This window comes from Dermacentor andersoni, chromosome 9 (genome assembly GCF_023375885.2).
Source record: "Dermacentor andersoni chromosome 9, qqDerAnde1_hic_scaffold, whole genome shotgun sequence".
Taxonomy (NCBI): Eukaryota; Metazoa; Arthropoda; class Arachnida; order Ixodida; family Ixodidae; genus Dermacentor; species Dermacentor andersoni.
In genome coordinates this window covers 28,705,473-28,814,697 of record NC_092822.1, presented here as the reverse complement: position 1 = coordinate 28,814,697, position 109,225 = coordinate 28,705,473, and the positions used below count along the sequence as shown (strand labels likewise).

At 45.2% G+C, this 109,225-nt stretch overlaps 3 protein-coding genes across 11 annotated transcripts; 1 reads left to right on the top strand and 2 right to left on the bottom strand.

The window, feature by feature from the left end:
- Positions 1 to 5,561: 5,561 nt before the first annotated feature.
- LOC126527369 (uncharacterized) lies at positions 5,562 to 21,703 on the top strand. 6 transcript variants are annotated; one of them, XM_050175178.3, is made up of 5 exons: positions 5,562 to 5,938; positions 6,314 to 8,248; positions 12,189 to 12,385; positions 18,408 to 18,448; positions 20,322 to 21,703. In XM_050175178.3, exons 2-5 carry the CDS (start codon positions 6,324 to 6,326, stop codon positions 20,544 to 20,546), a joined length of 2,388 nt encoding a protein of 795 aa, XP_050031135.1. In that variant the 5' UTR covers positions 5,562 to 5,938; positions 6,314 to 6,323; the 3' UTR covers positions 20,547 to 21,703. The 6 variants fall into 6 exon arrangements, with proteins under 6 accessions (XP_050031135.1, XP_050031138.1, XP_050031133.1 ...); XM_050175181.3 differs by having other exon boundaries at positions 5,594 to 5,938; positions 6,435 to 8,248; XM_050175176.1 differs by lacking the exon at positions 5,562 to 5,938 and having other exon boundaries at positions 5,945 to 8,248.
- Positions 12,392 to 51,318, bottom strand: UbcE2H (ubiquitin conjugating enzyme E2H). Of its 3 annotated transcripts, XM_055068698.2 has the most exons (9): positions 50,844 to 51,318; positions 46,021 to 46,097; positions 44,508 to 44,582; positions 43,259 to 43,298; positions 41,027 to 41,079; positions 38,434 to 38,562; positions 29,499 to 29,613; positions 14,081 to 14,242; positions 12,392 to 12,632 (listed from the first exon to the last, which is right to left on the bottom strand). In XM_055068698.2, the coding sequence occupies exons 1-9, from the start codon at positions 50,894 to 50,896 to the stop codon at positions 12,503 to 12,505; spliced, it is 834 nt and encodes a 277-aa protein (XP_054924673.1). In that variant the 5' UTR covers positions 50,897 to 51,318; the 3' UTR covers positions 12,392 to 12,502. The 3 variants fall into 3 exon arrangements, with proteins under 3 accessions (XP_054924673.1, XP_054924674.1, XP_050031152.2); XM_055068699.2 differs by lacking the exon at positions 12,392 to 12,632 and having other exon boundaries at positions 12,932 to 14,242; positions 50,844 to 51,312; XM_050175195.3 differs by lacking the exons at positions 12,392 to 12,632; positions 14,081 to 14,242 and adding an exon at positions 21,218 to 21,420 and having other exon boundaries at positions 50,844 to 51,305.
- Positions 51,319 to 52,282: 964 nt separating this feature from the next.
- Positions 52,283 to 104,410, bottom strand: LOC126527367 (uncharacterized). 2 transcript variants are annotated; one of them, XM_050175174.3, is made up of 18 exons: positions 104,175 to 104,410; positions 93,422 to 93,599; positions 87,466 to 87,663; positions 82,126 to 84,962; positions 77,646 to 77,746; positions 75,510 to 75,677; positions 74,512 to 74,663; positions 73,608 to 73,764; positions 71,833 to 72,030; positions 70,274 to 70,345; positions 69,939 to 70,007; positions 64,713 to 64,876; positions 63,625 to 63,718; positions 61,095 to 61,344; positions 59,240 to 59,322; positions 56,586 to 56,771; positions 54,625 to 54,722; positions 52,283 to 53,819 (listed from the first exon to the last, which is right to left on the bottom strand). In XM_050175174.3, the coding sequence occupies exons 1-18, from the start codon at positions 104,182 to 104,184 to the stop codon at positions 53,780 to 53,782; spliced, it is 5,055 nt and encodes a 1,684-aa protein (XP_050031131.1). In that variant the 5' UTR covers positions 104,185 to 104,410; the 3' UTR covers positions 52,283 to 53,779. The 2 variants fall into 2 exon arrangements, with proteins under 2 accessions (XP_050031131.1, XP_050031129.2); XM_050175172.2 differs by lacking the exon at positions 104,175 to 104,410 and adding an exon at positions 100,408 to 100,568.
- Positions 104,411 to 109,225: the final 4,815 nt, after the last annotated feature.

Sequence of the window (109,225 nt, the reverse complement as noted above, 5' to 3'; positions counted from 1 at the left end):
AGTCTTGTGCTGAAACCTGAGCACGTCAGGTGACATGTTGCCAACTGTTTTTCTCGTACAGGGTTGGAAGTGCTGCGCCAACGTGCGCCAAAATACTACAGTAGGATAGGATACAACTTAAAAAGAACAGCAGTTGGCAACGAGGGCACACCGACCGCGCGGAATCGTTACTCCGCCAGCCAATCACACAAGCAAACAAAATCGTCGTCACACGACCATTTCAAAATGGCGTCGTAATTGATACCTCCGGAGCGTCTGCTGTTCTTGAAGCGTCTTTTCATCGGCGGAAGCGATAAGGTGTGCAACAGACACGGACAAAGTGTATGGAGTCTGAGCTTTTCACTTTTCAAATGTCGGCGGCACAGTTCATTTCACTGCTGACCCCGTTTTACTCGTGGAACTTCACTGCCAATTGAAGTGAAACACGACAATAAATAGTTGCGCCGAAGACTGCTTTTTATTTCAGTTCAGTAAAGTTAAGGGAAAATGAGACATCCACCCAATCGTAGCAATTGCTACAAAGGAAGCCCATACGGGTCCATCGACATAAAAGCCTCGCAGTTGAAGAAAATTTTGTTCTGGTCCGGGACTCAACCCGGGACCACCGCCTTTCCGGGGCAGCCGGGCTAGCAGATGGCAAGGTGAAGTCGAATTTGTCAACAACTCGAAGCAAAGGCAAGAGTTGGACGTAATAGTTCCGCGGAAACCCGCAAGGTGGGGAGAAGTAATTAAGGAAAAATAAAACATCTACCCAATCGTTGCGCTTGCTACAAAGGAAGCCCGTACGGGTTCCTCGAAAGAAAAGCCTCGAAATTGAAGTTCGCCCTGGTCTGCAGGAATCGTAGCAATTGCTACGATTGGGTGGATGTTTCATTTTCCCTTAATAATTACTTCTCTCCACCTTGCGGGTTTCCGCAGAACTATTACGTCAGTTCAATAAAGAATTAGGCTTTCACAGTTCCGCTGTAATAGACGAGTGAAAACTACGAAATTACGCGCTTATGATGTTATATTTATTGTTACTGCTTTATTTAGGTAACAGGGAAATATTGTACGAACTATTTGTAGCCTCATGGAGGAACAGTGGCTAGTGGTTGCGTGGGCGGGGCTTCACTGTAGACTTGAGTTGTATCCGACTATAATTTCGAATGAAGTCGCCAAATTTAGCAGGATATGCCTGACCAGTGGCAGCCACACAGCCGTAGACATACTGCTACGGTCTTGAGGCGGGTTGCGCATAGAAGACGTCAAATTGTTCTTGCTTCACCCCACGCATGAGGAACCGAATTCTCTTCTCCTCGGACATATCCGGCTCGGTGTGGCGGAACAGGCGCGTCATCTCCTCGGTGAAGATCGCTATGTTCTCGGTGGGCAGTTGCAAGCGGGTTTCCAGCAGAGCTTAAGGGCTCGCTCTTTGCTCAGGACGCTCGTGAAGGTCTGCAGGAAGCCGTTGCGGAACAGGTCCCACGTCGTCAGGGTCGATACCCGGTTTTCAAACCACGTCCTGGCGGCGTCTTCTAAGGCGAATTACACATGCGGCAGCTTGTCATCGGAGTTCGAGCTACTGAATGCAGCGACACCTTCGTATGTTTCCAGCCAGTTTTCCGGAATCTGAACCCGAGCGCATGCACCCTCTAGTCTCTTACCAAGACATCACACAACACTACAAGCTAACCCGCAGAACATATGCACCCCCACACAAGTCACTACCTAGAGAGCAGGAGCGATGCCTCCGAGCGCTACAGGTTAATACATTCCCCCACCCAACCAGAAATCACCTCATAGACCCTACAAAATTCTCCCCGCAATGCCGCTTCTGCGCAGAGCCCGGGTCCCTCAGGCACATAGTAGGGGGTCGCAGAGCGGCTCCATTAAATCCTCCGAACCCTTACCCCACTAACGAGCTTTGGGAGAGAGCCTTGGCCAGCTCCGACCTCGAGGATCAGCAACGGCTGATTGCGAGGGCCCAGGACGCGGCCCGAGCTCAAGGCATCCTGGAAAGAGGACGCCTCTCCAAAGCTTCATTCACCGAATAAAAATGTTTATTCTCTCTCTCTCCGGGCCTTCGAAGGATGACCCGCGGGCAGAAGGTAGGTGGCTCCCTGGGCTGTTGCAGCACGATGGGGGACGCTGGGGCTGCCATTGGGGTTGTTGAGTTGGCCGCGATCTTCTTGAAGACCGTGCTCCAAGGGCAGGTTTTGTAGCCTGCGGCTTGCTCAATTGTGCGGGACGAAGCTGGTGCGGTCTTCGGGATGCGGGCTTGGATCGCGGCTTTGCGGTGGCGTCCGGTATATATATGAACGCACAAGCACTTCCACCAGATGTCACGCAGTAGTGACAGAGAAGGACACAGCAGCAAAAGTGCGTGCAACTTTTTTATTGGGCGAACCTGTGCCCACAAAAGCAAGTTACACTCAAAGTACAACGATATAGCGGCGAACACAGTCGGCGATGGTTGGAATCTTATCAGTGGGTCAAGCGTTTTTATACATCATTCGTCGAAGGCTCTAGCGTAAAACCGAACAAGTACTATAAGCTCTTTTCAGGATAGAAAAGTATTGATTTTATTCATGCACCCGAGCCTGGTAGAATCGTATGGACCACATTTAGAAATAACGATTTTTATTCCTATATTTCAACAAGCTTGAAGCGGCGGGGAGTCCACTGATCGAGCGATAAACGAGTCGCCAAAGCGTCTGGATATTTAACCACGATTATGTCGTACATAAGTTGGAACATTGGAAACAAGTTACGTCATGACTCGTAAGAGAATCGAGCAGAGCTCATATATACGCCGATTATCCAAGTATGCGAATAGCCGAAACGCGACATGTATGAAGCGTGTACTGCAACCGAGCTCCGCTCTCACGCTTCCCGCGGGACAAGCTCCGCGTTCTGACGGCGCCGTCGTGAAGTTCATAAGTGGCGCACGCGCAGTGACATCATTAAGCTGGCGCCAACGACGCTCATTGAAGAGCGGCACACACCCAGTGCCACGAGCCCAGTGGCCGCAAGTATAAAGAACACTAGGATAGGGCGAGCGGGTCTAGCAGACGCCGTGACAAGCGCCGAGAGATGAAAAAAAAAAAAAAAAACGCTGAAATTGCGGCGGCGCTGCCGTCCCCTTATCCAGAAGTTCCGGCTGCTTCGAGCCGGGTGGCTGTCGTCGGTTCAACGCACCGTTGTTTCCGTCCCTCTTTCGCTATTTTGTTTCTTTACAACGCGTCGGTGGAGAATAAAATCACTGTTTCCGGAACCGAGTAACAAAGCTAGATAGAGCAGAGTGAAACGACTGTCCAAGCTCTACGCAACTAGCGTCACGCGTCCTCCCGGCGCACGGGCCCCACTCTTTTGGATGAAGGCGACGATGGCGCCAGCATCGATGATGATCATTTACTTACCTCCCCATTGAAACGGGGCGGTGACAAATAGTGACTAGCCTGCTTGATTTAATCAGGTATGTTGTACTTGTTTATCATTCTGGCATTTTTACATACATATCCACAACCCTTTTTTTCCCCTCAATACTTCTGTATCTACCTTGTATCGCCAGCTCTACTTGTAACAGATCCGGCAATGACCGATACGGTGATGATGATCTCAATAAAAAAATTTCAACAAAAACATTTCAATAAGAAAAAAAAACCGTCTCAGCGGGGTGCCCGCGCTGAACCTACTCCCCCTATGGAGTACGCACTCTTGCAGGGGCACATACCCAAGTTGGCGTCAGAGAGGTTCACTGAAGAACGGCACATATACACAGTGGCAAATATATATACCCACTATACCTTCGCGACTGAGCCATATTTCTATACTGCACTATCTTCGGGATCGGTACGCATTTTTCGTGGCATAGCTAGTTGGCCAGAAAGAAAACCGGCCCGACAATGCCAAGAGTGATAACCGCATTAATGGGATTACTATAGGAGTACACTAGCAGCAGAAGCAGTTCGTTTAAATAGGTCATGTGTCTGATCCATCTCGAAACACGTTGCTCATGCTGCTAACGCGAAATGCTGAAAGCTTGGCGAGTACAACCATTGTGCGACGTACGTATCGGTGAACTGATAGAAATTTTCGGGTGTCGACCGTTTCTCGTAAATTTTTTTCATGGGCCGCTTACCGGGCTAGCCACGTGGGATATGCTTTGCCGATCTGTAGACTACTTGAATATTAGAACACTACAGCCGCTCTCATCCGAGCTAGAGGACACACTGACTTGACAACGCGAAGTCTAATGGCGACCGATGTAGCCTTTCTCGCCTGTTGGTCCCGATACGATTAAATCAAATTCCGGGGTATCGTACGTGCCGTAAACCACGATCTGCTAATGGGGCTACGCCGCAGTGAGTGACTACCACCTGCGATTCTTTTAACGTGCACCGAATGTGCAGTACACAAACTTTGTTGCATTCCGCCCTTATCGGTTTGCGGTCGGGATCGAACCCGCGCGACCTCGTTAGATAAACCCATTTCAAACACTCGCGCTCAGTCACACAAAGCCATAGCCACTAAGCTACCGTAGTGGGTCATTCGCTTCCCATGTGTTTGAAAATAAAGTGATTTGACTTGACTGACGTGGAAGGCTGCTACATATGGTACGTGTGCATGCACCGGTTTGAGAAGAAAGCATGCCCACTGCGAAATAATTTGTTTACGCGAAGCAGTCATAGCTCGTTTAGTTACACTGATGAAATAAGACAGTACTATAGCGACCGAAACAGGGGACCTCGTCGAATGACTTAAGAAGCAAGCGGTGACGTGGTCGTGATTGTGGCGTTGCATCAACGAACAATCGTAGAATCTGTGCTGCAGGATTAACCTTTGGAATGAAGCAAGAAAAAAAAAAAGAACTTCACACTTAAAAAGCGAGCTGGACACAAGCTGAAATTCATCAGGTCGCGTGTGCAAGCACCTTCGGCTACAGCGTCACGTCGTCCAAACGGGAGGCTGCCCTAATTAAGCAGCCTAGATCTTCCAGCACCGCTATAGACGGGCTGTCCATCGGGCCCACGACGCAGCAGAGGCTCGGCCTTTCTGTACCGACGTGGGAGCGGCCCGCGTTCCGAAGGACCAGAATAAAGTCTTACCATACCATACCACCAGGGATATCGAACACAGTTTGACAGCCAGGGAAGCTATAACAGAACGTAATCTTTTCTTGGCTTTTCGTACTTATACGTAACCGAAAATGAGAAGAGCAAAACACAGAAAGAAAAGTTCAATAGTACGACGAGCTCACCGAGGAATATCGTGCTCAAGATTGGCGTTCTTCGAGAACCACACGTGTTGACACGTCCGCTGTGCCGAAAACTCAGACTGTATGAGCCGCCTGTGAACAGAGTTTTGAATAAACCGCCCTCTTTGATCGTGCAAGTGACATGCGGTATTCGCACGGTCACAAACTAATAACTAAACATAAGAAAAAAAGAATATAATAGGCAAGCGTAACGCGTTTCTCGCATGAACGTTTCTGAGCACCTTTTCCGAAAGCGCGACTTGAGCGCACCGGAGCTCAAACTCCTAGTAGATCGAATCATCGGCTCGCCGCCATGCGGCAAACAACACGAAACCCTCACTGCAGCCTTCACAGACGGCGAGCGCTAAAGTCGCTGCAGAGGACTGTCATCCGGTTTCTCCGTGTGATCGTATTGCACAAGTTCGCTGAGCTTATCTCAAAGTTGCAGCAGCAGCAGACCGTTCAAAGCGCGCCAAAAGCAACCAGGCAAAACCAAGTGCTTATTCAAAAACCGGAAGCGGACGAGTCAGCTGTATCCGGATAGAGCGCGCCACTCGTCAAAGCGATGAAGCCAGATCAAGCCCGCTGACCCAGCCGCAACAGGGGATAAGCAAGCGGACGATTTTTCTGCAGCGGGTAACAGAAACTCGCCGGTCGTGGTCGGGGCATCGACGTCGTGTCGGCGGTATCGGTGCACGGGTAAGACTATGCCATATGGTGGAATCGTGCTTGTCACCATGGCTTTCTCGCGTCCTTTGCCCTGCGATTTAACGTTTACGGGCGCTAGTTCGATGTCGCGCGACCTGCCGGTTGCGATGTGGGTGCCCGCCTTGCCGCGTGATTACAATGCATGCACTGTGTGCGCGCATGGCCTGCGCTTTCGGCCGCGCCTCTGGCTCCGGGCAGCTGCTCTGTCTTGGTTGCGGCGCCCCTTCCCTGCGATCTCGCGGCTTGTGGGCTCTGCTTTCCTGTCTTTTCTTTTTCTGCTCTAACCCAGCCTGATTTTCCTCTCCTGCTGCACGCTTTACCGCTGTGCTTTGTCTTTCCTTCTTTCGCTCTGTCGCTTCACCTCAGCGCGCAAGCCATGGCTAGGCAGCGGAGCAACTCGAGCGAGGCTATGGTGAAGTTTCTAAAGGACCGAGTAGAGTCGAACCAAGGGATCTCGCTCCAGAAGTTGACCGGTCACCTGTCGCAGCTGCCGTCCGACCTGCGAACCAAGTACGGCTGCTCGGTCAAGTCCCTCAAGATCTTCCTGCAACAGTTCCCCAAGGTGTTCGTCATCCGCAACCAGAGCAACGTGTATGTGCGGACCAAGAGCCGGAGGCTGGCGACAACCGTCTCCTCGCCCACCGGCAGCATGGAGAGCTTCCCAACCTCCAACTCGGACCGCGGCACTGACGACGACGACGTCACCTGTCTGACCAACGTCAGGGGCACCGTGTACCGCATATTCAACGTGTACGGCTTCATCTCGGTCAAGTACCCGATCAAGACGAGCGTCTACTTCGACGTGCAGGCCTTCGAGAATGGCGAGCACAGCAACCTGCCATCGTCGGGGCTCCAGGTGAACGACACCGTCATCCTGGATGCCAAGGCGGGACCCAGGGAGTGCGAAGCCAAGTTTCGGGCCAGCCGCGTGGCACGCATCAAGAGCGCACACCCGTCGTCCACCTGCTCGTCGCCGATTCCGCACAGCGTCAGTGGCAGCTGCGGCGGCGGCGTGGGATCGTCGTCGACGTCGCCGATTGTGAACCAGGACGGCGTCATAGAGACGGTGAAGGCGAACTACGGATTCATCAAGTTTGGCCGCAACCAGAGGGAGCGCGCCTTCTTTCACGCCAACAATGTGGACAGATCTCTGGGAAAATCCATCAAGAACTTGCCAGACGTCTTCACCGTCGATGACAGAGTGCGCTTCGACGCCAAGCCCAGCAAGAAGCCATCGGATAAGGTCAAGTGGGAAGCCACTACAGTGTATCTGACCCGCAGATCTGGGACCTTTGAATCTGATGATGAAAGTGGCAACGAGGTTTTCATGTCTGATGATGAGTCGGACATCCAAGACATTCTTCACGACAAAGATACCGGCAGCTGCGACGCAGACATAGATGAATCTCCAATCGGCTATCCAGACTGGGGTTCAAACTCGGCCAGGGCAGATTTCAGCGATACTTCTATTCAAGAAAAGTTGGATCTCTTAGGCTCGACCTTGTCAGGGTGGGAAGCCAGACAGAAACTGTCCGGAGAACGTGGCTTCTTCTACCCAGAATCCGAGGCTACAGGAACCATAAAGTTTGGCATTAACAAGGCAAATGTGGCTAGTGCAACAGTTGATGTGGTTTTCCGAGACAAGGAGCCACTTGACAATCTGCTCTGGGAAGTTAGCGATGGACAAGAAGTGTACTTTGATGCTGTAGATGCCGGAGATAATGCGTGGGTTGCAACGCTAGTGTGGATGGGGCAGAGGCCCGCAATGCCACACGTGGGCGACAGTGAGGACGTTTTCAACAAGATTGTGAACAAAGGCATAGACACTGACGGAGAAGTGGACGGCTGTGTACAGGAGTCGCAGGATGATTTTGGCGAAGAGCCGGCTGTCAGGGGGGTTTCCCCACCATTGCCACCCCGTACAATCCAGCCGTCTGTCTCCATTTATGAGAACTCCAAGGCCACAATATTAAAAAGCATGGAGTGTATTGCAAAATGTGAGGTTAAAGAGTCCGGAGCCTTTAGGAAGATAGACTTTACAAGTGATTGTTTTTACAAAGATGGAAGCATCTTCTTGGGTGACCTCAACGAGGTGCTTCACCAAGGAAGCATAGTGAGTCTCGACTACATGGTTGGTGTCAACAGAAAAGGGCAAGAAATTGTGCGCTGTGATCTTGTCTGGCAAGGAAGAAGACCAAGAGGTGTCCGACAGCTAAGTCCCGAGGAGTTTAGCCAGAGGCTCCGAAGGGATCTGGAGACTGTGGGCAACACCAGCTCTTTCCGAGACTTCAGGCCTGAAGTGTAAGTTTGAGTCTTTAATACAGGATTACTATAAACACCAAATCAGTGTAGATTGACGAGGTATTCTGTCAAGACTACTTTTCTCCGATTTATTTTTGTGACCTTCCTCAATCTTGGGCCCTTCCTGGCTCACCATGTGATCTAGCAGTCTAACCTAACTTACGTTTTTGATCAGTTTTCCTTTAACATATGAGAACATGTGTTTGGGGGTGTAGACAAAATGACATTTTAGAGGTTTGATGGGATATGCACTTCATCGCATGTTCAGTTTGTAAGAAAAAAAATAGTAAGTACTATACAGATTCAGAAATGACAGCAAAGTTTGTAGATAATATAGGTTGGTAAGTGTAACATGAGCAACGACGACAACAGAGCGCTAATTTGGACCGGTTGGTATGTACTTCGATACTGAAAACCTGCATTCGCTTTTCTTACAACCTAATGAAAAGCAAAGAAAGGATACAGCTGTACGATGAACTTCGATGTGTTATAAATGCCACTCGGGACACATCACAGTTGGCCGTTTCCTTTGGTTTCCATTAAGTTTCACAGCAAACCACGCACTGTGCTGTTTGCATTTAAACGACTGCAAATAGTGCTTAAATAATAAGACTGTATATGATGTATGAAGAAAAGCGATATGTCAGCTGTGTTCCGGTGCCGCATGATGTACATTGTGTAGTCATGTAACAGTGTTCTGTTACAGTTACAAAGGAACACTTTATAGATTACTAATTATGGAAGGCAAGTGCACTGTGTAGTGATTTAGTCCTTGGGTGCCTATGTCTGTTGTACATTAGGAAGGGATCTAGAGGCATGTGAAACATTTATGGCAACTTCCAGAAAATTGGTCCGCCATCTCTAAATTTACTCAATAGTGCTGCTGCTGCTGGATTGAACAGCTGAGATTCCTAGGTACTTGAAGTATGCCTTTTTGTTGAGATCTTTGCATAAATTTGACCACAACATACCTATTCATTCCATTCTGTACCATATAAGTCCTATTTGCCTTTGTCTAGCATTCTTTTTCGCTGCATTAGTTAAGTGTTCCTTAACACTTTCGACTGCCACTCCAGAGATAACTCGGCCACCCACTGTCGCACAATGCCTGCTACTCCCGAGTTGCGTTTTCAATACACTCCCTGCTTTTCCAGAAGCAACTCGTGCGAAAAATAACATTGCTTACATCTTGTGTCATCTGTTGTCGTCATCTAAACGCACAAAAATCTTGCAAGTTAAATTTCTGGCTGCAGGTGGAGCAAATGTCTCGGCAGGACCACCATGACGAACCAGTGAGGCAGGTCCATGCGCAGTGCGACAGACAGAGAGGTTTATGAACTGTTGATGAATTCGAAATGGTAGAAACCGACAATGAAGAACCCGTTTCTATGTTGCATGAAATGTTCGCTAAACCAACATGTGGGGAAAAAATAAAGAATGGCTGGTGCTCTGAATTGGAAGAGCAACCATAGCCAGTGTGGCTGGTCTGTCCGTCTGGGCTACTACAGAAGAGGAACCAATGAACTTCACAAAAGCTGAAATTGGAGAAAACGACAACGGAGAAGCAGTACTCTGTATGTCCACTGAGCCAACATGTGAAAAAAACATGGCAGAGGCTGAAGAGGAGTCAGGGCAATAACTCGGCAGTCAAAGGTTAATGTGCCTGCAATTATAACATGTTAGCAGTATTGAAAATTGAGCAGTTTGGTATTTGACTATTTTTACATGCTTGCATTGGAGGCAGAAAATTTCGCGACTAGAGGAAACATGACATATTGTCATGGTATTTTCATTTCTTGCTGATGATGATGGTTTATGTGTTTTAATGGCACAAAGGCCGGGTCTGGCCAAAGAGTGCGAAGCGGGGTTCCCTGTTGTGTTTTCTCCACTTTGTTACTTTTCCTCATTATGTGGTAGCCAGTAATTTCCACGTTATCACAAAACAGTGTGTATATACCTTGGATCTGTAAAAAGATGTGAAGTAGCACAGGCTGCAATAGCTGGGTGGTCACGACGCATTGCTTAGCGTAAGGTCGCGGGTATGATTTCAGCCGAGGTAGCCTCATTCTGACGGAGGCAAAAGCACTTGTATGCTGTGCATTGGATGCATGTTAAAGAAACCCTAATGATCAAAATTAATCCAGTGTCCCCCATTACGGCATGCTTACTAATCAGATCATGGTTCTTGCTCGTAAAGTGCCAGAATGTAATTTTAACGTAATGTCCAGTAGTGCAAAAAAAAAACATACTCTTGTTGGCCTCTGCTAACAGCGTTGCCATTGCTGTATGCACCAGAGCTCGAGACACATTTTCTCTGTGCTCTGAAACAAAAATCACTGCAGCACTGTTGTCACAGCGTTGCGCATTACGTGTGACCGTGCACTCATGTGATTGTGTGCAGTCACGCGATTGATTTACGCCGTCATTTGACAGCAGTTCCTTCAGTAGTGTGGCACCACTGATACACTGCATCTTCAACCGCAGATGGAACATGCCTCGAACCAAGGCACAAACAACAAGTCATCTTGCAGATAATGCTGATGACTGTCAGTAGGAAGCGCAGAAAGTACTGCTTGATGCACACTCCTGCATTGTTGATTGATCTGAGGACTGCACGTCTGCGTTAAAAGCGAGACATATTACTGCCCTCTGCTTCTTGAACTTCATTTGTGCAATGCCTGCAAGCTGCTCCTTTATGCATATAAAATAAAGTGTTGAGAAGAAATACGCTGCAGAATGTTCTTACAAATTATATGCCATCATTCTACGCAGTATAAGAGTACTTTAAACATTATGTAGCATGTAGTATGACCCAGCCACTGAAATTTAGTGTCAAGAATACATGCAGTGAAAAGGTAAAAAGAGTGTGAGCTTGGTGGTGTCTACTACCACTCCATTTCAGAGAAGTGCTCCGAAAGTGCACCCGTGCGAGCACTGTTTGTCAAGGATGAAGTTGCAGCCACTACAGTGCAGTAACTTACTGATCACACTTCTTGGCAATTACTTTTGTGCAAGCTACAAAGTGATGGAACGAAAAATGAAGTGTTGGATTGGAGGCCAACTGCAGCAAAATTTTGGAATATGCAAAAATCATAATTTCAGGTAGTGTAGGCAAAGAGCAACCTCGGAGCAAAATTTTAAGCTTGAAATACGAGTGGATGTGTCACAAAATGCTTACAAAAACATGTAAATATGTAAATATATACTCAGCAGAAGCGACTCGTAACCCAGAACACTTCAGAACCAGCTTGTCTCACTTGCATGGCCTCAGAGATTATGCAGTGCCTGCAGCCTGCTGAAAGAATCTCAGGGGCGATGTTCTGGGGTTTGTCATATCCGCAAACCGCTATGTGTATGCATCGCCTGCTTGGGTGCTGTTCTAGAGCTGTTAGAAATTTGGACACTTACCACCATTGCATCTTTTTCAAGATTGCTTTAATAGTATCCACTACTCATTTATAACCAATTTAGCTAAAGCAAAATTTTGTTGCAGTTGTCCTTTAATATTTGAGCAGTATGCCACAGCTGTGGCAAACTGTAATGCAATGTGAACCTCGCTGATATGTTTATGGACAGCACTGATGCTGCCACAAAACATAACTGGCAGCACATAGTTTTGATTGTGTTTTATTTCTGAAAGATCTGTATAGCTCAAGCGCTGGTTGTGCGAGAGCTATGCAAGGTTCAATCATGAGCTTGCTGCTGAACTTGCCTCCTTTACAAGCTCTGTTCCCTTGTCTTAAAGAACAGTGCAAGGAAGACACGGACACAAATGAAAGAAGCAATGGGACAGGCACTGTCCCATTGCTTTTGTTCCAGGTCGCGTCCTGCCCCATTGCTTTCTTCGTGTCCTGTCTTTCTTGCTCTGTTACTTGAGATGTAGTTTTGCCAGCCTGCCCAAGTGTCAGTTCTGTCTGTTGCCTCGTTGCTTCTTGAGCAGCGACAGGGAGGAAGAGGAGTCTCGCACTCCATCTCGGGTGCCTTCTGACGAAGCAGCCTTGGAGGACGACGAGCCGTGCAGACTGAGTGGGTCTGGCAGCTCCACGTCTATGACAGGCGTCCCGCCAGATCCGTCGCCGAATGTCACCAGTCCCGTTGACTTCGCGCACATTCCAGGAAGTCCAGGCGGAGGTTGTGGTGCGTGAATTTGGCTCAAATACACTTTTTAACATGCCGGTTTTGCTTCCACGATAAAACTGAAATATTTAAAAGCGAATGTTTCTTTGCCTCTACCGCGGTGTTTGGCGTTTGTTGTCATTCTCTTGAATGGCTAGACAACATATTTGGTATGTGTGCCTGGGTATGTACTCGAATAGAATAGACAGCTTGGGCCACTCGGTGTGTGCCTGTTCTTGGCCAGTCCCCCAGGATATAGTATGTGCCCCTGTGAGACAACGGGTATAAAAGCTTCAATTCTAGTTACGGGTCTGTTGTACTTCTCTGAGCATGCATCTTTAATCAATTTTGTACCCTCAACAAGCATATCATACATTGCCTCCGTCCTCACAGCACAGAGAGCTATAACAGCTACAGGCAACGAGGTCATGCACGTGTTATCCACTATCATCACTACCTTGCTGAATTAAAAAAACTTCGCTTCATTTAAATTGTAACGTTGCATTGAATATTCAAGTGGCATTTATTCAGAAAAGCAAAAACGAACGGAGAGAAAACACAGCTGAATAAAAAGAATAATATTTTTATGCGAACTGAAATGAGTCAAGGTGTTCAACATATGTAACCACATAGCTCCCTGAAGAGCTGAGCAAAACAGTTTTAGGTTCTCTCCGACGGACAACTGCCATTGTAACTTCTCCATGCCGTTATGTTTCTCTAAACAACATTCTTTTTTCAGCATCTTCCTCGGCAGTTTTACAGTCAAATGCACGGGAGGCTCCATGGTTGTTAAGCTAGTGAAAATTGTTCTTACCAACAAGGCATCGTGGCTCAGCTACAATGTTAATACTGCCTTGAATAAAAAGCAATAAGATTGAAAATAGCTCGGACTTGAGAATGCAGAAAAACTAATGCAAGGGAAAGAGTAAATGTATGTAGGATAACAATAATGCTTGAAAGAGTTGAATGTGACCTTATGTAGACATAGGAATTAATCTAAATCATCCAAAAATCTAGTGAAGCACTTAAGAAATTAAGGGAACAAATAAAATGGACTGGACAGAAAAAGGCACTGTTGAAAACACCACTGCTGTTGTGTGTCTTGTTCACTTTGTATTTGCGCTCGTTTTGATTTTTGGAGTATAATGATCCAGTTTGCCCGTGCAATATGTCAGATAATTGTTTAATGAAAGCCTGATGCTGAGATTTCAGGCAAATTGCTCTGTCTTTCTGGTATTCAATTCTGGCATTCACTGCTGCTTTCAAAAAAAACTTGGCAGGAAATGCTAGTGCTAGTTCCAACTAATTCGTCCCTCTCAAAGCTGCCACAACATACATCAGCGTTCTGTGCAGTTAAGATGCGTAGGAAAATTTCACATCGAACATGGACATAGGGTTTGCATAGTGCGATATTATGCCTGCCTTGTGTCACCTGACTCCATCCTATACCTGTGATATTTGTAATCTCATCACACTATGTTATCCTTTGCTGTACTGCATCTATTGGCCTGTGTTAAGAAATTAGCTGAGCCAAGAATAACAGCAAACAAAAGTGCATATTACCACAAAGCCCAAATGCCATTTCACACCAAAGAAAAAAAAAGATGGAGGACGCTTAAGCTTCACCTTTAAGAACAGACTGCGATAGTGTTCAAAGATCCCCGACTGCCTGTCACGCTTCCTGGCAACTGGAGCATATGTAAACGTGATGTTTACCGGGAAACTCTGGCTGCGAACGCTAGGCACGAAGGCGGCTTTCTGGTAGAAACTCTGCTTGCGTGGGCTGCAAGCGCCATCTGGAGGTATTGCAAGGAACCGGTCATGCCGCTCCATGGTCCCCGAGATACTCGCGCGCCGGCACATGCGAATGGCGGAACGCTGGAAAAGGGGTTTCTTTGAGTTTTTGCGTAACAGAATTATGTTTTCTGGTATAGTCAAATTACAGTCTGTTGCTGTCGTGTCTGCAAGTTGTGTGCAAGTCGCACTTTACGATTTTTCTACGTGTTTTAGCTTGAGAAATTCAATCAGTTCAGTATCTTCCTCGCGCCGCACAGAGGGCCTGGGTATTGGTGGTTTTAAAATCTTTTTGCTGAAACAAAGTCTGACACTGGACACCGGACGCTGACACCAGATTTTCTGTGACACGGGGCCCTTAACGCTATCGCATTAAAATTAAAAGAGCCTGTGCTCCTTTACTTATGGCAATAGAGACTAATTTGTATCAAAAGCAATTAAATGTTTGCCGAGTCATTAACAAATTAGTACAGTAATTAATTACCAACTGGTTTGCTGACATACCAACAACTGATGCTTCACTTCAGCATACAACGAACACTACTATGGGTGTCACGATAAGTTTTGTGCGCTTAACTCAGCATCTTGAGCTATGAAGCTCGCCAGGTAAAAAATAATGAAAAATTAGTACAGTAAACAATTGATTGCTAATTGGTTTGCCAAATTATCGCCAACGGATACTTCACTTCAGCATGTCAGTAACACAACTATGGTTATCGCTTTAAGTTTTCCCGCACTTAAATCAATGTTTTGAGGTAAACTCCGTATCAAAAATGATATACACAGGAAGACTGTTCCACTGTACCCATAGTTCCCGACTTTGAATATCCTTTTATGGAACCAATAGATATTACAGCAGATGGAATTTCGTCTTTAATAAATAATCTGAAATTATCCACATCTTCCGATACAAACATTATCAACTCAAAAATACTAAAAAATACCGTTGCAATTTCAAGCCAAATTTTGTGTCGTATTTTTAGGAAATCCTTATCATCTGGTGAGCTGCCCCTGAACTGAAAAATTGCAAAGGTTATCCCTGTATTCAAAGGGGATAACAAGTACTCTCCACGAAATTAACCTCCCATCTCATTAACATACATCTGCTGTAAACTACTGGAACATATCTGAGCATCGCATATCTACCGCCATTTAGAATCAAATGACTTTTTTTATTTTAACCAGTATGGATTCAGAAAAGGCTTATCTTGTGAAACTCAGTTGCTCGCATTTACAACAGAATTACATTCCAGCATGAATAACAAACAACAGACTGACTGTGTATTCTTAGATCTTTCGAAAGCATTTGATCGTGTCGCTCATTGTCACCTCATCTCAAAAATATCCGCGCTTCGACTGGATTCATTAACTTTATCTTGGCTCCGAAACTTTCTCTCCTTGCGGCAACAGTTCACTGTTGTTAATAAACACTCATCGCTTATTTCTGACGTTACTTCTGGCGTACCGCAAGGCAGTGTCCTTGGTCCTCTTCTTTTCTTAATTTTCATTAATGACCTTCCACAAAACATCATCGCACATAAGGCTTTTTGCAGACGATTGCATTTTATACCGTACGATAAAAACATCTGATGACCATTTAGTATTACAGAACGACCTTAACCTTGTCAGTTCCTGGTGCAGTACATGGCAGATGACCCTGAACTCAAGACAAATGTGAAGTTATGTCCTTCTCGCAAAAACATTCAAACTCTCGCTTTTCTTACGTCCTAAATAACATCCCCGTACCTCCGATATCGTCCTACAAGTACCTTGGCATTGAACTCATCTTTCCTGGAGTACACACATAACAGCTATCTGCGCAAGAGCTTCAAAAACTCTGGGTTATCTTCAGCGGAACTTGCGTAAATCCCCTGCTGCAGTTCGTAAATTAGCATATCAGACTTTTGTTTGCCCACAGTTAGAATTTGCGTCATCAGTATGGTCACCACATCAAAATTATTTAGTTTATATGCTAGAATCAATTCAAAACAGAGCATCATGCTTCATCACAAGCAACTACGACAGAACTTGCAGCGTAACTAAGATTAAAGCAGATATTTCGCTCCAGCCACTTGAAACTCATCGCACGATAAGTCTTCTTTGCCTTTTCCATAGATACATTCATGGCAATCGACCTCGTGTGTCGGCGCTTGAAGTACCAGCGCGCACGTCACGTCGCCTTAACAATAGCCATAGTTTCAAGCGCATATTCGGCAATGCACTGTCATTTAACGCATCAGCACTGCCACGTGTGATAACCCTATGGAACAGCCTTCCTGATAACATTACGTGCTTAACAAATCATGATGCCTTTCGCCAAGAATTGCAAAGCTTCCTGTAGAAACATTGTATAAGGATGTTATTGACCCGCTGTCCTTCCGTTTTTTACACTTGTATTTTTGTATTTCTTGTGTATATTACTGTTTTCGCTGTCTAAAGCTTAGTCTAGACAAACATTTTTTTTAACTTTGCTTTACGTATCTTGTGATTACCTGTATTGATATTTGTATTGTTTACTCCTGTTGAAACACTTACTTTGTGTCCCCCCTTACCCAATGCCCTTAAATGGGCCTGCAAGGTATCTTAAATAACTAAATAGATATGTTGGGGACATGTGGGGACATTTGTGCATAACTAGGCAAATCTGGTAAATGATGCGAGTGGATACCACACTGCTCTGACCTGTATCTCTTGCAAATCTCATCGTGGTCGAATTGTGAGGGTGGTTGATACGGTGGGAGCACATGTCAAGTCAATTCTGCACAACGTTTGCCACCTCTTGAACAATAAATGTCAAGCATCTGTCGTCACCTTCTTCCGAGTTGCCTTGCACACTCTGCGAGGCACGCAGTTAATCGTTTTATTCCGAGTTCACCTTTCCGAGTTATTTGTGGAGAATATCCACAGTAGTCCACACCACTCCGCTTCATCTCGTCTCCAGTGTCACCTACCCGTTTGCTTTCTAATCCGTACAGCCATCATCCTGTGTCTCAATGTTGTGCCCATCACTTGTCGTTCCATCACTTTTGCAGCTTGCACAAAAGTAATTTGGAGCTCTTGGACTAGTTTCTCAGTGGAACTGGTAATGTATTGTGAAACAGGCAGCTAAGCACTGAAGCCATAGTTGGCCATATGTTCCAGATGTGGTACGTGTCGTTTACTCGTACACCTTTTCCCTATGCCTGCCACCAGTAGCAGTAGCAGCAAATGCATCACATTTATAAAGTTCTGTGACATGGCTTAGTAAATGAGTTTGACCTTGCTACATAAATGGAGTGGAATTGCTTTTCTACTTGAAGTCTAGTGCAAGACGTATCATCGTGCACATTTATCAGAGGACATAAACAGGCCGCATTAACTGGCAGTTTTTAAAAGAGCCATGCAACATTTTTTTTTTTTTTTTTTTTCATCCAGAAATGCACAAAGTTGCGAAGTAACACTGTCATGAATGTACGAGTGAAATTATTGTTCATTCTTGCAGCAAGGAACCTGGTCTCATTCAAATGATGTCTTGCATTTACCTTCAAATTTTTCAAATCCCTGCTACATTTCATATGCACACATCTAAACATGATCACCACTGACCGGTTTGTATGACATAATGGCAGAGCAGTGCCTGTGGCAGAAGTGAAAAAAAAAAAGATCTCATGATTGATAAGGTGGTGGTTGCCATCACTGATACTGTGCCCTACGAAAATGAAGCACCATTATATAAAATCACGTTGCTATGATAGGAGAAGTGTGGGGGGCGTAATTTGCGACTGCGCGGATTCAAGCACAGTTCGAGATCTAAAAAGGAAGGGGAATGTAATGGGGGCATGGCAGCAGCAGCATTTGATTGCCAATTACTTTCTCCATTCAAACATGGCCTATTAAGAAACTTTTTATTGGAAAGGATTCACGAAAAAGTGCCCGTTAGTAAGAGACAAATTCCACACCACCCATAAAAGTTATTGCAGTTGCTGTTTAACTTCATCAAATGACATCAATACACACATTTGTCATTTCACTTTTTTTGTCATGCACTTGTATGTTTGCATGGCACATAAAAACTTACCGCATGTATATGTATTGCCTTTATGTGCTCCTATGTTGCATGCTCTGTGCGCTACTCCCTACAGAGAGTCTGATGAGTGAAGCATGTTAGTAACTAATCTGTCTTTATACTGCATATAGCGGGCTACAGAATTGATTTCTTGACAGTATGACTTGCCATAATAAATTTATTTGGCTCGCACTTTTATTCCAGGTGATGCTTCAGGGACCTCTTTCCTCATGTCAGATGTAAACGTGAGTCACTGTTTATTTTCTTCTGTTGCTTCACGAGTAAGAGTAAGTTCATTGACCTTATCTCGAGTATGGACTCATGCTGAAGTTTAAAAGCACCTTAGGTGTAGTGCTTTGAAACTGCTGTTTTGGTCCGGTTCTAGTCTGTTAAGTTTTTCTCTGTGCTCATCTGCAGAAATATTTGATTTGTCAGAGTGCAAATTTTTTAAAGCAATGAGTATTCTTTGCATTATGTCTGTACATAACCTCTTTCGCACAGTGACCCCATTTGTATACTAGCTTGGGGCCACTAGGTATTTGCTGGCTGCTGTGTTACCGACTAGGTGTGGGCCACTGGGTGCCCAAATCGACAACTTGCTGCTGTCTGGCCTAGTAGACAACTTGGGTCTCTGGGCGTGTGCCCAAACAGACTTCAGCACTGCATGTGTGATATTGGCCGGTCCCCCAGAATTGGTGTGCCAAGGCGGCACAAGGAGCATGTAGCCTTATTATATATTAGAGCGATAGGACCTCATCCACAACAGACACGTGCGGGGCCAATGTTATGCCCAAACTGTGCATGGCCGCTTGATTGGCAGCCATTGAAAATGAAGTAGCAGCCAGGATACTGCGGACGCTAATGAGTTTGAACTGGGGTGCAGTGATAACGAGCTACGCTGTGATGTATCATTTGGCATTGTGGTTGGCAGCGAAAGTGCCACTTTGTGCGTCTGAGGTAGCAACATGGCGGGTCGCTGGTTGCTTTAATTATAATCATGTTAATGTCTGCATTCATCACAGATCGGTGAAGGTTCATCAACAGCAGCAGCCTAATTCATGCAAAATGCTGGACAGAGGCCTGACCCAGCACTCTCTTATTACTCCTGCTGCTTCATTTGCATATTGATTAGCGATAGAGAATGTTCCACACACATCAGCGCACTTACATGTGTTCAAATGTGGCTACCCTGCTGCAAGTTTATTCTGAGAAGACTTCTGAAGCCATTCTGTGTTGATATTCCTTAACAATTGAAAATTACACAGCATGTTTCTTTTGAAACGTTTAACATGCATTAAAGCGCTAGGAATGCAATTTAGTGAAGAAATGCAACTGCAAGAACCTCACATGCATGCACAATTTATGTACCAGTGGCTGTGGTTTGCCATAGTTCGTGCAACATTACCAATACCCACAAAAGACTGTTCATATTAATAATTTTCTCACTCTCGGGAGCCCTGTTCTCAACATAAGTGATGCTTTGAACTTCTTGCGGCACTAGTTTGTGCCTTTACTGCCACACAGAAATTTTGCCTTGCAATGCCGCTTCCTGGTAACATGCCCCATTTCGCGGTAAAGCCACACTGTGCGTCGGCAGGCAGCAGCAGTGATAGCAGCAATGACTGAGCGTCTAAAAAAAAAAAAGGTTTCTAGAGTTTTTCTTAGCAGTGGAAATTGTGCAGGCTTTTTATATAGTTGAGCTTTTTTGTGCGCTCATATTTATGCAGGTTATACACCCGGTGCTGTGTCGATGGTCGGAATTTTTTTTTTCCTACACTGAGATGATCCTCACATTTATGCCAATCCTGCTTGCACACACCTATTCCTATTTCCACGCCATTTTATCGCCCCATAAATCCCTCTTCTTCCCAATGGCTTACATGTGGAGCCAATGTATGCCCAACGTAGGACCTGCATCGATCCGGCTTTACTTCACACTTGGGCTCCATTACTAATGTGGTGTGTGCGTGCGTGTGTAATGCATGTTCCTTTTCATTTTTTTAGCAGCACTGTGCTAGTGAATAGAATCCCTATCAACCTACCCTGTTGCTGTTTGTAATGAAACTGTAAATGTCTCTGCCTCTTACATTTATTTTCCCCTGCCTCAATGCTTTTCAGGACGATGTGCTGCATCGACTGGCGAAGATGGTAGCAGCAGAAATTACTGCTGAAAAGGAGAGGACGCGCATTGTCCTCCGCGACATTGGCGTGCAGACCTGCGATGAAGACTGCTGGCTGTCTCCCTTGTCGAGGGCATATGCCAAGGCCCCCATTCTCGTCAGCTCCAGCACCCAGACGCTGTCAACGGGAAGCATAAAATCTGAAGAGCTGTTCATCAACTGACCACACGGAGGTGTCTTCCTCGAGGACTTGTGTCGAAGCGCCAACACAACATTGCGGCTGTTGCTCTTTTTTTTTTTTTTTTGTCAAGCCTTAATCAGTACACCTGTTGCCAACCGATGAAGAAGGACTATTGTTAGAAGTGAGGCACCTTCCAAGAAGCTCCCAGTTATGCCATTCCATTGTTCACAACTGTTGAGAAAGATCTGCTGACAGAATGGCGAAGGCAACATCACAATAATGTGTGCCGGTGACCTCCCACTCCCAAAGTGCAATCTCCAAGGAGGCTTCGCTGTATTTAGATATTCTGTCGTCGAGGCACGTCGTCCGAGCGTTCCTGCAGGATAGCTAAGGTGCAAATGGACAGAGGGCCGCAGCTCCTTCACCCCATGCTATCGACTGCAAAAGTCCACAAAATTTTTTTTTTCCCCCAAGTTTCTTGTCTTAAGCATTTGTGTTGGGCTCCGTAGGAATAATTCATCGTAGTTTGTTACTTACAAATGTGCCAGCTGAGAACGCTACTTTTGTCATCATATAGAGGTGGTTGGCAGTTTTCCCTCAAAATGCTCATGGCCAAGCAGTTCCTGGTGATCAAGCCATTCCATCCGTCGGCTAAACAAATGGGCAACCGAGATCTGTTTCTCAGCCTTGTCAAGCACTGTTCCACGTTTGGATTGGCCAGAATTGTCCGGTGTAGTTTAGTGATGTGCCAGTTCACAGTGCTATCTGTTGTCGTGGGGCAGGAGTTGTCTGAAATGCTCATGCCATGGCCAATTCTTGTGATCAAACTGCACCTACACTGCAGTCATCTTGCCAAGCCTCTTGAACAGCATGTGTTTGAATGTTCATACTTGGCCAGGCAGCAAAATCTTAATGCCTGTAAAAAAAAAGGAATGCCAAGTGGAATTTCACAAACACATTAATGCAGCCAGCAATGTAATGTTGAGAGCTGCTTCCTACTTATTGCCTGGTGCTACTGCCCTTGAAGACTGATGCAATTGTTTCTCTACTACCTGCAAGGCATTAAGTCTTTTGCAAGGGGGACAGCAGACTGGCTTCACTTGTGATCATTTTTGCCTTTCATTACATACCAATATGTGCCACCCTGCATGTTTGCGACGACCAGAAGCATAATAAATTCCAATTGCAACACTCCGAAATATGCTGTCGATAAATCGCGAGCAGTGTGCTTCCTGCACAATGCAATGTGCAATATGCATGCAACATTTGCCGTTTAGACACGGACACCAGCTCGCCCACCATAGTGAAATCTTGGCCCAATTAAGAGTACCTTTTGTCGAGCAATGACAGTTTATTATTAGTACACTTTAACCTCATTACAACGAAATCGCATGCAACATGAAATGCCTGCATTATATCTAATATTCATTATAAGCATATATTCGATACACGCTGATATCAGCGAGAAACATTACTTCGTCATGACCGATAATTTGTTATATGGAGGGTCGACTTTACATGCAAAAGCTACTGCATGAAGGTGGTTCAGCTAGTTGGGCTTTCAGCATCAGCCTTTAATCGGAATGGCGGGCTGGTGTCGCAAAACTATATGCAGCATATAGTATATATTGTAGACGTCCAGCATAAAACATGGTATCAAGTCCTGCCGTACGTTACAAAACCCTTGGTCGTCGCCGGTGGTTCTCGTCAAAAAGAAAGACTGACTGCTTTGGTTCTGCGTTGACTATAGAAAGTTGGATAACGTCACAAAAAAGACATTTATCCGCTTCCGGAGATCGATGATTCGTTAGATCAACTGGATCTAACGAATCTGAGGAGTGGATATTGGCAAATAAAGGTTGACGAACGGGATCGCGAAAAAACTGCCTTTGTTACCCCAGATGGACTGTACGAAATTAAAGTGCTTCCATTCGGCCTGTGTTTTGCACCGGCCACATTCCAGAGAATGATGGACACTGTTCCGACGGGTCTGAAGTGGCACAGCTGTTTAGTATACTTAGATGCCGTCGTCGTGTTTGCAGTGACCTTCGAAGAACATTTGAAGCGTTTAGAGGCGGTACTGGAGGTGCTCCGCTCCACTAAGATCACGCTAAAGCCTGAAAAGTGTCACTTCGGTTACGAAGAGCTGAAGTTTCTCAGGCATGTCATGAACGCCAACGGCGTCCAGCCTGACCCAGACAAAACGTCTGCTGTTGCTGCTTTTCCGACTCCTCGTGACACCTAGCGGCAATATATATTTATATATACCATATATAGCATAGACCGCTTATAGTGCAAGTCGCCGGAATCGTGAATATCCGCACTATAAGCGGTACCGCACAAAAGTGTTCAAAGGTTGCACGTGAGCAAAAGATGTAGACCAAGGTGCAGTGCGTATCCGAGAACTGAAGCATGTGACCGGGAGTTTTATATCTGTTTAAATTTATGAACGTACAGAGGTTAATGTCCAAGTACCTACGGTCTTCGCAAAAATACTAGTAATTTTTTTGCGAAAAATCAGTAGAAATCAGATCTTGTATTTCAATTCTGCATTCAGTTTTTGAACCGGCGAATTCAGCGCTTGTATAAAGCTCAGTAGTAGTATTATTGTAGCCTGTAAGAAATTATACAAAAACGACCTCGAGATTTTTGGCTGTGCTTCTGAGAAACAAGGGGTTTTTGAAACCCATAATCAAGCACGGATTTAAAAATATTCAAGACCCGACGATAGCCTATTGAAAAGCGTCAGATGGTAGTTATTATAGTACCTGAAAGCTTTAGTGTTGGTGAGCTCTGCTGCGCTCTAAATGGAGCCCACACGCTGAAGTTGACCGGTTAATGCGACGCAATGGGTGACGTGCCCCGTCACATGTGACATATGCCATACACGAGCAGCAACTGACAACACTATTCAGAACTAGTAAGTAAATGAGAAATCGTGGTTTCGCCCGAAAGGCGAAGCGTCGATTACGATAGCAAATTAGTGGACAGCTGTACGAAGTAAAAACAGTAGTTTTATCGGCCGCATAAACTTGTAAACATGGGCACACAAAATTAAAAACATCAAGTCACACACGAGCACAAGCAAACATGAACACATCTGACTCTATTGTGGAAACGCGCTGTCAAAACGCTGGCGTGAGGAAATGCGGCAGCCTCTGCGACCGAAGTGACATTCGTGCCGTTTCTAACTTCAACGCAAAGCGAGCGCCGAGGACCCAGAGCACGCACAAAGCTACGAGCTGCCGATGCAGCTAGACTCTGCCCCCAATGTAGATCATGCTCAACATACGGCTGCGCGACCGCCATATGGCCATATGCACAGTTGCAGCCGGAATAGAACGCCGCCCCTCTCTCCCCTCCACTCGATGCCCAACGTTGGGTGCATTGCGCACGATGGCGCACTTACTGCCTGCTTTCGTTATTTCGCCCAGGCGAGATTCAGCAGCCATCGTCGGCTCCCTTCGCACGCCTTCCCTTGCACATACAGCATATGGCACGTGGCGACGGTGTTATCGCCCTTGGACTTCATACGGACTTCATGGTAACGGCGACGCCGATGGCGGAAAGTGTTCTTGGAGTGTCAACATAATTGCTATCACAATGATAACTAAGTGCAGGTTCCTATTGCCCCTTACCACAGGGCAGGCGCTCAAAGCGCCACAGGAAAAAAAGTCAATCGGTGCGGTTCCATACGTCTGGGATGCGGTAGTGCCCTCACTTCCACTGATTCACCGTATTACCCTTTCTCCATTTTTGTTCATAAGACATAGGTAGCACCAGGTTTGGGAATCTGGAAACGCAAGAATGTACTCATCTTTGAGCCTTTTTCTTTCGTTCACGAGGTGCGACAACATTAAAATGAACTCCATACTGGAAAACAACAGCTTTTGCTTTCGTCTCCGTAGGACAGATGAAAAATCAGTAGATTCAAAACGCCTTATCACTGAATCAGCAGAAAATGTTAAATATCGGTAGATCTGATAAATCGGCAGCCGTTGCACCACTGGTTCATTGCAGAGCACACCGCTGATAAGTAGCGAGCAAAAGGCTTATTCGTCGCCTTCGTTGCTCTGCGCAGCGACACATAGTTTCAGCACATCTTTCAGGGTGTGCAAGGCACATGGCATCACGACTGCGAATCTCCGTATGGTAATCTGCATCAAGACATGGCACAAACCACTGAATGGGAGGGGATAAGCCAAAGCTCAGATGGTATTTTGAATCTCAATATAACAAAGTGTGTTTATGCATGATTTAAATATAATGAAATTTCACTGCCATGGCAAAGGAATTTCGAGGCAAGAAAAGGTAAACTGCAGCAGATGCAGATCATCCAATGGTTGAATTGCATGTGGCTGCTTGCGAATATACGCACCTATCAAACCGTGTGCCACGCGACAGAGAGAGGTCGTCGAAGCGTAGTAGCATTATAGCAGCGGCAAGACCCTCTCGCCATCGTGTTCTGTATACAGTGCAAGTTCAATTAGATCATATCAGACCCTGCACGCTGTGGGTGCGAGGGAAAGCGTGCAAAGGCGAGCCAAAATGGATGTTGGCGCCCGACTCAAGCATTCTTTCTGGATAAGCAGGAACGAGGGAGGGGGCATTTGCTTCTTTTTTTTAGCCGGCCGTAGGTGGCTGAAAGCACAAGTGGCCGATGCGCCCCGCCCCATCTAGTAGGTAAGCTGTGGCTGGCACAAAGACTAGCCGAGCCCAAATGGCCACGACTTCAGGTCATATAATCTCGAGTTTCGAAGACTTGTTGAAGCGAGATGCAGACAAAGCATTCACTTTTCTCTGCCTACGCTCTTAACGATAGCGTTGTACACTGCAGGCAGCACTTATGACCGCAGCGTCGCAGGATTTGCTTTGTACCGCCGATATGAACATGTAATTGAACTTGACAACCACGAAACGGCATGTTTGGTCGCAGATTCCCAAATTCACCAAAATACCTTTTTTTTGGTACTGGGATTTGTTTCCGATTACTTGGTAATTAAGAAATTCCACAGCCCCTTTCATGTAATAAATATCCTTTGGCGACTGCTTATTTGCATAAATGGTTGAATTTCAACACACAATGAAATTTTGTTATAACAAAGTAAAGTGTTGATTTTGCAGACTTCAGTACAATATAAATTTCAATCTCCATTTGAAAGATGAGCAATAATACACAAGTCATTGCACAAACTGCTCGAACAATTATGTGGGAAAAATATTCAGAGAAGCAAACGCAAGACTTGCAAAAAAGATGGATATAGCTTTATTTATAAATTCATATAGAACTATGGTGTCTCCGTACTCAAAAAAAAAAAGGACTATAGTGATTGAGACAAGCAATGGTTTAAGATGCATACGTTCACACTGGCAATACTACTCAAGAAGCACGGCCCCTGCCAGACAAAGAAAAACAAAAGCAAAACCGGTCCAAAATGGCGTCGTACAAGTGCTGTGGGACCGGTCCAAATCCAACTACTTTTTCACACACTGACTGCTGCAAACTGCCGAAGGAAATCTCCGGAAACAAGGCGGCACTGGCGGGGGGAAAAAAACAACTGCAACAGCGGCAGCTTTGCCACGTGACACTGGTGCACCAATCCTACATGCATGGCATGGTTGCAAGCGCAAGCTTGCAACATGGAAGCAAGGAAGAAACAACTGCTGCTCTTTGAAAGCACGCCGACGGCTTCCAGTGCACCTCCGTGGCAAACTGTGCGTTTCAAAAGACTCATTTAGTTGTTGCCTCCAAGATGCCTGCTGTCAGCCAGTGGAAATGTGCAGACAAATTTGCATTTACACAACGCCAACGTGTGCGGAACGATCATCATTCTGTTTGCCGATATGGCAACATCAATATTTGTTCCCCCTGCCCAAGCTTCAATGTAAAGATGCAACCACATGGAACACATTTTCGACAAGGCATCACTCGTTTTCAGTACGTACATTTTAAATTGCACAAGACATATCGTAGCAGTAACATATGTCAATACAAAGCAGTGATTATATTAGTTGACAATCGCACAAATCATTTCAGCGAGGAAAAAGCATGGTCATCACGAGGTGCAACGGACACGCGCCAATAGCGTACAACATTACGCCAAAAACATACTGTAAATGTGTCCTCCGCATCTCGATCATGAAAACAAGCATTAGGATACTGCTGATTCTAATGCATGCTATAGGTAGCATTGTGTTTACAGCTTGTCTTTAGGCATGTTGGTACTGCCTTTTGCAGATGGATGCAAATTTGCTGGTCCAGATCTTTCCGCATCTTCTTACCCGAAGGACAAATGTGAGAAACCGAATGCTTAAGACGCAAACACTTTCTTTACTGCTAGTCTGCCAATAGCGCTGCCATGAGGGTACATCTGGCAACGCAGCTGCCAGATAGATGCACACTTCCACTGGCTGCTCCGAAATTGCACTGTTACGAGACGCACAACACCAGTCGATCGGGAAACGAAAGTGCCGATACGCGGTGACTCCATGAGTACCAATGTCCAACTTTTGCGCAAGTAAATGCGCAAGAAACAACAATTCAGCTCGGCTCCCAACAGCTTGCATAAGTAAAAGGAAATTGTAAAAAAAAAGAAAATCGGGGCACGCTCTGCAATCCCTTCCCCGCAAGCGGGCACTCTTAGTGAAGTTATCACAGTTTGTTTTGTTTGACGCTGTCGAGCACAAAGAAAAAAATATCGTCAATCATCTTCCCTAGAGCTTTGACGAAGGCGTTCCCCATCCCCAAAGTGCTCCGTTTTGCAATGAACTCAGTATCACGCGTCGCGGTAATGAAGCAATAACTGCAGCACATGCTGCATATTCTCCTGTTCCTTATTGAAGAGCCATTGCATGAGTTGTGTGATGTGCTTTGCAATAAGTTAAAGAAAGAAAAGAACACGCACGAAACTGGTTTGCAGATGCGCCGCTTTTATATCTGCCGATCAATCACCCAGACAAGTGCGTCGAGTACCGTGATGAAGAACATTCACAAATGGTTGAGAAGCACGATATAGTTTGGTCGGGCATTTGAAGAATGCGTGCACGCATGACCATTTGGACAGGATGGTCGCGACTATGGTGGAGCTTGAATGGACCGTTTTCCCAGAAACACCCCCCCCCCCCTCTTTCCTCGCCGCTCAAGGACGAGTGGAGACCAAGGCGCTAACAATTGGTGCCAGCCATGCTAAAACAGCATGGCACGCTCGATGATGCGCTCTGGTCAATCAACTCTGATGTCTGTGAATTATGCATCAAGATCGCGCTTAGAGTCGCTGACTAAACAGCTAACTATTTGAAAGAAAACTGTCTGGTCCACCAGTTTTGGGTGAACTGAGTGGAACACCGCATTCTCGGCTAAAGAAATACGAAGGTGATGCTAGGTCAAAGAATTGCTACAAAAAGGCACAATCATGCATTCGAAATCACCTGCTGCATTGAACATACAATCTCTTAATGCACTAAAAGAAATCTGGAGGCGACGAACTGGCACCATAGCTAAAGCCTTGGAGAGCAGCCTGTCGTTCCTCGATTCATTTTGATTACACAACTACTAACGAATACACAAGATGTGCTCTACTCGAGTGCTGACAATGAAGTTGGCCCGTGCTAAACCCTGCATGACCAACAGCTAACAACATGCGCGCATAGTGTCGAAAAAAACGATTTACACACTGTGCAAACGAATAAAAACCGGGGCTCCGGGCCACGCAACTAAAAGCGTTTAAACAATGAACCTCGTATGACAATATATTCGTGCAGCAATGAAAGAAAAACTGACGAAGAGAAGGACAATGTTACTGAACTTTTCAACGTCAAACATGCTCAGCTAATAGAACTGCCTTCGTCCTCGAAGGCAAACCTGTCATTTGAAGGTTTGTGGGGAAAAGCGCTCAAAAAGACGGTAGGCTACCGAGAACATACAACGCAATAGAACTGAAAAAGAAAGCGTTCTCTAAAACGAGCTCTCTCCTTCTCGAATTGCTGCTCAGCTTATCTTGCTGAACGCTAGTCAATAAAACGTTACAGACTACACGCATGACAGCGGGAACCCAATTCTCAAACCAAACGTTTCAGGGGTATTCCCAACTTTTGCGTTGCGCAAAATTAAGCACGCAGCCAGGACCTCTGCGATGCGAGAATGACACTAATGAAAGGTGTGCCGCTCCTTTCATCACATTCACTTCTGCAAGCTCAGCCAATCGGCGCACGCCAAACAAGACATCCCCCGAAAGCGATCGACCGAATTTGCGGGCCTTGAAAGAAGCACGAACACAGTGCGCGCGTGAAAAAAAAAAACGAGGTAAAAATGACCGATCGAGAAGCAGGACGTTCTCTTGCCACAGCTACAGGCATGCAGAAGGGGCGAGAGTGAGACACGAGCACGTCCACGCGAGAGACGCGACACATACGCACACACACACACACGTGCATCCCCGGCTCAGCTGGCACTTCTCTCACCAGCCGACGAAGCCAGTAACGAGGAGGGCGCAGGGACCACCACGACGACAGCAAGGCAGCACATGCGCGAGAAACATGACGAGACGCAACACTTTTGCACAGGGAGCAGAGAAAGTCCCGCCACACGGTCACCGTCTTGGCACATCTCGCTGGCAGGGAGGTGGACAGAAGGAGGGGGAAAAAAAGATGCACACGGCCACAGAATTGAATTCAGGGTAACACATGCCACTTCCCTGCGCTGTAGCGGCCGAGTCCTTCTCTTGCAAACTATGCAGGTGCAAGAAGAAAAACGGACAGTGGTGGTTACGGAGGCGACAATCTGATGCGGAGGATGTGCAGTGGCCTGGGGAGGGGATGGTCGGGAACGTGAGAAGATGGCGCTCCAGTAGCAGAGGTGAGAGAGAAAGGAAAAAGGCGATGACAGCTCTTGTGTCTTGTCTCGTTCTTCTCCCGGCCTCTGCGCTTTCTGTTGTGTGTGAGTGGTGTGTGTGTGTCCGCAGATTTTGTCGGGCAGACAGATGCATGAAGTCTTACAGCTCCATGTCTTTGGTCTCGTCATCCGAGAAATCACTCATGGAACTCTCGCTGCTCGACGACTCATTGTCCTGCTCCCGCAACGCCTCCTCCGTGGCAAACCTCTTGACGTACTCTGCACGTGAAATGGAACATTCACGTCAGCATGATAGGGTCACGGAAAGACAACAAGCCATCATTGTACTTGAGGTTTTTTTCACATGATCTAAATGCGCAGCCTTGAAAAGTACTTTATTTACCCGACTCTAATGTACACCCAATTCGAGCATGTTTTAAGTAAGAAAATAATAATGAATCTGAACGTAATATACCACTGATTTATAAAGTGGAAATACAGCAGGCACCCCACATTTGCAATGAAAGTGGTGCGTCACTACCATTTGCACTTCAGCGGCCACAGATACCAAGCACACAGAGGCGGTATTCTAGAGCAATCATTCTTAGAGACTATCATTTTGCGAGTCTCTGCATCGAACTCGAAACATGCAGCCCACAGTGTTCCTGGCACTATGCGCAAATAGTGAGCTCGCCACAGCGCCAAAAATGCTGGCAGCCGTATGCACCGACGCATCCGGTGCCTAGTCACATGAAATCTCGCACCTATGAAAGTTATTGACCGAGAATACTGCTCCACATTGTGGTCAAACACAAAATGAAACCACAGCAACTGTCGGGAAAATGTCTTCTGTTGCCATTTTGTGATGGTGACGGCGATGACGCAGCGTCTGGAGGCTCCGACAATAGGCGGTTGCCAACGCCGCCAACTCTGTTACGATTTTGTACCTGACTAATGCAGAGGCAATATTCGGACCCCTTTTCACTGAAAAAAGGTGCATGTTAGATTCGAGTAAATATAGTAGTGCTCGTAAAGAAGGTTGAAAACCAGACTGCTGATGTATTTAAGTCAACATTTTTCAACGTAGACTATTTGTCTAGAGAAAGTTATGTGCACGAACGCTAAGTTAACATGGTTGTGAAACACAAAAACAACAGCACAGTTGATCCTGGCTATATCAAACACGGATATACTTTTGTCTATCGTAATGTCCTCTTGGAAATACCATGCAAAAGTACAGCACTGTACTATGCAGATATTAAACTCCCGTTCGCTAAACTAATGGGGACACAGTCACTTCTCATGCTGTATCAAGCTCAAATGTATTTTTTATACCATAATATCCCCTTGGAAATCCTATGCAAAAGTATAGTGCTGTGCTTGTATCGAACTCCTGTACAGTGAACTTCCAACGGGGACACGGTCACCTCTCGCACTGTCTGAAATATTTAATGCCAACGAATTCGAAACAGCACTGTTTTGGCATATGGTATCAAACAAGACTTAACCTAAAGGGCAGAACATGTCATGGAGAAAAAGTGAGCAGGGCACTCAGTTTTGCTAGCTGTGCATATTGATGGCTGAAGTAAACGGCAGCAAGAGCAGATCACCACTCTGCTTCAAGAAGGCGAAAGGCCTCTCAGTCCGGTATGTGTTCCACAACAAAGCGTGGATCTGGAGATGCCTGCGCCGCCTGTTCTGTCTTGTAGAACCAGGGTTCTACGCAAACAGCATTTTCAGGTTCCGCGAGGAGCCAGAACGAACTTAACTCCAACCCCTACTTGGACAGATTTTTACATCACAGTTTGGAATTCACACATTGCTGAAGTGCCTGCCATCACAGCACCAATGTGGGAGACTCATTGCTGTGCAATTCACTGGCCCGCAGTCTGCGCTTAATGTGCTTCGTTCGTACTCGCAGGGTTACATAGGAGTAGGAATAGACTGATGTTCTGCAAGCTGAGAGCCACTTTTGAATCTAACATAATTTGTGTAGTGTCAGCAGTCACCGACACAGATGCCGGCGACCAAGGGTTGAGAATGAAAGAACCGCAAGACACCAAACACCAGGCGGCAAGCAAGAAGAGACGGGCAGGCTTGCAGACGAGAAGCGAGGGCGACTGGTTTCAAAAAGAAGCCGGTCCCAAAACCATTACCTGATAGAACACTCTGCTTGGTTGACTCAATGCCAACATATGACCATCAGCCATTTAAACGGCATAGGTATTTAAACGGCAAGGCACATTCATGCGCAGTTTAACAGTGCAAGCAAATGCACTAATGGTGGCCTGGCACAGATACATACAGGCTGGTTTGCGTCCATTTTTACCTTATCCCAAATAAAAACACGCAAGCACTTTGACGGGCGCAAGGCATGCGCGGTCTCGCATCTAGGCAACACATGGTTTTCGGGCTACAATTAGTGTTGCAATTAGTCTAATCGAAGACCACTCCGCAGTGCGACTCACTTGTGACATTTGCGTGTAACCAGTAAGCAACCTTTTGTGCATTTCGCACAGCCTTGGAAAAAAAAATCTGCAAATTCGCACTTTTCACAATCTCTGCGAACTCTCCAAGACATGCGGAGTCTTCAAATAAAGTTCAGAGAGGAATTACAGCTAATCTTCTTAACGAACTCATTGGGACAGAAACTGACTTCATTAAAGCGGCAATTTGAGAATAGTGTAAATGTTATAGAAATGTCATAGTAACGTCATCATTACTATAACACGAAAAACGAATGCGATATTTCTAATAATGCGATTTCACTAAAATAAGGGTGTACGGCGTTTTATATTTTGAATTCTTGATATATCAAGCTATTTTGCAACTCCCTTCAACTTCAATATATTGACACGTGTACTTCTTTGTCTCACTACCACGTGACAGTATCCTCGATCGACTGTACAGACGCCTTCCGTTAATTCACTCCCGATGGAACTGATGAAATTGGTCAAATTATCCGACTGGTCTAACTATAAAAAAAGGTGAAAAAACACTGAAACACGCCGTTGATTCATTTGGCAGTATTTGTCTAAAATTAGCTATGCCACAACATGGCTGCATTATGCGATGGAGCATACCAAGCGGGGAACGGGACTACTGTTATGGGAAATAGCACATGTTCCTTAAAGGGCCCCTGAAACGGTCCAGACAAATTTTGCAGACGCATAGGGTACAGCTAATCATTCGCACCACAACTTGTGTGAAGCGTCTCATATTAAGAGAGCTACGGACGTTTACAAGTTATCCTTCTCCACAGCCATGCATTTTCTCAACTCGTTTGCCGAGTGATCGAGGCTAAGCTCTGCCTTCACTGGCTCTGCGTCATGATGGCACGTGGTGTCATCTACTTCAGGTTACTGCTACTCTGTTTGGTTGAGCTCTGTGCCTCCAGGTGGCTGCACCGTACAGATCATTCACGTTTGCGCTTCTGCTCATACTGTGAAATGGCAAGGTCAAGCGGCCAGGCCGTGTCCCCTCGCTTGCGTTTACCCAAATAGCAGACTCTCAAAACGCTATTGTGGTAGTAATCCTCCAGTGTAAAGGGGCAGCTGCAAATGCGCAAATTCTGGCGCCGATCGGATAGCGACAGTCAGATGCACTGCAGCTACTCCGCTCGTCTGCTGCCTTGTAGAGGGACACAATGTCGCAGCTTGACATATTGCCAGTCGCTACGCTTGCAGTCCACAATGCAACAAAGTCGATTCATGGTGCTCAAGAAAAGACAAACAGACACTGACTGCAAAGCTCTCATCAAGACGGAGCGTTGTAACACAAGCAGACGACGCTTGTGGTGTGCCAGAAGTGCTCAAGTGTAGTCAAAAATTGTTCTTGTGCATTCTCTTTCTGTTACTTTACTACAGAAGCAAATTAACTAACATTCCAACTATTACGAACATCATTTGTTCATCCTAAAGGTGGAAAAATTATAGATGACGCGTCCTGGGCAGCCAATCGGATAGCTCGCCCTAGCGACATCGATTGGGTGACTTACGTCATATGGGTAGGGGCGGCTGAAAATTCTGCTGAGCAGTGTGCTGTGATCGGCCGCGATTTACATTTTTAAAACCTTATAAATTACACGCCTTACGCGGAGCACTCAGATGCGTCAATTAATAATCAGAAGAACCTACTCTAACGACTCAGTATGTTTGTACAAAATCGTCAAAATCGTTTCAGGGTCCCTTTAATTTGCACACACACATGTGCTGTCTCCAGCCACAATATGAGCACCCAGATGCCTAATATGTTTACCGGCCATTCCTTCAGAGTTTTATAAAGACTTGTGGGTGAAAAAAAACCAGACACCTGGTGTCTTCAAATTATATTTTAACAGAGCCTGCTCAATCAGGCGGGAGCAGGACCAAGCGCCACTGGCCTTTGATTTCTCAGCCGCCGATTCCACTACTCACGCACCATCAGCATGCTGGACGTGTCGTCAAGCAAGGCAAAGCAGCATGTTGAGCCACGTAATACCTGGTGAACGAAATGCTGAATGGTCCGGGCCGCATTACAAGGACCGAAAGGCACACGCAGATATTCGAACAGCCCAAAGGGTGTTGTATTTGTGGTCTTGGGAATATCTGAGGGTTCCACAGGAATCTGGTGATAGGTTTTCATCGGGTCAACCTTGCTAAAAATAGTGCAGCTGTACAATGTGAACGTAAAATCCTGAATGTGAGGCATTGTGTACTTGTCCAGCACAGTGGCCTTGTTGAGAGCATGGTAATCGCCGCAGGGGCGCCAGTCACCGGCCTTCTTGGGCACCATATCGAGCGGCGAGGCCCAAGGGCTGGAGGAGGGACGAATGAAGCCAAGGTCAAGCATGTGTTCGAACTCCTCTTTGGCAGCAGCTAGACAATCCGGCGTGAGGCAACGAGCCCGAGCAAATAAAGGAGGGCCAGTCGTGACGACTCAATGGAGGGGGGTTGGAAGACGTCTGGAAACTCTGCAAGGACGGCTGAGCAAGGGTTGGGGACATCTATGTGCGCCTGGAGAAGCCGGAGTGGTGGAGCGTTACAGGAAATGCTTTGTACAGTTAAGGTCGTCTTGGGATCCAAGATGCGGCTGCGCCGCATGTCGACGACGAGCTTGTAGAGCCCAAGAAAGTCGGTTCCAATGATGGGCTGGCATACAACCGCAATGACAAAGATCCGGTGAAAGGTACACCTGAGGCCGATGGCAAGCATCACCGATTTTTGGCCGTAGGTCCAGATGATCGATCCATTGACCGCGGTGAGAGGAGGCGAGTCGGGAGGACGGCGGCTCTCAGCCAATGTAGGAGGAAGGACGCAGATCTCGGCGCCAGTGTTGACGAGATAGCGGACTTTGGCAACGTGGTCGACGACGTGAAAAGGGCGACTGGATCTAGGTTCGGGAACAGCGGTCGTCATCAGAGTTCAGCACAACTTTTTTCCACGTGGAAGCAGGGCTGGCGGCACCACTTCGCGCGAGAGCCCTAGCGACGGTGGTACCAGCTAAGGAGAACGGCATCCATAGTGACCAGAACTGCAGCGGTAAGGGTGTGTGTGACGAAGAATGCGGCCGGCGTGTTCGGAAGGCAGCAACTTCAGCTGTCAGTCGCGCTACTTGCCGTGCGAGCTCCTCATTAGCTTCAAGAAGACGCTCATATCTGTTGCCAGCAGCTGCGCTGTGCGGTCAGGAGGGTGATTAACTATGGCCATGGAAGAAAAACAGACATCCATAATCTCGTCGGCCAACTGAGCCAGAGATTACAGCTTCGAAGATGAAGACGCGGTCAGGATCCATGCGCACTTGTAGTGGAAGGCACCGCACGAAAATTTCCCCGAGAAATGCGCTGCTGGTTGAAGGAGCCAGGTCTCCAGCCAACGCTTGCATGCAACACAATAAGTTGGTAGGTTTGTGGTCACCGAGTTCCTCCAATGTAAGAAGTAGTTGTAATCGATCCTGCTCCGTTTCCGTGGTGCACTGGATGAATGTCACCTTAAGTGGTCATAGGGGCAGTCGACGGGTGGGGAGTATAGAACACCGTCAACAATCGTAGCAGTATCAGGTGGAAGCACTCCAATGACAAAGTAGAACGTGGTCCACTGCGAACTAGATGGTGGCGATGGAACAAGGATTCAATGGTAATGAACCAAAGTTCCGAGTCGGACGATAAGAATTTCGGGAGCTTGAGAGCGGAGACCTCGGGCTCACGGGGTGGTACCACTGACAGCAGTACTTGATCAGGAGTACCCGAGGCCATGACTTGCTGGACAGAAGGTGGACTGCAAAGACAGTAGGGCTCGAGCTCCTGGCGGCGGCAGGCCCAGTGAAGCGGCTGAGGCATCAGGAACTGAGAGCGATGACGCGAAGTCCAGAGTCGCCAATTTGTGGGTGAAGAAAAACCTAACAGACGCTGGTGCCTCGTGTCCACAAGTTACATTTTAACAAAGCCTACTCAATCAGGAGGGAGCATGACCAAGCGCCACTGGCCTTCGATTTCTCAACCACCGATTCCACTGCTCGTGCACCGTCAGCGTGCTGGGCGTCGTCATCCCCCTTTTGCGATCAGGTCACTGTGGCACGTAGTAGTGCGCTACAGACTCCTGCTCTTTTGTTGGTTTTAAACATCTCACTGAGTTGGTTTTAAACAACTCCCTGAGCTTTTTAATCTTACTGCATTTCTTATAGCAAGCTTTCCTAAAACAAAGATGGTTTTTCCCCACTTTTCAGCACACGGTGCATGCGCAGGCGTATAAGTAGGTAAGGTATACATGGTCCCGTTAATGGTCTTTTATACAATACACGCATGGCGGGTGAAGTGAGGGTTCAAATCACTACAGGTCGAGAACAGCTCTGAATGGCTGCCGGTATGCTCATTAGGCATCTAGGTGCTTGTACTGTGATGAGAGATGGCACAAGTGCACCTGTACAATTAAGAAACGTGTACTATGTTTCGTGACAGTGATCCTTCTTCATTCTTGATATGCTTCACCACAATAATTTACGTATGCTCCACTAAATGTGACTGTATTGTGGCGAAGCTGACAAGTCAAGTTCATATTATCCAGCTTGGGCCAATTTTCGAAATAACGGAAGTTCCGGCCCATAGAAAGGTATGGGTGCCAGCCAGGACCTTCGGTCAGGATTGCATTAACCAAAAAATTGACTGTAGTATTACTGTGCTTTGGTCATTGAAGCTGTCAACAACACCAATGATGGCAGCAGGCTGATGCTTCTTTGAAACGGTTTATATTGTCAGAATTTGATATTTATTTTAGCTTGTTTTTCGTTACTGAAACTTCGAAAAGCCATTCTCTTGAGATGTTGGCTGACTGATGACTTTTATATCAAATTTCCAAACACCACTGATAATCTTCCACTGCCCTTTGACTTACTTATTGGTACTGATATGACTTTTGTCATGAAACATCACACAGTTAAACCAGAAAGTCTGACATACACCTGCTGTAATCATACTTTTGCATTAATGCTCGGCAGCATCCAATCAACCAGGTAAATGCTTCAGAACACACACAATCTCAGAGGAAGGCCTCCATAGGACATGCAATTACAATGGACACCTTCGCCAGAGTTTCTCAATACGGTAACATGTCAAGTTTCCATAAATCTATCAATCGGCACCACCATCAATTCCACATGACATGTTCTGAAGCACGTCACTGCGAGGGTAAAGCATCGACAATTGCAGGTCAGAGCAGGCAATGCACGGAAACATATTAAAATTAAATTCTGGGGTTTGCCAAAAGCACAATATGATAATGAGGCATGCTGTAGTAGGAGACTAGATTAATTTTGATCACCTAGGGTTCATTAATGTGCACCTAACTCCAAGCACATGAGTTTTTTTTTTTTTTTTAATTCTGCCCCCTCTGAATTGCGGCCACCGCATCCAGGATCAAACCCCCAACCTAAATCTCAGCAGTGCAACACTGTAGCCACTGAGCTACCAAGGCAGGTAAATTTTATTTTATTTTATTTATTTATCGAATACTGCAGGCAAGAACGCCCAAACAGGAGAGGCAAGGAATTCGGAACACAATAATGTGTACACAATAACAGTTCAATATTATAACTATAGTTCTAAAAGTGGAAGAAACGCATAATACAATGTTCTAGATACTCATGTGACATCATTTCACAGCAGCCAAAGTGAGAGAAAAAGATTCTTGAGAGAACTTTAAAACAGATTATAAGATTGAACAGCAAGTATTAAAACCTCTGGCATAAAAATTTCCTTCAGGACTGTAGTGTCTTAAAACCATTAGACAACTAATTCTGAGACAGAGTCATTGCAGCTGTACTTTAAGAAAATGAAATAAACAGCTCTTCTCTGAATACTTTTCAATGTGTCGCTGCTAGTTTTAGCATATGGGTCCCAAATGACGCATCATATTCCAGTTTTGGCCTTATCAATGACTCATAAGCTAACTGTATTACATGAGTGGGGGCTTCTTTAAGCTTGTGACGGAGCAAGCTTAGTTTTCGAAAAGCAGATGGGCTAAGTGTTATTGATATGGGTATTCCAACTCAAGGTATTTGTTGCTGTGACGTCAAGATACTTGTATTCCATCAATTCAGTTAGTGGTTCACAATTGATAGAGTAGGAGAAATTAAGAGAAGCTTTCCTTTTTTTGTTACACGGACTACCAAACATCTCCGAATTCAGTTCCATTCCCCCAGTTTTACTCCATGAGCGAATGTTGTTTATGACTGAGTTTAGAACTAGCTGGTCATCACTCATTTTTAGATCTCATAAAAAGGTATGCAGTCATCTGAAAATAGGCAAATTTTTACAGGACCATCTATTACATCCACAATATCATTATAAAATAATTTTTTTTAAAGTAGGGGCCCCAGGACACTCCTCCGCAGCATCCCAGATGTTACCGGAAGAATGTCCAATTGTTCATTAATTTCTACATATTGATTATTCTCTGTTAGATATGAACAGATCCAGCATACAAGAAAGTGTGGCAGTCCAATCTGTTCTAACTTATAAATGAACTTATGTGGTACTATGTAAAGGGCTTTCCTAAAGTCTAAAAATATTAGGTCTACTTGACATCTTGGATGCGACTACTAGACAAGGTTGTGCCACATGTTCACCTTGTACTTTCTTCTTGTACTCCTCTGGTTTGTGCAGGTACATGGCTGCTGCATCACCATTCAGAGGGTCGATGGGGTTGGGATAGGTCAACAGCTGCGGCAGGAACGACTCGAAGATGTTGGACAGGTCTGCATATAACAGGTGGCTTGAGGAAGTGCGGACACAAATTTTTTCGAAGTTCTCTATAAACTCTACCGCACGCTTCTTGCATGTAAAAAGGTGGCAAGCATGAAGGTTTGGAAACGCACCCAAGACATTACCTTGATGCTAAAATTGGCCTCAAAACACCGGACCTGGAGTCACTGACACGTGACACAGAGCAAAATTTGTTGTGCTCCAATTAGGCTAGGTATGACAAGGCTGAACGTGAAAAAAATATGTGTGAGTACTGCACGTGCTCCTTCTGGTTGTGCTCACACGCGGCAGCTGCAGTTATCACAAAAATGGAGGGACCAAGTATACTGCAACATCGCAACACACACACTCCCTGTGAACCAAAACCAAGACTGGCTCATATAAATAAGTACAGTCAAATTTCATTAATTTGACTCCCACGGAACTGACGAAACTGATTGAATTATCTGGCAAGTTGAATTAAACAAGATGAAAAAATGCCAAACCACGCCCTCAAATCACATGTGCACCCACTTTCTATGGGTAAAAAGTAGAAAGCTAACATAGAAATGACACTGAAGTTCCTACACAAAGTAAAAATTTAAGAATCCTTATTTTTTATAATGGCGTCCAGTTTACTAAAGTTGGCTTTCCTACAAGGTTTCCTACAAGCCAGTTTCGCATGCAATACAGCCATGTTATGGGTTAAAGCATACAAACGCCGCGAACGCAGTTTTGATTTCACATTTGATTTCACCACACACAGGCAATTCTCGACCCAATTTCTTGGGCAAATAAAAGGTCCATGTTGGAACCAGGGAAATACTGTAATCAGATTGTGAGCCACTGTCATTGCTTGAAAATATTCCTAGGGCAGGTTGAAAATACTAGGAGTGTTCCAATGGGAGATGTGTGTTCAATGCGTTCACTGTTCCCTAAGCTCCACCGAGACAGATGCTGCCATTAAAGGGGTCATATTGGAATCACCATAGAGGTCATGCGTGTCGATTGCTCCATTTTGAATGATCCAGTAAATGGAAATTTTAGGTTTGTATAATGAACATATGGTCCCATATAAAGTACGGGTGCTGGCTGGGACTTTCGATCGGGGACTGTATCTAACGGACTGTATCAGTCAATTCTTCAGCTCTGCCTCATGCTATCCTCCTATTGAACGCTCTGCCGGATAACACCACTTCCCAATCCAACCATGACAAATTTCACAGTCAATTGGTCGAACAATTTGCCGTCTGAGCCCTCTGGTCCTTCTGCGTCTCCATTTTTCCTTGCGCCTTAATTTTTTCCCTGTAGCCTTCTATATCATCTCAAGCATCTTCATTCATTTGTAGCGCATAAATTCCATGCATGTCTTATGTTTATATTTATTTTTCTGGACAAATCTCATGGAGCTCACACACTTTTCATGATCTGCTAACCTGCGTGCTATTTTTTATTGTTTTGAGTTTATTGTCTGCCGTGTTATTTCTTTCTTGTTTTCTGCACTTTGAATTGCGGGCTTTCACAATTTGATATGCTTTCCCTCGCAGTTGTATTACCCTGAAATACAATGATCTTCGCGTGATGTTTACGTGCATCATTCCGTGTGTATTTGCTTCTGTCTTTAGTTTTTCTTTCAATTCATTTTTTTTTATTGACTGTTTTGATGTTGCCTGCCATTTTGCATTGCACAAATAGTGCTTATGTTACGGTGATGCCGTTTTTCTGTATTTTCTGTAAATTTTCTAAATTAGTGTTGCTTTCACAACTTTAGATTTTTTGTTTTTTTCGGAAAAGTTCTGCTTGTCGGACTGAATGTTCCGCTGGAAGCCTTTCGATGGCCTGAGAATACTACGCTAGTACCTGCGACAAGCAAGTTTCTTCAAATTCCTACAGCAGGTGAAATCAGCAACACCAAACTGGCTGAAAAAGTCACTGCGCTCCTTTTATATTAACAATGTGCTGCTTCTCAGTTTGTGGTGTTCTACACAAAAATGAGTGCTGTAAGAACCCCCCCCCCCCTCTTCCTCTTGGTGTCATGCCCAAGTGATTTTTTTGTTAATTTAAAGTTCACTGGATAGCAGGTAGGCGATAGATATGAAAGATGAGAATTTGGCTGAGGACATGTGGAATCCCTCACTATATATATAATTTTGTTGTGGAAGCATTCGACCTTCAACAACCGGTCTGAGGACCTTTTTTAGAGATACTATAATTTTGATCACTGACTGCAAGATTGCATGAGCTTTTGTCACAGCAGCAGCCACACAATTGTCTAATGGATTGGCAAACAGCACCACAAGTCAAGCATACATCATTTCAGTTTCGTTATGCATACCATATTTTTGAACGTTTGAACTTTTGGGAATCTTGTTGAAATTAAGGTGCTTTTGAACTTCCTGCGCTTTTCTGTGTGCTGGCTTGAACGTAGTGCCGAGATTCAGCGGCTAGTGAAAATGCCTGGTCATTGCCGTCACTCACCATAAAGTGCCGTCCAGGCTTGGTTGATGACGTCCAGGCACACAGTGCCAGACCTACAGGTGGGAAGAAAAACAGATGTAAGAAACACTAATCGTACTCTTAGGATTACTATAATAGGCTGACTTGAGTTTATAAAGAGACTCTAACAAGAAAAATAGCTTGAGCAGTATTAGTAAGTTACCATTCTACAGTAGCAAATAGGCCACTCAAAGTGTGAGGAGACTTGATAAGCCAGGAAAGAAGCAAACACAAAAGACTTCTGGCAATGCCACATTCAAGGTCCCAAACCAGGCCATCATGACGTGTTGCATTTTGACTGTGCCTGATTGGGCCTAGTTAATTTTTTGTCAATAATGACTGACTACATTGTGTTCAAAAGGTGCCAGGGACTTGATGTGGCAAGTTTTGAAAAATTTTTACCGTTGCAACTGCCTAAATATGAAAAATGCTTTGAGAGCCACGACATCACAATGACATAACGCTGAAAAAAAATTTGTATATTAATCTTTTAACTTTATTTTCTCTTTTGGTAATGAACTTCATTACCACAAAATTAACAAAAATAGTTTTCAGTGAGTACTTTATCAATATAAGTTGATATAGTGTTTCTTTTCAGTGTACTTCCAACATTCTGAAGCAACGCATGAACTATGAGAGACGCTGCCGTGGAAGGTTCTGTATTAATTTTGATGTTTTGCATTCCATCCATTTAGCATTGTTACACTCCATCTCAGAATCACCATGACATCTCATGCAAATAAATTTCAGTTTGCACTTTCAGATAAACTCGCCAGCACTAGACAAAGCAAAACCACAACCATACCACCACCATTCCACAAGAGCAATGAGGCAACGTACACAGATATCTGAGCCACTGGCAATTTAAAAAACTTATCACAGCACAAGGCAAACTGACGTGCAATGACACCAATAGCCACTCAGGACAGAGACAGCACTACGGAAACTATATGACTAGTCTAATCAAAACGACCTATGAAAGTCCAATGAGAAGTTTTCTATAGTGGGGCTATTAGAACCTCGCTGGGTTTCCCTTGACGTCTACAGCTTTGCTGAGCTAGGGGAGAGAGAGCTGAGAGAGTGAAAGCAAAGTATAAAAACAGGATCGCGCAGCATAGCGATGCGGAGAGGGTTGGTGGCGCCTAGCGAGGGAGAAGGAGCGGCGCCGTGGGGGCACAGGTGGTGCGACGTCATTGCTCTTCGATAAAAATCCGCGTGCACGCTTTGGCAGTCCCCTTTCTCGCAGTGGAAAAAAAGAAGTGACGTGGCATTTGCTTAGCAATGGCTAAGCCTACTGTCAGGACTCCTGAGGAAGAAGCCGCTCGACCGGAGGGCCACCAAGAAGCTGATCGTGAATGGAAGCATCAGCAGAGCTCTGATCCTGAAGCGCGAGCTAGGGACGCTTAAGCAAGGCGTCACAAGAGGAGAGAAGATTCTGAAGCTTGCAAACACGGCTGATTGAGTTCTGCAAGATACTACACAGAACATCGTGAATAAATTCTGAGCGATAGTAAAGTAGTGCCAAACTGTACACTTAGTCTAACTCTTGCTGGGCTTCCCCCAGCTCCGCTGGTCTCTGGCGTTTGTGATAGCTGAGCCATGCATAATGTTTTTGTTTTCTTTTTCAATTATTGACCTGAATCTCAAATTTGAGAAAAGAGCCCGACTGACTAAAATTGAGTGCACAATTCTTTTTTTTTTTCTCTAATTTTCATGCCACTTGCCCTGTGGCACAGATGTGCATTTAAAAAGGAAGAGCAGAGGCCCTCCTAGCGTAGTGGATTAGCACACTCATCAGTGAACGAACACATAACCGACTGACTCATTCGTAGCTTGACAGCTCAGCATCCTTTCTCAAGTAGCCCTCGTTCCTAGGCAACAGGTGGCAAATCAAAAAGCTTTTGTTTTGGAGCTTATTCAGTCTCCTTTACATAGCTCTTCTCAAACAAATGAGGTTCTGTCAAACATTCACTTTTAATACGACTGCACAGCTAAGAACAAACGTGCGTGCACACTATCAATGAAAGGCGTACAATTAACTTCTGCACAAATGCAACCTTTCTCAAGTCAAGAAAAGATGCCATGCCAGGCACTGAACCATGACAGTACAAGCTGCATACACGTGACCAGTCTCGCATGTTTGCAACTGCTTGCCCAATTTTGTCAATTTTAACAGTCCCCATTCTCGAAATGGTCAAAAATAAAGACACTTACACTTCATCGATGTTTGGGTGATAAATCTTGTTCATGAAGCCTGGTGAGAAAAAGAAAATCATGCGAACAATGGATAAGCATTCCCATTACCAACTCGCAACAGAAACAAAATCAGCAATGACACAGATGTTCCTAGTATTCCGAGCTTTCTTACAGAAGTTGAGCAGAAAGCCGACAAGATTGCTGAAAGAGCGGTAAGAACATCTACAGTGCATAAACAAATCACATGCATGCCGATGCACCCCAAGATCAACTGCCATGGCTCCATTTTTTTTAAAACTGTGAGCACATTCAAGCCTACAGGAAGCATGTGAACTGGCAGCTTTGAGCTCATGAAAAAGCCGTTTATGCATTCACCATTGCTATGGTGAATGCCAAGAGCAGGGACGTCAAATCGGCTTTGGTTTCTTTTTGGCTTAACCCATCTATGCGGTCACCCAAATGAAACGGCTATGTCATCATCATGTTGCTCCAGGAAAACTTCTTCCCTGCCTATACCTGGCACTACTAAAGTGGCTGCCATGAAACTCAAAACAACTGTGAACGCAGATTGAGCTATGGGAATGAGCATCGCAAAGCAAGACATGCGAGATGCCCCAGTGGCGAGGGCTCCATGTTTATCATGGTCACCTGGGTTCCTTTTACATGATGCAGCTTACTAGCAAATCTTCCATTTCACTGTCATCAGAATGCAGCAGCAGGGGCTGGAAACCAAAACCACAGCCCTGCGCTTGGCAGCAAAACACCTCAGCCACTAAGGAAGTGTGCTGAGTTAACTGAATGCTAAAACACTTCACTGGTGTAAAGAAACAATGTGGAGAAAGAACACAACTTAGCCACAAAGAACAGCAAATGCTGCCAATGAAACAATATCCAATAAGAGAAATTCATGCTCAACCTGTGATGGTTCCCACGGTGGTTGAATGATGGCAACAGATGTTCTAGTAAACTTAGCGTGAAGTTAAGTGTAACAGTACTGTAACAGTGACGTGCTTCAAGCTGTTCAGGAAAGGACAGTACAGTGGCTGGACTGCCACATCTGCAACACTTAAGTTTTTTCTTTTGCTCCTATTCCAATAAGTTCTGTAAAAATCTACAAGATAAATGAAGTTTCACATAAAGCAAGATTGCCATCCATCCGGCTGTAGTGTGAATGCTACAATGAGACACCCACTCCTTTCGCTGTAAGAAATGCCACTAGATGTTCAAAGCGGGCAACTTCCCACAGCAGAAAGAAGGCCAAGCTCACCTATTGATGGCGACTTGAAAGGGTACTTCTCTGGTAGGTCAACCCTGACTTTCCAGACACCTCCCTCATAAGGTGCTGCAAGGCAGAACACACAAGGCAATGTTAAGTGCGCGCTTCCCAAAGTCTGCAACTTCGGAGCCCACTAGAACTTGGCAGACTCCAGTGACTCTTGATTACCTTCCCTTGTTTACCATGAACAGTTATGTGAAGGCCCTGGCTACAGTGTTAGATCTTCCTGTTCACTGGGAAGATTCCTCTTTGCATGGCAGCATGCTACACAGATGGCAAGAGCCTGCACAGAGCCTTTTTTTTTTTACTCAGTGGTGATCCAGCCAGGTGATCCAGCCAGCAATTTTTGGAGCAGAAAAGTCACTCTGGAGCAGCTTAGGAGCAGCCACACCAGCATTTTGGAGCAGTTTCGGAGCAGAAAAATGTGTCTTTTTGGAACACTTGGAGCAGTACAGCAGTAATCTGTAGCCATTTGGCAAAGTTTGTTATTACTGTGCAATCAGTAAGTGCTGCTCAGAGGTGAAGACAAAGCCAACAGCAACCAATTAAGCTTGTCTTCCCATGCATGCTATACCATGCACACTATGTTGCGAACATGTTTATTTAGATAGACAAGGAACTTAATTTTGTAAATACTGAAAAAAGTTTTGTAGCCAAACGAGAACAAAGATATCCACCTAAAGCTCTAAATAGCTCTAAGACCATAAGACCAACTCTGCTGGACTGGCTCATGTCAACAATAACTGTACAAAGATAAAAGCAAACTGTCTTTTTTCTTGTGTGACAACCCCAATCCTATGAGGCACGCCATAGTGGGAGACCACGGATTAATCTTGACCATGCTCACGAACATTTTTTTTTAACTCTGCCCCCATCAAAATGCACCCACTGCGGCCAAAATCGAACCCGCAACCTCGAACTCGGCAGCACAATTCTAAAGCCACTTGACTACCACAGCTGGCGTAAGGGAAAGAAGCAAGAACTTGCGGAAATGCAAGAACTAAAGACCACAAGCTGCACAAACGCAGCACACACAAAGCTTCATTCATTGCAGGCAATGTGGCTTATAATATAACAAGGACCTTCCCAACTTCTGAAGACAGGACAGCCAAGACCAAGGGCATTACTGAAACTGCACAATGGTCCAAATAAAGTCTACCTCCGTTAAACTCTATACTTATACTAGAGACATTCAGAATTAATTTTCGGATTATCCAACATCAAATTAATTGAAGTGATTGCAAAGTATGAGTAACTCCTGTGACTTTTGAAAAGGTTCAAAATAATAACAAAGGCAGTTTTCTTGAAGCACACTATGTTGCATGCCCAAACTGTTTTCTATGCATCCTCAACAGGAATATTATTTACAACTAACAGCTCCCAACTTGTCCATATGTGAATAAAACACAGAAACAAACTCCAATCGTTGGCAGTTCTGCCTCAGTCGCAGCAAAATTGAGACATTGCAAATGAAATGGAGCGAAAGAATGCATGTTGAACTCACTTGCTTTAGGGCCGTAGAACTTGACGCAGAATTCATTCAGCCCTCCGAGAATGGTGACTTCGTGCTTGCTTTCAATGCTGGGCTTCATGTCAAGGTGCTTAAACAGTGCTATATTACGGGCCAGTGATAGCATTGATTGAGAAAACGTACAAGCTGCTACTGGGAGCACCCCTAATTTTAAAAATGCTCTTCCAAGAGCGGTCTTCACTGCTGAAGCTAAATACAGTCGCACTTCAATACAATGAACATGGATAAAATTATCTAAATCAAATGCTTTTCATCAATATTGGCATGCAACGAATAACAGATATAACTAATACCTGTGTCACACGGGCACATTTGGAAGGCCTTTCAGTCGACGGCCTTCGAAACGCCACAACTCCATCGACTCAAAGGAGTTGTCACGCTGCTACACGGCACTTTTGAAAGGCCACTGAGTGGTTCAGGTGTTTCTTGCAAAATTGTGTGGCGCTACGGAGCTTTGTTTTCGTTTTCATGTCACGAAATGTTAAACAACATTAAAACTACTTAAAAGCACTATAATTTCTTTTATGTTTGTTTATACATCTCAAAAAATTGTTCATACATTGCTATACATATATGTTTAGTTTCCAAGTTCTTGAGTAGCGAAACTGCGGCAACGTTTGCGTCGCTGTTGTCGAGAGTATGTGCAGTTCGGACATATAAAGTGGCAAAAATACTTTATTGAATAATTAATAACACTCATATATAGTATTTTAGAGCATTCTGGTTTGATTTGTTCTTTCTAACAGTGAGTACGAGCACACTGTGAACGAGAGGGCATGTTCGCGCTGTTTCCGTTTCCGTTGCTCAAAGGACATCGAGATTTCAATAGAGTTGTAAGGTGCTCCGTTGACTTGATAGACTATTGACTCGGCGGCCTTCGAAACCGCCCGTGTAGCAGCTCAAACTTGACCTTTGAGTCAACTGACTATCGGTTGGAAGGCCTTCCAAACGCCCGTGTGACACGGGTATAGGCATTTTGTGCTGTACTCGACTCCATGAAGACAAGGCTTGACTGTACTGACAACAAAGGCACCAGTGAGCTTCAAGTAGTATACGTGTCAATAGCTTTACTTTCACGACTTAATAATCTGACCTTCACAATATGTTGATACAGCTGTACCTACGTTAAATAATTGCATGACACTGTGTTTAGCTGTTCGGTTGGGCACCTGTATTGCTAGTATATTAGGAACAGTGCACAATCACCCAGGTATCAGTGCATTCGGCAAAAAGCAAGCATTTCTCATAGTTACCTGAAAATTTGCAGGTACGACTAACCTTTTCAAAGGTACAAATGTGTTAGCTGAGAAGTGGCACACCGTCATTTGCATCCCTGATGAAATCAATACCAAGTTGTGCAATTTTTGAGATTCATCAGAGAAACTAAACAGCCCATTTCATCCAAGGTGGTCACCAAGCAATGGGAGCAGGTGCAGTAAATAATAATACTAATTATGAGGTTTTACGTGCCAAAACCACTTTCTGATTATGAGGCACGCCGTAGTGGAGGTCTCCGGAAATTTCGACCACCTGGGGTTCTTTAACGTGCACCTAAATCTAAGCACACGGGTGTTTTCGCATTTCGCCCCCATCGAAATGTGGCCGCCGTGGCAGGGGTTCGATCCCGCGACCTCGTGCTCAGCAGCCCAACACCATAGCCACTGAGCAACCAAGGCGGGTGCAGGTGCAATAAAGTCATCTAGTGCCTCCGTCTTGGCATTCAGTTTTTACGTGAATGTTTTCAGCAGCAAATATGCCAAGCAGTTGAGCAGTCAAGTTGAATGACAAACATCCCACACAGCTGAGTGCCAACAAACATGAAAGCAGAGAGAATACACACTGCACAAAGCTGGCCCGTGAATGCAGGAAACAATGTTCATTTACCAGAAACAGCTGCACAATTAGAGTCTACTGTGAGCTATATTCTTCCTCAGTTTGAATTTCTTATGCACTACAGTTCAAGATTAATCCTCCAGTTGCTTACCTCTTCAGCATTGTATAGTTTCATGAAAGTGCTGTGAGAAATAACCTTTTCGGCTAACAGAGCAGCTAATACCCAGCATCATATTAAGGAAGGTCTGGATAGAAATTAAGCATTTTTATCCGTGTCCCTATGTCATGTGCACTAGGCCTATAAAGGAGGATTACACATTTGATCAAAGTGCAGCCTTCCAGCCACAAGCTAAACAGCAGTTGAGTGCATCATGTGAATTCCGCACTGCCTTCACAAGCCTTGCACTAACTTGACACAAGTGCACACAAGTGCAACAAATTCTACCTGCAAAGTGGCAATTGACAACTTTGGGAACTGACCCCCCGAAACTCCAGATGCGAAAACAGGCTTGCTGCTAAGTAGCAATAAAAGATTAGGCTGGGCAGAAGAGATGTTTTATATGAGGCTTCTCATATGTTAATTAACAATATTTCACAGAATATGAGCACAAAATTTACGCAGGGTTATTTGCAAGCAAAGCAGTGTTGTTCTGTGGCGTGACAGGCTACTGCAAATGCATTTATCAGCAAGACCACAACAGCTGCCATGAACAAAGATAAGAACAGATATGGGATTAGGATATCTCCAAGAGTGCAAACAGCTGCTTCGGCGGCAAGTAAAAGAAACCTGATGGGCACACCAGCTGGTGCAAATTAACACGCCCAATACTACACTATTACGAAATGTACTGCTTATATTTCAATTTTAGACATCGAAAGACAAGCAACCAAAGTATATTTGCGTACGATAAAGTCAAACTCGGCTAGAAGCTCGGCAAAAAAAATAAGTCGCACATATCGGATGATGACATATCTACAAATGCGCTCGTCCTTGTGCATATTTCTTTGTCCCCGTTTTTGTGTAGCGCAAGGTTTCAGAATGACCTATACTAGGAGTTGTTCATCGAGAAAGAGCTACAATCTAATAAAGGTTTGCCAGTTCAAAGCCAGACTAACTGGCGAGACAGGGATAGCAGCCAAACCACGCGCCTAGGAAGAAACCGTAGGTGGTCGTTGCGGAACGCGCGCTACGACGCAATGTCGTTCGCAGTCGCGCGTCTTGGTGCACCGCCAGATGTGACGGACACTTCTGTTTCTCCCGTTTTTAACGTCCTTATCGCCGAGGGGATTGTACGCCTACGCCGCCTGGGCTGCCGTCATCCTTTTTCTATTTTTTTTTTCCACTGGGTGGCACAAACAAACGAGGCACAGACGAACGTGACTCAATCGCCTCAGGCCGGTAAAAAAGTCGGCTGTCGAACGCGCTTCTTCATGCAAATACTTGGAGCCGATGTCCACAAGGCGAGCCACTTAATGTCGCAAAATTTGCATTCGCAACAAAAGCTCTTCAAACGCTTTTTTCTTTTTGATTACGGAACAAGACGTAGACTGAGGGGAATCTTTTGTTTTTTGTTTTACGCAGGTTACTACGCACACGTATACAGACAATTGGACCAGGCAGAAAAAAACACGAGCGAATTACGAGAAGCGAAACCTACATCGACGCATAGCCGACGTTGCACACACCATGCGATACAAATTAGCTGGCTTCGCCTCGGGGCAGGTAAGAGCCAGAACACATAACTGGGGTAGTGCGTGCGGATAGACGGAAATGTTTCCGCCGCTCTAAAAGCGCGACGCTCTAGCTCCCAAGAACTGCCAAGACGACACTGAACACGTCGAGAAAACGTCACGCACTACGAAGCGGGCATGCGAGCGCCTAACGAACAGCTGCAGCGGACGGTCGGCCGCGCGTTCGGATGTCATGACCAAGGTAAAAAACCTGCCTCCGTAACCTCTCCGGAACACCCAAGAAAAAAAAAAAGGGGGGGGGGGCGCAAGCAACGCAGAAGGCTGCAACAACCTGGAACCAGTGAAAGAAGAAGTCGTTTACAAAAAGGAGGTCATAAACGCAGGCTCGCAACGGGGTGTGCGCTTTTGTCGCAGCAGCTGATCAGAGGACAGCAAAAGAACCCGTAATATACATATATTTTTCTTGGCTGGGAAAATTCCCCGTCGCTGCCTCTGCTCGTCACGACGTAACGTGAAAATAAGCGTCGATTAAACGAGCGAGCGAGAGGACGCGTCCAGATGTTTGCGTTTGGACAGTCATAAAACCATCGTCGGCTAGCCCCCCCCCCCCCCCCCCCCCCCCCCCAACCTTCCCAGGAGGCCCAACAAAAAAAAAAAAACATGCATACACAACCGCAACACCAGCAGTCGCGAACGTGCGCCTGGAAACAGGCAGCGCGTCGGGGCGTGCGTGGTCGAAAGGGTTGCTCAAATCACCTGGAGGTCACGGGCCACACTTTTGGTTGGGTACTTTTTAAACCGTTAACACACACACACAGCGTGAGGCAATCAAGAGCGCGTAGCGATTGGTACCGCAGCGAACAGTGGGCACTCGTGCAGCAACAAAGAGAGTCCGATCACACCAGCGTGCCCTCAAACCTGATTAGACCAGCTGAGAAACATGCCAAGCGAAGCAACAATACGGCGATCGCAGCAGCCTGTGTCCTTAACGACGAGACTCACCTAGGACAAGTATCGAGCGTGTAGTTGCCGTCCCCGCATCGTCAGTCGGGGCTTCTTGCGCGCTGTGTCGGTTTCCAAACAAGCCACGCACTGGGTGCCAAACACGCACATTTCGCTCCCCCCCCCCCCCCCCCCCCCTCCAAACCAATCCAACACCGAGCGAAACGCGACCAAGCAATGCAATGCAACGCTCCAGGGTGTGAAGCGCGCTGGGTATCGCATTTTTTCCCATTCGCTCTTGACGCATTTCAGCAGCAAGGAAAGGATACAGTTTAATGACGTCGGTATCCATACGCCTCTTCCCAGCGCTTGGAGAAGACATCTTCTTGTCTTACCTCACGGCAGGAAGCTGCGATAGAAAAACCGCCTGCGGACCCGCGCGGTTACCAGCGCTTGCCGAGTGGTACTCAATGCTTCGGCTCACAATGGCGAACTGCTGGCTGCTGGTGGCTGGCTGGACTGCTCTGCTGCAACACCGCACGTGACGTAGACGTCACGTGAACATGCCAGTCTTTTTTTTTCTTTAGGGGGGGAAGAGAAAGCTAAACACGAAGAAGCGAAACGGTCCTTGGGTCCTTGCCTGGCTTCCACGCGTGGGTTTAGCGTCACTCCGACGCATATGACGTGCCCGATTTATCCCCCCGTCCGGAATTTTCGGGAGCTGCCAACCTGGCGACGACGTTAAGTTCGAGAGGCACAAATACGCGCGTTAACAAGACGATGAAGTTGCGAGGGGCCCTCTGCCTTTCTCTGTGGGAGAAGGAGCGAAGCCCCGCCCAGTCTCACTCAGTGTTGCCCGTAGCTCTCCGATCAGCTGGTGCATGTAAACAAACACCTCACGTGACTTCTTTGTTCCGTTACGAACGCAGTCTTTTTTTCTCTTACTGGCGATTTGCATCGCACGTACGCGTTTCGTGGAATCCAGCATGTCCTTGCGCCCCTACGCAGGCGTCTCAAGCTCCCCGAGACGGAGAAAATAGCTAGCCCGACTTCGAAGCGCAATCCGAAACCTACGCGTATCGACAGCCAGCTGCTAAAACGCGCAGCAATAATGGTGGGTACGGTTTCGTCGGCGTATCGAATGGCTTCCCGACTTTGGGCCTTAAAAGCCACCACGAACTGGATGCGGCGTGGCACGCCTCAATACATCGCAGAATGGCACGCCGATGATTTACCGACCTCGGAAATGCGTACCTACCTTTTTTAAAACGTGCGGCATTTCTGAAAACCAGCTCTGCCCAACGCATCGAGCAACTTATCAGCTGGTTCAGATCGCGTGATGTTTTTAAGTCCCGGATCTCGTAGCATTTTGTTTTCCTTTATCGTTTTTTTTTTTGTTTTGTTCTTGTTTCCATCGTCCACCACTAGTTCACATGCCGCTGAAATTGGTCACTCAGCACGGTGGATCATTATTAGAATAAGGAGCCCGGGATTTCGAATACACTGCGACAATTGATCATCAAATATAGGTCAGTTTTTGTTCTGGACGATATCTAATTTGAAGAACCTGCCAAGCACATTTCCACGGTTCAGTAATAAACTCGGCGAATTCTTGCAGCTCGACAGAACCAAAAAGATTAAAACACAAGATTAGTAGTATTGATCACATTCTTTGTTACTGTTTTTGGAAGCACATCTTCGGAAACAAATATGAATTTTCTGCAGAATCAGGAAGGCAGGCTTGGCTTCACAATAAAGTGAGAACACATCTGTTGGCAACTGTTTTATTTACAAAGCAAATATATATATATTTATCTTATATACTATGAAAAGATAGAACATTCAAACTAGTTGGAAAAGGATCAACAACTGCCCTCCTCGTTTTGATTGCACGCAGCCCTAACAACTTGGATTCGCATGGCATCCTGTTAAGTTGTATGTAAAAAAAAAGGCACAGTGGCAATCACAGCTCTGCCTGCATGTTTTAGCTCGTCCAATGCAAAAAAGGCACGGAGTGGTTCACAGCTATTCATAACAACAATCAATAAGAGCCTCCACCTTTCAGACGCAGTGCAAGGCAGTAAAAAAACCATGCAGCAGAGCCCCTTTCTCGTAAAATTACATTGATCACGATAAAACTGCACAGTGATGACCACACGCAAAGCAATTAGTGTGGCCTCAAAGTGACTATGAAACAGTCATATGCACCTGAGGAATTTACGCATTCGTTTGGCAACATGGTTTCTGAAGCAAGACTTCATCACAGAGCTTGGAGTGAAACACGGATGTGTTCCGAATGTTTCCTTACACCTACATATCCTTCGAATGCAATCAACCTGTAACTGGAGAAGAATCTATTTGACAAGGTTGCTGATACTGAAAGTTCTCTTAAAAAGTGACATGCTTCATTACGCATTACGGTCGGTCACAAATTCGCTTAATTTGAAACTTGGGCTCCACACAGGATCAACAGTCTAGAAAAAAAAAACACACACACATAAGGAGCATTTAACTCCACATAATCGCACAAAGAATCAGTGCGTACTGCGAAACACGTTGAAGTATAAAACTTTGTACGAGGAGTAAACAGGGCTAGGAGGGCTGCACGAGCTAAAGAGGCAACGTGACATTTTGCAGCAATGGCAGCAATAAATTAAGAAGCGAGCCTAGGGAATGGCACAATACACTAACATGACATGTTAGGTGTTGCACGAGGAACCTACAAGGAGAAATGAAAATGTATCGAAAAGAGGCAGATAAGTAATAAGAGCAAAGGTGAAGACGTCCCCACACGTCAGGGCATTTTCCGAGTCTTAACACACACACGTACAAAAGTGCACACACAAAATGACATGCATGAAAGAAGGACCATTTGATTTTCCTGCAAGCAGCTACTAGTAGTATCTTCAGATGCCTCGCCAGGCGTGGGCACGCCTTCTTTCCACGTGGACGGCATGTCGGTTCGATTGTAAGGCACAACAACGACCGGCTGGCACTTATTTTGTAGAATGAGATTACAACTTTTGCGGCAGAGACAAGGTAAGTGGATAAGGCACTCGGCACGGCATTTTTTTTTTCACCCAGAGATTATGAAAGGCTCTCCCGGGCTGGTTGCTGGACAGTGAGTTGCAGCTGGAACTCCCGAACGTAGTTCTACAGTGTTCAAAACTGTCTCTGACTCGCGGCTGGACCGGGCATCTCCTCTCACGAAGCATGGTGGCTGCTGCGTTCATATTTCTGTCACTCCTTCGCAGTGATCGCTGTCTCAGCTGAGTTTTGTTGCCTCTTCCATTGCCTCCCGCCACCTGCAATAGGGCCAAAGGGTATCACTTATTGTACCATTACACGTACATAGCACTAGTTATGCACTTTTTGACATTCACTTTCAGCTTAGGCTTTTGCAAGGTGAATTTCTTACTCAAAGAATTCCTTGCTTCAAGCAAAAATTCACTCCTTCAGCCAATGCACCAGGTGTGGACAATAGTCGAGAAAATACGGCATTTAGGAATATATTAGCAGCATCAGTTCGAGGTTGCAACAGTTCACAGATAACCGTGGGAGGGAATGGACGTTCATGTGGATGTTGATGGATAATCATCGAATGTGGGGCACCATAATGCTATCGTATCACAACTGCTTGAGTAACTGATAAGAATGCTTTTCTGTTTGTTGCTGTTCTTTTGTTAACTTTTTTTTTTGTCTGTTTGGTGTCCCAGCAACATGTGCAGAGGAAGCAAGATAAATATATACATATATATTTTATTTGTCTTTTCTTTCTCATGAGTATAACGACGAGAAATAGTGTGGAGACCACCCAGGCGACACAAAAAAATATTTTTTCTTCATAGCCTATAGTCCGAAAGTTAAAATCAAGTGGCACAGCTTACGTGTGCCTGTTCAGCTAATGTAATTCATTATGACGATTCCAGTTTGCATGGCTTTAGCAGAACAAATCCAAATTTTTCGCCCGATGCCTTGGTCTCCATACTTTTGCTCTCGACAGTACATTCCCGTGCCAATGGGTGAAGCTGCCGCAAGACAGAAGCAACGGACACCGAAAGCATTGCCGAAGAAACCCATAACGACTGCTGCTGTGAAAAATAAACATACCTTGCTGCAAGATCTGGTGTGTCTGCATAGAAGATAAGCGGGTCAAGGCCTGTGTGTTCCAGAAGAAAGAGCTGCTCTCGTGGAACTTCTTCGAAGCCCTGCAAGAATTGGACACAGATTGCAAGGAAAGAGAATAAGTTACACAACAAAGCTCAGACCATCAGTGACGAGTTCTACAGGTCCACTTAGGTGAGCATGCTACCGGACAATACGTTGCAGGGTAACGTACTGGCACCACGGCACGATGTGCGACACTCACATGTGCAAGATCATTTCAACACGCTTTATAATACTCTCTTAACTAAGCGAGATAAACAGTGACGTTAAAGGCTTGCAACAGAAGTGGCCATTTCACTGCCACCATCGCTAAAAGCTACACTTGATGGACACGCTTACACCTGTGTCACATGACCATGAAAACTGAAATATTAACTGCTTAATGCCTTTAATTAAAGTTTGCTTCCATTTGTGCACACCCACACAAACATACTTAAAGGCCAACTGCAATGGAATTTCACTTTGGCTAAATTGGCTATAAGTGAGTAGTAGATGGAGCAATCTCAGTTATGCTGCTGGACTGGCAGCCGTCTCCTCCTTTTTTTTATTAGCAGCCTGTTAACAGTGCCTAAGCAAATGATACGTGCACCTCGTGGTTAGCAAATATGATGCAAGTCCCGGTGTGTGACCCCAGAGATTTTCAGCAGGCTGCGCTCAGTTTCGCAGGTCAAGCCAACGAGCCGCACATTTCAAGTTCTGTGTTACTTCTGGAGAGTGGCAATGGTGGCAGTTTTTTTATTTCTGTTGCAGTACCAACAATATCTACTTTTCCAAGCCTATTGCTGCACAACCACTTGAATTTCAAACATAATATGCGGCTTGGAAGGTACCCTTATCTACCCTATTTGAAACTAGGCTGATCACGCGGTCAAGATTTCCTTGCAGTTGGCCTTTAACGGCATTTAGGCTTAACTTCATTTGCAGCATAGTGCATTCTCGCAACTCATTCGTCGTCAAATACGTGCTCTCACTCACTATGTAAGCATTATGGCTGCACAGGAAAAACACATTTCTGAAGTAAACAGAAATAACTCTACATAAAATATGCCGCCCAATGTTTTCAGTGGAATCTCTGGAACTTTTACCTGCTAAATAATTTATTTATGACGCTGTTCCAATTGGCAAGTAAACTTAACTGCATTCACTAAAGTTGTCATCTTCAGGAGGTTTTAATGTCATTAAAAATGTGCCTATAGCAGCGACATTAGATACAATGGCATTAAGAAAATTTATGATCCTAGGCAAATAACATGAACTTCAGCCTTGTTGCGTGGGTATTGGCTAGTTTATAACCAAAGGATGCCGACAGAAATGGTGTGGTCTTGGCAGAAGCACTTCCAAAAAACAGTGGATTACACATTCATGCAGTGGGAGAAGGCAAAATCTGCACCTGGAAACCTCCCCCTGTTAACACTTTTGCCAATCTTGGAGTGTTCTTTTCAATGAAATCTACACATCTACCAGACAAGACGCGGTAGGTGTCCAAGTGCTCCCATGTTGCGGAAAGCCAGTTGTTTGGAACATTGGTTAACACTTTCAGCAAATGATCATACCAGACTCTTTGTCCACCGCAATAATAGAGCTGTTGAAATGTAACCTCATAAGCCCAGAGCTCCTGACTAGGACAAACCAATGTCGGTAGAAACAGCACAGAGCTTAATGTATTCAGATAACCAAAATGTCTAGTACACCAAAAGCGTTCTTATCAGTGTTGACCGCACCGCTGCCACCAGCACAAACCCTCATAGGAGTTTTCTTTTTACCAGATCGAGGTATTCTTGTTTACCCAGCGAAAAGAATCATGGGACTTGGGTCTTAGGTTACTGGCCTGTCATTTAAGTTATATGTCCTTGGAGGTAGGCTTTTTTAACGCTAAAAAGAAAGAGACACAAGAGGTGACAAACCTTTTTGACGGCACCCACTTGGTAGCCGAGAAGTGGAACCGTCCGAAGGGCAGCCACATCCTCGCTTGCCTTGTAGACATATAACACATGCTCCTTCACGACAAACCACTGCCGCTTCCAGGCTTTCTTTGACCAATGGTGCAGGTAGCCGCTGATCGACGAGCCCAAGTCATTGGCGGCAACCTCCTGCGACAGCAACACAGAACCATCTTGAGCATTAAAACAATACTTCCCCGTATTTCCAAGTACAGCACCAAAGGCGGATAAGCATCTGTTATCCCATGGTGTTCTTTATTTGTGGACGCCAAATTGGGGGCAAAAATAAACCACCTCAGCAAAAATAACAGTGCCGCTAGCATCTGTCACATCAAACGAAAAACCACTTTCACATTCGCTAGGCCATACTTTAGGCAAATCACTTTAAGGGGACACTTTCGGTTTAGCATGACTTAGAACACAGCTTGACACCTCACTTGAGCAACCGGGGCAGGTATAATGTAAAGATTCCTTCAGTTCGATTTTATTTATTTCTTACTGCCTGTTGGTCATGAGTGGCTGGCACTGATGACAAACTAGGTGAAGTGCCACTCGAACCACAGATAATAAGCGAAAATGCAAAGAATTGGAACTACATTCGACTTCCATTACTTCGACCATGGCAGGCCCCCGTCTAGAGTGATAGAGTTATCGGCGGGTCAAATTAAACAAAATGCAGAAGAATCGTCAAAACACTCAGCTGATTCAGTTGGCAATATTTGCCCAATTCTAACATTCCCTCGAATCAAGTGTGCACCCACTTTTTACGAGTTCAAAGTAGCAAACTAACGTAAAGATAACATTAAAGCTCCTAAACAATGTAGAAATCTAACACGCAACCGGTATTTTAGCAAGATAAATGGGTAAGGGTCTACTATGTGTTGCACCGTGGCGGCCAGTTTTCTAATGTCAACTTCGCTGCACAGTGGTTAAAGTCGGCTTCGCCATTACACAGTCATGCTATGTGGCAAAGCATACAAATGGTTCAATCTGGTTGAAACAAAAAAGAAAGAAGAAAGGTGTGGGTTAGAATTGGGTAAACACTGTAATCAGACATTGTGAGCTACCTTTATTACAGTATCTTCCTAGGGCAGGCCAAAAATCAGTTCAGGAGTTCAGGTGTTTAATACAGCCACTGTCCCTTAAGCTCTGCTGAGGCAGACGGTGCCAGTAAAGGGGTCGCTATTGGGGTCACCATAGTGGTCAGGCACACGCATGCTGATTGGTCATGTTTTAATTATCCAGCAAAGGCCAGTTTTAGCATCAAAATAACGAAAGTTTGGGCCCATAGAAAGGCATGGGTGCCGGCCGGAAGCTTTGGCCAGGATCGAAATAACCGAAAAATCGAATTAAAGAAAGTTGAATCGACGGAAGTCTACAGTACTACATTGCCTCAGCCCAGCATCGCAATCACTTGCTTATCTAAGGAGTGCACATTGAGAGCAATTGACTGTGAATACGGCCACTCGTTATGCCCTCCTACGCGAGATGAAGCCACTAATCCTGGCTGGCATCACCGCAGATAACAGGCACATTTAATGTATTCTGGATGAAACAGGAAGGTTCATTGAGGCAGTTCATCGAAGCATGGCACTATGAGGGACGTTATTAAAAGTTTGTAGTATCGGTACTATAAATTCGGAGTGGGCATACACAACAAGAGTCAAAATGAGTGCACATCTCTCTAGTTTTAGTGGGATACAAAAATTCACTGACAGTTACGATACTCCCTAATGCAAAATTTTAGTGCAGCTCCATACGTGTTTTCATTTCATGATATATTGGCTGCCGTGGACAATCTGTCTCGTGCGGCACCTTGCAAACGGAGTGAAGTGTGACACGACTGCCTCGCTAATCGGGAGATCACGACAGGCAGCGCGTGGATGATGTGCGAGTGCGATTCACAGCAGCTGTTACAGACAGATCTCCACTCATGCAGCGTTTTGTCTCCATATATGGTATTATGTGACGTGCCTGCCACATGCCATCAATGAACAGACAACGGCGCACTCCTCTGGCACCGTCTCGTACCAGTCGTCACAAGTCTTGAGCGGCACTTTAACTTCTCACGCTGCGGTTCCAGCGTTCGCCTTCATCTTTTGCTGCGCTCGTTCGCTCAGTTACGCCGAGGGACAACGCCAACGCTCGCGGCAGCAACAGGTGCCTAAGAGGTGTGCTCTAAAATTGCATTCTAAATAGGGCAATAATTTTAATAGGGCATTAAAATAAAATGCGTGGGAGCGGCCCGACGTGGGAGCGGCCCACGACGTGCTAATACGCGTTCTGCAGGACTGTAAAATAAAAGTTACTCAATCAATCAATCAATTAAAATAAAATAGGCAGGATTCAGCTGGAGAGATGGTTAAAGCATGGGCAGCAATTCATTTTCTGCATTTCAAAAGGCACAATCCCACAGAGATTCATGCCAAGCTGATTGGAGTGTATGGTAATGGTCACTGTACACCTCCAGCATGACACCTGGTGCGCCGGGCTGGCAATTGTTTCACCTGGAAATCTCTTCACGCTATTAGCAGCACGGTTGTTTCAACCAAATGTACATCACTGCTGTCAAGAGTTGTCCCATTTCACGCACGGACACGCAATGCACGAATACCCACCTGGAGAACTCCACCATGTTTCTTCCTTCTCGCCTGGCTTTGGTCGCCATCCCCATCTGCTTCTGGATGGTCCCCCAGCTCACCTGGAAAAGGCAAAATGGAAAAACGGCCAAGTGGTTAAAAAAAGTAAAGCCGCAGGATTCACTCAAAACGTCCAACTCAAGTTCTAGGATGTTTGAAGGATTTGAAGTATGCTGAAAGCAAACTTCAAGGGAGGGTGAATCGGGTTTCTAACATTAACTCTATTTTGCTTTTTTTGTTGTTGTTTTATTTGCCCCAATTTCCTTGCCATGGCAGCTCTCCCTGGCTCTACTTCTTTGGCTATTTGCCAGGCTTTGAAAACAATTTTGGTTTAGTGTATTTGGTCATCACCACTTCTACCTGTCAAAGCTGGTGCGAATTTAGCGCAATGGGCATTATGCCGTCAAGCAAGGCTTCGCTGCAATGAGAATTGCAGGTGTGTATTCACGGCAATACAAATTATAGCTGACACTTTTGAAACAGCCAATTTGAAGAAAAAAAGAACACTGCCATTACCACTTGCCGCAAGTGACGCACAACCTAGAGTGACCTGCTCTTCGGCATGACCTCTGAGATAAGGCAGTACTCGCGGCTGCCCTTGTTGTGCTGAAAAATCTTGAAGGCGGCGTGCTGGGACTTAGTCATAGTGACAACCACCAGCTGCATACACTGTCTGCATAGGTGCTGTGTGGAGGCTGCTTACAACAAAACTATGTGCTTACCAGCCCTACAGCTTTGAAATTGCTTCAGCAGTGCTATATGCTACTCGCCTATAACAAATTCAGCCAAATGGAAATTTTCATGGCGGTTGGCCTTTAACCCTTTCGCTGTTGGACGTTTCTGGCTGTGACGCACCCCCAGTGTCGGCTTGGTTTCAGGGAACGAGCATAACAGGGAATGAACATAGCAATTTATTTTTGATTATGATTGGTATACAAATAACATAGTCAATGCAATATGCACATTTCAGTGTTCTGCAGCTGTTGTTAGTAAACATCATCATCATCATCAGCCTGACTATAAGATCTGTTCAACATCCGAATCTGACGATGCGGAACCCTCTTCGTCTCAAGCGACTTTGTCCGAGTCCGAATCCGAGCTCGGCTCGTATTCTGAATCGGAATTCAGCCACCACTCCCATGAGCAGACGAAGGTCCCGCGCGCCGAGCCATCCGAAAGTAACCGCGCGCAGGGAGGATGCGCTTTCAGTCGCCCGCGCAACGGAGAGAAATGGGACGTTGCGTGATCAAGAAGACAGAGGGAGATGAAAAAAGGCTAAACAAAGTTCGAAGGGCTTTACGTTTACTGCTGCAAGTCGGAAGCGAGGGTGCAGCGAGAGAGCTAAAGCAGCAATCGAGTCACCCTTTTTGGAGAGGCAACGGCACGTGCGCCTGAACTTGACGCGCCGTAGCAGGCACACCAACAGAAGAAAAATAAAAACCTTCAAACCAGCGGAGATTACAGAACAACCCTTGAACCCATAACCACACGCGCGCGACGCATGATCCAGCGAACGCGGAGCCACCGCGCCACTCAGCAAAGAGAAAGTGGGGAGTTGCAGTCGCACCGTACTCTTCAATACATGGGTTAACACAGGTCGGAGCGAATATACGAACTTGTAGAAAGAGTCAACAGATGGCGTGGCCAATCCAGGAGCACCTGTTTTTGCGCTCAGGCGCGAAATTTTGAACGCACGATAGAGAACGTACCGGTACGTCAGTGACACCGTGGGGGGGAAGTGCGATGACGTACCGGTACGTCAGTGACAGCGAAAGGGTTAACCTACAATGTAACTTATTACTTTAGCAACAAGCCCCACAAGTGACTTGCTTACCACCGCACTGGAGGGAGCGAAAGCAGTCGTCGCAGATGCGGACAGGCTTGTCGCTGCCCAGGTAGGGAAGGGGCAGCCGGTGGGAGGAGCAGGTGGCGCAGACGACCTTGCCGCAGGCCCGGCAGTGGTGCCGCCGGTGCGTGAAGGTGAAGCCGCTCGTGCAGAGCTGGCACATGGTCACACGCTGGTCAGGAATCCACACGGGTGCTTCGCGGCCCAGCTCGGAGCTCGATGAGGACTGTGAACCCTCCTGCATGCGGTGCAAGACGCGAGTGACAATATAGTAAATCATCATCATGAGCCCATTTTTTTATGCCCAATGCAGGACGAAAGCATCTCCCGGCGACCTCCAGTTACTCCTGTCTTGCACCAGCTGACACAATTTTATGCCTGCAAATTTCCTAATTTCATCACACCACCTAGTTCTCTGCCATCCTCAACTGTGCTACCCTTCCTTTGGCATACATTCTGTAACACTATTAGACCACCGGTTATTTGCCCTATGCATTACGTGGCCTGCCCAACTCGATATTTTTCTTTTAATGTCAACTTATATCAGCTACCTCCGTTTGTTCTCCAATTCACACGGCAGTCTTCCTGTTTTTCTTAATGCTGTATGCCATTAATCTTTCATTCCATCGCTCATTGCGCTGTCCCTAGCTTCTTCTCAAGCTCCTTACGAGTTCGTGGCTGATATGTAAGCACCGCTAGAATGCAATGACTGTAAACTTTTATTTTCAAGGATAGTGGTAAGCTGCCGAACATCACATGGTAATGCTGCCGCTCTGCATTCCAGCCCTTTCTTCTTTTGTAGGTTTCTCTCTCACGATCATGGGTCCCCTGTGAGTAAGTGGGCTAGACAAATGTATTCTTTTCAAAGATTCTAGAGGCCGACTTTAATTATGAATTTTCATTCTCTTGCCAAGCTACTGAATATTACCTATGTCTTCTGCATATTATCCCAGTATGTAACATGCTGTATTTGGCCATGAATGATGGCGGTGCACTGTGGAAACCACGCAATTATTGCAGTTGTGCAAACATAGCCATTTCATTCTGTTTGTCATTCTTCGGTTAATAGGCTCAGACCTTCTGTGTCCTTCTGTGTGCATAAATGTGCCTTAACCCGACACTCTTCTTCTAATTATAAAAAGCGGAGAACAGCACTACTCCTCAGCTGAAACAGTCACTGTGTTTCACTAGTGACCGTTGACAATTCTCACAACGAAGAGTTGCTTAAGGCCATACACACATTCCCCTCCATTCCTGCGCCTTTAAACAACTGCTGAAGGTGCCTCGTTTTAAAACTGCAGCTCCGGAATCGTAGAGGAACATGGTCCATCCACAGGATGTACAGGATGGCGACTGAAATGCGATATTCGGACTGCATGGCTGCCGGTGCTTTTTGTCTCATCGGTGAACGCTGGGTGATCGCTAGTGACTCGAATGCAATCGCAATGCGTCACAATGCGTCACGTTGCTTTAATTCTATAGCATAGTGCATCAGTTCAGTGTCCCCAGCGTCTACCAGTGCCACAAAAATCATGAGCAGCTATGTACTCCGAGTACTGCCTTTCAATTGCTGGTCGCTGTACCTTAGTGTACTAAGGTATTTATGGGATTCAGACATACCAGAATGGTTAAAGTGGACATGACCACGGTCATCCAACTATCTTCAGTTTATCATTGTGCAGCTAAGAGTAGAGCGGCCAATGTGGTTAAACATACGAAGTGGGCTCCCAGCACACATTCTAACCCAAAATTTCAATTCGAAATTGCAGCATCTAAGCTACTTCCATTAACAGCAGCTGTGATTTTGACATGGCTAGTGCGAAGAAGTGCAGGGCCACTGCTGTGTGATCTGCTTTGAAACAACATCTCCTGGATTTTTTGGAGGGTGCATCACACTCGCGATTATTCCACTCGTGATGAAAATGGCACAAACCAGGAAATGCCTGCGGAAACTCGGACTAAACTCCGAGACATACATGCGAAAACGAAACCACATGCGTATGATGCACATAAGCCATGTATCCAACACACGGCGACCATGGTATGTTTCCACCTGCTACAATTGCTTTTGGCATTTGCAGCACATAAAAACCTGGCCTTCGAGATCGGCTCCCATTACTCTGAAATAGTCGTCACCAAGAGTGTAGATTTGGACGCTGCCTATCGATCATGCAAGACACATTTTTTTGTCACATGATCCTGTTTCCAGATGGCTGCACTTTTCAACTATGACATAAAAATGTTTGAATAAAAATTTTCTACTGCACTGAATGTGCTAAAATTTTGCCAGCCTGCTGTGCAACGCTTAGTTTAACATGCAATGCATAATTCACCCTAAAATATGTGTTGCCATGGCCTCTCAAGAGAATGAGCTTCGGCAGCATGTGCCAATACCTTGCTTAAAAGAGGACACTCGCATCATCATCATAATCGGCAGCAGCAGCAGCTGCGGAGGACCTATGAGTTAAAGCGCATTTGTGAACATGGCTGTAAGACACAAAAAGAGAGCTTTCCGTGCCTTTTTGAGGACGTGGAAGGAGCTCTTCCGATGGATGTTGTCCTCGATGGCTTTAGTCAGGGCCGATATCCACTCTTCACGTTCCTCAGGTGAGCTACAGGAGGAGAGAAAAATGTGACAATGAGGTTGCATTTTGTACAGTCATAAAAATGTTCGGCAATATGGTCATGATCAAGGAAGAATGGCGCAAACTAACAGGGACGAGAAAGAAAACATGGACGAGCGCGAACGTGTTCTCTTTCTCATCCCTGTTCGTTTTTGCCATCCTTCCTTGAGTATGGATCACCAACACGTCCAACAGTCAGTACTTCTAAATGGACATGATTCAGCCAGAAGTTGATAAGTGGACATATAAAGTATCGTGGACGCTTACGGCGAGTTCAACTAGTTGGCCAGGAGCAGCCACAGATGCATTGGAAAATGTGCGGTGGAAGGCGTGGATCATTTTTAGGCTTTGTTGCCCTTGTTTATGTGGCAACAGTTGCTGGGGACATTGGCTGATCTCTGAAAGCTGACCCAGCTAAGGTCAGCGTAGTGCAAAGAAAGCATTCTCAGCTCCTAGATCCTTCCAAGTTGCAGAAAATTTAACACGTACTTCTTGGATGTAAAAGGATGACATCTGGAAAGTTTGAAAATTGTAAGACGTTTCAATCTGATGCCAAAGTCCGGTGTTGAAATGCTGGACCTGGCATCCTCGGCACTCATCTTGAAAGTCTAACAGAGCAAACAAACAGGAACAATAGGAAGAAAAAATGGTGACACAATGTTATCGTGACATCATGACACAGAAGAAAGTCTGCCTGATGTAGTGTAGCAAAAGGCTATGTAAGACGACGCTTCTCCAAAAAAAAGGAGGGGGGGGGGCACTGCCAGCTTGCTGTGGAACACATATTTAATTAAGGAACAAAACTGTGATGTCATGGTTGCTTTAATTAAAACCATAACAATATTTACGGTTTCTTCAAGGCCTTGAGAATAGCGTTTTGAAGCTCAAGCATCACCAATGGTTCGTGAGACCACTACAAATGCTGAATGTGAACCACGCCTCAGCATGCAGACGATGCTACTGAGTCACTTCTCTTACGCACCTGGCAGACAAAATGAATGAACGCTTTGTGGTGTAGACGCTGAACTCGTTCTGGTAGTCCTGTTGTGGAGGCACCATCACCTTCATGCCGGACAAAGGAAGCTCGTAGTTGACCCTGTAGAAGCCCTGGGGCGTTGGCACCAGATACAGGAGACTGTCGCTGAACTGTGAGAGATGAAAGAGACACGTAGCTAAGACAGTGCGCAATCCAAGACCCCCCCAACAGAGACTGAGTAGTTTAAGTAGAAAGCGCAAAACAGTCACTGTAAAATAAAGTTGCAAGTGAAACTGACGTTGGCAACACTGACTCTGGCGTATATTTACTACATCTATTGCAAAAGGCCTCGAAACGCATTTGTCATGCAACTTTCATCTTGGGGGTGCACCTGTGAAATAAAACGGGCCAGGGCAATCCACACTGAAGATTTGTTTGCAGTATTTCATACACACAGTGAATTTCTTTTTTACAGTGAAGTTCTATATCTGTACTTCTCACAGTTCCTGTTGCCTGGGAGACAATTTAGTCATTCCTAAAGAAGAGCATGCTGCTTAATATGTAGACCACACCAAAAAATTACTATGTATAACACGAATTATACAGGAGTGATGAAGCAAAACCTCAATGTTAATTGTTGCACTTCAGTCCTTGCTAGGCCTTTTGGTTTTTAAATAATTTGTTCTAATAGCATCTTACAATTACTTGTCATTACTATTACCTTATCGGCAGAGCAATGTTATGTGTAGCTTAAAGAAAGACAGAGATATGGCTTCTGCTGCTAACAACGGCCCCAAAGGATGAATATATTTTGGAGATGTCTCTCTGGGACAGCTTCTGTTACAATACTTCCTACAGTATCACACAAAACCTGCCTTTACAAGAAATGGTAATCGTAGGTTAAGAGAATCGCGCTTACAAAGTAATTACTTATTACCAGGGTAAGTGCTTTACAACAGCAGCAGAACAGACAACCCACACATAGACCACTGAGGAATCTATGGACATTGCGTACAGTAAAACCTCGTTAAGCCGGATATCACGAGACCGAAAAAAATGTCAGAGTTGACCGAATGTCAAATTATCGAGGGTGTCCAGAAAACAATAGGCGACTGCTTACTACATCAACACCCTTTTATTTAGTGAATGAGTGAGCAATTCCTGTTTCTATTTTGCACAAAAGCAGTGCGGAAGCTGCAATTCTTGTCATGTCGTGATTCATTGGCTCTCGCAGCATAGCCGTGGCATGCTGGCACGGCTTGCAAGCTCAGTCAATGCTGCAAGAAGCTTCCTTTGCTTCTCACTGGGTAGCTTCAGCCGGCAGACAACCCAAGTGAACTTTTCATTGTCGGCTTTGACCTCCTTGGCCCTTTTCCAACGACGTCCTCGATTAACAAGTGGGTCGCAGTCGCGGTGGACTCTGCCACACGTTATGCCATTGCACGAGCACTACCAAATAGCTGAGCAACTGATGTAGCCGATTTCCTTCTTCACAAAGTGATCCAGCACCATGGCGCTCCTCCTCAGCTACTCCCTGATCGAGGGGCCCTTGCTTTCTTTCAAAAGTTGTTGATGACCTTCTTCGCTCTTGCTCTACGTCTCACAAATTCACCACGGCTTACCATCCCCAGAAAAACGGGCTTACTGAACGCCTCAGCCGCACACTCACAAAAATGCTATCCATATACGTCTCTGATGACCACAGGGATTGGGACTACACTTTGGCATTAGTTACACTTGCCTACAATTCATCATGCCACGATGTTACTGGCTACTCTCATTTTTACCTACTCTATGGCTGCGACCCACTACTGCCTCTCGATTCTCTGCTCCCCCTTCCAATGCCAACTCCACTACTTTCTACGCTCACGATGCTATTGTTCGCATGGCCATGGCATGTCGCATTGCCCATGATCAACTTGAGGCATCTCAGACGACCCAAAAGCTCCTTCATGACTGTCGCCATCGGGATGTTAGCTTCAGCCCTGGATCCCTTGTGCTGCTCTGGCTGCCTTTGCGTCGTGTCTGGCTGTGCCAGAAACTGCTGCCGCGCTACGTCGGGCCTTACAGGGTCTCGCGCCAAGTGACCAAACTAACATACAAGATCTCACCATTGACTCCAAAGTCTTCCTCTGATCAACCAGTGACCGACATCACACACGTTTCCCGACTGAAGCCTTATAATCTGAACACTGATTAAATGCACTAAAATGCACCGAGATGGTGCTCCCACTGCTAGGAGTTAAGGTTACATAGTAGTTTGTGCTGCTATAGAAAGACGTTGAGAGGAGGACAGGAAGATGAAGCGACGCTGACATCGTTCAGTGGTATTTTTTATTTTATTTTTATTTATCAATACTGTAAGCCTTGAGAGGCTCATACAGGAGTGGACATACAAACAGTACAGGCGCTTTGTTATACAGGGGGTTTGCAGCAAACTCAAACAAAAAAGCAATGGTTACAATCGACGCGCCAGGTCAGCAATAAGTAAATACAAGGAAACAAAAACAACCTATACAGTGCGTACGCCGTGTAATGTGTAGAAAGCAGTTAATACAGGAAAAAATGCATTTGGGTGTGCCGTGCAATGTACAAACAGTGTCAAGTGTAATGTATATTATCAGACGTGCGCAAGAACCAAGCGCAGTGAAGTACGAAAGAGCATATGGACACCGGCGTGTGAAAAAAGTTGGGGCATGGCAATACGTCATTGATAACGTTTGAGGACTCTCAGCCAAGAAGACCACAATGCTGTCATCATTCCGATAATGACTCGAAGTGAGATTCGAGTGTCGACACGAATGAATGCACAGATTGTGAGCAAACGATGTCACTTGGCAGAGAATTCCACAGATGTATTGTTGAAGGGAAAAATGAGTATTTTAGTGTGTCGCAACGCGAAAAGAATGGTCTGATACATTTTTCATGGTTAGTTCGACTGGAGTGACGTCCGGGGGGCACCAAGTAGTCGGATTTTGTTATGTTTATCAGGTCATGGTAAAGAAGGTAAAGGAACTTCAAACAGGCCAACCTCCTCCGACCAGCAAGTGTCGGTATGCCTGCTTGTGTGCGAAGCGCGGTTACGCTGTCGTACCTTGAATACTTTGTGTAAATGAATCGGAGCGCCCTGCTTTGGATCTTTTCTAATGCCAAGTTTAAATACTTTTGATGCGGGTTCCATACTATGCTGCCGTATTCTAATATCGGCCTAACCAGAGTTTTATAAGCAGTTAATTTCACCGAGGTGGGGGCTGTTGCTAGCTTTCTTCGTAAAAATCCGAGTTGTTTGAACGCGCGTGCGCAAACATTATTGATATGTACGTCCCATTTCAGCGATCTTGTTATTGTGACACCCAAATATTTGAATGAGTCTACTCGTTCCAAGGAAGTATTACTTAGTTTATATGTGAAATTTAAGGGCTCTTTCTTACGTGTTACAGTCATACACCTGGTTTTCTGTGTGTTAATTTGCATGCCCCATTTTTCGCACCAGGCAACAATGTTTTGTAGAGACTTATTAAGTTTTGTCTGTTCATCGGCTGTTCTAACAGTTGTGTATATGACGCAGTCGTCCGCAAAAAGCCTTATTGTGACCCCTGGTTCCATACATGTATACAAGTCGTTAATATATAAAAGAAAAAGAGTTGGCCCCAGAACCGATCCCTGTGGCACACCAGAAAGAACATCAAGATAGTCCGATTCAGTATTTTTTACGCAAACAAACTGGGACCGATTCGAGAGGTAGGCTTCGATCCATGAAACAGTCTTGGGATTAATACCAATTGATTTAAGTTTGAAGATTAGTAAACTGTGTGGAACGCGGTCGAATGCCTTCGAAAAATCGACAAAAATTGCGTCAGCTTGCAGTCTTGAATCGATTGTTACAGCAAAGTCGTGTATAATTTCTAAAAGTTGAGTTACAGTTGAAAGCCCTTGTCTGAAGCCGTGTTGTCTGAAGTATAATAGGTTATTTTCTTCCAGATAAGTTACGATAGCTTTATTTATTATATGTTCCATTAGTTTGCAACATGTGCTGGTTAGGGATATTGGCCTGTATGTGTCAAGAAGCTGCTTGTTCCCACCTTTATGAATTGGCACCACCTTTGCGCACAGCCAGTCCGCGGGAAGCACTGCCGTTTCAAGTGATGCACTGAAAATTTTGTGCAGGAAGGGGGACAACTGACCCGCGTATCGCTTGAGAAAAGTGCTTGATAAATTATCAGGGCCAGGCGATTTTTTAACGTCTATCTGTAGCAGCAAATTCAAAATGCCGGACTCTGTTATCAGGATTTCAGGCATTGCAGAGTCATACTCTGATAAGGACATATTAGGGGCGTGGGCACGGGAGAATACCGACTGAAAATATGTATTGAATGAGTTAGCGATGGTACGCGCATCCTCAACCACTATACCGGCAATTTCCAATTTGATTGGAGGACTTTCCGGTTTTGATAGATACCGCCAGAATTTCCGAGGCTGATTTGTCATGAATTCAAGTAAAGTATTGGAAAAAAAGTTGTCTCTCGCGCTTCTTAACCTTTCTTTCAGTTCTCGTGAAAGCTGACTAACCATAGTGGGATTATGTTTTTTCTTGCGCATCCTTTGAACCCTTCTTTTGAGGTGTATGATAGTTCTTGTAATCCACGGCGACCTCCGCTTTATCCTTTTGAGCTTGGTATCGTGCTGCCCTTTGGTTTCAGGCTACGCATTATCCCTGAATATATATTCCCAGTAAATATTCCTCCCCGTAATGATATCACTTGCTGACTGTTTAGGGTGATTCACATTCCGCTTATCATGTGACAGCTGCACATTAACAACATCTCGAAGTTCCAAGTTTGTGACGCAAATTAAGGGTATTTCCGGCGAGTGGCTTTTCCCCCTGCCCTTGCCAGCAAGTTCAGCAGACGCATAGTGAGCGTACCTCTGTGTGACGTATAGGCATAGCTGAAGTGACGTATTCAAACACAGCTTCCAGGTGCATTCTAGTTGGCCAGCGAAGTGTGATGGTATTTTTGTGAGTAATGGGGAATTGGCCGTGGAACGATCGCTTCAGAGGCAGATTTTTCCACTGAAGCGACCATAGGAGAGGGAGAGTTTACTTGCTTGCTCGCTCGACCAAAAAGCTCAAGTGAGAATAAGCCACAACAATTATCGCTAATGGTTATACATCCCCTTCCCGAAGCGCACATGCTCGAATGCATTGCTAATTAATAATCATTGAAAGCATACCAGAACGAAGTACCTTGGCTGCATCTCCTTGCGAGAGACCTTCATCAGCTCGCCCTCCTTCAAGAAAGTCTGCAGGTCAACAAAGGGAAAACGACCACGGCAGGAGATAAGAAGCTGCGCACTGGATTATGCATACAGTCAAACTTTGTTATACCGAAGTCATATCTGACACACAAAGAGCTTCGTTATACCTGATATTAGTTTTAAAACACATGTCTGTTACACTGTAATGGCGATGAGACAATTTTCATTCACTTCGTTAAATCTGACAATTTGTTATATCCATGTTCGTTATATCAAGGTTTTACGTACATTCATGAAGAAAATTTGCTCACCCTTCCTGGTTTCAGCACTTCGTAGCGGTTAGAGATCCTGTTTTGGAGTGACATTAGTTTGGAGAAGTTGTCCTAGAAAGAGACATAAAAGCAAATGTGATTCATAATACTGACACATATGCCCTGATAATAAACTATTAAGAGCCTAATACAAAGCTTCCTTTCAGAGAAGCCCCAGTAAGTTTTCGTTGTAGCTTCGTACTAGCGTTGGGTGGATGACGATTTCTCCCTGTCATGAAGCTCGCAATCTTGCAAATAAATTTCTGCAAAACTCATTTGTCGTATTATGTGTCCCTCTGCTTGGAGTTGTCGGATATTTCAACATTGCTCTACGACCTGCTAACCTCCTGGTTAACTCAGGTCAAAGAGTGTCAGCCCTAGAAACACATTGGTTCCAGGTTCAATACCTGGACAAGGATGAATTATATTAATGTACAAATATTTATTTCTGAAAAACCTGAATGGCTTTCCTTTGTAGCTTCGTACTATTTTCAGCTGGACAACAATTTTTTTCATTTTGCTACATCATTTAGAACAGAGAAAACAGGCTGTACCACAATTTTAGCTATACGGTCAAGAAAGCGGAAGACTCGGGAGAATGTCCAGCCTGTAAAAATTTGAACATGCAAAGATATCGCAATGTACGAGCATTTCTTAAATCTCAACATGTAAACTCGAAGGAGCTATGATCACAATCTTCATACTTTAGTTTCATACTGCACATTATCACATGTGTAGTGTCCTGGAGCAGCTGCTGCCTGATGTCCACATACATGATGAAGCTTATCCTGTCTGTGCAAATAACCTACAAGTGCGACTGATTAGACTGGTGCCATATAGGCCAAATGCTGAGGCAAATGCTGCATGCCTAACAGCCAGTACGGTCAATAGGTAAGAGTTTATCTTTTGCAAGCAGCACCAAGCACCAGGTGACCTCAAGCAGAAAGATGCAAAGTGAATAGCAGTATTGCCGCGCCTTCTCTATCAAGTTTCACACAAGTGCCGCTTCCAAAGCATTAATTGTAACCTACCAGGTGTGAGTCACGGTTCATTGGTGCTAAAAAGAAATAGACAGGACCTAGGAACATGTAAATAGAACAACACATGCACAGGCCACGCTTTATAGGTTAGTTAGACCAGTCAGTTACAAGCCACAACACTTGTAACAAGCCCAGCTTTCTTTTTTTTTTTTTTTCTTTCTTTGGGTAGAAGGCACGCTTTGCATTCCAGTGCAGCTCTCTCAAAAGCAGAAAGGCACCCTTTGGTGTCGAGCGGACTGCCTTCTAAACCGCAGAGTTTCAGTGAAGTGTTTTAAAAACTAATTTTTGGGGTTTAACTATGCCAAGCTATACAATAGGCTATAAAGGATAATGTAGTGATGTTCTCTGGATTAATTTCAACCACCTGGGCTTCTTTAAGAGACACAGAGAGCACAGCACACAAGCATTTTTCGCATTCAGCTCCAGTCAGAATGCAGCTGCCGCAGGTGGTGATCAAACCCACGACCTCTTGCTTAGCAGTGGGTCGGTGAAGCGTCTTAGAGAGGGCGAAAGGCTTACCCCGAGCTTCATACTTTCGTTGGCGTGCTGGGCCACTTGGGACACGATCTCGAGAGCGGCGCAGGCATCGCAGTACTCGCGCGTGTCCACTTCCAGGTTCTTGACGTAGTCGGTGAGCAGAAGCCGGTACTGGGGTATCCGCTGGATTGGCTTGAGCATGTACTGCTGCAGGCTCAGCTGCCGACAGCGAGGACTTTGCTGCGAGAAGAGATGCCTCGGTAATGCACCTTCCAGATCAAAGGTGTCAAAAGCGTTTCACAATTTTTTACAATGTTTGAAGTCTTTCAACTCGGTTTACTTTGCAACAGTTTGGCAGCCTGACAAGTTGTGCAACCTGAAAGCGTTTCACACAAGCTCAAGTGTCGTAAGCACATGTTGTAAATGAGTTAAAAAACTTGAACCAGCGGAATAGAGTTCAGAGAAAAATGTGAACTCGAAGTGATTTGCATAAAAGGCAAAACTTGGCATCCACCTGGACTGTAGCACAAGGCTACACTGGAAGCCCAAATGGGTTTCTCAAAAGGAAAGCTTCGAAATTGAAGAAAATTTTGTCCTGGTTCGGGGATCGAACCCAGGACCAACCCAGGACTCAGGACCAGATGAGGCGGTCGCTCCACCATCTGAGCTAACCAGAAGGCTAGCAGATTATAGGAAGAGCCCGAATTGATCGACAACTCTAAGCATAGAGACTTAGAATATGGCAAATCAGTTCTGTAGAAGCCCGCAAGGTGGAGGAATATTAATGAAAGGGAAAATAAATTTGCATCCACCTGGACTGTGGCACGAAGCTACACAGGAAACCTTTAAAGTCATCAGTAATGGCCAAACAAGAGAGTCTTCAGGCTGAAGCTAACATTTCAGCAAGGAGATGTGTCTCTGTCACAGAAAAATAAAAGTCCTCTTTTCGAAATGCTGCCTCTCTGAACTGAGTTTTCTCTTGTCTGGCCACAACTGATCACCCAAACTAGCAGAAGAAATGCAATTAAAAAAAAAAGAAGACGAAGAAGAACAAGGAACAACCAGTGTATTGGACTTGCAACTGTCATACTCTGCAAAAACAAGCAACACAGGACCAAGAGATTCAAACAATAAAATTGGCGCGATAGCTGATGCAATAAAGCATGCAGAGATTTCGGTCTTAGCTTGGTTTGGTATAATGTCCTCTCCTTCCTTCTGTCGTGTTTATTCCAACTGTTCAACCTATTCGAATTTTACCAACTAGGCCAACCTTTGAACCTTCCTTGTTATCGACAACTTTCCTTCTTGGAATGCTTCCTCACGAGGCAACAACACAGTGACTTATATGCAGCTTACAGTGATCGTGCGATACATTGCAGCCCCACAACCTGGCATGACATGCACAGAGTGAGAGACTGCAATAGCAGTGTACACAAATACCCTAGAAGCGAAAACCGAATTAAGGTAGTAAGGAAACAAACTTGGTCTTGCAGGTCTGGCTTACTTAAACTAGAAAAAAAAAGAAATTTATTCACATAATGACAAACATAATTCAAGATAATCATAATTTTTAACATAACAGTAAAAATTCTGTTCGACCAACACACATCGTGTCTACTACATGAAATCCAACCGTAATGCACAATGACGTCCAGCTTCGTGATGCAAAATCGGCAAGGACAATTCTGTCCTGGGAAAATGCCGAACACATTCCAAACTTTGGCTAAAAAATTTAGCAATCTAGCCCATAAGCACAAACTCGTCTAGTAAGATTAGGATGAGGCTTCTGCCAATGCCCCAGTGAACCAATTACTGACCTCGAAACTGCGGACAACCTTCTGGAATTCGGGGTACTTCCGCTTGGCCTCTTCCAGAGCGGCGGTCATAGCCTCAAAGTCCTTGATGTAGGACGAGTACAGCTTGAGGAATGGACCCATCTTGATGAGCACGTCTGCTACTTGCTCCTTGCCTTCCCTTTGAACACGACAGAGGAAAGAAAAAGGCAATTTTTGTTCTCATGGCCGATCAAGAGGAAGGTCATCAAGTGGAAGAAAATGAAAGCACCCCATTATTACAGTTAAAAAGGACTGTTAGCAGCGTGTCAATGATAAGTGTAACAAGGCCGCAAATACCAGGATTCACTCAATAAGGCCCTGCAGTGGAATGTCTAAGTGGCCTAATGCTCTACAATGCGAGCTTACATCTGTCATCATATATCTTCATCACCATCAGCCTACACTTTATGTCCACTGCAGGATGAAGGCCTCTCTCAGCGATCTCTAACTACCCCTGTCTTGCGCTAGCCGATTCCAGCTTGCAGGTGCAAATTTCCAAATTTCATCCCCCCACCTAATTTACTGCAGCCCTTGACTACACTTCTCTTTTCTTGGCACCCATTCTGTAATGCTAATGGTCGACTCTGCCCTACGAATTACATGGCCTACCCAGCTCCATTTATTTTTCTCTTAATGTTAACTAGAATATTGGTTATGCAGCTGAAATGTACTCACATACCCCCAGACACTTGCTTAAAAGGCTACTGAAGTGCATGGCACAGGACACAACAAAATCGAAACATCAAGCTGCTATGCCACCTGAAACGCTTCACTAGGCAAGCAAGTTCACGAGGCCTCATGGTCATCTGGCGCAGAGCCCCAGTGCATAAATGGCCATTGCCTATGCGGAGTAAAGCAGAAAGACGAGGGTGAAGAAAAGACCCACCAGTTGTCAACGCGCTCCTGTAGCTGCCCAAGCAACTCCTCATTTAAGTCCACCAGGTGGGGAAGGTGCTTGAGAATTTGGTCCAGAACATCATCGGGGACGATCGGCGAACCGCGTTCTTCGCTAGCTGCTCGTACGGCTTCCCTAAAATCCTGCAACCAAGCCCAGGTTCAGAACCATTGTATCGTAAAAACGTTAACGGTAGGTTTTGCAATCCATCGCCTAATGATGTGAGCTCCAAGATTAACAACTTGTTTATCTGTTGGATTAGCAGCTGCACATGAAAACAAAATGCGAAAGCTCCTGTGTACTTAGGTTTTAGGATACATGCTAATGAATTCAAGGTTATAGAAATTGTAATCTGCATAATGATATCGCTCGCAGTCAGTGAAACAGAAGTTCCCGGTATAGCTGGTTCACAACAGGCACATGTTGATGCACGAAGCAATGGACATAACCTTGTTCGATGTGCTGGTTTTACCAATTGTGGAAAGCTATATCGTTGTTTTTGTGAGCTGTTCTGCCCATTGTGGACAGCATAAATGTTCGTTTTATATGCTGTTTTAACTCATTCTGTACAGCAAGTATTCTTGTTTTATCTGCTTTTTTTTTTGCCTGCAGTGTACAGAACATATACTCATTTTACATGCTGTGTTGGCCATTGGAAAAGGACATATTCTTGTTTTACCTTCCATTTTGCCAGTCTTCACCAGGGCATACCAGCATACAAGAAATATGCTCGTTTACATGCTGTTTCGCCCTTCATGGACAGGATATATCCCTACTTTTTGTGGCTTTTTACTATTGTGGACACACCATATCCTTGTTTTGCATGTGCTTTTGAACATCACAGACACCTCTCAAATTCTCACTTCGGTGGTTATGAGCTAACCATGGTGGAGGGCATTCACAGATAATTCTGGCCTCTTTTTTTCTCGCTGCCCAACTGTAGCTTTGGGACAGAACACCGTCAATTGTTGTCGTGGAAAGTCAATCACCTTGTTCAGCAAGTGCAGGGCATCGACGAAAACCTGCTCGGAGCTTGCCATCTCCCGGGCAATGTACATACACTTGCGCTTCCTTCGGTGCCGAGCAGCCTCGTCCAGGGTCATGTTCCGCGTCTCTTCCCCATCGCTCTCCTCTTCTGACGAACCCTGCCAGCTCACCTGCAGGTGCGAAGTGTGTGAATTGAACTGCACGATGCACACCTATGTATTCCTTCCATTTACAAATGTTTTATACATGTCTGTTATACGAAGGCAACAATAAATTGAAATTGACAATGTTTTCAGTCGTGAAAGCGAGCAGCGAGAGAAAGTCTAGTCAATAGCCTTCGTAGCTCTGCCAGCTACTTGTGGAACTAAGTATGCACACTCACCGTGCTTAGCCAGTGTCGAGCCCCAGAACCTCTCGTTATCATGATAGCTGCTCAACCGCCTCAGACACAAATACCAGGATACTAGCGTGTACTAGGAGGCTCTTATGCACTGAGTGGCAACAATGTTACGCAGAGACCACGATGCCACTGTCTAGTGTCTTTCCGTTGCAGCAAGTTGCAGCCTTTGCTGCCATACATGGGAAACAAGAGCGTTCACAAGCCAATGCAACCACAAAGAAAAAGTAAGCGAAACCCTGGTGTGACACAAGAGAAAAACAAAGAAGTTTTTCCCTTCTTCTGTCACATTTACAGGATGCATTCAGTAGTAGTAGTAGTAGTAGTAGTAGTAGTAGTACACAGAGGTGGCAGCAGCGGTCAACAGTAGTAGTTAGCAGTAGTAATAGTGATAGACATAGTATTTTCTGCTTGGGAGAGTAAAGCGGTTACAAAGAGGCATTATGCTCCTGCCAAGGGGGCAAAATTTGGTAACACGTGCCGTGTTCGGAGCAGCTGCACAAACAGTACGTCTCAAGAGTTTTTCAGAGCAAGACGGTGCATCGAAGCAGGCTATTTTCTGATGAATCAGCCCTTAATTCTTTATATGAGGTCTATATTCTGGTACAAAACAACTTCTACTGACATCATGTCACGCATCACCAACACTCTCAAGTGATTGCTAGCCTTTTCAAGTGAAACGTCAGCACCACACAAAGTGCCAAGTTGCCAGTAAGCTTTCAATGTAACTGGCAGTGCCCAAGGGTTTTTGAGAATAATTCAAAATGCTAATAAAAAAAAAGAACCTTGCTATTGTGATAAGTAATTGGCTCCTACTGATACATAAATGAAGGAATTGTCGACATTTAAAGATAAATGTAAAAGGAAGCTACAAAAATAGCAACAAACCAGCATATCCTACAATCAAAGCAAAGGAAATTTGAAAGTTACAGCAACACGCATTGAGGCAGATCAGTGAGCTCGGCTGTATTTAACCACTTGACCACTATCACCTGTACTTGTTGACAAAACTTGTTGTTATAGTGTTACAGAAAATGGTGTCATATTTTCACGCGTATAGGCACCCCCCCTTTTTGATGCCCATAAAGACCAAAGCCAGGGAAGGCGTCCACATGCAAAGCAAGCAAAGACTGAAAAGCTCATGCATGCAATATGTTACTTTACACTCACGCACTGAATGATTGAGCAGAGCAAGATCGTTCCATTTCGAACATCATAGGCAAAATTTGGTCAGCCAGGCAAATCACTACTCACCATCACAACACTCCTATACAGTCATGCACACATGAAAATTCGAAATACGAAAGTTTTTGTATGTCAGTGAACAATTTACCAAAAGTAACAAAAAGTTATAAAAATGACCTGATCTCAGTCATATGTGCATGCACAGGAACGAAATTAAAAATCTGAAAAACGATGCGACCGTCTCAACACGGCTTTTTTATTATAATTTTGCTACAAAACAAACTGGCATATGCACAAAATGCTGCACAGTTGATTTAGATCCCACTGCCCGCTCAACATCAAGGGGCTAGAAGCCAGGCTGTAAAGAAACCATGGCCCACAGCATAGCAAAGTGTTTGTTTTTGCACAGCATAAACAAGCAGCTCCAGAGAACAGATTAGCAGAAAATGATTCCAGGTGGTACGCGAAGCCAGCGAATGTGAACGACTTCAATCGAAACATGCACAGACGTCCTGGAAAGTGGACAAGAGGTACTAGATGTGAGACAACTTCTCACCTCTGAGGCAGATGAGTGGACGCTGGGTAGATCCTTGCGAGGCATGAGCGAAGGCGAGTCCTTCTCATCCGTCAACCTCTGCTCCCTGGATTCACTTTCCGCTGCACACACGACACAACACTTAGCAGCAGCCGGCTGGACGCCCCTGTCCCATAACAGATGGCACTCAAGCCTCGGCGAGATATGCCCCAACATTCAAACGAGTGCCGGTAACAGGTGGTGCGTACCTCACGCAAAAACTTAAAAACAGGGCAGACGTTTGTGGAGAAATGTGAATTCGAAAATGACACACAAAAAAGTTGCAGGTTCTGGTGAGCACAAGCCACTTACAAACATACCCGCGAATCGAGACGTGCACTTGGGACGAGGGTTTTTTTTCTGTCCCCCCCCCCTTCCCCCTTCAAACGCAGGAACGACCTTGCCGGCCTACCTGACACCATGGTCTCTGGCGGTGATAAGATAAGAAGGCCATGAATAAAGAGGCTACTGTCAGGGGGAAGATACGAGCTGCGAACTCAACGGCTCTGTTCACTTTTTCCCGGCTTTTCGGTACTCTCGTTTCAAAGGAACACTTCAGTGCTTTTCAGAGGTTGGGTTGCTATGGTTCTTAATTGAATATACATCGACGGGCGACATGGTGTGCCGTGCGTGCATGCAAGACTGCAATCAAAGGGCAATCAGCCGTCGTGAAAAGCAGGCTTGAAAGATAAGACTATGTCCCCCATCCCTATGCTGTCGTTTATCAAAAGCAACAAAAGTATAAGAACTGTTCATCTTGTACTTAAGCTGAAGGAGACACTGATACAAGTCTCGCAGCATACGCTTCTTGTGATGTGCTGAAACACGTACACTTTCCAAAAGCAAGAATGCCGTTGCACTGAAGGTAGCATGCTTTATTTTTCAGAAAGAATAGAAAATGAAAGTGCTGCATAACTGTGATTTTTGCAGCACAGTACTGCAACGTCCTACACATTCTGTGTAAGCAGAGACTCGCCTCCCATTATTTGCACTTCTAAGTGAGAAAGAATTGGGGAAACTGAGAGGCTTGATTTTTAGTAACAATTGCGTGCCCATGCTCCCAGGGCTATAAAGTTGTGTTATCTATTTATATTACGTCTAATCCCCTCTGTAATGCCATAATAGCCTCTGAGGTATGTTAGCAAACAAACAAATTAATTAATTAGTTAAATTCGTGTGTAAGTGCGCAGAGGCAGGCAAAATAGTCATCACAACTTAATTGGCAGAGCATTGTGCGTGGCATACAGAGGTTGCAAATTCTACTCCTTTTGGCAGGTAATATTCATTAACGTTTTCTGATTATAAATACAAATTTTATCACAGATCTAACTGTCATTATATATTTACTCCCAAAGTTCAATGAAAATAAGAACGGTTAGCTCTTTCTAAACTTTCCTTGGTGTTACTCTCCAATAACTTCACATGGTTATATTTACAAACATTCTGTAGCTTAAAGGGCTGCCATAAAAGGTTCTTTAAACCTCCACTGCAATGCAGATATTGAACTGCAGAATGTTGCCACGAAATGCATGAACAATACTTTGTGTGCTACAAAGTCACCTTTGACTTTTTTTCATTGACACAGGCTAGCAACCAGGCCCTGCTAAGTCCATCAAGTTTGCTTATCTCTCTTTGTCCTGACATTAATTTCACTACATGAAGATGTGTGTTGATTCCTTTCTCTTTTCCTACTTTTTGCAATATTTTTACTTATCTTGCTTTACTGGAGTCATCCTGCCAAAAATTAAACATTTCTTCAATCAATCAACCATTCTTGCTATTTTTCATTTTATTGTTCATTGTCACCTTTTACCCTATTGCTCTGAACTGCATGCCAGGCGTACTGCTAAGCCAGCCTCTCCAGCCCCTGATAATGCTTCTCTCTCTCACAAAAAAAAAAAAAGAAATATGCCTGTTTCTGGACAGCTTATCAACGAGCCACACTGTGTGATGTTGATTGAGCTTCTAATTACTACCTACTCGATTACCAGAGCATGGCAGGGGCATATGGAACTGAATCAACTCCTCACCTTCCGGGAGCACCTTAACTGTTTAATATTGGGTATGCAAAACACGTCCTATAACACGTACAAACTCACAAATTCAAAAAGATCTTTTTCTTTCATTATGTCTTTCTTTACTGAAAATAAAATAAAATTAAGACATGTTGTTATCTGTAATGGTGAAAGCTACTACTTTTCATATAATAGTAATAATAAGAAGAAGAAAAATATTCTACAACAAAAATTAGAGACACAGGTTTAGAAAATCTGCAGAATATGTTTTTCAAGGGAGAGTGGGAAAAAGAAATATAACAGCCGGGAAAATGTAACAGTGAGGAATGCCCCAAATTGCCACAGCAACATCAGAAACAGCTTTGCGTGCATGTATAATTAAAGGACATGTACCCTGTTCTGTGACAGTGGCCCCTTTCCTCTCTTTATATTCATCATGGCATACCATGTCTGCATTATGGCACAACTGACTTTAGGGAGCCACGACACGCTTATTGGGACTGACGATCGCATACTTCTGGCATTTCATACCTTCGAACTTGCCTCAGCACTACTAAATTTGTGCGACCGCCGCATTCAAATGCAACATAACATGCGGGAACATTATAGAATGGCAACATATCGAATGGGAACATAATACATTAGGAGTCAATGGGCTTTAGGTCAGGACCACAAAAATGTGACATAGAAGCCAGGAAAACACAACATCAAGAAACATATCAACAAGGTTTCACTGTACCTAGAAAATCTTCTTTATTCTAGCAAGGACTGAGATTCAATAAGCAAGAAAATTATGTAAGCATTGGACAGGATGCAGTAGTATGGAACCAATTCCCGACAACACTTTATGCACATGTTTACAAGCAATTGGTTCATAGAATTTACTGTCCCAGAGAAATGCGGAGCGCTGTAGTAGAATGTTTTGTGTTGTCAGCGGGCAGACAGGTTGCTTGACCAGGCTCACAGGTAGAAATTGCCACTTCGGGATCCAAGTGGATCCCTTGTTCATGAGAAAAACAGGTCAAAACAGCTTTCGTTAAATAACCTTCCTTAGCCCTTTAACAGACAAGAGAGAACTAGTGCGCCGAAAATTCTACTACTTTTTTTTTGTCTTCATAGAATGTGAAGCCAAGCTTGAGAACATTTAAAGCAAAATATGAAAAATTACAGAACGCCAAACCTTTTACAAATCTGCTGGTTGGGCAGGACAGAGTCTGGAAGCAGGAGTCTACTACTTTTGTTAACAAGCAGAGGCGTTATGAGGCGATCGAATGCATTGGAAACTCAACAGATACAGTCGAACACGGATATATCGAACTCGAAGGGGATCACGAATTAATTCGATATAGTACATGCAAAAAGAAAAATTAATTAGTGTACAAGGTACTTTGTTCAAGTACCTGCTTTAACTCAAGGTGTGGCAAACTGACAAGACAGTTGCGAATTCTTAGTGCACAAAAAACACTGCACGTCCCTGGAATGTAGTTTAAAGCAACTAAACACAAACCATGCAGAACTAAAACTAAGTATGCAGCTACAGCACCTAATGATTAGTAATCCGTGTTTGACAGACGTCTCAATAATGTCTACAATATTGCTGAGGTGCTGGTTAGAGTTTGCGCCTGGTTGTTTTAAAGGTTACTTAACAATTGTGTGTTAACTGTTTTGAAGGTAACTGAAGAGCTGACTGTTCTGATAATATCGCATTTCAGTAAAAACGATCTGTGGAAATCCTGAACCTCCACTTTTTCTTTTTTTTGTCTTTTTTTGTAAACTAGTCAGCAACCATCTTCCTCGCTCACAATGCACGTTAGTATCTTCTGGTGTGATACCAGTAAGCTCTTGAATGCCCAAATGCACCAGACCGCATTAAATAAAACATTAAATTAGTGTATTTTCACAACATGCACAAAGTGCAGTGTTAACGGCCACACTGGCCAAACAGCTGTAAGAAATAGAATACAGCTTGGCGAGGCCAGGCAGCAATGACAGAACCCAGGACATAGAACAATGAGTACTTTCAAACTCTGTCTTTGTTGAGTGTATTGTGCACATCAGACATTCATGATGCATGCGAACTTCTGATATCAGAATTGCCAGCATGTAAAACCACAACCAATAATACCGAAAGACAAACAAAAAGACAATCCTCCCTGGGTCATCTTGCTGGTTAATTATGTGTTCTTTTGGCTTCCTCCTGCAAAAGTACATTACAAGGTTCACCAATGTCTGCGTTCTTAGGCGATGCAGGCAATAAACTTGGTGGTTTGCTCTCGTCCTGCCAATGTGACCGCGTTTGGTTGCGTTTTTATGCACATACAGTTATGCAAACAAATGCACATCAACTAGCCCACAAGAAGATTGTTCTAGTGAATGCGCACTTCTCTCCCCTGCTTGGTAACTCATTTTCAGGTGCAGCGCAAAATCGTTTTCAAGTGGACACTCACCCATCTGCGCTGACAGCTCGCTGTCGAATGTCTCCAGCAGCCTCTTCTGTCTTTCAACCAGGACTTTTGTCATCTCCTTCTGCAGACCTTCAGCCATCTCGAGGAGTTCGTCAGTGTCCTCCCCTTTGCTCTCAGCTGCCTCGAGCATCTTGTCCGAACCGCTCGCCCTGGAGGAGGCACGCGGCGGCACGTCGCCGTCCGTGGAACTTCCTCGCTCTGCTTCGATGTCACAGTAAAACTTCGCGCTTGCACGTTTCTTTTCCTTCAGCCTTGTTTTTGACCGCTGTACCGACCCGGGAGAAGAGTCCGACCGGCGCGAGCTGACCGTGGGGTCGGTGTCACTGGGCACCGCCGGCGAGTCGACATCCGCAATGTCGCCCGACGCATCACTGTCATCGTACCAGCTGGAGTGCGACTTTTCGCTGCTGGCATTGGGCTCTGTGCTTGGTGACTCAGCACCCCTCTGCGCCTCTGGTGGGATTTCGAGTGGAGGCCCGTAGAAGGTGCTGTTGGAAAGCCGGAATGCCTTTGCTTCCCCATTCTCTTGCTGAACCTTCGGAGATGTGCTTCCGCTCTTTGTGCTGTGCCGGCCGAGTGATTCTGACTTGGAATCACGTTTGGAATCACGCTTAGAATCACGCTTAGAATCACACTTAGAATCATGCTTGGAATCACGCTTAGATGGACTTGTCCTCATTTCAACACTTTCAGGCACCCCTGGGCTTTCACTTGGCTCCTGGGCAGGAGCTTCACTAGGATGAGTGCTAGGAGGTTCACTTCCAGCTGCTGCCGCTGTCACTGGTGGCGTTGAAGGGTTGTCGTCGACAGAACTTGGGGCGGACGACACTGGCAGTTTCAATTTCCCTCGCGGCGGAGGTGGAGGAGGTGGGAGAGGTCTGAAACGCATTCCTGTGGTAGGCACTGGCTGTGGGACCTCCTTGAAGCGACGCTCTTTCGAAGGGGCTACCGTGACATTAGTGTACAGGTCCTTCAGCTCCTTTTTCGTAAGAGGAGACTCCAAGACCATCACAAATGTTTCGGTTATAGTAGCTGCCACATCAGAACTGTCTTCGTGGCCAAGCCTCTGGGCAGTTTTGATTCGGATATCAGCTTCGGAGAGTGAGTGGCTTCTCCGCAGTCGCCTGGCCTGTTCTTCTCCCGAGACCCTGACTGCCTCCACAGTTCTTGAACGCTGCCGCCGCTTGCGTGGTGGAGCCTGTGGAACGTCCTCTTTTTTGTCCTCAAGAGCTCTGCATGTTGAATCCTCAAATGGCTTAAACTGATGTGCGGCTTCCCGTGCCATTGTTTTGAGGGATGCCTCGATGCAGGACAAATTATTTGCTCGTGCTGCCTCTTCCGCCTCCCTCTGAGCCAAGAGGGCGTCGAGATCGGCTACAATGTTCTTTGCACGAAATGTTACGAGGTCGTCCGTCTGACTATACACATTCATGCCAGACTGAACTGCTTGATTGGACGACGCCGGCGAGATGAACTGCTGCGGCGAAGGCATAGGCTTCTGCGGAGTCCCAGGCTTTTGCGAAACCACTGGTTTCTGCGAAACTGTGGGCTTCACCGTGGCCACTGCCGCCATCTCTGCTGGCTTTGGTTTACACTTTGGAGGTGGTGGCCTCGGCGGGGGAGTTCGCTTCTTTCGTGGTGTTTCGCTAGACTTGGAAACGTCGGTAATTGTTTTTGTAGCAGCAGCGACCACTTCGCTTTCTATCACAGGTTCTTGAGAAACAATGGGGGAACACGAAGGCACTTCTGTTGGAATGACTTTAGCTTCTTCCGCCACGACTGCTGCATCCTTGGGAACAGCACTTTCGACAGGTTCTGGACTCTTGCTTTCGTCTGCTGTGACAGGAGTGCTTTCCAAGGTTGTACTCAGCGCAGCACTAGCAGGTGAAGCTGTCGACACCTCTAGGGATTTGGGAGGTGATGAAGGGGGAGGCGGAGGTGAACAAGGGGGATGAGGAGACGTTGCGGCAGGAGGAATCTTCGGAGGAGGAGGTCGCTGGGGCTTCACCTTTTTGACAGGAGAGGATGGTGGGAACATTGACTTTGGCATCTTGGTCGAAAGCACGGGACTTGGCTCCTCCCTCTCCTTAACTCGGACGAGAATGGGGTTTTCCAGAGGAGCCTCCTCCTGCCCCTGTTTGTTGGAAGACGTGTCCTTCGCTGAAGTTGCTTCTGTTTTGGCTGCCGCTGACTGAGACACATTAGATTCTGCCACGGCACTGCTGCCTTTCTTCTTTGCTGCCATGGCAGCAATTATGTCAGAGGGAAACACTTCGACGCCGAATCTAACACGCGGCTTTTTCGCTGTTTCTGGTTTGGGTGGTGGTGGCCTCTTTGGCTTTTCCAGAGACCGCGTCTTCTTCTGAGTCTCCTCGGGAATGACGCCGGATTGCTTAGTTGCTTCGTCTTCTATAATGACCATAATGGGGGCGACGGGTAGGGGCGTGGGTTTGACTTCCTCGCGAGGCACTTCGACTATTTCATATTCGTTTTCTTCAACAATTGGCTTGGGCGTGCCTTCCTTGTGAACAGACACGGTAGTCACCTCTGCTACCGCGAGTTTGCTCAGGTCGACATCTTGATAGTCGGAGCTGGCCTCAGTGTCTTCGTCAGCATAGCGAATACCATGCCGCCCTCCTGGAATTTCATCACCAAAGCTTTTTGGTTGCGCCGGCAGTCCTTTGCTCTCCTTGAGGGGCTTGAGCGGTTTTGGCGGCTTCGTCAAGTGAGTGGACAGCTCCTTTGCCTTACGGTGAATGAGCTGCGAGAGTCGTGTGCAGCATGCTTCATCTCCCGACTCAACGTTGTCTTTGATGGACCTGCACATATGGCAACAAGTATCTTTCTAGGCTCTCCAAAACTTTATTATTAACCTATCGCTTATCTGTACGACAAAAGCATGAGTAAATGCACTGAATTGCAAAGCAATGCAAGAGAAAGGAGTAGTACTTTGAACAGGCTAAGCGCTGCATTAAATCTGTGACCATAAACCTGCAAAACTGTTGGCAAATGGCCTACACCAATGGTGTAAAATACAGCCCACTGTCAAAGGAAACACAATTAGTATTGAAAGCAACGTATCTTGAACGCATCGGCAACGTCACAAGAAAAAAAGTGGTTGATTTGATCCATTAGATAGAGCACTAATGGCCAAAAAATTATTGCCAAGGCATCCGTGTCAAAACAGGGCTCTAATCAGTCACGAAATACTAATTTGGTGTTCCCTTTAATAGTGAACTGTAATGTACATCTCATACCTTCTAATTCAATGCTACATTTGACTAGGCCCAAGGAACGGTAAAAGTTTCAAAATTGCAGTAAAGACTCGAGAGAATTTCATAGAAAATGCAGATAGTAATTCCATTTAACGAGAGGAGGCAATGGTTACATTGGCAAGAAGACAATGACGAGTAACTGTGGTAGCAAAGGAAGATGTGGCTGGCCTAAGGAGTGGCTAACAGGCAATAAAGACAAACCTTGTTACTACGAAGTCGCATACAACATAGACATAGCTACATTATATTTAATATTAGTGATAAGCATACACAGTCGCCATCCTATAATTCACACTCAACGAGGACTGCGAAACAGTCTGAGTAATCGGAGCCCGAACTAGTGAATTCACCAGAAAATAGGTAACTTTATTCCACAAGTGGCCAAAAAAATGTGTGCCATACTCTCACATCGTCACTTATTTTGCCTCACTAACACAAGACACATTGGCGTCAACGAGCAACGGTATTCCTGGCATAATGCCAAGCACACTGACTAATGTCTAAGCGCATTGGTATTTACAAGCAGTGGCATTTTGGGCACAGGGCCAAGCCTGCTATCTTATAACTGTGCGGAAACGCTGCCTCCCATTTATGCGTCCAGTGCTAGTCACGCAAAAGATCACAAAAGTGAAAGTAGCTTCGAAAGTGATCCTCCAAGTGTACGACCCAAGTTTGTCAAGGCGTTGCTACGCGCACATATGCTTGCTTTTGGCCTAGGCAGTCTGTGGCAACTATTTTCTAGTGATGCCTTTAATGATATTCCTTTTAGAGCACATCTCTTGGGCGGCCGTTCCTGCGACGAACGTCAGCATCGACGTAAGCGAGCAAAGAAGCACAGCAAAAGATGAAAGCAAATGAAGAGTGCCGAGGGAGGATGAAAGACGCGAGGAGGAAGGAAGAGAGGAGGGTGCAGCACAACTAGGAGGCGGAAAGCGGAGGAGAGTATGGCAAAAAGGAGGAGTAAAGGAGTAAAGTGGAGGAGTAAAGGAGTAGCTTTGAGGAGTAAAGTGGAGTGCCAGCACGACCAGGCATGCAGCCAGTGCAGAAACAAAGCGCTGGCGTGGGCTTCGGACCCAATGCACGTGCGCTACTTCACCTGCGGCGCTGCAACCGCTAGGGGATCCCCTACATGCGAGCCACGCATTTCCGTGTTCGCACTTTCCTATACATAAGCAACGCAACCGGTGGAAATGCTTCGTCTGCTGCTGCTGCTAAACAAGCTGCCCGAGCAGAGGCTCAGCACCAACGCCTTCAGAATCAAGTTCTTTGCCATGATATATCCCGAATTCAAAACAGCTACATACACAACTGCGCTCAAAATTCGCATTAGGAAGTCTCGTAATCACTGGTGAAATTTTTTACGCTTTTCGCACTTCGTCAGTGGCCAGAGTGATGCTCCACCCGAGTTATCAATGGGTTCAGTTGGCCATGAGCGGCGGCTCATAATAGTGGAACAATACTCGCAAAACAAATCGCGCAAATCATAACTACAGCCTTTACGACTTAGTGGCTTGGCTCAGCCTGCAGTTCAGCTACGGTCAGCGACTACGAGACCAACTAGGCTTAGCTAGTTTCAGTTTCGAGGAGGCACCGGTGACGTATCAAAATAAAATAATTGTTACATTATCTGCTTGACTTGGTAGCCAAATCAGCACATGACCAGACAGTCGGAGACCAAATTATTCCATGACTCTCTGTAAGACATCCAAAATATTGGTTGTCTTTATACATTAAGTCTATGGGGCCAGTGGTGGTTGTTATTTGTTCAGTAGCTGTCCAAATAATCAAGCATGTCTGAATTATCGCTTGGCACCTGTACTCATTGTGTATTCATATAGGCAAAGAACATAAATTTACTTTGTTATCTTCAATAATTCATCATATTCATGCTCGGTACATTGACATTTGACTATACCATAAAAGATTAAAACGCTAAGAGCCTGAGGGACGAGTAGACGACCAATAGGGCAAAGCCAACAGTCAAGAACAGCGACCACATGTAGAATTTGGACACAGTTGTCAGAGAAGGATAACAACGAGCACTTACCAGTCTTCTGTTATGGTATTCCGCTTGCTGCTGTCCGACGGCTGCTGTGTGTCCTTGGACTGCGCTTCGGACTCGCCGTTTTGCACTGGCTGTGAGCTAGTGCTCGGAGCGGGGTCGACTTTGTCATCGGTCGCAGGCATTGCGTCGTTCGAACCGTTGCACAGGGCCTCTGCTCGGTGTTCAATGACGACCGTCACCCTGCAGGCACGCGAGACCTCGTAAAGGTGGCAACAGAAGCTTCCACCAAAATGTGGAATGCTTGAAATGTCAGTCCTGTCCATGATGCACGCTAAGTGACTTGGCTTTCAAAATTAATGCAACAAAGGTGCATGTTTGTGCTTTCCCGCTGGTCCTGAAAAGTGTTTTCTAAGTGGATCCACTATCTACTGATCTTTACATTTGTAAGCCTTGACTTTTACGACAATAGTTTTTACAGGGACTTCCCAGCTGCGTTCACAGGATCAGCATCGGCAGCCTGTATTCTAGGAAACCTGCGACATCCCACTTTCCGTGAGTTGCACAGAGAAACGAATGGCCTTCGAACTTGTTGACTAATAGTACACTGTTTGCCTACAAGCACAGAGAGCAATTTTTTCAATAACCACGCGAATTCCAAAGCCTTAATTCACACAATCTATGCCCAGGTTTGCATAATACAACTATTCTTATTACATGCTGTTTAACTGTTATCACCCAATTCTGATTTACTGTGGCATTTACAGTTCCAAATTCCTGGTTCCAAGAATATCACTCCCATTTGAGCCAACAAAAAGGGAAAAAAATTAATTAGAATGTAATGTAAATGAGTAAATGATTGGTTGACTGATTTATTCCTTCATTGATTGATTCATTGATTATAACATCCCAAAGCAACAGCTGGACTACAGAAGGTGCCATGGAGAAGCTCAGGATTTATATTAACTCCCTGAGGTTCTTTAATGTGCATAGAAATAAAAATCAACAAGCAGATTTACATTCTGTCTCAACAAAATGCGGCTGACGTCACATTGACCAGGAATTCAGTCCATGACCTCTAGCTGGTCAGTACGACATCACATCCATAGAGCCATCATAGTGAGTGAGTATAGCAGGAACGCATTGCTACAATACAGATGTCAGGCAGTGCTCTGACAAGCATCTGTATAAATCCTGCTAATGTGTCCTATGTACGAAAGCAGGAGCGCATGGTGGACAGAGGGCAGGAGGACGTAAAGCTGGTGACACAAGCAGTTATTAAACTAACAAGCGAGAACTGGCACTAACCAAATGAGCACAAAACAAAACCAAACTGAACTGCTCTACAGCCAATTTCCCCACTAGCAAGTGCCTGCCTGTTCACTCTCGATTTCACTGTGAAAAAATTTGGAGGACCCTTAAGCTTTGCCTTTAGATTTCAAAGATCCCTGACTGCTTGTCGCGCTTCCCGGCAACTGCAGCTTTCTTGCGGATGCACGGAGCCAAGCACGATGGTGTTGTTGAAAGAAACCGAGCGGGCTGTGCCACTCAGAAAAGGAGTTTGTGTTTGCGTTTCCACGAAACAGAATTATGTTTTCTGGTATATTCAAATTAAACTCCGATGCTGTCATGTGTGTTTAGGTCATACTTTATGATTATTCTGACATATATTACTTTGAGGAATTCGATTAGTTCAGTAACACATCTGCGCCATGCGGAGGGCCTGCACGGTTGTGCTTTGCAATGCTTTTTGCCAAGCAATGTCAGACGTCGACATCGGATCTTTTTTGACACGGGGCCCTTAATGCTATCATGTTAAAACAAGGAAGCGACAGTGCTTGCGTAAATTTCTCCACAACGGACTCTGTCATTGAGTCACTTCCTGCCTTACAGGCTTGTGTAGTCCAGTTGTGCAACTACCCACTTTTTTGTAGAACAGAATGTTGATGGCCTCGTCACAGAAACAAGAGGCAAAGTGGAGCAGCAGATTACAAAATCTTAAGCACCAACTGAGCAAGTTATGTCTTTTCAATGGCATTATCGAGGTGAGAAGACCTCACCTTTAAGAGCAGCGCACTATGGGCAAACACAAGTGCAGTGGAACCCATTACTGTTTAATATAATGTCTGTGGCAGTGAACCATTTGATTAGTAGAATAGTTTGCGAACCTTTGTCGGGTTCCCCATAGGCTTAGTAGATCTGTGTTAAGGGTCCAAAGGGCTCAGCTGACCTGTGTTAACGGCCTGGTTCTAGGAGAACGAAAATCGCAAGAAAGCTGAATTTCTTAAAACTTACATTTTCGAAATCTAAAACTATTTTCAGTAATCTGTAATGTGTCTCACTTCATGGATCAATATTTTGGTGAAGTAATAACAAAATTAACTCCATAAACCCGTGCCTCTCCTATCTTGAGTTGTTTTTGCTATTTTCTTGCAATTAATTTTTTATTTTATTTGTTGCACTCTGCCACCATTGACACCTCAGCACCCAGAGCGGGTAGAATTAAAATGTATTTTTTGCAGTAGAAAGCTGCATGTATGATAAGTGGTATAATGAAAGCAGTTTTTAATGATCTTGCTTAAAATTCTAACTATATTGCTATATTTCTTGCCACATTGTTCCCACATTACAAGAAGTGAGCTTCAATATACTGTAATGGCACTTATATTGACCACTTTTTAAAAATGCTTGCATTATTGCATTCTTAACCTTTCGGCCTATTGACCTGTGCATTAAAATTACACATTTATTTTGCTATTTTCTCACAATAGAGGTCTCCTGAATCAATGGCATGAGATATTTAATTAATTTTATTCAATGTGTCAAATAATTTAGGTGTGTAAAAAACAAAATAATATTTGAAATAAGCATGAAGAACTAAACAAGTAGGTGCAATTTGATCGAGACAGGTTGATAAATAAGAAATACCGCTTTCAGAACCAGGCTGCCCCCTTAAGCTATACTTTTCATGTGACAAACAGATGCTCGAGGTGTTTTAGCTTCGAGACTCAGCAGCATTCAGCACCAGTTGGAGCAAAACAAGGTGTTTAGCACTACACTTGCGGATTTGCAATAAGCAGATTTACATTAGATACTGTGTTCAGCAAATAGTACTCCATAAAAACTGAACGAAGTTTGTCAGCCTATTGATCATTAACATTGTTTACACCTGGGCACAGGCAGAGAAACAGTAAGCTCGAAAACTCGAAACAATAGCTAGCAACAGGGCATGCATTATATCTTTGCCAAGAGTTGTTCCAGAGCACTGCTGTCACACATCACATGTTTCTAACGATTGCTCATAGCTTGGATTTCTGCCCACTGGTCACTTCAGCTGACACAATGCTGTATACATTAAAAGCTGCTAACATTTACTTATGGCTGCTTTGCAGAGGCTAGCTGTTTACTACAATGGTGCTTTTCACCCCCGAAATCACAGGACTTCAATCAGGATGAGCCCTCTCATTAACTAAAGCAAGGTTTTGATGTATGCACAGTCTGTAACACACTTGTGCTTCACAACACTATCTTCACCCCATTAGGTACAGCAGAAATGTATAAGAAGCTCCGTTCCCACCACACGGGGTCTGGGGCTGCAAGGGAACCTGAAAAACACTTCCTCAGGGCCACATGCGAAGGACACACTGCAAGCCTGGTTTCCGCACCCGAAAACGAAAATCTGAGTCTGCAAAACCTAGCGCGGCCACGGCTTGCAAGGGAAAACGGGGCTAGAAGGAAGGTAAACAAACGTGCAATGTTTGCGCCTCTGCACAGCGGCTAACTCACCGGGCTGCATGCAGGGACGTACACAGCAGACCCCCGTAGCTAGAACAAACGCGAGCGAAACGACTTTCAACTTCTCCCTATTTCCGAATGCTGGGAGGCGGTGTGCGTGCTCCAAAATAGAACCACCAGAGGCCTGAAAACCCGGCCCGTGCCCATCGAAGCCCGTGGGAGCCAGACAAACCTCAAGGTGGCAGCATGCCAGGAAAGCTGGCGACGCACGCGCCGCAAATATAACGGTGCCACACTTTTAAGCAAACAAGTGGCTCCCTCTCTTTTCGAGCAGGACAGACACACTGACCGAGTGGAACACAGACACGCAAGCCGTGCACTGCATTTGAAAACTGTGCTTGAGTGCAACAGTCTGGTATAGTGCAGTGGATAGCGGTACAGCACAGAAGGGGGTTTTGAGTTACTTATCCAGCTTATGAAATTTGTTTCTGCAATGGCAGTGTTTTGCAACGAAATTCAGTTTCCATTGTGGCTGCAGACTGGGTCAAAATTTGTAAATCAGGCAGCCTACCTCAGTTCATAGTGCAGTAGATTTACAGACTGGGACAAATGCTTGTAGACCATAAGCAGAGTGAGAAAGTTGAATGTCTTTCTGGTGTATATCAGCAGACTGTACAATAAGAGTTACGCAACTCATAAAATAACTTTTCAATAACTTGCTGCAAGTCTAGCAAACACACAAAAATATGATCACAAAATCATAAGAGATGCTGTGGCCAATAATTGGCCTCTCATCTTCACAGCTATCTAAAACTCTCGAAATCTGGGCTTTCCTTAACAATTACTATCAAAAAGAAGTTTACAATGATATCTGCCCGAGACTACAAAATGGAAAATAGAGCTTAGTATCGCTGCACTACACAAAACCGACAAAAGGTTTTCGGGTAATAATTACTTTGAGCCTTCCGCACTGTCCAATGCGACAACTTGAACACTGCTTGAACGGCTTGAACAATGTGTCACGGCTTGAGCAGCTGTGACACAAAAGATGCCTTATATCATCTTAGGAGGTTGCAGACACCTTTAACTACACTGCTCATATTTCTGGTCAATGCTTACGAATAAATCAACAAATTTATGAGTTAATAAAGTAGTGATGACTCCCTTATGAAATGTGAAAAACGACTGAAGGGAAAAGTAACTTTCAAGACATGAACATTCCAGGCCAGCATTGTCTGTCTGGTCCCCATAGCTAAGCACCTTGCTGCATCGTTCACTGCAATGGCTAATGTGTACGGTTTCTTGCAAAAGTTAGCAGCACCCTGCTGCGTCGTCCACTGCAATGGCTAATGTGTACAGTTTCCTGCAAAAGTTAGCAGCACCTTGCTGCATCGTCCACTGCAATGGCTAATGTGTATGGTTTCCTGCAAAAGTTAGCAGCACCTTGCTGCATCGTTCACTGCAATGGCTAATGTGTACGGTTTCCTGCAAAAGTTAGCAGCACCTTGCTGCATCGTTCACTGCAATGGCTAATGTGTACGGTTTCCTGCAAAAGTTAGCAGCACCTTGCTGCATCGTCCACTGCAATCGCTAATGTGTACGGTTTCCTGCAAAAGTTGGCAGCACCTTGCTGCATCGTTCACTGCAATGGCTAATGTGTACGGTTTCCTGCAAAAGTTAGCAAAAGAAATCTGCTGCCAGAGCGGCAAGCATGGCAGTTGAACCAGCAGTGGGATGATGAGTATATGTTATGTGCATCTGCCCAACCTTTGTCCTTATGGCTTCAAATGACTTCATGACTCTTCTTAAAATAATCATATTCAATAAAGTATTGCATTACAAAACAAACAATTTGCAATGATTATGCAGATGCACAGGGTCTCATTGCCTTCTCATTTAGAAAATAGAACTTCTTTGAAATTTATAAAGATAACAAATAATGCCATGCGAATGTCTGAAGCCACAACGATTGGACAAATCCATGTACAACCCGCCATTGCCGTGCTAGCTGAAAGGCTGCAGCTTCAAGAGTTTTCTCTAGTAATTGTAACAGGAAACTCAATGGCACACAGCACCCAAATGCCTCCCAAGCAAAAGTGAGTCGCAAGTGCTTTATTAAAGGTATCAACTTATACGATGGCTTGCAGAAGGATATTCAAAGCAATGTCTGGTACCAAACTGCAAAATTTTCAGCACAACCCAAATTAAAAGAAGAAAAGACGTCAAGTATGCTGGCTGCCATAAGCAACTACGAAACCAAGCTTACTCGTGCGCCGTCTCCTTTTTGCAGGGGTCTTCCGAACTGTCACCTTCTTTCGTGGCACCATTGACATGGTTCTGCTCGGTCGTCTCGGTTAACGGCGACACGGTGATGATGGGGCGGCGGGCGCCTCCCTCCGAGAGCAGTCCTGTGGGCTTTGGAGGCACGGGAGGCTTGGGCTTGCCTGTTGAAGAAACGCACACAACCGCACGTCACGCCTCGCCACCCTGCAACCACACCTGTCCCCTTACATTTACCACGCACTGTCGAATTTGTCCAGCCAGGCGTGCTACACTGCAAAAAATCGAGATCCAGCATCGGCACACACTGGCTCTACATTATCCATCAGGCTAGCTTTGATGATTCCCATGGAAAACTCATAGGCTGTACGCTTAGGTTTAAGATGAGGCTAGATTGATCAAATTAGATAACCCTTGAGCATCTGCAGTATTGTAAAAGATGATGCCATTGGTCAGAGCTATCGATTGGAGGTACAGGTGCGTAACCTGATGGCTTGACAACGCAAAATAGGTCTTGTTAACACTGCAGGCATGAAATAGTGCAATATCAACCAGACGAGGTGGACGATATTTATTGATAACTAACACAACAGAGAAGTCCCACTGACAAAACAAATAAAAACAAGTTACTGCAGACATGCACCACTTAATATGCTTCCAAGTTCATCACCAGCCTAGGCGCAAACACATGCAGCGGCACAATGCATCAGACCCTGCTCGTTTCATTTTACCACGTCTATACAACGTGCTCCCCATGTGGTTCGCATCCAAACGCTGTCCCATATTCCAAGTCCTTCTTCCTTAAAATATACTATGATAGGAGCCCCCATTCCTTCTTCATTAATCAGCAGAACAGACATTTGATCACAGTTGCAGATCCCTTTGCCCACCTAACCCGAGTAACAATACTATTTTTTTATGCACAGCTGTTCAGCTTTCCATACTGTTTGCCTTGTTGTTGTTTTTTTTGCATTAGTAATGTCTTATTTGTCAGTTGCTAAGCAATTATTTAATGACAATGCTGTTTATTTGCTTGTTGAGTTTTTGTGCTCTTTTGACATTTATTGCTTGTATGTCTTTGATTAGAGCACATCTCTTCTCTAACACCTTGTATGCCATGACAATATCATAAATAAGTGGTCGCAATACGAACATCGAGCTAATGGAAGTGCAGATATGATAGGGGCCCTCAAAAAAAAGGGGGGAGATAGCAGAAACTGGTTGTCAGTGTAACTAGAGATCATTAGAACTTGTTGCTCGTTGCACTTGTTGCTGTGGACAATGGGAAATTGTTAAACTTAGTAACCAGCAGCTAGTGTCAACTGTATTCAGTCACCGCCAAGCCAGCATTTGAATGCTATTGACCTGACGAACCTATCTGATGGCAGGTGTGAGGGAGCTGATAATGCATAAAATTATCTTGCACATTATAATAGTGATTTGCACACTGCTCCTGTGCTACTTCACTTAGTCACAAATATGCTATTTTACTGATTTCTTGAAGGGTTCACCCATCAACAAAATTTTGGACTTAACACACTAATCCTCAATTCCTATCAACTTCATTAGTCCAGCACATAACAGCATGTCAATCTAAAATGTCTCAATATAAAATCTAACCATTAACTTGCTTGGCCCTGCCTGCTGGTGCAGATTCTGTTTTCAGTCCCATGAGAACTTAATCACAGACAGGCATCAGCTACCTTGCTGCGTTAGTAGTCAGAAAGTCTCTTACGGTCAACTTGCCCCCATCTACAACTCATCTGCTCATTCCTTGTCAGGAGACAGGATCTAAAGCTACTTGCCACTAACATTGTAAAACACTCAGATGCAGTTTACTTAAAGACCATAAGAGCAAAAAAAAACTTAAGCTAACAGCCTACCTTGCACGTTAAGCTCGATTAATAGATTATTCAACATACACATTAATTACATTCCATCTAACGTACTTTTTCCTCTATTTGAAAGCTATTTATGTACCTGCAGACTTTATTCTTGTGCATTTCCTATGCAGAGGGAGTATGACTACTCATACAACATTACAGATATCTGTTGAGCAGAAAATTGGGTCTCCAACCAAGTCAAAACGGACGTTGTATTCCAAGCTCCTGGTGGAATCTGTGTTCTCCTTGTGAAACCTTTGTTCACTAAATGAACATTCTGATGTCTCAAGTTACCTACAGAACCATTGTGAGAGCAATGGTTCTGTAGAAAAGTTCCAAATGTTCCCATGGTGGACAAGGGACGCCTGTTCACATTCTGACATTTTTATTCCCTGTGGAACACTTGTTGGAACAAGGGTTCCATATCAAGCTTAAAACGTTAGGATCAGGGCCTCCGGAACCTGGGAGAAAGGGGAGCGGGGGCAAGTGCTCTTACTGGTTCATTTGCACGAAAGTGTAGCGATCGTCTGTCACTACGTTGTCCCTATTTCACGGAAATCCAGTTTACCTTGCTTTGCCTCGCCATGGGGTTCATTGCCCCGGACAGTTTGCCTCGCTTTGCCTCGCCATGGGGTTCATTGACCTGGCCAGTTTACCTCGCCTTGCCTTGCCGTGGGGGTCACTGCCCCTTGCTCATTCTTGGAATTGAGGTGGCCGCCAGACTGGGGCGCCACCACAGTCATTTGACAAACCTGCTTTTACATTTGAATAAAGCCAGTCGACTCTCCATTCTCAAGGTGTCAAAACATGTACTCCTTGCCTCCGCCAAACCGAGCTCCCAACAGAGCTGTGTGTGCCCAGCCCTATGGGCTAGCTCCCCCTCTACTGTAGCCAATTAAACCATGGTTTCACAGTGACAAAAAAAAAAAATGTTCATGCAGGCAAATTAAGCCCCTGCTTCTGCCCCCACACTCAAAAGAGACTTACAGAGCCCCTGATTAGGATGTTCCTTCCGGCTTGGTCAGTGATTCAACTTTCTGCTCGACATGATTTTAAATAAACAGATAGTAGTCCATCTCACCCTTGATTACATTATATGTGTTCATTATGTCAGACAAAATGTTTCACAAAAAGACAGTTTTCCTGCCACTGTAATCATAGAAGCACCAAATATTAATTTGATTCAATGACACCTGCATGCACAAAACCTACCTATTAATCACTCAATAGACCCTGTTCATCATTTCTTTACTACCCCTGCTACAAGCAAGCAGGAATAATAAAAGCCCTGCACAGTGACAAATGCTAAGCAAACCAGGAACCAGACTGAATAAACATTACATTGCCATTCTGCTCTAACATTTTGTGTGAGTATAATAATGTCTATCTAATGTGATCATCATTAAACTAGCAAATGTGTCGCGATTAAGTGTGAGCTGGAACTTCATGTGTTGGTGTCTAAGACCAAGGAATCAGTCTTTACATGCATTAACATGCTGGGTCTGTTCACAGTTGTATCAATTACAACACACAGTGAACAAGATGACACTGAGAAGTCCAATGTATTATCACTTTTAACTAAGAGACAATCTTGTGCACTACTAAAGCAGTAGCATAAAGATCTGCAAGATGAGAGCTGTACATGACGAAGATATGCAAAGGGAAAGCTCTGGGAATAGCAATGCATGCTACCTTTTATTTATTTATTTTTCTCTCAAGGCAGGAGCATTAGAGAGAGGAGTGGGTAGATTATGGTAAAAAAAAAAAATATATGTCACAATGGAGTACTGTTACAAAGCAATAACCATCTTGAAAGCACTGACGTTGGATCAACCTATATATAGTTTTTTTACACCTGACCATACTAAAATTGCAGGGATGCAAAAAAAAGTAATAGAAGTAATAATAATAATGATAAAAAAGGCAGTCAGAATATTTTTTTTTTCGTAATCATCCCAGTCAACTCTCCCATAGAGTACTGCTCACGCAATATCTATGAAACAAACAACAACACTACCTCTTCAAGACAGTTTGCAAACCAGACATCCGAATGAGTCAATCACAAAAGTTTGTTGATTGATTGACTGATTGATTCTAACTTCCCAAAGGAACGTAAGGGCCATGGGAATGCAAGCGGAGGGCTCGAGATGAAATTTTTCTGCCTGGGATTTTTTTTAATGTGCACCTAAACGTAAGTGTTATGAGGACGACGGCCGCATGGCGGCACAGCGTTGCTACCATCATCATCATCGGAGCGGGGCTCATGCGCCCGGGCCATGCGCAGCGAGCCTGGCATGGGAGAGCGGCGATCAGGAAGCTGGGTCTCAATTGGTCTGGGCTTCGAACAGTAAAGGTTGTCCTTTGCATGTCTCCCGCACTCTGTGTCCTCTCTGAGGCCACTGGCTATTAAGCCGTGGCCCTGAGGCCACATTTGGCACCTGTAACATGGGACCAGCTGATGCTCTCAGAGATGATGCAGAGTGGGGGAGACATGCAAAGGACAACCTTTACTGTTCGGAGCCCAGACCAACTGAGACCCAGCTTCCAGATCACCACTCCCCATGCCAGGCTCACTGCACGTGGCTCGGGTGCATGAGTTCCACTGCGATGATGATGGCGACACCGCTGTGCCACCCTGCAGCCGGCATCCCCATAGTATACATGGGCATTTTCTCACTTCATCTCTATCTTATCTTTCTATTCCCCCTTTCCCCTCCCCCAGAGTAGGGTAGCCAACCAGACACATTTCTGGTTAACATCCCTGCCTTCTATCTTTATTTCCTCCTCCTTTTCCTTCTCACTTCATCTCATTGTAATGCAGCTGCTGCAGTCGGCAGTCGAACCAGTGACTTCATGCTCAAAAACAGAATGTTATATCTGCTAAGTCAGTGTAGTGGGTACAGAAATAGAAAGAGAGGTAGGCATTAATGAAAAACTATGAGAAGCAAGCTACCCAATGTGTTGATATGCCTGAAAAAAATGGTCCAAAATGAAAAGAGGAAGACAGCTTGGTGCAATCACCATTAATTTCAACAAGATTACCTCATTAGAAAAGTACCCAAAATTACAAGTGGTCCCATGCTTTTTAGTATGTTTTCATGCAGGTTGTTGTGACATTCCAACTGTCAAATCACATGTGCGTATATTTCACCCACAAAACTGTCCTTAATACGCATCAGGACAAAATTAGGCGAAACACCAATGTATTTTGTCACTTATTTTAGAGACAGATATGTCAAAAGTGGTGCTGCTATATTGGCTCCTAAATAGTGTGACATGGTAACGGTACTAGATGGACAGGCACAATACAGAGGGCACACAGGGTGGACGCTGGACACAGAGAGAATTACACATGTTGCAAGACTCAATATTGAGGAAACCAGCAGCAAGGGAAAAATAAAACAGGAAACTGATTACTAGCGTCAGAGGATGCATGGCATGCCTACACAGCCACTGGTGATTTTCGACATTTTCTATTTCAGATTTTTCTTGCTGATTTTTCCCACAGCTTCAAGCATTGCCAGGCTTGTCATCCTTTCGGAGTAAATCAGATATGCACTGGCTATCCTGTTCTTTGTGCTGCCACTAAACCACTAAAGCTTGTTAGTAAAATTGAGTTAAATAAAGAACTTATTGATGACTATCATGTAATGGACTGATGTCCACGACTGCTATAAATATCAACCAGCAAAAATTTGTCTCAAGCCTCCTGTTTTTTCATAACTGGAGACAGCCATAACTGAAAGATCTTGCATGCGGACTCTCAGTCATAATGAGGCACACACAAAAGCTGGGAAATGTATAAACCTATGATCAGTACAGTCCACTCCTAAACGGAACACCTAGCTGGTAACAAAGCCAATATAACTTATTAAACGCTTCTGCTTCATAAACATGCCATCATTCTCAACATGCCATCATGCTATATTTCAGTTGTAATCAGTAGCCAAAGACTAATAGAGTCTTCTCTTGAAAAATCAACCACGCTATAGATACAATTAAAAGGGACCTCTGAAGTGTAAACAAGGGCAATGATAAGCCAATATAGGAGCTAGCGAAGGGCCTAATCACAGGTCCACTAACTGCAGACTAAGACAACTATTACTGATCAACACAAAAGTCTTAGATGGATAATTTAGGAGTGAAGCAGCTAGCCAATGTCTCAAGCTGCACAAGTAACAAATTCAACAAGCCCACAGGTTCATGAGAAAGCAAAACAGAGACTCAATGCCGCACTTGAAGAGTCGCAACAGACTCACAAATAGTCTAATTTAAAACCGGAAAATTAAGAAAGGCCACAGCGAGAGCTCGCTTGCCAAGAGCATGCACATTATTTGCAAGCTCCATAACAAAATGTGCCCCAACGAAGTGAAGTCCCCTAATGAAAGTGTTGGATCCATGCTGAAGCTTATTTCATCCACCCACTGTCAATCACACCACACATGCCTAAGATATCAATCCATCTTCTTTTCGAGTATCTTTTCTTTATAGTTTACTGCATTCAAGTTGGGAAAGTATTCAAGAAAGCAAACATCTTCATTTTCAATGCAATGAGTATATTACATTAAATGATATATTCCTTAAAAATGCACTGACAAGCACATGCTTTTTGAACACCACTCCCGCACGCCACCATAACAAAGCCACAGCGGAGGTACCACTGGTGAGGCTAAACACATTAAACTTCAGAGAGATCCATCAGAAAGGCAGCTGATTGAGCAGCTGTACGACAGCACGCTAGCACAAGATGCAGACGATTGAATACTCAGTGGTGAGACTGCAAAACTGTACATCCGCGAAGACTTTAACGTTAAAAGCTCACAGGCATTCACAGGGCTACAGGGCTAGCCATGCCAAAGTGCTAATCAGTCACCGTGGGGCAGCTAAATGAAAAAGGACCGCCTCACTGGAAAGGTATGCATGGAGAAAGATGTTACTTTGAGGAAGAGTTCACAAGCATTTACAGGGCTAACCATGTCAAGGTGAAAACCAGTCATCACGGTGCAGCTAAAAGTGACAAGAGATGGCTGTCAGCACATGTGACAGAGAGTCTAAGAGAGCGAAGAAATGACAGGCAAAGAGACATCACCCAGGAAGGAGCTGACCCAGTGGCTCTCCCTGGCCACCTGAATGTACAGCGAGATCACGTATGACAGGCAACACAGTGAGATGGTCAGCAAGGCTGCACCCGCCAGGAAAACCACGCCGTCCGAACACTCCTCCATCGGGTCGGCGGGTGCGGCCTCTTCCTCGGAGAAGCAACAAGGGGTGAGAACCCCTGTGTCTGTCGAGCATGTGTCTCCCCCGAGCCCAGGTGGCCCAAAATAACCTCTCCCCTCCTCCACCGCAAGCGCCATCCGAAAATGTGGTGTCACGTGTCGGCGGGGAGGGAGGGCAGAGAGGTAAGCTGACGGCACACTCGAGGTAGTGAGAATATGCGGGAATGTCCACATAACACGGGCGAGGGGTGATTGATTTTGCGTGGATGGAAAGCACAACATGCCCCTGGCACCATTTATGCAGCAAGGGCTGCCTTTGCTTTTGCTGTTACTAACCAGTGGGTCAGCTAATCATTAATATATAGTGTTGAAATCCTCCAACCAGCAAAAGCTATGGTTTCAAAAGGCGAAAATAAGAAGTGGTTACCCAATATATTTAATAATGCCCAGAAAGAACACTAAACAGTAGAAAACAAATGAAGAAGGTGTAAATTGGAGCCCGACAAATACTGTTTGTCTCATAGCATCTCCAATTCAACACTAATCTTGAATGTTTATTCCAACATCGATGTACACATATATGATGCCGAAACAGCTATTTGATGAATGCACATATGTCACACATTCAAGTGTGGCTATTCCCATTTCCACTCAATATGCAATGGACTACGGGCAAAAACCAAAAGCCAAGCAACAGCTACACGCCCGCAAAACATATAGCCATGGTAGGTAAACATAACCTCACTCGCGGCCACAACTTCGTCATTGCAATGAACCTCTTCCTCAGCGCCACGTTAGAATACGGCTACGGCGTGCCGACGAACTGTGAAGGGGGAGCGTGGGGTCATAACCGTCTGAGTGCACTATCCGCATTTATTTATTTTTTTCGTGCAGAAGGCCCGCATTAAAAATAGACGCCGTGCGCTTGTGCCGCTTCGCGCAGTTTACCGTTTGATTCGTCAGTGCACGCCCCCTAGCGGTCGGTCTCCCTCACTCTCCCTCTCGCGCGCCTCCTCTCCCTCCAGACGGCAATAAAAAAATCTACGGCAGCTACGACGACTAAATGACGCTTGCGCAATAGGTCCATTGTGCGTGCGTGTTTGTTGTGTCGGCAAAGGGAGAGGGAGAAGGCGCTCTTTCCGCCAACAAAGGCGGCGTGCGACAGCTGCTGCGTTGCGCACCAACCGGACCAACAGGCCAACGACATACGGTGTAGCAACTGCGCACTTGAACGAAGGGTAAGCCCGATCAGTTCGGCGTGCTCGTGCGATATAAGTTTGCTTCGGAACTGGGTGTGGAGAGGAGGAGAGGATGTGGAGGACATTTCGACAAAGCGCGATGCACGCACGAAAAGAGCGCAGCCGACGGCAACTACAGAAACGTCAAATGTGAAGTACAGCGCAACGTTACTGCATCCTTGTCGCTATTGGCACAGAATGCTCCAATACGAAAATGGACACGTGACAATTCAGCAGAGAGTTGAGTTACGCTGAAACAACGCCTCCTTTACTTGGCTGAAATAAAGGATCACTGTAGGAGATCTCGACTTAGCAAGTACTACTAAAACATTCAATTAACTTCATTGCCATCAGAGTTGAGTATTTTCATAAACAATTTCAAGGCAGGTCTATATAGCTATATAAGCTCGCACTACCGCAGTAACTGTTCTGTTGCTTAATTAAAAAAATAATCAATGATGTGTTTCCGCTAGCTGATTAAAAAAAAAAGAAGGGTGGGGGGTATGACAATTATTTCAGATGGCAGTGACGGAAGCGGGGCGTGTAGTAAAGGTTGAGTCACGGAGCGCTACACAATGATGAGCAGACAGACGAGGTGCGATGCGAGTAAACAAAAGACTGGAAATCTGCCAACATATTTGAAGCTGGTACAATCTCTTTCATCTCTATGCTGGTACTTACAAAAAGGGCATATCAGCTAACGAGCTGATATGCCCTTTTTCATCAAGGATAAAAGTTCCTGATTTCCTATCTGTCAATAAACGAATCAATTAACGAGTCAATAAAACGAGTCAATAAAAGAATCAATAAACACGGAAAAGAACGCAAATTAATGCCTAAAGGTTACAGGCTTCCCCTGTTAGAGAAACACTGCGCGAAAATAGAACCTGGGCGCGAACCGCAGGGAAATTCCGCGGAATCGGCGATTTTGCTCTTCTGAATATCAACGTGATCGAACATCGCTTTCGGCGCACGCAGCATACGGGAGCGATCGACTGATAAACAGGATGTCGGGAGAGGGAGGGTTGGATGTCCGGATGATTGGACGCGATGCAGCGTCCAATCATCCGGACAGCAGCTGTAATTTCAATCTCATCCGCATTAAAAGGGGCACCGGAAGATGACACTGACTCCACCTCTAATCCGCGAAAGGTCGATCAGCCGAGTAGCGCGCCGAGTCGCGTGTTTCGCGGGACGATGTTCTGCGATAGTTTTTCACAGTCGTCTGCAACAAAACGACGTTATGAGAAACTGAAGTTGTTGCCAGTTAGGAATCGTCTGCGCCGATCCCTTTTATCTAGTAGTGCTCTTTTCTCGAAAGCCCTGACCTCAGGTCGCCAAAGAGAGTGATGGGCTTTGCACGTCTTATCACAGTGCGGAACAAAAAAAAAAAAAAAAAAAGCGAGAGCTCGGATAACGCAGGCGTCCCGCACGAACACACTGCCGGGTCCCTATCGCCGGCCGCGGTGTGTGCTTTCGACAAGCTATATCTAGAAACGCTGACAAAGACCATGCCTATTCGCTCTCTCGTCGGCACGTACGATGTTAGCAACTTCGGTCCTCTTCGATCCATGAACGTGTTTTCTTTTTCCGTGGACACCCACCGAACGTGCCGTTGGACTGACAACGTCGCAAACGGGAATAAAACGCCGCAATAGTCACAGATGTTCCCTTCCGAAACTTCGGGAGTTCCAAAAGAACAAAATGATAATCATACAGAAAGCTGTCCCAGCCCGTCCTACGTTCCAGAGCGCTGCAAGCACAGAGATATAGAGAAACCGCACGTCTTTTTTTTTTCTTTTTCCTTCTTCTTTCAGGTGTTTGTTTTCCGGTTCAGTCGGACACCTGTCGTCGAAACGGGTTACGTAAGGCTCGCCTGACCTGCAGCACTGCGTGTGCTGGGCGACGGCAATTTTCGTCGGCAAACAGCGGACAGGGATGTCTAAGCTAACGGCATTGTTCTTTTCAGAACGATCTCCGACAGCCGTTCGTGCGTGGCGACACGCGAACGCATGGGGCCTCCTCCCGTTTCGCATGAACGGATTCGAAAGCAACGATTCGAAAAACGCCCCTCCAGCACGGTTGTGCGATGACACCCTCCGCACACATCCGCGCGCTAGGATCTCTCACCTACGTCGCCGCATGAGCTGTCCTGTTGACTAATGCTCGAAGGCGCTAAGTCCCCACGCTGATCGCGAAACCTTCCCGGAAAAATATATATATATACAGCAGGGCCACGGCACCGCGGGACGCCCCGGCTAGGGTTGACCGGTCCACACGGCACTCACCAGGGAAGTAACATTATATAAACACAGGACGATCGCCAGCCGAACACGTCCGGACGAACGGACGGACGAAGAGGGCGAAATACGCGGAAAAACGGATCAACGCAAACGTACCTGACGCCATGAACGATGCGTTTGTCAACGCTTGCGGGCCTCGTCATTACTCGCAGAAGTCACATCCGTGCCGGTTTATGGCACTGTCAAGGCGCTTCCGAGGCACTTGCTTCAATAAAACGATCACAGCAGTCCGCTACATATCCCACGAACAGCAAATGCGTCTGCCATTTTGATGCTCAGGAGAGATGACACACATGTGCAAGAGCGCTAGACCTACGTGCCATCCTTCCTCACTATCATACAACCAAAGAACACCTATGATACAGCCATACAGCCTCAAAACGCTCGAAGTTAAGTTATGCCTAGCGCCTTCTAGTGGACACCGTCAATTAATCCAAGTGAGATTTACAATGTGTCTGTTTTAATGATATACACAATTCGATTAATGTATTGCGTATTGTGCTTTTTTACTAAACAATCCGAAATGGTGAATGCGTCAATGAAATCTTGGAGACCAACTAACAGCAGCAAATCTTGTTCATAGACGGCGCCACATGTTCCAGCAGCTTGCTGCGAATATAGCATCGACATCAACATCGGCTATCGTGGCGGTAGCTTTGAACCATGCTTTGAACTAACGCGCGCTAGCTTTTCACACGAAAGCGGGATATCACTTCAAGTTTCACAGAGCGCCAACTCGCACAACAAAGGTTGCGCAGGTATGGGTGAACAATAACGTACGCGCGTCTTAATAGTTGCGGAATGCGTAGAAAGCAACGTCCTCACAGGTATTTGGTCAAAGCACGACCTCACCCAATTTCCAGATCAGACAGCGAGTTTCTTTCATGAATGACTGAAGCAGTAGCAACCAGCTATAGCTGAATTAAGGTCATTCTTACTTAGAAAGTCAACATCTGAGAGCACTAGACAGGTGGCGACGTCACCTCGAAGCTCTCGCACTAGCATCTCGTGACGTAACGAATATTTGCAACGTCAGCTCATGGGCTAGTTTAGTTTTGCTGCGATATCAATTGTATGGACACTCCAGGCGGATTTCTACCGTCGTCGTCGTCGTCGTGAGGTTCCTTATAAAGTCCAAGGGCGATAAAATCGTCGCTGCGCGCAAATCGTCCAACGCTGTATGGGTGAGTGAAAGCGTATGGTGAGCCAGCGATCGCGGTTCAGCTTCGCGCACGCAATGGGGGAAGCGGGGAGGACACGCGTCACCTTCCGTCAGCTGGGGGGCTCCTATCTAAATACACGTAAAAGGTGAATTCGCTTTTCTCGGCAACCACGGCGCCAAATTTGACGAGGTTTGTTGCACTTGAAAGAAAAACTTAAAATCTAGTGACTGTTGGCTTCGATTTTTTTTTTATTTAGGTCGTCAATTTTTTTACTAAAGATTAGCAGAAATCGCAAATTTTCAGAAATCGAAACTATGAAGTTTACAACTCTGTCATTATGTCATATCGCATATCATATCTCATATCACAATTATGTGACTTGCATCTCATAGTGCATCTAAAGCGGACAAAATTGATATGTTTACACACGAATCTAAAAAAATTAGTACTGTGTAAATACACCTTTTGTAGAACCCTTGTACACAACGTAAAAAATTCACGTAATATATAAATTGAAATATCGAATTTGTTCGCTTTGAATGATCTAATGGATGCCGTTTACAGAGCTGCGATACCTGATCTTGACAGAGAGGTATTAATTTGTAAACTTCGTGCTTCTATGTTTTTCGAACTTACGAATTTTTTAACATTCTTTCAACAAAATTGAGGCCCTAAATCGAAATTCCGCTTCCAGCAGTCACTAGAGTTTAACTTTTTCTCTCAAACGCAACAAATTTCATTAAAAGCAGTCCAGGAGTTATCTCAGAAAAGCGTTTCTGAGTTTTACGTGTACTTGAATAGGCCGCGTTGGAGTTGGGCCCAAGCTAAAGCTTCCTCTTAAAGCTTCGGGGGGAGTGCGTTCTACTGCGGGAGGCCGGACCACTGTATCTTGAAGGCCATCTACAGCCGGTACAAAGGCTTCACTTTTTTCCGGCGTAATTCGCGTTGAGTGACAGCGTGAACGTCAATTCGCTCGCTGCTGCTGCCGCGTTTCCTCACTGCAGCTTTTTAACAGCAAGTTTCCGCTGTCATCAGGTGGGACGTGTTCATATTGGCTTGTGCGCGCATGACACCACGCTTAACTTAGTGTGCCTATATCTTTAAAAGTTTATAAGGCCGATAAAACTACTATCCTTCGTATAGCTGTCCACTAATTTGCTGTCGCAATCGATGATTCGCCTTTCGGGCAAAACTGCGACTTTTTTGGTCTGTTAAGATTAAGGATAATGTTGCCTATATTGGCAGAAACAAGGTCTTGTCAACATTTGATATTTTTCTGCACTGAAACGGCCTAATAAGAGAAATTACATTAATATCCGTGACCTCATGCTGACATAGTGGCGCTGCGGCGCAAGAATTTCACCATCTTTCTGTCTGCTGGCGATCGACCACCTTCCATCAAACTCATATACACAAGTTCACAGAATACCTTAATTACAAGGGTTTAAGCGATTCACTGTGTGGGTATGCGCGACTCTCACGCGTCCCCTGATATGTTGTTTTCCCGCATAGCTCCCGTCTCCTGTAATCCGGCTTCGCCGCGTGGCTTGATGCCCGCGGTAGTCGGTGTGGTTGAAGCGCATCGCGAGAGATGGCGCGAGTGTGGCTCTGCTAATGCCACCTAACAGTGGGGTTACTTGGGCGCGGAAAGGAGGCTCTTCCTCTTTCGCTCGGGTCGGCAAGCGGCGCGGACGTTCTGCGCGTGCGCCGATCCATGCTTCTGCGAGACCGTCTCGCGAGGTCGTTCGAACGCGCCACCGTTCGCGTGACCGTACGCGCGAACGACCAGGCATTGGTGTTCAGCATGGGGCGAACATATTCGCTCGTTATCCGGGCGCAGTGAGTCGGACTTCCTAGATTTGCCGCGCGCCCATCGGCATGTTTTGTGGATAGCAACTCGGCTAGCAGGCATTGATCAATGAAAGGTGCAATAAATGCCCTTGTGATTGTTTACACTACTGTGTTGTCGTTCCTTTGTCCCAAGAGCATGGGCGAGAACCCCACATCTGTCACTCTCACAAAGGGCACAGCCGTAATAAGGTAAAGTGTACATTGCCTTCAAATTAGCTACACAGCTCTACAAAACAGCAAGTGGATGTCTGAAACTTTTGAACAACGAATTGAATAAGTTGCCCTATTACATTCAGTCTTCAAATCCAATAGACACTATATTCAAAAGTACGAATATTTTTTTAAATGTTTCGTTTCACGAACTGTGTGCGATGAAGCATAAACATAGGAGCAAAAGTGCAACGAATTTCATCCCAGTGGCCATATAGAAGACAGAAAACGAGAAGATTCTTGGAGCAAGTTACAGAGCTCAAAGAGTCATACTTTCCAAGCTAAGCCACTAATCACTCGCACTCGCCAATGGGTCCTGTGTATGCAAATAAACTGCTTATTTGCTCCTAATGCTGGAGATCCATTTGTACTTTTTATTAAACAACGCTTCATAAGGTGCAATGTGATGACCAAAACTTGCCAACATTGTGAATGTACTTAAGTGGGAAGATTGTGTTATATTAATGGAGAGAATGGCTCTTTAGTACTCAAAAAGCGTTCAGTTGGGATTTGGTTCTGGAGCTATTTGATTCAGTATCCAAAATTACTATTGCAAGCCCTACAAAGCAGTTTCACGCCACCACTGACATCAACTGAACAGGCGAGTTCACACTGCCATTAATCGCACTTACTGCAGCCGAATGCCAGTGAGGGAACAGCCCACCTCGATTCACAGCTTTCCACAAAGATGACTGTGCAGGAAACGCAAAATAATTAAAATGTATCTGCTTTCATTCACAGTGCTACAGTGAGTGACTTCATGCTACCAATGATAAATAAGAAACCAGGGACAGCATGAATCATTCCTAATTTTCCGCTAGTTCAATAAAATAAAAAGCCCTCAAATTTTTCAACTTTGCAAGAAAAAATTGAGTTAGAAGTCAATCCAATAGAAAAATATACGTGCATTGTCTTGTCCAGTATTATGTAACTATATATATATATATATATATATAGTATAGGTCCGATAGTGTACAGGTCACTATCAATTTATAATGGTTTTGTTTTGTAGGTGATCTTTAATTACTTTTCAGGGCTGTGAGTTATGCATTCAAGGAGAAAAGTATGCATCTCCATTTTCCTTTCTATTGTTCGGTGTGATCTGTCCAATTCAAACTGGTGTACAATTCAGACCCTGCATATAAATCAAACTACAGAAAATATGGTCGTGCATGCGAGTTGATATAATGTCATGGACAGCTATATGTCAATGTTATATCATCAATAACCAGAAACGGATGCCCAGTCCTGCATGAAAGCATTTATATGAGGGGAAGTCAAAAAGTAAAAGGACTTCTGCAATTTTTCGCACTAGGGTTTGGTAACACTGCTAGTATCCAGCGCTGAATTAGTGGTGTCTGCAACTCTCCTACGGAACGTGTCACTCTTATTTCTGCATTAGTCATTAAGAGTGTAGCAGACCGTTAAACATGGCAGCTCCATTGTCGACATGCGCCATGGAGGAAATGAGGGCAGTGATTCGCTTTTTGTTTGCGGAAGGTGTCAAAACTGTGGAAATTATTCATTGAATGCTAGCGCAGTATGGTGACAGTTGTTTATCATGAAGCAAAATTTACAAATGGATAGAGCGTTTCAAACAGGGAAGAACTTCTTTATGTGACGAGGAAAGATCGGGCAGACCATTGACGTCAATGACTGAGGACAATTTGAAAGTCGTTGAAGGTATCGCGATGGAAAACAGACAAATCACAGCAGACGAAATCGTCAATACTTTACATATCAGTCATGGTTCAGCATATTCCCTCTTACACTACAGGCTAAATTTTCGGAAAGTGTGTGCAACGTGTGTCCCAAAAGAATTGTCAGTGCAGCATAAGGCACAAAGGTTGGACATCTGTCGTAAACATTTGGCCCGTACGTTAGTGTCATGAGGGAGATGGATTTTTACAGCAAATGGTTACT

Coding starts and splice junctions, on each gene's coding strand:
- LOC126527367 (XM_050175172.2), bottom strand. CDS start 100,543: ATGGAGGAGTGTTCGGACGGCGTGGTTTTCCTGGCGGGTGCAGCCTTG. Junction 77,747..82,125: donor CGAGCTGTCAGCGCAGATGG/GTGAGTGTCCAC, acceptor TCGTGTGTGCAG/CGGAAAGTGAATCCAGGGAG. Junction 64,877..69,938: donor AGCCAAGGTACTTCGTTCTG/GTATGCTTTCAA, acceptor CATCTCTCACAG/TTCAGCGACAGTCTCCTGTA.
- LOC126527369 (XM_050175176.1), top strand. CDS start 6,090: ATGCACTGTGTGCGCGCATGGCCTGCGCTTTCGGCCGCGCCTCTGGCT. Junction 12,386..18,407: donor AAGTCCAGGCGGAGGTTGTG/GTGCGTGAATTT, acceptor CTTTTATTCCAG/GTGATGCTTCAGGGACCTCT. Junction 18,449..20,321: donor TCCTCATGTCAGATGTAAAC/GTGAGTCACTGT, acceptor AATGCTTTTCAG/GACGATGTGCTGCATCGACT.
- UbcE2H (XM_055068698.2), bottom strand. CDS start 50,896: ATGTCTTCTCCAAGCGCTGGGAAGAGGCGTATGGATACCGACGTCATT. Junction 41,080..43,258: donor CACCCAAACATCGATGAAGT/GTAAGTGTCTTT, acceptor TCCCACCTGTAG/GTCTGGCACTGTGTGCCTGG. Junction 12,633..14,080: donor TTCGCAGCCAGAGTTTCCCG/GTAAACATCACG, acceptor GTTGTCTCACAG/GGGCACATACTATATCCTGG.